The following is a 144,179-nucleotide window of genomic DNA, read 5'->3' as shown; positions in this document are numbered from 1 at the left end:
AAAAAATGAAAAGAGGTACACTAAATAGCAATTCCCAGTGACTTTTTCTTTTTGACTCTGGCAGAGTCATTTAAAATGTCCCATAGCCAATATGAACTATAATAGTCTGAGAAAGCTCAGTTACTTTGTTTACATTGACCATGAAAGACTGCAGATGTCATTTATGACAAGTTAGAGGTGCTCTTATGTCAGTGTTCTGAACGTATATGAAATTGTTTCCCAGTGGACTTTCGTGGTCTCATTGGTTGTTTCACACTCACATTGTCTCTTGGATGTGCCTAGAGGTAGAAGATACATTTCCATTTTATATCTGGGGCAATGGAATAGTAACAGCGTCAGATATCCTATAACATGTCTTTTTTTTTTTTTTTAACAGAGGTGTAGTTCTGCTGGGCTTGGCGAGTGGATTGATGCTCTCATCTTGTTCATGGTTTCCGGGTTCCAGTTTAATCTGGTGGATTACAGGTGTGTAGTTTCTCTGTAGAAATGCTTGGTTATCCAATTTACTCACAAGTATGCAATGGCACTCCACTCTAGTACTCTTGCCTGGAAAATCCCATGGACAGAGGAGCCTGGTGGGCTGCAGTCCATGGGGTCACTAAGAGTCGGGCACGACTGAGCGACTTCACTTTGACTTTTCACTTTCATGCATTGGAGGAGGAAATGGCAACCCACTCCAGTGTTCTTGCCTGGAGAATCCCATGGACAGAGGAGCCTGGTGGACTGCCGTCTATGTGGTCGCACAGAGTCAGACATGACTGAAGCGACTTAGCAGCAGCAGCAGCATGTGCCCCTGGGGTGGAAGGAGATGACCATACAAGCCTGTGCCATTGAGGGTGGGACAGTCTCACCAGCTGCAGCCCCTAGAACTCAGATGTCACCACGGTTACTGGGAGTTACTGGCTCCAGGTTCTTGCTTCCTTCTCCTCGTTTCCCCTCTCCTCCTTAGCTGTCTTATCCGCCTGATGATGCTGACATCCTCTCCCCGGTCTCCTAGATAACTTATCTGGGTACAGATGTCTGTAGCAGTTTTATTGATGGTCTGAGGAGATGGAGGGTTGGACATGCCATGTGGCCGAACCACTTCCCCTGTCTTGCTTCTCTGGTTTTCAGGAATGCCCCCCTTTGGGACTTCACACGGAAGTTCAATTTCCCTTTCTCTTGTGTGGGTAACCAGTTTCACCCCTCACTCCTCTATTCAGTCTTGGGAGGGTCCACGTTTGTTTATTCAAAAGCCTGTACCCTTTCTGCCCAGTCACATCCTTTAGGGTTATAGACTGTTGGTGAAGACTATCATATTTCCAGAATGATCTACATATTTTTTTTTAAAGGTTTTTTGGTGTGGACCATTTAAAAAATCTTTATTGAATTTGTTACAATGTTGCTTCTGTTTTATGTTTTGCTTTTTTGGCCCCAAGGCACGTGGGATCTTAGCTCCCCACCCAGGGATTGAACCCTCACCCTGTGCAGGGGAAGGTGAAGTCTTAACCACTGGATGGCCAGGGAAGTCCCCGATCTACTTATTTTAATGACTGTGACTGTTTTGTTACTGCGACTGAATTATGTCACTCTTTTCCCTTCCCCTTAAAAGGTGGGAATGGTTAGAGTCAATTTTAGTGTTAAGTTAAAAAAAAAAAATACCCACTCTGTGACAGTGCAGATGCTGTTTGGTTTATGTGAACAGAGAGGTCCTTATACGTTTTAATTAAGCAGGTGATTCAGAGTTTTGTACTAGATGCTGGGTATGGGTTTGTGAGATAACATGTAATGATAATGGAAGATAAGGTTTAATAACCTCATAAGTGGTGGTGCTGGTGGTGGTTCAGCTGTTAAGTCACGTCCAGCTCTTTGCGACCCCATGGACTGCAGCAGTCCAGGCTTCCTGTCCTTCACCATCTCCTGATACGATTCTGTACACCCTCAGTGCCATCACCCTTGTGTGGAGGTGTGTGTCAGCCAGTAGGCTGCTCAATTCCTGAGGTTAACCAGGCCCTCATCCTCCTGAAGCTGTGTGAATACACAGTTGCAGTCATGTTGAGCTGTTTTTACTTGTTTGTGTATTTTCAGGTAGACATTCCTTAAGTGAACGCTTGGTATGAATATAATGTTAGCCTCCTGTGATTGTGCACAAAAATGGCCAGAGAACCTTGTCAGTGCTGAGTGTGCAGTGAGCATATATAGCTTCTTAATCTGTATGCAATTAGGAAAAAGAACATGAAATGCACTGAAAGTTGTTCAGCATTTATATCATGCCTTTTCTCATGGCATAGGAGCAAAATGTTAATTGGGCATGTAAGTAGCAGCTTCATTTTAAACCTAGGAAAGCTGAGGTCCACAGAAACATAAAGAACAGAAAGCCTTGAACTTATAGTTTTATGCTTATATTTATTTCCCCAGATAAGTAAGCATAGCCTGGAGCATTAAACCTAATCTTGTCTATCTCTCTGAAGTATTAAATAAAAGTCCCTAGGGGCAAGACGATTTAAGGCTTCTAATGGCTATTTGCAGTAGAGAGGAAAGCAGGGCTGTAATTTGTGAACTCTATCGCCCTCTGCCTGCTCACCTGAATTAAGTTGGAGCTCACACTTAATTATCTGGAGATAATGCCCACTTTTCACCATGATTCATCTCTGGAAAACATCTCAAAGTAGAGTGAAGAAAAAGAAACCATATATTTTCATTGTACAGTTTAAGTTCCAACTGGATCCGAGTATGAATTTCATTATGACAGTGACCAATAGAATTTCCCAAATGTGAAGAGACAGGAACTTTAGATCTTGATGCCAATTAAATTAGTAAAGTCAAAGTTCTATTTAAAAAGACATCAATGTCCTAAATGCATTGATAGGATCCCAGGGTACTATACAGAATGCTTATAATTTTATTGTATGAGGAACTTGGTCAATTGAAAATGAACATGTTGGTTATTATAAATATCATTGAAATATTCAATTACTATGAATTCTGCTTGTTGTCTTCAGTTCAGTCACTCAGTCGTGTCTGACTGTTTGCGATGCCATGAACCGCAGAAAGCCAGGCCTCCATGTCCATCACCAACTCCCGGAGTCCACCCAAACCCATGTCCATCGAGTTGATGATGCCATCCAGCCATCTCATCCTCTGTCGTCCCCTTCTCCTCCTGCCCTCAATCTTTCCCAGCATCAGGGTCTTTTCCAGTGAGTCAGCTCTTTGCATGAGGTGGCCAAAGTATTGGAGTTTCAGCTTCAACATCAGTCCTTCCAATGAACACCCAGAACTGATCTCCTTTAGGATGGACTGATTGGATCTCCTTGCAGTCCAAGGAACTCTCAAGAGTCTTCTCTAATACCACACAGTTCAAAAGCATCAATTCTTCGGCGCACAGCTTTCTTTATAGTCCAACTCTCACATCCATACATGACCACTGGAAAAACCATAGTCTTGACTAGACGGACCTCTGTTGGCAAAGTAATGTCTCTGCTTTTTAATATGCTATCTAGGTTGGTCATAACTTTCCTTCCAAGGAGTAAGCGTCTTTTAATTTCATGGCTGCAGTCACCATCTGCAGTGATTTTTGAGCCCAGAAAAATAAAGTCTGACACTCTTTCCACTGTTTCCCCATCTATCTGCCATGAAGTGATGGGACCAGATGCCATGATCTTCGTTTTCTGAATGTTGAGCTTTAAGCCAACTTTTTCACTCTTATCTTTCACTTTCATCAAGAAGCTGTTTAGTTCTTCTTCACTTTCTGCCATAAGGGTGGTGTCATCTGCATATCTGAAGTTATTGATATTTCTCCCGGCAATCTTGATTCCAGCTTGTGCTTCCTCCAGCCCAGCGTTTCTCATGATGTACTCTGCATAGAAGTTAAATAAGCAGGGTGACAATATACAGCCTTGACGTACTTCTTTTCCTATTTGGAACCGGTCTGTTGTTCCATGTCCAGTTCTAACTGTTGCTTCCTGACCTGCATGTAGGTTTCTCAAGAGGCAGGTCAGATGGTCTGGTATTCCCATCTCTTTCAGAATTTTCCACAGTTTATTGTGATCCACACAGTCAAAGGCTTTGGCATAGTCAATAAAGCAGAAATAGATGTTTTTCTGGAACTCTCTTGCTTTTTCCATGATCCAGCAGATGTTGGCAATTTGATCTTTGGTTCCTCTGCCTTTTCTAAAGCCAGCTTGAACATCTGGAAGTTCATGGTTCACATATTGCTGAAGCCTGGCTTGGAGAATTTTGAACATTACTTTACTAGCATGTGAGATGAGTGCAGTTGTGCGGTAGTTTGAGCATTCTTTGGCATTGCCTTTCTTTTGGATTGGAATGAAAACTGACCTTTTCCAGTCCTGTCACCACTGCTGAGTTTTCCAAATTTGCTGGCATATTGAGTGCAGCACTTTCACAGCGTCATCTTTCAGGATTTGAAATAGCTCAACTGGAATTCCATCACCTCCACTAGCTTTGTTCGTAGTGATGCTTCCTAAGGCTCACTTGACTTCACACTTCAGGATCTGGCTCTAGGTGAGTGATCACACCATCGTGATTATCTGGGTTGTGAAGATCTTTTTTGTACAGTTCTTCTGTGTATTCTTGCCACCTCTTCTTAATATCTTCTGCTTCTGTTAGGTCCATACCATTTCTGTCCTTCATTGAGCCCATCTTCGCATGAAATGTTCCCTGATATCTCTAATTTTCTTGCAGAGATCTCTAGTCTTTCCCATTCTATTGTTTTCCTCTATTTCTTTGCATTGATTCTGAGGAAGGCTTCCTTATCTCTCCTTGCTATTCTTCGGAACTCTGCATTCAAATGGGTATATCTTTCCTTTTCTCTTTTGCTTTTCACTTCCTGTCTTTTCACAGCTATTTGTAAGGCCTCCTCAGACAGCCATTTTGCTTTTTTGCATTTCTTTTTCTTGGGGATGGTCTTGATTTCGGTCTCCTGTACAATGTCACGAATCTCTATCCATAGTTCATCAGGCACTCTGTCTATCAGATCTATTCCCTTAAATCTATTTCTCACTTCCACTGTATAGTCATAAGGGATTTGATTCAGGTCATACCTGAATGGTCTAGTGGTTTTCTCCACTTCTTATTTGGGAGGCCTCAGCCTCAAACAAAACACAGTTAAGCTACATGGTTAAGAGAAACAGGCAAAGTGACAGTGTATCATATGCTCCCAGTGGTGTACAAAAAGGGAGGAAAATGCAAACATATGCCTTTTTCTTCCTGTGCACAGACTGTCTCCAGGAGGATGGCAAAGAAAATGCTAACATTGGTCGCCTTCACTAAGGGGAACTCATAGGGGACAAGAGGGACTCTTTTTCACCTTTCAGATTTTTGGGTTTTGAATTTATAACCTTAAAAATACAATTTTAGTGGATTGAAAAATATGTAGCCTGTTTAAAAATAGAAATGAAATTTAAAATGAAAGTGATCACTGTCAAGGGTAATTTGAAGAAAGGTTTTCTTTCCCTTCTTTGTAGTAAGACAGATGCAACAATGTCATAGATTAAAATATCTAATTAGGACCCATTTTTTTGAGAAACAGTCATTGTAAGCTGGTAAACTTGGAGCTTCCCTGGTCGCTCAGCTGGTAAAGAATCTGCCTGCAATGTGGGAGATCTGGGTTCGATCCCTGGGTTGGGAAGATCCCCTGGAGAAGCGAAAGGCTACCCATTCCAGTATTCTGGCCTGGAGAATTCCATGGACTAAATGGTCCATGGAGTTGCAAAGAGTTGGACACTACTGAGTGACTTTCACTTTCACTTAAATTGTTAAACAGAAAAATTCCCCCTCCCTAATAATCAAATAGGGCTTCCCTGGTGGCTCAGAGGTTAAAAGCATCTGCCTGCAATGCGGGAGACCTGGGTTCGATCCCTGGGTCTGGAAGACCCCTGGAGAAGGAAATGGCAACCCACTCCAGTATTCTTGCCTGGAGAATCCCATGGATGGAGGAGCCTGGTGGGCTACAGTCCACGGGGTCGAAAAGAGTCAGACGCGACTGAGCGACTTCACTTCACTAATAATCAAATAAATGAAAATCAAAATATGCTATAAATTTCATCATTAATTTGGTAAAACTTTTTAGAAAGAAATGCTTTTGGCAGCATTTCTGGAGGAAGTGGGAACTGCTATAACCTCTCAGGAAAGCACGACAAGTACTGACGCTTTAAAATCCTTTTGCCTGCTGATGCTGTAGTTGTACTTCTAAGAATCTTTTTAAGAATTATTTTAAGGAAATAATCAGAGATGTAGTGAGAGATTAATTGACAAAGAAAGATGTTCCTCACAGTGTTGAAAGCTTTCTAAATGGCCATCAGTAGGAAAATGATTGTTTATTTTTTGTTGTATATTTATCCAGTGGAAGAGTATATATATATATATAAACATGTTTTAGAAGAAAAATATTGATATGAAAAAAAGTTCCTGATATAATGTCCCACAAAAAGCAGATTATAATCCTTAATATGTGGCTTGATTTCATTTTTTTATGTAAAAATACTTCTGTATATATGCAGAAAATGACATAGGGGAAATATATAGGCGTATTAGCGGGGATCGTCTTATCTCAGTCCTAGGTGATCCTTAATTGCTTCTTTACAGTTCTGCATTCTTAAATTTCTGCAGTGAATAGGCTTTATATTTGTTTATTTCAAATTAAAAAAGTTGTTATTAAGATAATCATGTTAAAAAATTTAAGGCCTAACTATGGAATTAAAATCTGTGGGTTGTGGCGGGCCCTGCAGCCTGGTTCTCACATTCATCTGAGTGTTCTTTTTGAAGTGGGGAAGGACAGTCACATGGCAACCGTCCTGTGATGGTGTGGGTGGGGCTTACTGCTGGACGAGAGCCGTGGGGTGCTAAGAAGCGGGCTGGATCCTCTTCCTGGAATTCTTGCCCCAAGCAGTCAGAGGCTGCTGTATACGTCCTTAAAGGGTGGGTCTCTATTATATGTAATGTTGACGGAAATGTCCTGTGTCTAGAAAATGTCATATTCTGTGCAAAGGCGTTATATTGATGGCTCCAAAATGGAGTGCTGTGCTGCCATCTCAAAGCCGATTTCATAGGAATATGGAGAAAGGTCATATTCCTTCAGATCTGGCTCAATGAATTAGCAAACATTTACTAAGTGCCTCCAACGGACCAGGCAGATCCACAGCCCCCCAGCACCTCAGAGGCTGATGTGTGCATGAATGAACTGCCTGCAGAACTATAAAGCAGTGAGTCCAGGAATGCAATCTCAGTCACAGCTTCTTTTAGGACTGTGAGATTGAGAAAGTCAGTTTATGTATTGTGGGTTGACAGGCAGCATTTAAATGGATGGAACCTGCTTTAGAAAATTTCTTAACAAAAATGTTTCAGAAACTACCCTGACTTTAACTGTTTTCTAATGTCCTAGATCTGGCTGGTTAAATTAAATTAACATATTCTTGGTATTTCAGATGATTTCATGTTTTTTTCAGTTTTTGCTATACGAACCTTAACACAACCTAAAAATGCCTTCTTCTCTTCTACTGCTCTTCTCAAAGACCTAGCACTGGACTGAGATTTTCTGGACCTACATTCCACCTCCAGCTGTGCAAGTAACTAGCTGCGTGACCTTAAGCAAAGCATATTAACCTTGCCAAGACCTTAGTTTCTCATCAGTCTAGAAATTGAACCAGCATGCCCTCTGAGGTCCCTTCTGGCTCTAAATAACTATAAAGTGGTCATCCTATAAGCTTATTATTCTTTTCTTTTTTTTTTTTTTTAAGAAAATGGAAGAGGCTATTACTGCTTTCCTGTCTGATTGGGTTTCTTTCTCTGTCTCACAAACAGGAGCGACCTCGGCAGCAGGACTCCTTTACCTGCCCACGTGGGCAGCCGCTGTGTCTGGCTGTGTGCTTGCCCTCTTCACAGCATCCGTGTGGCCTCAAGTGCTTGGACACCTTATTAGCTCAGGCTCAAGCCCTGGAAAAGCCATGACCACTGCCATGATATTTTATATTCTAGAAGTATTTTTCTGTGCCTGGTGCACGGCTTTTAAATTTGTCCCAGGAGGTGTGTATGCTCGAGAAAGATCTGATGTGCTTTTGGGTGAGTACATTTGAAAGGTCTGGATTCAAGTCACTACTCAAACATTCCTTTCAGGACTGACTGGGATATGCACTTTACACGACTGATTAGAATAAATAGGATGATTTTGCCTTTCTTATTGAAACAGACTCTTTTGGTTAAAAAAAAAAAAACTAGAGGAATATCTAAATTACTATTTAAAAAGAAATTTCTTGGGACCATCCAAGCAGTCCAGTGGTTAAGACTCCCTACTTCCACTTCAGGGGGTGCAGATTCAATCCCTGGTTGGGACTTTTAAAAAATGAAAGTTAAAAAAAGAAAAAATTTCTTAGTTCATCGATGACATTCAGTAATATTTATTACTGCAAAGGCCCTGGAAGTAAATTTGTTGTTGTGTAGTTGCTGAGTCATGTCTCACTCCTTTGCAACCCCATGGACTGTACTCCTCCGCCCATGGGATTCTCTAGGCAAGAGTACTGACGTGAATTGCCATTTCCTTCTCCAGGGGATCGTCCGGGCCCAGCAATTGAGCCCAAGTCTCTTGCTTGGCAGATGACTTCTTTACCACTGAGCCACTTGGGAAGCCATTGGAAATAAATAGCTGTGAAAAAACCAAGTTTAAACCATAATAAGGTGTAAAAGAGGTCCATGAAACACTGTATTATATGATATGTAAGGAAAACAATATGCACATGGTGCTCACATGCTATTTTGATGGTAGGCTTGTAAATATGTATATAGGAAGTATGTTTTTTTGGTTCTCCTGAATTTTATATGGTTTTTATTTACCCTCTTTTTACCAGTAAAATAGATTTTGCATATGTGAATCTTAGTGTAAATGATAAATGATAAGTAAAATGTAAATGATAAAATCATAGAGTATATATCTTCCATTTCAATTATTATGACCTTACATACCAAAATTAAAATTTCATAGGCTTAGCTCAGTTTAACATTTCAGAAACTGTCTTCTGGCTGTAATGAAATTACTGATATGTACCAAGCAGACACAGATCAAATGTTGCCTGTCATTTTAGTTTTAAGTAAAACATGTCCAATGCCTCCAAGATAAAATCTTTGAAAAATTGAGGAGATAAAACATATTTTAATAAGGGATTCACTGGTGGCTTAGATGGTAAAGAATCTTCCCTCAATGCCAGAGACCTGGGTTCGATCCCTGGGTCAGGAAGATAAACCCTGGAAAAGGAAATGGCAACCAACTCTAGTATTCTTGCCTGGAGAATTCCATGGACAGAGGAGCCTGGTGGGCTACAGTCCATGGGCTGTTCAACAAAGAGTTGGACATGACTGAGCAACTAACACTCAGTTCTTTGTTCACACATTTTTCTACTTGTTCATTTATTCATTAAAAAATTATCACGCACCTACTGTGGTCCAGGCCTAGTGCTAGGTACCGGAGACTTAAGAGACAGAATCCTGCCCACCTGGAGCTTCTGTGTTGTGGGGGAAACACCACACCTCACATTAGACAAATACTTAGGGAGTTATGGCGGGGCGGATGCTACACAGGAGTCTGGGCTTCTACTTGTGCTCATCTGTCAGTCCTCCTTGTGCCCGTGGAATATATCCAACCACTCTGTGCATTTGCACATAAACTTTCTTCTCTGTGAGCTAGACATCTGCCAGGACAGGCCGGTTTGGATGAGGTATATTTTAAAGCAACTTTTGAGGATTTGCTATTTCTGGTAGATATCAAAGCTGCAACCCAGGCAGAGACATACACTGCTGCATTTCCTCTGCGATAGTCTTGGCTTTGCGAACTTGTGTTTCTTCTGATTTCTTTCAGGTGTGTGTACTCTGTCCTGCTCTATCTTCCTGTCCAATGCCCTGCTTTTTTTCTTACTCCAGCTTGCTTGGGGGTCTGCCATGTGGAGCAATGGAACAAAAGTAAGAGCCGTTCTAAACATACGTTTGTTTCTTAGAATGTTATGAGCGACAGGCGTTTTGAGTTCCTTCTCACTACTTATGGAATTGCAGAAATCGTGCTTTATTACAGCTTCAAATAACTAAGAATTCTTTTTAGTAATAGTGACATTATGTTGATAAGGCCGCAGAAACTGAGGAACATCGGTAAAGTTCAGAGTAGCTTTGAATAACCATTGTAAAGAATCTATTAGATCAGAAATTAGTTATAAATGTATTGTCTAGGTTTCTCCTGCTGTTTCCTACTAATTGCACGTGACTTTTTTTTAGCCTTCCACCTAAGCATCTTTTACCAGACATTCCCCAATTTATATATTGTTCACTTACACCTCTGTTTCTAATTCTCATTATATACAATGTTACAAGTATGCAGACTTCATGTGTAAGCTACATAGAAATGCATCCCCGTTGAGCTCGTCTTTCTTGGCCCAGTGTGAGCTCCAGCGCGCATCCTCTGCTTGGACACACAATCCAGGCCATGAATGCTGCCATATTAAGAACCTCTTATTCTTAATACTCTTCATATTAAGTATCCTCTTCTTGTGCTCCTCAACTCGGTGCATATGGTCCCTTTGGTGGAGAAGACCAAGTCCCTGAGGCAGTCCAGAAGATGACTTTCTTTTTGTCCCACCCTTCCCTGGACAATCAATAGTCAGTGACCAACACTACGACCAACCTAATATTGGTATTTCCTAGGAAATACTCAGGAAATTGTAAGAAGCCCCTTACCAAGAAAGATTGGGGTCTTTTAATGTACAGCTTAATTTCTAGAACCCTTCCTGATTTCTTTTGATTATCCTAATAATTAAAAGTAATATTGGAGTAATTGCTTAGGTACTGAGATAACTCAGTAACTGAATTTTCAGGATATATCCATTTAAATGGAATTTAGGCTTCTGGAATTTGCTACTGGAAATAGTTTTAGATCAAAATGTAATATATTCATCTTTCTTTTTTGACAGGGACTGTGATGGTAATTATTGGGCTGAATATGTTATTGGGTCAGAAGAAAAGAGTTGATTTTCATTTTCAAACAAAAAACAGTCCTAAAGTCCTTTTCAGAGAGAGTGAAAAATACGTGAAACTTTGTGAGTATAGTTTTGTTTTATTTTTAAAAGCATTTTATTATAAATATAAATTTTCAAACATGTGAGCTTAAAAAATATAATGAACCCGCAGGTACCCTTTAACCCAGTTCCAACAATTATTAACATTTTGCCCATGTTGTTCATACCTTTTTTTTTAATGAAATACTTTAAAAGAGATCTCTGATTATTGAATCATTTCAACCATAAATACTCTGTGTTAGTTTTGTTTCACTTCTAACGTAGATTTAACTAGGATTTCCAGAATATTTGTTGAAATAGAGACTATTTATTTTGTTTCTTGTTCTCCTTTTTTTGGAAATTAAATATGTTAGTATTTGGAATACTGATGAGAAGAAACAAATATCAAATTAGTTTACTATTCAGTCTGACTCATCTCAGAATATACTAGATTAAATAAAAATGTTTATGGAATGTATAACATTTGCAGATACTGTCTTAGCACACACCCATCCATACTCAGTCATGTCTCTTTGAGACCCCATGGACTGTAACCTGCTAGGTTCCTCTGTCCACAGGATTTCCCAGGCAAGAATACTGGAATGGGTGGCCATACCCTCCTTCAGGTATCTTCCCGGCCCAGGGATTGAACTGGAGTCCCCTGCGTTTCTTGTGTCTTCTGCGTTGCAGGTGGATTCTTTATTGCCACCAGAGAAGCCCCAATATACTGCATTATTGTTGCCGTTTAGTCGCTAAGTCATGTTTGACTTTGTGATCCCATGGACTGCAGTGCTCCAGGCTTCCCTGTCCTTCACTGTCTCCCAGAGTTGGCTCAAACTCGTGTCCATTGAGTCGGTGATACTATCCAACCATCTTATCTGTGTCACCCCCTTCTCCTCCTGCTCTCAACTTTTCCCAGCATCAGGGTTTTTTTTTTCCCAATGAATCAGTTTTTCGTATCAGCTTCATTGGAGCTTCAGTTTCAGCATCTGTCCTTCCAGTGAATATTCAGGGTTGATTTCTTTTAGAATTGACTGGTTTGATCTCCTTGCACTCCAAGGGACTTTTAAAAGTCTTCTCTAGCACCATTAGTTTGAAAGCATCAATTCTTTGGCATTCAGTCTTGGATTCTAAAAATTTTAATATAAGAAATATCTTGGGCTTGATTCTGCAGGGTGTTTTTGCAATGGTTCCTGCTCATGGAGAATTGTTTTCTTGTATATATTTATGATTTTATTTTATTTATTTATTTTATTTTCATGGTTCTTGGAATGTTTTTAGCAAAGCTTCTTTGATGTCTGAGGTTAAAGTATGGGTTATATATGCATGTCAAACATGAAAATTAACCCACGAAATAGACATTTCCCCTTTACATAAAATCCATGGCTAATAAATTCAATAATTTCATTAAAACTATTAAAAATACGCTTCAGTTCAGTTCAGTTAGTCACTTAGTCATGTCCGACTCTTTGTGACCCCATGAATCGCAGCACGCCAGGCCTCCCTGTCCATCACCAACTCCCGGAGTTCACTCAAACTCACATCCATCGAGTTGGTGATGCCATCCAGCCATCTCATCCTCATCCCCTTCTCCTCCTGCCCCTAATCCCTCCCAGCATCAGAGTCTTTTCCAATGAGTCAACTCTTCTCATGAGGTGGCCAAAGTACTGGACTTTCAGCTTCAGCATCATTCCGTCCAAAGAACACCCAGGACTGATCTCCTTCAGAATGGACTGGTTGGATTTTCTTGCAGTCCAAGGGACTCTCAAGAGTCTTCTTCAACACCACAGTTCAAAAGCATCAATTCTTCAGTGCTCAGCTTTCTTCACAGTCCAACTCTCACATCCATACGTGACCACTGGAAAAACCATAGCCTTGACTAGACGGACCTTTGTTGGCAAAGTAATGTCTCAATTTCTTCAAAACAATTATTTTCTGTTTTTTGTTCAGTTTTGTGGCTGCTTGTTGGTGTGGGATTGTTGGGATTAGGACTACGGCATAAAACCTATGAGAAGAAATTGGGCAAAGGGGTAAGTAATTAAAAATTTTGATATAGAATTTTAAATGATGCCTATGTATACGCATGCATTTGTACACTTCACTATTATGATTGAACCCTAGGCCTGGGTCTGAGGACTTCAGGACTCTGGATTCCACATTCTTAACCTTTAGGTTGGGCTTCCCCATTGGCTGAGTGGTAAAGAATCCTCCTGCAATGCAGGAGACAAGTATTCGATTCCTGGGTTGGGAAGATCCTCTGGAGAAGGAAATGACAATGCACTCCAGTATTCTTGCCTGGATAATCCCATGGACAGAGGAGCCTGGTGGTTATAATCCATGGAGTCACAAAGAGTTGGACACAACTGAGCAGACTAATCAACAACAAAAACAGCAACAGCAAACCGTTAGATCACAGGCTGATAACATAGTGGAACTAATTTATGAAGTTAGGTTCCTGGGACAGGATAGACCCATATATTAGACTTAAACTCATCATGATTTGTTATATAAAGTTATTGTTGTCATTCAATGACTTAACATATCCAAACTATGAATAAAAAACTATTTTATAGTGGGCTTCTTTGTAGTGTTTGGTACATATTTCTGAAGGCAACATATATGATTCTTTGAGAAAAATCTTAAAGCTAATTCTAGATTTTGTGGATTATGCTCGGTATTGATGGGTCATGGAAGTTTTCTGTCTCTTCCTTTCCTCTCTTGTCTATAGTTTGATGTTTTATTGTCCTTTACTCTTATAGGCAGATGGGCAGAAGCAAGAGTAAGTCATTGCAATGTGATGCTTTCCATCTGCTCTGATTAAAAGTTTGATATGTTTCATAATGCAGTTAGAATTATAGTTTGGCAGAAACAGCATTTGAGGGTTAACTTTGAATTTTAGCAATCTGAGTTATCAGGCAAATTTTCCCATTAATTAAAAAGCTATAGTGTGGATGAAGCACATGCTCTTTTATTTAGCTTTGTAAGTCCAGCATCTCACAGAGTACTTGGTACATACTCAGAACTCAGTAACTATTCCTTAAAAAGTAAATAGTTCATTACATGGTCTCTTTCTTTTGCCCTTCAATTGTTAATTTTATTATTGTAACAAGATGTCAATTAGAAGAAGATCCCCCATGTCAGCAAAGGGTTCTTTTAAAAAGGAATCATTTCATTTAGATTTAATACCTTTTTTTTTATTAGTTCATTCATTGATTAATTCATGATTAATTCATATCAAATAACATGAAGTTATTTGATAAATGCTTATTGAATGTCTCTTGTGTGCCTGCTATCGGGGATATGAGGTAAACTAGTTGGACAAGATTCCTGCCGTCATGGTAATGTAAACTCATGGAGTTTACATTCTAATTAGGGAGAGAGACGGTCTTCAGAGGAAGGAGTAAATAAAGACTATCACTTTAGATCAGGTGGCTCTGAAGCATGTAAGATGATGGAGTAGAGAGTAACTGGTCTGGGTGGTTAGAGAAGGCTGCTCTGAGGACGTGACGTTTGAGTTGAGATAAGAGAGCTAGGAGTAATGGATTCAGGTAGAAGGAACACAAGTAAAGAATGGAAAGGAAACAGACTTGAAGTGTTTGAAGGGCATCAGAGTGGGCAGTGTGGCTGAATCTTGGCGAGCAAAGGGAAGCATGGCAGGAGATGAGGATGGGGACACAAGTGAGATCACATCATAGGGCCTATGGAGCACAGGAAGGAATTCTGATGTTAGTTTTTTTTGCAGTGGAAGCCACCTGAATATTTCAAGCATTCGCACAAAGAGATATGATATGATATGATATATATGTATATGTGTTGTGTGTGTGTATGTGTGCTAAGTCAATTCAGTTGCGTCAGACTCTTTGTGACCCTATAGACTATAGTCCACCAGGCTCCCATGTCCATGGGATTCTCCTGGCAAGAATGCTGGAGTATTGCCGTGCCCACCTCCAGGGAATCTTCCTGACCCAGCATCTCTTACATCTCCTGCATTGGTAGGCAGGTTTCTTTACCACTGGCACCACCTTGGAAGCCTATATTTATCAATTTGGCTGCTTTGTAAAGAATGGATTGACGGATTGTAGAGTGGAAGCAGGGAGATAGGTTATGAGGCTTTTTCTGGTGTCCAGGAGAAAGGCCCTGGAATTTTGGATGGGTGCCATGGTACTGGAATTGGAGAGGAGTGGATAGACTTAGAATATATTTTGAAAGTAGAGCTGATAGGATTTGCTGATGGATTAGATGTAGATGGATAAAGGGAAGGGAAGAATAGAGGATGACTTCTATGCTTTTGGCTTGAGCAACTGGATGGAGTGTGGCAACATTTACTGGCATGGGAATAATGAAGGAATAACAGGTTTTGGAGTGATGAAAGCCAGAGTGAATCATAGGTATGTAGTGATGTGAAAAAGTATAACTTTTTATGAATGTAATCATGCCTCTGGAAGTCTCTGCTGATGGTTCCATTCTCTTTATAGGACATTGCTAAATGGAGTCCTCTTTCCTGTATAGACATGAGAGGCCTGCTGTGGCACACCGAGCTGCCTAGATGTGGTAGCTCTCCTCTGCCAAGAGGTGGCATTCACTCTTCTCTCAACCTGAATTTTTATGTTCCACTTTGTTTCTCTCAGCTGTGGCGGTATAGTTGGTCTAATCTGGCCATACTCTTTCATGGGATCCATGCTGTTGGTCAGCTGGAGTTAGTTTGAAATAGTTGGGGTTGGGTACCACATTCTTTGACTGGGCCCATGGACTCAAAAGAGGAATTTTCAGAGGGTGCTGTGCTCTTGAACCTCAGCCTTGCCAGTGTGGAATTGGCAGGCAACTCTGCAAAAATGGTAAAGGACTCTGTGTATCCTTCTGTGACCCCTTTCTTCTCTAATACAAGGGTAACCCCAACCCTAAATCATTCATTAGGGCTGAGTAGTACTACAGCATATGTATGATCTTTTTTTTTTTCATTCATTTTCTTATTTTTCCTACTGAAACAACAGCCAGGTTGTTTCTAATTTTTTTCTGCTATAAATATCTCTTTCCCAACATTCCTCCTAACTTCCAAGCCTAACCTAGAAACTCACAAATTTATTATGATAATCAGTTCAGTTCAGTTCAGTCACTCAGTTGTGTCCAGTTCTTTGTGACCCCATGAATCGCAGCATGCCATGCCTCCCTGCCCATCACCAACTCCCAGAGTCAATCCAAACTCATGTCCATTGAGTCGGTGATGCCATCCAGCCATCTCATCCTCAGTCGTCCCCTTCTCCTCCTGCCCCCAATCCCTCCCAGCATCAGAGTCTTTTCCAATGAGTCAACTCTTTGCATTAGGTAGCCAAAGTACTGGAGTTTCAGCTTCAACATCCGTCCTTCCAATGAACACCCGAGACTGATCTCCTTTAGGATGGACTGGTTGGATCTCCTTGCAGTCCAAGGGACTCTCAAGAGTCTTCTCCAACACCACAGTTCAAAAGCATCAATTCTTTGGTGCTCAGCTTTCTTCACAGTCCAACTCTCACATCCATACATGACCACTGGAAAAACTATAGCCTTGATTAGACAGACCTTTGTTGGCAAAGGAATGTCTCTGCTTTTGAATATGCTATCTAGGTTGGTCATAACTTTCCTTCCAAGGAGTAAGCGTCTTTTAATTTCATGGCTGCAGTCACCATCTGCAGTGATTTTGGAGCCCCAAAAAATAAAGTCTGACACTGTTTCCACTGTTTCCCCATCTACTTCCCATGAAGTGATGGGACCAGATGCCATCTTAATTTTCTGAATGTTGAGCTTTAAGCCAACTTTTTCACTCTTATTTTTCACTTTCATCAAGAAGCTGTTTAGTTCTTCTTCACTTTCTGCCATAAGGGTGGTGTCATCTGCATATCTGAAGTTATTGATATTTCTCCCGGCAATCTTGATTCCAGCTTGTGCTTCCTCCAGCCCAGCGTTTCTCATGATGTACTCTGCATAGAAGTTAAATAATCAGGGTTACAATATATAGCCTTGACGTACTTCTTTTCCTATTTGGAACCGGTCTGTTGTTCCATGTCCAGTTCTAACTGTTGCTTCCTGACCTGCATATAGGTTTCTCAAGAGGCAGGTCAGGTGGTCTGATATTCCCATCTCTTTCAGAATTTTCCACAGTTTATTGTGATCCACACAGTCAAAGGCTTTGGCATAGTCAATAAAGCAGAAATAGATGTTTTTCTGGAACTCTCTTGCTTTTTCCATGATCCAGCGGATGCTGGCAATTTGATCTCTGGTTCCTCTGCCTTTCCTAAAACCAGCTTGAATACCTGCAAGTTCATGGTTCACATATTGCTGAAGCCTGGTTTGGAGAATTTTGAGCATTACTTTACTATCGTGTGAGATGAGTACAATTGTGCAGTAGTTTGAGCATTCTTTGGCATTGCCTTTCTTTGGGATTGGAATGAAAACTGACCTTTTCCAGTCCTGTGGCCACTGTTGAGTTTTCCAAATTTGCTGGCATATTGAGTGCAGCACTTTCGCAGCATCATCTTTCGGGATTTGAAATACCAACTAGCAAATATCTCCTTATGATTATGCATTGCGTGTTAGTCGCTCAGTCATGTCCGACTCATTGCAACCTCACAGACTATAGCCCTCCAGCTCCTCTGTTCATGGAATTCTCCTGGCAAGAATACTGGAGTGGGTAGCCATTCCCTTCTCCAGAGTATCTTCCCAACTTAGGGATCGAACACAGATCTCCTACATTGCAGGTGGATTCTTTACCATCTGAGCCACCAGGGAAGCCCTGATTATGCATTAGCTGTGGGAAAATGCTGGAAAATTCCTTTGCTGAAAAATGAATTTTGGTAGAGAGAGGTGGAAAAGTGGTTCACTGAAACTGCCATTGTTCAGTCTTCCTAAATTATCATTAAAACAATTCCTCAGGCACCAGCCACAGAGGTCTCTGCTGCCATCTGGCCTTTCAGGTTTGGCTTTGACAATGATGGATGGTCTAGTCTAGAAAGATCAGCTCAACTACTCAATCAAACGGGTAAGTTGTACTGAAATTAATTTCAGGCTTTGAGAAACTATTATTGTTACTTTCATTTTGTGCAAGATCATAAGTAATCGGAGGAGGATTTGCTGGGTCTTAGACTAATCTCTTAAAAAGGCTTTACTTTGATGGGTGGCTACCACCAGGTAGGATGGGAGGATGAAGCTTCTGTAACCACATCTGTGTTTGCTTGAAAGCAATTAAATAGTGATTCTGGGACAAGGTCTCATTCCGGGTGTCTGCAGGAGAGTCTTGTCATGCCTTTGCTCTTGGAAATGCCCCTGCTGGGGGCTCCTGTCCCTTGGTAACCTGCTGCTGAGGACCAGAAAACCGTCAGATTAAAAGGCAGAATGGGGTGCAGTGATGCTTATTTGCAAAGCAAATTGCTGTCAAGAGACTGAGGGCCAGTTTTACTTGTTTTCATTCCCTGAGGCACTCATCTTTGGATGCTGCTGCTAAGTCGCTTTAGTCCTGTCTTTAGTCGCTTTAGACTCTGTGCGACCCCATAGACGGCAGCCCACCAGGCTCCCCCGTCCCTGGGATTCTCCAGGCAAGAACACTGGAGTGGGTTGCCATTTCCTTCTCCAATGCATGAAAGTGAAAAGTGAAAGTGAAGTCGCTCAGTCATGTCCGACTCTTGGCGACCCCATAGGCTGCAGCCTACCAGGCTTCTCCACCCATGGAATTTTCCAGGCAAGCATACTAGAGTGGGTTGCCATTGCCTTCTCCGATCTTTGGATGAAGCCTCCTTTAAAATATATGGGTGTTTGGCTCTTAGATCAACTAGAGGTCTCTTGCGTGGAGTTATTCCTAAAGATAAGCTTGTCTTCTGAGAAATAGCTGAGGGTTTGTATGATTCTAATGCCGTTAAGAAATTTATTGGGCCCTTAATCATTTAGTACTGATTACAGGCTTCTGCAGCACATCCAACCAGGCTATCTGAATCAATTCACCTCTGTGTCAGTACCATGGAAGTGTTTGCCCAGAATAAAACACTATTGTATACTATATTGTTTCCGAACATAAATTAGATATTTGAGAAAGGCATTAAGCATATTTGAAATTTTGGAAAAGATGTGAATATTTGAAAATTTAGCAAAGTTATGTTTTGATCTTTCCCCCCATTTCCACAAGGTGTCCCATGCATTCTAAATATGGTAAGTATGTTTTTAGCTCAGATTTGAGCCAGTTCACCTTAGTAACTCATTAGGAATTACTTGGTTTTTTGATCTATGACTAAAGGTTTGGGACTACAAGAATCAAGTTTTGATAACTGTTTTTACATTGCTGTGGTTAATCACCACGTCCATTTTTTCCCTGCTGAACAGGGGCAGATTTCATAACAATTTTGGAGAGTGATGCTTCTAAGCCCTATATTGGAAACAATGATTTGACCATGTGGTTAGGGGAGAAGTTGGGTTTCTACACCGACTTTGGTCCGAGTGCACGGGATCACACTTGGGGGTGAGTGTACCTTGAGAATGAATCCTGCACGTATAAAAGACTAGTCAGCATAAGCTTGGAGTGGACAGTTGATATTGTTATGCCTTATCCCTAGGAGTATGTCCCAGTGATTCTTCTTGGGGGATGAGGAGGTGCTGAAGATAGGCATATTCCATCATTGTTTCAGTAGCCTCTCTGTTGCTGGATATTTTCAGTTCTTCACTATTATAAACCATTCCATGTAGGAGCTGAGGTTACAGCACTAAACGTGTCTGCCCCACATGCTGTCCTCATGGAGCTTACATTCCCATGTGATGAGACAGAAAATAATCATGTACACACAGAAATATATAAGATAATTTGAGATAGTGGTGAGTGCTGTGTAGAAAAGGAGAGTGGCAGGGTAGGCAGGGCAGTGGGCGATGCTGCTGAAGGCAGCGTGGTCAGGAGGGGTCTCTCTGCCCACCCCATGATGGGGAGGACTAGCACCAGCTGTGGGAGGAGCCAGTGTGGACTCGAGGCAGATCACGTGTGGTGTGCCTGAGCACGGGGGTTAGGGGGAACTAGTTAAAAAGGAGGTCAGGAGTAGGCCCTTGGTCTTATAGGGTCCATAAGCCATGCTTAGCACTGACTTAACTCAGTTTTGATGGAAAACCACTGGAGGATTTTAAACATGGAAGCGGTCTGATCTGGTATACGTGTGTGGAAGATCATTCCAGCTGTTCCTAGACGAACAGATTTTTGGGGGCAAGAGTGGGAGCAGGGAGACAGGTGATGAAGTAGAGGTGCTAACACAGGTGAGAAATGACGATGGGACCTGTGGAGATGGAGAAGAGGGCACACTCAGGAGCTCTTTCGGAGCAGAGCTGACAGGAATTCCTGATTTGGGGGGTTTGGGGGGGTTTGTGTTTGATTTTTTTTTTTTTTGGTCAAGCTTGTGAGATCTTAGTTCCCTGACTAGAGATCAAACCCAGACCTATAGCAGTGAGAGAACCATGTCCTAACGCTGGACCATCAGGGAATTCCCAGGGCTTCCTGGTGGTTTAGATGTCAGGAAGTGACAAGGACAGCACCTGGGTTTTTTTACCTGAGTCCCTGATACGAGATGATGCCATTTAATGGGACAGGAATGACCAGGTGAACAGCAGGATTGTGCTAAGTTCGAGATGCCCTGGGACAGTCAAGTGATGTCCAGTAGGCAGTTGTGGGCAGCTTGGAGGGCCGAGTTGGACAGCAGAAGCTGGGCAGGTGCATTCAGGATCATCACTGTAGAGATGGTTCTGTGAGAGAAACTTCACGAGGGGCCACACAGACTGTGTGTGAAGCTGGGGAAGAGAAGCCGGCTGAGGTCTGAGCTCTGGTTGCCCTTTCCATGTGTATTTCTCTGACTTAGAGTGAGGTGGGACATGTTTTCCTATCTTTATCGGACCATTTGTAATTTCTAATTTTGTGAATTGTTGCTCTGAGTCCTGGCTGGCAGGATTGTGCATTCCTATACGTGTTGATTAACATTAGAATTGTTTATGCGGATCAGTTGCCAGAGGAATAATGCAAGTAAGATGGAGTGTGTCCATTTGTGTGGCCCTAATCCCGCCCTTTTCGTGTCTCCAGGGCACTTATGAGACAGAGTTGACAGTGTTGTGCCTGGTGGCACAGTGAGACATGCTGAATGGTCCTCTTGCAGTGACTCGTTCTACAGAAGGTCCCATCCATCTTCACCATACTGTTGTTCTCAATGCCCCTCGTGAAATGCTTGAAGTGTGAGCATCCCTAAGAACACATATTCTTAGTTCTGTTGGCATGAGGTGGTGGGACCAATAGTGATGCACACGTTTCTTTCCATTCAAATGCAGGATTATGGTTTTGTCAAGATACCCAATTGTGAAATCGGAGCATCACCTTCTTCCGTCGCCAGAGGGCGAGATTGCACCAGCCATCACGCTGACTGTCAACGTTTCCAACAAACCGGTGGATTTTGTTGTGACCCACTTTGGCAATCACGAGTGGGTTTCTTTGGTTTTTCTCGTAGTGCACAAATGCCAAAAAATATTATTAACACATTACATTGATCTCCATGCATTGACCATTCTTATTATTATTTTTTTTAATTATTATTCTCAGAGTGGTTTTCTGGGTTTGTTTTTGGTTTTTTTTTTTTTTTTTTTTTGGTTTTAAAAATCAGGCAGACAAGAAGTTCCCTAATGGCCTAATGGTTAGGATTCCGGACTTTCACCTCTGGGGCCTGAGTTCAGTCCCTGGTCTGGGAACTGAGATCTCACAAGTTTGCACGGTGTGGCCAAAAAAAGGAAAAAAAAAAAAAAAAAAAATCAGGCACAGAAACGTTTGAGATGCCTGCAGTCCTTAACGGTGTACAAGACAGCGGTGATGGCCATGTTAGCCAGCAGTGACTGAGCAGGCACTGTGCTAAGCGCACTGTTGTATTTAATCTACATATTGTATAACAGTACATAGTCCCGTTTAACAGAGAAACTAAACTGAGAGGTTAGATGACTTATCCAACCAGGGTCACACACGCAGGAATCAGGTAGACCTAACTCAGAGCCTGCAAGTGCTTGAAACCCATGGTAAACCAGACTACAGAAAAATGGAATTCCATTTTTCTAAGGATTACTCCAGTTGGAAGTACCAGAGGGATTTGAGGTACTAAAGGACATTCCTTTACCTGTCATGTCTCCAGTCAGATGAGAGGTAGGCAGAGGAATCTGGCAGGGAGATCAACGTCTCTTTTGATTCTGATAAACCTATTTGGACAACACGGCTTAAGTGTGCCCACATGGACCTGCTAATACATCCATCCCTCCAGTAATACATGATGCCAGCTCCCCCAAAGCAGCAGAACCGTGAGGCAAGGACAGAGTCCGCCCTGTCACACTCTCCCTTAGTGAAGAGAATAACACAAGAAAACTCCCTGTTGGCAAACTGGCAGGTTCCAAGAAGAGATAGGAAGGGTTTGAGACAAGCGTTCTTAGTTCATTCTTCCAAACTTGATTTATTAGAAAAATCCTCCCAAGAAGTAAAGGATGAGAGAGAGAGAGAGAGGCCAAGATGGTTTTCTAAGTTGGTTCCCCTCCAAGGAGACATGAGGAATGGGGAATGAGTTTTATCTACAAAGAATAACATTCACAACCAGTGGCTTAGCACTGAATAAATCACAAATAATGCCAACATTGTTATTAAAGCCAAGATAAAAGTATATAATTTATATTCTACCATACTGAACATCTGGAGAAGGAAATGGCAACTCCAGTATTATCGCCTGGAGAATCCCATGGACAGAGGAGCCTGGCAGGCTACAGTCCATGGGGTTGCAAACAGGCAGACACGACAGAGTGACTAACAACAATACTGAACATTCTTTAATAGTCACTGAAAACATACATGCGAAGTGCTTAGTGCTATAAAATATGGCAAATGGGCGTTGTCTATCTGCATGACACAAAAGGCCACAGAGCTTTACAGTGACACAGAGAACATTGGAAAACAACAAACAAAGGTAGCAGCCAGATTTGTTTTGTTTGGATGAAACTCACAGTACAGCAGAGGGCTACCCTGGTGGCTCAGTGCCAATGTAGGCGATGTGGGTTTGGTCCCTGGGTCAGGAATATCTCCTGGAGAAGGAAATGGCAAACCGTTCCAGTGTTCTTGCCTGGGAAATTGCATGAACAAAGGAGCCTGGCAGGCTACAGTCCATGGGTCCCAAAAGAATCAGACACGACTTAGAGACTAAAACAACAATAGTACAAAAAACCCGAATATTGTTGTATTGTAAGTTTCACCTAAACAAGATGAGCATGTCTGCTATCCTCACTTCCTATCACCTTTCATTTTCTCAAAGTGTTATGCGTATCTGTGAAAGTGCACTTGACTATTTTCTGAAATAAAGTCAGAGCATAAATAATATAAGCCAGCCATTCAAATGTGATTAATGGGGACTGTTTGCTAAGTGGACTCTTGCTGGTCTTCTTAGAAATGAGAAGGTGTTTGGAGCACGGATGGTATAGTATAGACAGTCCATATCTCTGTAAAAAACTGTTTAAAGAAATGCCTTCTGTTTCTCTTAGCAATTTTCATGTCACAAGTATAAGCATTCAGCAATCACTCCACTGAGCTTAAATTGCAGTTGAATTGGGTTTATCTTTTGAAAAATAGGCATTTTTGTGTTTAAAGCTGGCAAGGTCTCAACCTAAGAAATAGTTGAACACACTCCTTCCCCTTTTCCCTTTGCTTTCCCCCCGCTGTCTCCTTTAATCCTTCTAACCTCCTCTGAAATGTGAAGAATAGACTTGAGACGGAAGAGAAAACGAAAAGACGGCCCTCAAATTGTTTGGAAAAGAGCACGGAAGAACTACCTTTTCTAACTCTATTAACCATCTATTTAAATCTCTGTAACTAACAATATACCTCTGCTTGCTAGCTTACTCTCGTGATTTAATAATGATGACAACAACAGAGGTAATGATAAGAACAAACATCTATTGCGGAGCTGTCACTTCAGGGAGGGAAGTGGTCTGGTTAAATGGCAAAGAACAGGAAACTCCAGAACCTGAAATCAGACAATCTGGTCTGAATCCTAATTCAAGGTGTATCCGTCACCAAATTTGTTAACTACCGTAAGTCTCAGTTTTCTTTCTAAATTAGGAGCAATAATCCTACCTATTTCAGAGGATTCTTGTGGGAATTAAATAGGATATATTTATGAATAGTTTTATCATGAAAAGTATATGACTAGAGTCACTGCTCAGTTAATACTGGTCATTCTTATGAAACTAAGTTGGACACCTCTAAATGTGTGGTACCTTGGGCAGCTTAAAAGATTATTTATCAAACACAAATCAAGCATCTGTCATGTCCCAAGCACAGTGCTCGGTGCAGTCTTTTCCCTTAGAGCCTTGGCTCTTGTCCATGCCCAAGTGACACGAGAAAGTTCACACTTCAAATAGTTTGTAAAGTCATCATTACATATTTCTGTTTGCCACTGTTTTCTATAACACTACATAAAATTTTTTATTCTGAATAAATATTTAAGGATTTCACTTTCTAGTGATTATGGCTTATAAACATGAAATCAGATTAATATTAAGAATGAACTACAAAATGCTTATGCATGTTATCAGCTGATTCAGTGGGATTTCTAAAATTACCGACTATACAAATGTCTTTACAACCAATTAACAGAAAACAGTGGCATTCCTTAATTATTTAGGTATACACCATAACTAAAATTGGTATTATTTTAGGTAATTAATTGAGTCACCACTTAATTATTGTGTGTTTTTCCTCCCCTATAACAGGCAGAAATGTACAAGGAAGAACAAATGTACAAACCCATACAGAACCTGTAGTCTGTAGTTATAGTTTTTGTTCTGTTGTAAGGTAAACTCAGTGAGTTATATTTCCCTTGTCTCTGAAAATCAGATAAAATCAGTTTTTTTCAGCCCACATTATAGGGCTATTGGGCTGATTATACATCAACAGATAAGGAAACATAAAACATGCATTCAGTCGCCCTCTGTTTCTCCCTCTCTCCTAGTCCCTCCTCCTTCTTCCTTTATACCTATATATACATACACATTTTAATTATTATCAGTGGATGAAATTTATCTCCTGAGAAAATGTAAAACCAAATTCATAGATTATTTTCTAGTGATATATTGCTAAAACATATTTGAATGAAAACTCTATCTGTGGAGCAGTAACTTTGGTAGGCTCTAGACTTGATTTGAATCCCGGCTGCGGGTGTGAAAGGAACAGAATTCATTGCAGACCTAATGAAGGGACTACTTACAAAGATGTTGGAAGGGTCAGGGGAACAGGTAAGAGACGCTAAGGTACTCAAACACTAGTTAACAGTGGAGAATCATTACGATACTTAGGGCTGAAGGGACAGAGAGATACTGTGTTCCCAGAGCCCTCTTTGATCTTGAATCAGAAAAGGGCCACCAGGCATGAAGAATGCAGCTCCTGGAGAAGAAATATCCCAACTTCTCTCTCTTCCTTACCTGTTCATCTCCTGCTGGTGCCTTCACTTGACCAGACCTCACTGGTAATTAGCAGACAAGGGAGCCCATGAGATGAAATCTGCTGGGATCAGCCTCCAGGGCATAGAGAAGAGTTGGCAATGGATCTGGGCAAAGATGTTCAACAAATGGTCATTCTTTTCACTCTTCTACTTCTTGAGACATCTTTTGATAGTGCTCAGCTGTCTGTGCATAAGAATGGATAAGTTTAGACCTGTCTTCTACTTCAGTGAGTTTTCTCCAATCTTCTCAGTCCTTGGTGATCTCTATCTTCCTTTCCCACTGCTGTTTCTTAACAGTGATGTATTAGCTGTCTCCTGCTTTCCAGGTGGCTCAGTGGTAAAGAATCTTCCTGCCAATGTAGGAGCCACAGGAGACATGGGGTCAATCCCTGGGTTGGGAAGATCCCCTGGATTCTTGCTGGGCTAATCCCATGGACAGAGCAGCCTGGCAGGCTATACAGTCCATGGAGTCGCAAAGAGTCGGACATGACTGAGCAACTGAGTGTGCACATTAGCTGTCTTACTCTCTAAATGCCTGTGTTGGTCTGCTGCCTGTTTGCGCTTGGATCCATTCCTGCTTCATCTCCCTTCCAGCTACAGATTGCTGGAAACCACATTTCCCATAGTCTGTTGCCTTCTGGCTTCTGAATAGGTTGAGCCAATGTAATGCACTAATGCAAGGCTGGAGGGTTGGAGGAGAGGAGGAGATAGAGTATTTCTCATTCCCTCTCTCTGCTTTCTTTGTTGTCTCTGGCAGCAGCTGAGTCTCCACTGTGGCTCCAACTCCTCCTTCAATGGTAGCAGATTCTTCTAAGTAGCCTTCTCCATAGTACCATTTCGCATCAGCTAGTACCAGCTTGTGGATTCTGGGAATATCATCTCTTCCTGTTGTCCCTCTGGCCCTCGAGGTGGTAGTCGTTTCTCACTCAACTCCAGTTGCCTCACTGAGTCCTATTTGGCTTCCTGTCACCTAGTAGCCAATCCCCTATATTAAATTCACTTTGTTTGAAATGCCTAGAGTGGTTTCACTTTTCCTCTCTGGATCATACCAACTGTGATGTCCCTATTTTTCCCCAGACTGATGATAACCCCCCAAAAGCTTGAGGTACTTGCCTGATTGTCAGTTACACGCTTAGAGTGCTCAACATAATAAAAGCCGCTGCTTAGCTAGTGTTTGACCAGGAGAGCTGTGGAGGCTTTTAGAAAGTGTTCAGTTGAAAGAGTTGAGTAGGTTAACAAACTGATGTGTTCTGTGAATATTAGGATTCTCCCTCTTACTCCTGATTTTTTTAAACTACTAATCTTTAGCTCTAATACCAATGACCAGGTTTTAAGATTATTAATATAATTTCCTCTGATGAAAAGTTGAACAAATGCTGCTTTTAGTTATTTAGATCTACTCGATTCCAAATGATCTGTGGGGAAAGGTTATATCATTCTTAGTCAAAATTTTACCAGCTGCTCAGTTGAAGCACAATAGCTGTCTTGCTCATTTGCATAACAGTCAAAGCTGTGGTTTTTCCAGTAGTCATGTATGGATGTGAGAGTTGGACCATAAAGAAAGCTGAGCACCAAAGAATTGATGCTTTTGAACTGTGGTGTTGGAGAAGACTCTTAAGAGTCCCTTGGACTGCAAGGAATCCAACCAGTCCATTCTAAAGGAACTCAGTCCTGGGTGTTCATTGGAAGGACTGATGCTGAAGCTGAAACTCCAGTACTTTGGCCACCTGATGCATAGAACTGACTACTTGGAAAAGACCCTGATGCTGGGAAAGATTGAAGGCAAAAGGATAATGGGATGACAGAGGATGACATGGTTGGATAGCATCACCAACTCGATGAACATGAGTTTGAGCAAGCTCCAGGAGTTGGTGATGGACAGGGAAGCCTGGTGTGCTACAGTCCATGAGGTTGCAAAGAGTCAGACATGACTGGGCGACAACTGAACTGAAGTTAATGTGTCCTAATACGAATTATTCTGGGTTTGCACACTGTTTGAAGATATTATTTGGGAACTTAGGTACCTAGTATTTTTTTAAATTGTTTTTCACATGCAATAAAGAGGTATATTTTGGCATTTTTTCAGAGATGACCTCGACAGGAAACTTCAAGCTATTGCTGTTTCAAAACTACTGAAAAATAGCTCTGAGCAAGTGATATTTCTGGGATATATCACATCAGCACCTGGTTCCAGAGATTATCTACAGCTCATTAAACACGGCAATGTGAAGGTAACACAACCTTATTAGGTGTTCTGGTTTCTTAAATAAAGTGATGTTTCTTCAGGTTGCAAAAAACCCAACCCAACATTTTAATATGTATCTTGATTATCTAACTGCTGCATGGAAAACTACCAAAACATACTGGCTTTAAAAAGCATTCATCTCTCTGCTCATGAATCTGCAAATTGGACAAGACCCAGTGGGGATAGCTCATGTCTGTGGCACACAGAGAGATGGCTCAACTGAGGACTGGAGGAGCCCTTTTGCAGATGACTCATAAGGGGCAAGTTGGTGGGGCTTTTGACGAGGAGCTCAGCTCTGGCTTTGGACTCAGAGTCCTGGTTCTTTTCTATAGCCTTCTTGGGCTTCTTTCTTGCATGATGGCTGAGTGCTAAAAGTGAGTCCCAAGAGACCCAGGAAGAAGCTGTAGTGTCTTGTATGACCTTGTAAGTCATATAGGATCATGTCTCTCATCATCACAAGCTTGCTCACATTCAAGTGAACAAAACATAAACCCCATCTCTTGGTGAGGTGAGTGTCAAATTCACATAAGAATATTACATGGAAGGTGGATTACTGTAGCCATGTTTAGAAAATACAATCTGCCACATTGTGCAAGTTAATCATGATGAGGGTAGAAGATAATATGTCATATAGAGAGGCTGGCTGATCAGTGTCACTAAATGACACTGAGTTTGTCCTTTTCTGTTCAGGTCCCAAATGGTTGAATTTGTTGGTGTATCCAGATATAATCATGCTCTGGGAAACTGACAGTTAAATCCTTGAGATATATATACACTAGAATGTTAAATGCAGCATTTTATTTTTATTTATTTTTTTAAAAATAGCAATGGGTCTTTTTTAAAAAAATTATTTTTGTGGCTGCACTGGGTCTTAGTTGTAGCACTTGGGGTCTTTGATCTTTGCTGTAACGTGTGGAATCTAGTTCTCTAACCAGGAATCGAACTGGGACCTCCTGCATTGGGAGCGAGGCGTCTTAGCCACTGGATCACCAGGAAAGTCCCAAGTGCATTAATTTATAATGAGAAATGTAATTGTTATATTTAGTTAAGCCCTATGTACATTTCTTGGTCCTTTACGTGTCTCTTTTTAGTTCATTGTCTTGAGAGAATATCTGCAAACAAAAAGGCTTATCCATCTTATCAAGTGCGTAGAGAGACAGGTGAGAGAGTATGGCATGATGAGAGTTTTCTGTATGTGAGAAAACAGAATGACAGTGGCTTAAATAAGAGGTATGTTTCTCTATGTGAATGTCTGGGCAGGTGATTTACTGCAAGTATGGTACTAGGGGGTATTGAGAACGTGCTCCTTCTATTTTGTGGCTCCACATTACAAGGGCTCCACTCCCAAGTTTGCTTCATGTTCCAAGATGGCCATATCCTTGTTCTAGTTAGCAAGATAGAGGAAGGGATAAGGGGCCAGGAGCATATACAAGTTATCTCTAAGACAAACTCCAACACTCATACTTACATTTTGTTGATTAGAATTTAGTCATTGGCCATATCTCACTGTTCAGGAAATTGAGAGATGCAGTGTGCGTGCGTGTGTGCTAAGTCGCTTCAGTGGTGTCCGAGTCTGTGTGACCCTGTGGACTGTAGTCCCCTAGGCTCCTCTGTCCATGGGGATTCTCCAGGCAAGAATATTGCAGTGGGTTTCCGTGTCCTCCTCCAGGGGATCTTTCTGACTCAGATCAAACCCTCATCTCTTACGTCTCCTGCATTGGCAGGTGGGTTCTTCACCACTGGTGCCGCCTGGGAAGCCTGAGAGATGCAATATTTAATTTTTTTTCTTTTTTTGTAATTGAAATATAGTTTATTTACAATGTTGTGTGAGATTGCTTCTCTTGTTTAAATTTTCTTCGTTGGAATATACTTGCTTTACAATGTTGTGTTGGTTTCTGCTGTACAGTGAAGTGAATCAGTCATATGCATACATATATCCCCTCTCTCTTGGACCTCCCTCCTAATCTACCCCCATCCCACCCATCTAGGTCATCATAGAGCACCGAGATGTGCTGCAATATTGAATCTTGATACTCTTAAACCTAGCTAAAAACCATACAACTTTGGAACGGGGCAAGGCAGATATTAGGGAGATGAGTTAATCTCTGTCCTAGTGGATAAGGCAGAAGTGGAGTCAAGGTGGACTCCTAATTTTGGCTTTGGTCAGAGGGAGGGTTTATGATGGTGACACATTATTATAGAGAACCCGTAAGGAAGGAGAGGTTTGCAAAGAAGATGGGTTCAGGTATGGCCTGAGTTGAACAATCTGTGGGATATTAGGGGAGATGTCTACTAGGCAGCTGAATATATGGATCTGGAACTAAGAAGGAAAGTCAGGATCAGAAATATAGATTAAGGAGTTGTCATTGTCTAGTTGATTATTCCAATTGTGGGAGGGGACATTGTTGCTTACAGAGTTAAGAGACTTGCCAAAGGAAGACCAAAGAAAATCCCTGATAGAATCACCTTTAGTGTGGCTCTCATGAGGGTAATGGGTGAAGGAAGAGAAGGGAGAGATTATCTCAGAAAAGAGATTAAGTAGAGATCAGAAGAGTAAGAGGAAAATCTGAAGAGTGTGGAGTCACAGGGGCTGCATTAGCTATTTATCACTGTGTATCACTGTGAAAGCTACAAGCCTTAGTGGCTTAAAAAGAACAGTTGATCTAATAACCTTGTGACTCTGTGGGTCTGCAGAATGGTGTTCTGTTCTTGCCTGGGTTCACTTGTTAGCTGGTGTCCGTGACTGGGGGTTCTGACATGTCCCCCACTCACATATCTGGGCCTTGGTTCCGGGTGCTGGCTGCTGGCTGGGCCTCTCTCTCCATGTAATCTCTTCATACACTAGCCTACCTGGTGTCACATTTACCAGCTTTGTGACCTTGGGGCAAGTTACTTAACCTTTCTGGTTAACCATCTATAAAGTAGGGATAATAATACCTATCATGGGGTTGTCATGAGGATGTAAGATAAGATAATGTCTAAAAAGCCCTCAGCTTTGTATATAGGATGCACTCAGTAAGGGGTAGCTATATATTTGTATTATGTACGTCTGGCTGTATGTATAAAATCATATTAGATAAACATGTAAGTATATGGTCTATAAAGTACAAAACATTAGACAAGATGATATTTGGCAAGTTTAAGAAAAAATTGATTGTATCCTAGTAAGAGAGGGAATGTGTGTGTGTGTGTGTGTGCAGGGAAGAGGAATTTTATTTTATTTTAATTTAATACTCTATTGGGTTCCACTGTCATGGTCAGAAGCTGTGTCAAGATTGGCAGCAGATTCTTATATAACTTTTTCTATTAGGAACTTTATTAATGCAGAGGGGAATTTTAATCATAAATGCTTGAGTGAATAGATATTCCTCTTTAAGAAATGAGTATTTAAATTCTGCAGTCTTAAAATTTGAGAGCATCTTTTAAAAAAAACTAGTAAAATAAAAGATTGGAAAACATTCTTAATTGATTATTCCCATGACATACAGGTAAATAGCTAAATTTTTATCTCTTCCCAAGGCAAGCCAGAGCAATACTTTTAAAATATATTTGCTTTTTTCATCATTAAAATATTAGAAGAAAAAATTTTTTTTGCCCTGCTGTATGCCATGTGGAACTTCCCCAACCAGAGATTGAACCTGTGCCCCCTGCAGTGGAAGTGCAGAGTCTTAACCATTGGACCACCAGGGAAATCCAATTTAAATTTGATTTTTAAAATATATTACAAATTTTCTGTGTATACAAAAGTCATATTGTATGTGTGTGATATGTGAATAATAGTAAAGATTAATTAACAAGAATCCACAGTTCCCTGGTGGTCTAGTGGTTAGGATTCCAGGCTTTCACTGCTGTGGCCCAGGGATTCAACCCCTGGTCAGGAACTGAGATCTCACAAGCCACACAGAGGGGCCAAAGAAGAAAAAACTAGCATTTATGTGTCCACTACCAAGCTGAAGAAAAAAATTTAGAAATACAAAATAAATTATGTGTATTCTTTTAGTCATTTAAAAATATTTTTTAATTATATTTTAATAGTAAAATTTAGTCAAAATAGTAAAAAGTCAGGTATATTTTTTAAAAGATGAAAATGAAGGTTTCTTTAGTATAAAAACTCCATGTTTAGAATTTTCCTAACATATAATAGCAACAAATGCTTATGTTCTGACTTTCTATTGAAAAATAATGCTGGTCTCAAGCTTTCTACATCAAAGAGACTCATGATTACTCCCAAAATGTGTGTTTTTCCAATGAGTCCATTTAACGAATACAGACTGAACTCTTGCCAGACGCCAGGCTTCATGCTAAGCACCAGGGAGCCAAGGTGATTAAGAGGCTCTCTGCTCAGGCAGGGGAGAGTAGAGACTATAAACAGTTGAGCAGAATGGTGTAGCTGGTGGACCTACAGGACTACACAGGATGACCGAGGAGCCATGTGATCAGTTCTGCTCGGGATGCGAGACTCAGGAAGCTGTGGGAAGCCAGGTGCTGTGTAGTAATTCCCCATTTACTTGCTTACCTCCCTCTCTAGACCACCTTCCTGTTTTACTAGGGGCTAGAAGGGGAAAAGGTAGGTGTTTTGGAAGTATCTGTAGAATGAATAAACAATTTGGACCTTAAAACATCAGTAGGAGTCAGGTGGAGTAAATAGCATGTACAAAGAAAGGCATGTTTATTACTGCATCTCACACATTTCCCTGGCAATTCAAAATAGAGCACTGTTTTTAATGCTTTAAACATTCTCTTCTCTCTCCATCATTAGGATATTGACAGCACAGATCAAGACAGATGGTGTGAATACATTATGTATCGAGGGCTGATCAGGTAAGCATAGGTGTTTGAGAGTTGTTTTTCTGAATCTGTTATTACTGTGATCTTTTGGGTCTATCCTGGAAAGAAAAACTTTAGGGAAGCAATTAATTAATTTTGTTACTTTTCATAAACATTGATTTGGTTAGTTACCCAATTTAACATTTTTTTTCAGGGCATGGCCTAATGATTTAAGAAAGAGTAAATGGCTAAGCAAATCAACTTCAATTATACAAAAAGGATACTGTGTAAGCTGTTAAGCATGATAATTGTTAACTGTCAGAACATGTTAGGAATGGCACCAGTTTTAACTGTATGACATGGTAGAGACAGCATGAAGCCTGGGCTTGAATTCCAGCTTTGTGGACTTCTGATCATTAATCTTGGGTAAGGTGGGGTCACTGCCATGTTGTGGTGAGCTCTCTAGGTAGATTATATTTTTTAAAAAAGATTACCCCATATAAAAAAGTGAGCATTATCCATATATGTAAAATTCCAAAATAGTACAGCTGAAAAATCTCAGAATTCAAGCATGTAACTGTAAATCTGTTTTGAAGGCAGTGTTTCTTTAAACAAAGCAAAGGGCGGTTTAATACCAAAAGAAAAAGACTGATATCTCAGATTGAAAATACTACTTCTGTTTAAATTCATATTAAAGTGGTTGCTTTAATGAGGGTATTAGAGTCTCTAGAAAGCAGTTTATGATTTAGATTGAAATAGGTATAAGTTCAAAATGTAAAAATTGTTCGTTGCCAAGTAACAGGGGTATTTGTAGTACCAGTGCCCATTATAAGTAATGACTGGGCTCTGTTTGTACGTTTGTGGCCCAAAACCTTCTTTTTTTCCTCCTTGGGAGAGTGGGATGGCAATATTTTTGGACATATATATACATACATATGGCTTCCCAGGTGGCACAGTGGTAAACAATCTGCCTGCCAATGCAGGAGACTCTAGAGACATGGGTTCAATCCCTGGTTCAGGAAGATCCCCTGGAGTAGGACATGGCAACCCACTCGAGTATTCTTGCCTGGAAAATTCCATGGACAGAGGAGCCTAGAGAACTACAGTCCATGGGGTGGCAAAGAGTCGGACATGACTGAGCGACTGAGTGCAATGCGCATGCACACACACACACATGCTTATAGTGACTATGACTGCGAGAGACGGTATCTTGATCTGCTCAGGTTGCCATAACAGAAATACAATGGACTGGGTGTCTTTAGCAACAGAAATCAGTTTTCGTATGGTTTTGGGGACAGAGGGAAAGAGCGTGCATGTTCTGTGATATCTCTTCCTTTTGCTGTTGTTTCGTCACCAAGTTGTGTCCAGCTCTTTGGGACCCCATAGACTGTAGCCCGCCGGGCTCCTCTGTCCATGAGATTTCCCAGGCAGGAATACTGGAGTGGGTTGCCATTTTCTTCTCCAGGGGAGCTTCCTGACCCAGGGATTGAACCCACATCTCTTGCATTGGCAGGTGCATTCTTTACCACCAAGCTACCAGGGAAGCCGATACTCTTCCTATAAGGACACTAATCCTACTGGATCAGGGACCTACACCACCTAATTTAACTTAATTACTTCCTTAGAGGTCCAAATGTGGCTGCACAGGGGAGAGGGTGGGTTTAGGGCTTCAACACATGAATTTGGGGGGAGGAGACACAAACATTTAGTCTGTAACAGATGGGAAGGTAATTTTGAAAATGTCAAAATTAATGCAGTTAGGGACTACTGTTATTCAGTTTCTGTCCAGGAAACCAATTCTATAAACTTTACCTGGATCATCTAATTCAATGCCCTGCTCTCAGTAGGCACTTAATAAATACTTACTGGACAACAATGAAAGACTCTGTGCTTTGGTAGAAGATTTAGATTGTCAGGTTCCTTATCTTCAATGGCTTTTTGAAGGCAGAATCTATGAAATGGGTTAAACTTTGATCTTAGAGATTTGGGAAATAAATGACCTAGATTTACTAGAGAGAGTGACGTTGAATTACAGGGAACTACACAGAATTGGGACCTGAGCTTTTAGACAAATGCATTAACCTGTCAGACAGCTCAGAGCCACATCTGATGCTGAGGCTGTGCTTCTCTCATCTGCTGTGGTGGGCAGGCTTGCTTCTCCACTTGTTCCAGCTCTGGGTTTCTGTCTCTATTCTGGATGGAGCTACAGGTTTTAAGTTTTCCTCCCTCTGCCACTGTGGCCCAAGCCCCTGCTGGTCTTTCATCTAAATTACCTCTGTGCCCTTCTAACTGGTCTCTCTTCTTTGACTGTTACCCTGATGTCTGCTCTCTACACCATAGCCACTGCATCTCTGCACAATGCCCCATCTCCCTCTCAGAGAAACTCTGAAGTCTGTTAGGAAGGCTTTGCATCATCTGCTACCCCATGCAAACTCAGGTTCCCCTTACGTACTCCATTCCAGTCACTGTGGAGCTGGTTCTCAGAAAAGCCAAGTACATTTGACCTCAGCACCTTTGCATTTGCTGTTCCCGTTCCCAAGAACACCCTTCCTCCAATACCTGTGCGGCTTGCTCCCTCACTTCATTCAGCTTTTTGCTCAAATGTCACTTTGTCAGAGAGGTATGCTCTGACCATTGATTATAGAATAACAGCATTTGCCACCTAGTGTTTTCTGTACTCTGTCCTCTGCTTGTTATCCCACAGTATTTGGGTACTTATCACCATACATATATACATATATTTGTCCTCCTCAATTAGAATGGAAACTCTATGAGGGCAAGAAATTTGTTTTAGTCACTGGTTGTTTCCAATACCTAGAACAATGCCTCCATGTAGTAGGGGCTTGAAATACATTTGTTCTTTGAATAATGAACAAATGAATGTATTTGTTCTTTGAATAAAAGTCAGACTGAAGCTGACTTTTAAAGAGGCAAACTATAAATAAAATTAATTCTTGGCTGTTCATGGTTCCCCCATTTTTCCATCTGAGCTTCTGATAACTCTTTGGATAACATCTACAAAGTGCTTTGAAATTCCTGGAGAACTGAAAGCTTGAAGCAAAAGCAGGATGTACATTTTTTTCCCAGACATTAAAAATGTGCAGTTTTTCAGACGTTGTTGTTCAATTGCTAAGTCATGTCTGACTGTTTGTGACCCCAAGGCCTGCAAGCACTCCAGGCTTCCCTGTCCTTCACCATCTCCCAGAGCTTGCTCACACTCATATGCACTAAGTCAGTGATGCCATCCAACCATCTCATCTTCTGTAGCCCCTTCTACTCATACCCTCAAATTTTCCCAGCATTGGGGTCTTTTCCAATGAGTTGGCTCTTTGCATCAGGTGGCCCAAGTATTGTAGCTTCAGCTTTAGCATCAGTCCTTCCAATGAATATTCAGAGTTGATTTCCTTTAGGATTGACTGGTTTGATCTCCTTACTGTTTAAGAGACTCTCAAAGAGTCTTCTCCAGCACCACAGTTCGAAAGCATCAATTCTTTGGCAGTCCAGTTCTTTGGACCACCATAAGGAAGGCTGAGCGCCGAAGAATTGATGCTTTCAGCCATTAAAAGTCTTTTCTTTAGGTGTTTAATTGTGAATGAAAATGTGCATGTGATCTTTATAGTTTTTTTTTAAGGTAAAAAAGAATTTAGGACTATGCTTCTAAATTCTGGAGGATTTTGCTCCTAAATTCTCCAGGAATTCTGGAGAATTCCTGCTACTGACACAAAACAATTATGTGAGAGGCAATTTGTATATATAGAATATTCGTTAGTTACTATAAAAAAGTAGAGTAAGGTTGCCAATTATGTTAATTAAATCTATGAGCATGCTCTTTATTCATTTACATCATGAAAGAAATATTTTGGTAAACATTTAGAGTAGTAAATCCAGTTCATTCTAGTGATATACAGAGTTAGAAATGGGAAACTGACTTATTAGTGAAGGTATTATCTGCCAGATCTCATCAGATTTCAGTATGATGGTAAAATCTTTACAAACCATTTCTGTTTCTGCCACAGATTGGGTTACGCAAGAATCTCCCACGCTGAACTGAGTGACTCTGAAATTCAGGTAGCTAAATTTAGGATTCCTGATGACCCAATTAATTATAGAGACAACCAGAAAGTGGTCACAGACCATATGGAAGTTCCAGAGAAAATTCACTTCAATCCCAGGTGAGTGAGTTCCTTTATGTGAACTAGAGCTATGAGCTCATGCATCCCCTCTAGGGACCTAAATAGTACCTCACAGTGAGCTACCGATTAGATTCTAGAGGTTTATTCACATAAGGAGCTTTTGGTAAACTTTATAACATCTCACTTGGGCTGAAGTTATGGTCCCTGCTCTCTGAGACAGAGAAGCGTGCTGAAGTCCCAGCCTCAGGCACAAACGACCACATGGTACCATACTATCACCACTGTAACAGCTAATGTGAAAGTGTTGCTGCGTCCCAGACCCTCTTCTAGGTGTGTCGTGTGTTATCTCCATAATCCTCATTGGACCGGTACTCTTGTTATGCCCGTTTTGGAGGTAAGGAAGCTCAGGCTGAGGAACGTAATAGAACTGCACCAGGGTTACGTGGCTAGTCAGTGACAGAGCCAACAGACGGGAAGGAGGCCTGTGGGCATCACTGGGTGCTGTGATTCTCAGTGGTGGCTGCACTGACACTCACCTGGAGAGCTTTTAATAACTCCCTCTGCCTGGTCCCACCCCAGACCAATTCATTAGAACTTCTTGATAATACCTGGGCTTTGGGTTTAAAAAAAACACCTTTGCAGGTTATTCTAATGTGCAATTAAGATTGCGACTATGGAGAATGGATCATTCATTTCCATTACAGATATTCCACCCTGTGAAACATATTGGGTGCCGTTTAGTTTTAAATAGAGGTTATCTGAGAAACTTGTTTGCAGAAAAACATGTGGTTTGGAGTAAGTACTTTGTGCTTCTCCCATGACTGGGTAATGAGAGGCAATATCTGTCTTAAAGCAGGCTCAGAATGAATCATATATTCAATACATTGTTAGTATTATTTGACATTTCTACTACTTTTACCAGTTAATAGCTATAGAAACATCTCAGACCTCATTTTGTATGGGGAAAAATGACATTTAGGTATTCTCTTTTTTTCCCTGGTCTCTCCTTACAACAAGACACAACTGTACGATAGTGTAGGCAGGGAATTTAAGGAGAGCTCTAGCCCAGTCTGGATTTGCTTCCGTCGCTGTATTTGACCTTGCCCTTTGTAACTGCAACGTGCTTGTGAAGAGCATGGGCCCGGAGTGAAGCTGCCCAGTTGCGAGCCTCAGTCATTTCAGTAAACAGCTGGGCAACTGTGGACAAGTTGCTTAACCTCTCAGAACCTCAAATCTCATTTGCAAAATGGGAAAAACAGTAGTGCCTGACTCTTGAGGTTTTTTGAGCTTTGAATGACACACAAAGTTCCTAAAATACTGCCTGGTAAATGCTTCAGAGCCAGTAGCTGCAATGGCGGCAACAATATTTGTAGCAGTAACAGTAGGAGTGAAATAGAAATCTTCCCTCCTTTTGTTGACTGGGTGAAAGCTGCTCAGTCCTGTCCGTATCTTTGTGACCCCATGGACTATACAGTCCATGGAATTCTCCAGGCCAGAATAGTGAAGTGGGTAGCCTTTCTCTTCTCCAGGGGATCTTCCCAACCCAGGGATTGAACCCAGGTTTCCTGCATCGCAGGTGGATTCTTTACCAGCTGAGCCACCAGGGAAGCCCAAGAATACTGGAGTGGGTAGCCTATCCCTTCTCCAGCAGATCTTCCTGATCCAGGAATCAAACCTGGGTCTACTGCATTGCAGATGGATTCTTTACCAACTGAGCTATCAGGGAAGCCCTTTGTTGACTGAGATGACTTCTTAAATGGAAGCTCAAAGATCTGGGAAGAAAACAAAATTTTCCTGTTTCCTTATTCTCATATTAGGAGTGCTGAGAAGTCCAAATAAAGTGTTTTTGGCTAATCACAACTGCAGATTGGTCCAAGCCGACTGTGAAAGGGTTTGATCTGCTTTCTCACTCAGTTTAATTATGAAAATAACAGAAGCATAAGTAGAAGGCCTGCTTTAAGATTTCTTGTTATAAAAATGTGTACATATGAAAATTTATAAAATAGAAATAGCCAAAGAATACCAAGTTTAAAAAAATCCCATTCCTTAATTCAGCAAATAGCCATTGAGCATCATGATGCCAGTACCATGTTAGCATCAAGATGTGCTGGAAACTGGGGACAGAGTGGTGAATAAGACCACATATTTGTCCTGTGGAGCTTATGTTCTAGGGGGAAATCAGCAATTCAAAGATTATCACTGGTAATATTTTTGGATACATCTTTGCTTTTTTATATGCATATGTATCTATATATATCACACAAATATATATGTATATGTATCTATATTGGCTTCCTGGTGGCTCAGACTGTGAAGAATCTGCCTGCAATGAAGGAGAAGTGGGTTTGATCTCCGGAATAAGGAAGATCCCCTGGAGAAGGGAATGGCTACCCAGTCTAGTATTCTTGCTTGGAGAGTTCCATGGGCAGAGAAGCCTGGAAGGCTATAGTCCATGGGGTCACAGAGTTGGAAATGACTAATGTTTTGACTTTTTATGTATCTATATATCACCCAACTTTGTAAATTTATGAAACATACATGTGTGTATGTGTTCATTCTATTTGTTAATCTAATTTTTTTCATCCAAATAGTATATGAACTTCCTTCTATAAAAAAGTACTCTTCTGAAGATATTTTTAATGATTGCGTAATATTCCACTATATGGCTATACCAAACTTAGTTAACCAATTGGGTTTTTGTACCTTTAGTCTTTCATTATTATAGAAAGTCTTCAAGGGACTCTCTGCATCTTTGGGTATATCCTTGATTACTTCCTTTCTACTTGGTCTAGTTGTGGAATAGCAAAAAGGTTATGCAAAATTTTAATATCTCTTATTTTTGTTTTGTAATGTCAAAGTATACAGATCTCCTGTCTCCTACATTATTGAGGTTATTTGGATATTGCAATCACTGATGAAGAAAAGGGAGTCATGGCTTCCTTTCCAGTGCCTTTTGTATTTCATCATACCAACCAGAGCTATATAATTACCTAAATATTCATTGGTAAAGTAAATCATTAATTTGTAGAACCTGAGCACTGTAGACTTCAAAGTTGCAAATGTATCAAAATAGATTTTATAGATCCATACATGTAACATGAATAACTTCCTTTCAACTGTAAAATGGATATTATTCCAACTGAGCATTGGGAGAAAATCCAGACTTATTTTTCATAAATATTATCAGCCAATAATTCTTAAACAGTTGTGTTTGTGGACTGATACGTAATCATGGAATGAGGACTTTGAAGGTTAAACTTAATATGCCTTTTCCAGAGGCATGAATCCTTTTTTCCCCCTATTCATTTGCTGTTTTATAAATTAATCACATCTCTGCAGGTTTTATGATAGATAAGTAAGCCACAATAGATTATGGTTGAAATTTTACATAAGAACCTAACTTTTGGATAGTGTTTACTTATGGATTACTTTTTTTTTTAGATTTGGATCCTACAAAGAGGGGCACAACTTTGAGAACAATCATCATTTCCATATGAGCACTCCCAAATACTTTCTATAAACCATTTAAAACAAGAATTCACTGACTGAATAGGCCCAAGGAAAAGAAAACTATTATAAGAAGAAGAGATGAACTTAAGTGGGAAGATACACACAAAAAACCCCCTCAATTTTGGAAAAATACAGTATCTACCCAGTGGGAAATTCTATCAGTATAATGTATGTGCTAAGTCGCTTCAGTTGTGACCAGCTCTTTGCAACCCCATGGACCGTAGCCTGCCAGGCTCCTCTGGCCAGGCAAGAATACTGGAGTGGGTTGCCATGCCCTCCTCCGGGGGATCTTCCCAATCCAGGGACTGAACCTGAATATCTTATGTGTCCTGCAATGGCAGGCGGGTTCTTTACCACTAGCACCGCCTGGAAGCCTATCGATATAATATATGTTGCTAAATACGAGCATTTTTCCAAATTGTTTTTCTTAATTTTTTAAATAAAAAAATAGAATGTGGGGTAATCTAAGAAAGTTTTACTGTGAGAGAGAGAATAACAAAAATGTCTTAAGTTTTTAATCCTTAAAAATAGGAAATGGATTTTTTTTTTTTTTAATGAGCTGGAAGTATTACTTACAAAAATCAAGTAGCCTTAAATCCCTCTTGGGACAAAGCAGGGGGAAAATCTTTAAAGATTAAGTCTAATTGTTAGAAGAATACTGTGTACATACAGCTGCTGAGTCAGCAGCTGCAGCATGCCTATCTCCATTCTGCCCTGAGCTGTGATAGAATCGTGTCTCTACTCTGTATTTACATCCCTTCTTGGCTGTACAGGACACACTCCCTTGATGTCTCTAGTCAGGGCACACTCCATTAATGTCTCCAGTCAGGCCACCAGCTGTCAGGGAACATATCTTTGCACACAGAGGGGTCCCACAGAGAATTTTCTTTCCACCGCCAAGCAGGTGGGTGATGGGGAGAATTCAGCCCAACAGCATCATCTCCCCAGGGTACAGTGATCTGAGTGTTGCCTAGGAAGGCACACATACATCTTAGAACTGGAGAGGGCCCTGCGTGTTTGATATTTGGGAGCAGAGATAAAGATTATAAGAGAATTTCCAAAAGTTCGATGTCACAACCTAAGGAGGTTCCTTGGATCTATTTAATTGAACAGTGTTGAGCACATGGCCATATGTGAAACATGATGTCGCTATGATGGTTTTAAAAATATGTCCACAAGTGATTTGGTACTTTCTTCAAAAGGTAGGACCTAATTGGCCTCTTTTTGAGGGTGGGGTAAACTTAGTGACTCACTTCTTTTCTTTAAAAAATTTTTTTTTAATTGGAGGATAACTACTTTACAATGTTGTATTGGTTTCTGCCATACATCAGCAGAATCAGCCATAGGTATAGACATGTCCACTCCCTCTTTAACCTGCCTCCCATCCACCCGCTCCCACCCCTCTAGGTTGTCACAGAGCACCAGGCTGAGCTTCCCGCACTATACAGCAACTTTCCATTAGCTATCTTTTTTACGCATGGTAATGTATTTCACTGCTGCTTTCTCAGTTCATCCCACCCTCTCCTACCACTGCTATGTCCATAAGTCTATTCTCTATGTCTAAGACTCTATTCCTGCCCTGCAAATAGGTTTATCAGTACCATTTTTCTAGATTACATACATATGTGTTAATATATGATACTTATTTTATCTCTGACTTACTTCACTCTGTATAACAGGCTGTGACTCACTTCTGATGAAGCCAGGTGCCACGTTATGAGCAGCCCTGTAGAAAGGTGGGGAGGGATCAAGGTTTCTTGCCAACAGCCATGGGAATGAGTCACCTTCCACCTCCAGCCCCAGCTAAACCTTCAAATTGTATTTCAACCCCTGTTCACATCTTGACTGTAACTCACGAGAAACCCAAGTCTAACCACCTGGCTTAGCTGCTCCTAAATCTCTGACAGATAATAACTGTTGTTTTAAAGCCATCTGTGCTTAGGTCTTCTTCAACTTATGATAGGGTTATGTCCCCAAAAAACCCATGTAAATCAAAACTGCATTTAATAATCTAACCTACCAAACATCATAGCTCAGTCTATCTTAAAGGTACTCAGAGTTTTAGCCTACAGTTAGCCTAGAGTTGTGCAAAATCACCTAACAATGGTTAGATTCCAGACTGAGTCTGAATGCCTGAAAACCAGGAGTGCTGAGGGCTTGAAAAGGTCAGTGTTCCAGCTCAAGTAATCAGGAAGGAAGAAAAAAGGGTGAATTCCTCCTGCCTCCACCTTTTGTTCTATTTTAGGCCCTCAGTTGATAGGATGATGCTCACCTACACTGGAGAGGGCAATTTAGTGTGTCCATGGATTCAAATACTAATCTAATTCAGAAAATGCTCAAAGACATACCCAGAAATTATATTTACTTTGGGTACCCTGTGGCCAGTTGACATGAAAAATTAACTATCCCACTGACATGACTTGGGTTGTTTTTTTTTCTATTGTGGCTTCCTGAGGCTTGTCCCAATTCTACTAAGTAAGACTTTTTACTTTAACAAGATCCATAGGTGATATGTGTTCACATTAAAGATCCAAAGTCCCTGATTTTGGTGGCCCCGCAAAATCTCAAACTCTGAACTGAGATGAAGGTGATTCTTGATGGCTCATGCCCCTTGACACCTGGCAAAACAAGGAAATAAAGTAAAATATGATGAATAATCCTCTTAGGAGGAAGATAACAGATCTCAAAAGATTTCTATAAATAATTTTTTCATATACAATGTCTAGTACACAGTCAAAGATGACAGAGCACGTAGAAGATAAGACACCATAATCCATGATCGGCAGAAATAACAGACGAAAGGAAACAGACTTACTGATGTGGATTCCAGCTTGTGGATGAAGCACAAGCTGCAATCAAGATTGCCAGGAGAAATATCAATAACCTCAGATATGCACATGACACCCTTATGGTGGGAAGCGAAGAGGAACTAAAGAGCCTCTTGATGAAAGTGAAAGAGAAGAGTGAAAAAGCTGGCTTAAAGCTCAACATTCAAAAAACTAAGATCATGGCATCTGGTCCCTCATAGCAAGTACATGGGGAAACAGTGGAAACAGTAAGAAACTTTATTTTCTTGGGCTCCAAAATCACTGTAGATGGTGACTGCAGCCATGAAATTAAAAGACGCTTGCTCCTTGGAAGAAAAACTATGACCAACCTAGACAGCATATTAAAAAGCAGAGATATTACTTTGCCGACAAAGGCTCATATAGTCAAAGCTATGGTTTTTCCAATAGTCATGTATGGATGTGAGAGTTGTACCATAAAGAAAGCTGAGCATCGAAGAACTGATGCTTTTGAACTGCGATGTTGGAGAAGACTCTTGAGAGTCCCTTGGACTGCAAGGAGATCAAACAGTCAATCCTAAAGGAAATCAGTCCCGAATATTCACTGGAAGGACTGATGCTGAAGCTGAAGCTTGAATACTTTGGCCACCTGATGTGAAGAGCTGACACATTGGAAAAGACCCTGATGCTGGGAAAGATTGAAGGCAGGAGGAGAAGAGGACAACAGAGGATGAGAAGGTTAGATGGCATCTCTGACTCAATGGACGTGAGCTTGTGCAAACTCCAGGAGTTGGTAATGGACAGGAAAGCCTGGCATGCTGCAGTCCTTGGGGTTGCAAAGAGTCAGACATGACTGAGTGACTGAACTGAACTGAGGTATGGGATTTATCAGATATAGACCATAAAGCAACGATGCTTCCTGTGTTCAAGGTCTTAAAAGCTAAGCTTGAACATTCCAGCAGGAAAATTATACTTTTGTAAAACTATACGGAGTGACACAGCCCATTTGAAAAAGAAAAGTTCTAGGACTCAAAAATACTATAAAACCACTCTACAAAAATACACTGAAATGAAGAATTCAGTGAACTGCTTTAACATCAGAACAGACAAATATCTGAAGAGCTGGGAGATAGGTCTGAAGGCATTCAGGTTCACCAGCGGAAGGCTCCCAGGGAATAAGGATAAGGGGAAAATTCCAGCGCAACTGCTTAATATTTGCAAAGACACTATCTTTGTTCTCCATTTAAATAGACACATATTTAATAATCTCTTTATACCTTCACACCATAGTGTGCTTTGTGCAAGTATACATCTTTAACTAGTTGTAACAAAAAGTTCATGGAACCCTGATAGTATGTAATCCCCCTTAACCTGATAATGATCATTCCAATGCAAGTCCAGGAATTCAGAGCACCTCTAACTAGCTCAGCCTTACAGATGCTTGCTGTTGCTGAATCCTGGGGTACAGTAAAGGCCCTAATGTTTTGAGTGGGGTGAGGATGTGGCTAACCACAGTTTCTCTGATGACTGAGCCCTTCTGAGAAGACTCATCTTGGAATAGGAGGCTGATGCTGGTTGTAAACTGGGGTAGGGACAGAGGGGGAAGGTTGCTATCCTGAGACTCAGGAGACTGCTTTGGCGACTTTGATAATGTAAATGCACTTGGAATGATTGGTAAATGGGTATAATATGTCAATCCAGCAAAATACAATATGTTTTTAGTTCTCCTTACTTTAAGGGTTTCTGGGGAAATCTATAGACCTGGCTCCTCTTCACATCCAGCTTACTGGGTAGAGAAGGTATACAGATTCTTTATGTTTGCACTGTTTCCTAGCAGAGTAAAACACAATATAAAGTTTTCTGGGTTTTTTTTCCTAATTTGTTTTTTTGCAATAACAGAAAATCTCTAAGGGTAACTCTGTAAACATTTTCTAACATTTCTGGCAATTTTCCACCTACATTTTTTTTTTTTTCTTTTAAAGACTGAGCTTGCAAGCAAGACAACAAATTTCCCCCCCCCCCCAGATTCCTTTTAAATTTAAGATGAGAATATATTTGTTTCTTGAATAAGCCCTTAAGGGAACAGGTACAATGGATTGAGTGTTTTTGTCTTCCCCAAATTCATATGTTGAAATCATAACCTCCAATGTCATGGTATTAGAAGGTGAAGTCTTAAGAGGTCATAAGGTCATGAAGGTGGAGCCTGCATGAAAGGAATTAGTGCCCTCCTAAGAGACAAAGGAGTATTCTCTCTCTCTTGCCTCCACCATGTGAGGATACAAGGAGAAGAAAGCCACCTGCAAAACCAGAAAGAGGCTGTCACCATACACTGGATCTGCTGGCACCTTAGTTTGGTACTTCCCACTATGTGAGAAACATTTGTTTTTTAAGTCACTCAGTCCATTGTACTTTGTTATAGCATCATTAACTGACCAAGGGAACAGGTCTGATAATACAGTGACTGTACAGTCTATAGATTGAAGAGGATAGAGTCCCATGCGGGGAACGGAAACACCCAAATCTCTCCCCCTACTTTACAGTGGACATATACCTTAATAGCCAATGTCTCCTCCACTCTGGAGACCAGGCTCTCCCTTTTTTCCCTGCTTTCTCTCCAACCAATTTTCTCATTTCTCATTTTGTTTTTGAATTCTACTACACTTTTTAAATGATCAAATGGATTATGAGGATAATGGAAGAGAATAGAAATGAGAAAAATGCTGACCTGCTGTATTGTAGAGTGGTAAAGATTAAAGATAAAATGAGATAAAATTTCTTATTTTATACAGCTGGGTCAGTAGTTATTTCAATCTCAGTGTATTTGGGAAGCATCCGATTATTTTAGCCATAGCTTCTTATGAGCTAATAATGTAGTCTCTGTCTCCCTTTCTCGCTCTCTTAGTTAGAACACTTTAGTCAGTACCAAGGAACTCTGAGTTAATGCCTTGAGCTACCTCATTATGTGAGTAGCTAATAGGAGCAGTAACACAGTCAAGTTATTTCAGAGTAAAGACATTAAAGAAGACTCTAGAAGGGGAACCACCTAGTCAAACATTGATTGATAACACAAATAATCAGACAACCTTAATAGACTATAACTTTTCTCTGCACTCAATGCATAGGCATAAGAGGCAATTCCTAAGAACATATGCCCCTTTCAGAATCCTGAAATTGATAATCACAGGGCTGGAAGGGAACCTAGAGATCATGTAAATTAGTTCTCTTTTCAGATGACAAAATGAATTCAGAAGCTAGGTGCCTACACAAGGACATAGCTAAGTAACAGAAAAGCTGAAACAAGAACACAGTTTTCTTGACTCCCTGGTTCAGCACTGTGTGTTCCATACAATATCGCCTCCCATAAAATTTGGGATTGAGAGGGGAAATATTTCCAGGGTATATCATGAGTATCTGATGGACAGTCCATGCTTCTACACCATAAAAACTGATGCACCAAATTGAGTTATGTCTGTCTGTCTGCCACACATCTCTAATCACAGATGGTGACCCAATCCTGGACTCACCACCCTACAGGGACATTCCTGACCTTCCACCTGCATCTCTGTTTCTCCTTCCTTTCCCCCTCCCCCCAGGCACCAGAACAGGGCCTGTATCACTGGTGGAGGAGATTCCTTTCCCAACCATTTTTTGGACCTCATTTCTTCCTTTCACTCTATTCATCCTGCTCTCAGCAACACCATGGAAACTCTGCTTGACACACCGCCCCCCACACACCCTACCCCACCATCTTGTTGAGACACTCTGAGCAAAGGTAGTCCAAACCCATTTGCTGGCTAACTTCATCACCAGCTTTGCCTGGCTGGCTGGTTGTCTGTTAGAATTCTTCCTTTCCTCTCTTACTATCCTTTACTAATCTACTCCTCCAAGGTCATTCCCTTAAGAAGGCAGGACCTTGTCTTTGTTGGAGGCTGGAGGATAGAGACTCAAGATCTCTCCTGTGGCCAAGAACATTTAGCTCCCTCTGCTCACAGCTGGGCTCCTTCTTTGAGGCAAGTGTCCACCTCTGCCCAGCTTCAGATACAGTGACTTTTTTGAAGAATTAGGCCAACACTTTACAAATATTTTGATGTATGCAGCCCTATAAGTAAAAAAAAAATGAGCATACACTCTCAATATATTTACTTATAACTTCCATACATGTTACTACTATTAACCCATATGTTAAATATAAATAAAACTTAATTGATCTCCAATATTTGGGGGAAAAAGAAATATAAATTGTCACAAATACTCTTTGCAGATCCTCCTTCCTCCCACCACTCCCCAGAACTGCTGAAATGGACAGTGGATACTCTGGGAGCCACACCTGGGATGAGTCTGTGTTCAGTAATAGTAATAATGATCACTGCCACATTTTGAGCCCTGACTATGTACCAGACATGACAAGTCTTTACATAAAATGTCCCATTGAATTTTTTTTTTTTCCACACCATTCAGCATGTGGGATCTTTAGTTCCCTGACTAGGGATCAAACCCAAGCCCCCTGCAGTGGAAGGGCAGAGTCTAAGCCACTGGACTGCCATGGAAGTCCCCCACTTAAATTTTGCAGGAGCTCCATGTGGTAGGCACACTCAATTCTCAGGTTAATGTTGAAGAACTGAGGCTTAGAGGTGCTGAGCTCTGCCCAGCATTGACACTAGCAAGAAGCAGGGCAGAATCAAAGCCAGGTCTCTCTGACTTGAGGCACACCTTAGGCACTGTGCTGTGCTGCTTCAGGGATGACAGCAAGCTTTTGAGGTCTCTGCTCTGTGCTGAGCACAGGGAGCCAGGACACAGCCTCTGCCCTCGTGAAACTGCCATCCTACTTGGGGTCTGACATCCTGGGGGCTCCCTAGATCTTACTGAAAAGGGTTTGATCAGGCTGAGTGTATGTTATGAGGCTTAAAAAAAGTTCACAGCATAGAATTGGTTGTAGAAATTTTAAAAAACTTTAAGATGTACAATTATGCAGTATTATAGCACATTTGGAACTCTGTTGCCTCTAAGTCTTGGAATCTTATCATTTATAGCTTTATTTCAATGGGAAAATGTACTCTATTGAAACACTCAACTTATAAGCTTTTTAATAAATTAACTTTTCATGATTTTTTTAAAGAGTTTAGACTTTCCAAACAACATACTAAGACAAAGTTATTATAGCATTTAAGAAAGATCAATGAGAAGCATTGATGAAAATTTCAGATAATTAGAATACCATCTTTGAATACTCTGGTTAATTGAGATCATTGCTTCAAAATACTCTAAGGTGAATATAGTCATAGGAAAAGAAATCACTCCCCCAAATTCCTTAATGAAATAAATAAAAGCCTGATGACATATTCTTTTCCCAGCTGGAACTAACATTAATATCCCTTACTCACAAAGCCCTGCTTCTGATTCTAAGTTGCTTCAGTCGTGTCCGACTCTGTGCAACCCCATAGATGGCAGCCCACCAAGCTCCCTCGTCCCTGGGATTCTCCAGACAAGAACAATGGAGTGGGTTGCCATTTCCTTCTCCAATGCATGAAAGTGAAAAGTGAAAAGTGAAAGTGAAGTCGCTCAGTGTGTCCGACTCTTAGCGACCCCATGGACTGCAGCCCAACAGGCTCCTCCATCCATAGGATTTTCCATGCAAGAGTACTGGAATGGGGTGCCATTGCCTTCTCTGCACAAAGCCCTGGCTCCCATCGAAATAAAGAACTAGAAGCTGAATGTGTTTCTCTTCATTTCTACCACAGATGCCTGACGGCAGTTGACTTTGCATCCCTCAACAGGAATGGCAAATGTCACAAAATTAATCATTGTAAACACCTGTGTTCAGAGACTGTGTTCTTTTATCTAATATTGACAAAACATGTTGCTTTGTAGTCTGCAAATCCTTTTGCACCTGCAATTTCTTTTTGATTATAGCAGTCACCTTTTTTAGCTGATGTCCTAATAATATATTATTGTATAATAAACTATGTCTCATGATTTTGTGGTATTGACCTAAGACAAATAGACTGCCAGATATTTCTCTGGCAAAGGTTTATTTATCCAGGTTTATTCTGGATCAGCAGACAATTGCAATTTGGGGTCTGTGACCACGACAAGCCACATGGAAGTCCCCACATGGCAAGGGAAGGAGACCACTTGTATAGAGGGGAAAAGGGAGTTGGGAGTGCTATAGTAAACATTCCAAGGCTGAGCCTTGCCAGGAAAGAAGAGGAGTCTTTCTTCTTCCTGTGGGTCTCTGCTATTATCACAGGGCATGAAAGCATCCCCTTCTGGTCTCCTCACTTTAATTGTATGAGTGCCTTAGTTGCTCAGTTCTGTCTGACTCTTTGCCACCCATGGACTCATGGACTGTAGCCTGCAAAGCTTCTCTGTCCATGGGATCTCCCAGGCAAGAATACTGGAGTGGCTTGCCATTCCCTTGTCTAGGGGATCTTCCCATTCCAGGGATCGAACTCATGTCTCCTGCATTGCAGGCAGATTCTTTATGATCTGAGCCAGCAGGGCAGCCCCACTTTAATTGAGGTTTATTACATTTTTATGGTGGGTTAGAAACTTAGCCAGAACTTAGCTGGACAATCCTTTTGTCCCCTGTGGCACTGTCTGAGTCACTTGCTGGCATATGGATGGTGGCTGGGCTGGACCAGAGGTTCCTGGCTGGCTTTACCCATGTGACTGTATCTTGATGAGGAAGGCTGGAGAGGAGGACTCATCTGAGTCTCTTAGCTGTCCTCTCTATGTTGAGTAGGTGGACTTTATATATGGTGGCTCAGAGCTCCTAAGCGAATATTCCAGGGGATAGAAAATGGAAGCTTCCAGAAGACTAAGATGCAGGCTTGGATAGAACAGTCACTTCTGCCATATCCTATTCACCAAAGTAGTTGCTAAATTCAAGGATAGGGGACCAGGACCCCATTTTCAATAGGAAAGATATGGAAAAGTTATGTGAGCATCTTTAATCTGCCACAGCTAGATTTCAGGAGTTTTCTTTGCATTTTCTAGATGAGGAAACTAATCCTCAAGCTAACTGAGTTGATTTGACCAGAAGGGCATGTCTAGGAGATGGGGAAGGTGCAACACTGCTCACAACTGCTGATTCCAAGGCCAGTATACCTGAACTGCTGGAAACCTTGCTGGGCTCAAATACATATTTTCTGATGAACATAATATGCAACCCTTCTTCTTCCTCTTTTTGGCTTCTGAGCCTTTCAAGTATATTGGGGGAATTCAGGACTTTTGAGGACCCAGGCATGTTACCTTAAGTGCCTGCATTTCTGATGGTACATGCGCTCTCTTTTCCCATGGGACCTATTTTCTTCCTACAGCAGGAATGAGATGAAGGCTGAGGGAAAAGGGGGAGTACTTTCTGTAAGAACTGCGGGTCAGGATAATTGTTGTGGTGTCAGATGCTGCTATGAGCCTAGGCTGCCAGTACCATTATGTTGAGTTCTGAGCAAGCAAGGGGCTCCACCCATGAAAGAAGTGCCATTTAGTTGAGATGAATGGGGGTGAGAAACAGAAACTAGTCAGGAAATAAACAGTTGTTGGGTGAGGGAATAAGGAGGAGTCATTTCACTGACCAATAAAAATCAGTCCTTGGGAACCTGGCTTTAAATTGAGACACTAGTTAACAAAAGTCCGAGCACACTTCAGGGTACTTCTCCTGTACAGTACAAATGATGTTTTTGAAAAGCACCGCCCAGTACATGACATTGGCTCTATTGCTCAGATTTGGTCATGGGAAATTCTGGGGTTTTCTCTGGTCGAAGGCACTTTGTCTTCACTAATAAGCTGTGCTTTCACTTTTCTTTATTTCAAAATGTCAAAAGATGTTTCTTTGCCTTTTCCAGTGAAGCAATGGCTATACCAACCCTCTTTTTTCTTACTGCAGCAGAGCCTATTGCTATATTATCCAGTATTACTTTATATTATTAATTATGTAACATATTATCTAATTTATAGTATAGTTATATTGCTATAATAGACTATTGCTATGGCTTCTATGACGTCTATAGCTTATTGCTGTAGTCGCCTTTAGATTTAAATTTATGCACCAAGTCTTTGCAAATACCTCATCACTCCTCTTCCAAAGTACTGAAAATTGTTTTCTTTACTGAATACAAACCTGTCCTATTTTTTACAAAGCAGCAAAATCACTCATGAAATCTACAAAAGCACTTTGGAAATGTACATCAGATGTAAGCAGGGGAAAATTCCCTTCTAAGTGCTTCTGAATGTAACCATGCTGAACAGCATATTGCATACCAGTAGCTCAGGACTTCAAAGTAACAGCAAAATTTAAGTTCAATCAAAGCATCCTTCACTTGGAACATTTTTGCTTTGTGGATATCAAGTACCACATGTACTTGCAGTGGCTAGAATTTCCATAAAAGGAACAAGAGGAGTGCTAGATTGCATCACCTAAAAGCAATGGTGGCTGTTATCACAAAGGGAAACAAATTAAAGCAGAGGAAAGATGATAGGAGTAGTTAGCTGCAAATGAAAGGCAGAGCGCTTGAGTGCTACCCGGGAGTATTAGTGAGACCCTGAGCTGTGCCCATCTGATGCGTCCCTTTATCATCTCCTTTACCCACAGTGTCTCAGGCTTGGGAAATTTCTGTGATTTATGAAAGTGCCACCAAGCTTCCTTCTCTGCCAGGGAAAGCTACTGTGGCTCAGTTTAGTGTAGTGGTTTCCAAAATGAGTTCTTTCACTCCTGGAGTGCAGGGAAAATATTAAAATTACTATTAAAAAAATATTTATGTGTTTGAGTGTGTGGGGTCTTAGCTGAAGCATGCAGGATCTTATTTGCCTCATGCAGAATCTCTCGCTGAGGTGCATGGACTCCAGTTGTGGCATGCGGGCTGTCCTTGTGGTGCTCAGCCTTAGTTGCTCTTAGTTGCATGTGGGATCTTAGTTCTCTGACCAGGGATCAAAACCGAGTCCCTTGCATTTCAACGGATTCTAAATCATTGGACCACCAGGGAAGTCCCTAGAATTTCTATTTTATTCCACTGTATTTTAGTGTTTTAGAATCTCGATTTGGGGGTTATGTTTATAGCAATGCTATTGAAAACGAGGTTCATCACAAGCAGCATTGCTGTCCCCTGGGTTGTTGCTGTTCGGTTGCTCAGTTATGTCTGACTCTTTGCAACCCCATGGACACCATGGCTTCCCTATCCTTTACTATCTTCCGGAGTTTGCTCAAACTCATGTCCATTGAGTCAGTGATGCCATCCAACCATCTCACCCTCTGTTGCACCCTTCTCCTCCTGCCCTCAATCTTTCCCAGCATCAGGGTCTTTTCCAGGCCCCTGAGAACTTGCTAGAAATTCAGATCCTTGGGTCTCATCTCAAACCTACTGAATCTCTGCCCCTCTGGAGATGGGATCCCATGGGCTGTGATTGAACAAGTTCTCTAGGTGATTCTGATACCCATGAGAGTTCGAAAAGCAAACTGGTTTCTAATGTGGATATTTATTTAAAAAATACACAGAGATGGGAGAGGCACTCAGACATATTTACTGATGGGATGCTCAAACAAAAATGTTGGAAGGCGACGCTGTGATGGAAACCTGCTGACTCAAGAGCCATATATCCTCTTCCCCACCCTTTTTTCTCCCTATATTGCTAATTAAACGTGGGTTGGGAAAGGTAGTAAAAATTTAGCCTCTTTCACTTTCTGGATGAACTTAAACAAGTTACTTAGTCACTCTGGAAAATGAAAATAAAGTGAGATGCTTTATCTCACAGGACTGTTAAGGAGAGTTAAATAAGCTTGTGTGTATCAGAAGCATGTAACGAACCTTGAGCTCAAAACAGACCCTCGGTTCCTCTTTTCCTATATAGCTGCAGATGCCACAGCATCAGTAGTGTAAGTTCTTCTGTTTGCTAAGATAGATCTATTAGCCCCCAAATACATCAGTATATGTACAAAAGCTAAAAAAAGAAAAAATCTACAGTCTACAGACTATAACCTTGTATATTACATTTTGTGATCCCATGCCAATACAGACAGGTGGGGATGGTAGCAAGTGAGTGTACTGAACATGTTTACCCTTTTCAAGTTCAGTTCAGTTCAGTTCAATCACTCAGTCATGTCTGACTCTTTGTGACCCTGTGAATTGCAGCATGCCAGGCCTCCTTGTCCATCACCAACTCCCAGAGTTCACTCAAACTCATGTCCATCGAGTCAGTGATACCATCCAGCCATCTCATCCTCTGTTGTCCCCTCTCCTCCTGCCCCCAATCCCTCCCAGCATCACGGTCTTTTCCAATGAGTCAACTCTTCACATGAGGTGGCCAAAGTACTGGAGTTTCAGCTTTAGCATCAGTCCTTCCAATGAACACCCAGGACTGATCTCCTTTAGGATGGACTGGTTGGATCTCCTTGCAGTCCAAGGGACTCTCAAGAGTCTTCTCCAACACCACAGTTCAAAAGCATCAATTCTTCAGCGCTCAGCTTTCTTCACAGTCCAACTCTCACATCCATACATGACTACTGGAAAAACCATAGCCTTGACTAAACGGACCTTTGTTGGCAAAGTAATGTCTCTGCTTTTGAATATGCTATCTAGGTTGGTCATAACTTCCCTTCCAAGGAGTAAGCATCTTTTAATTTCATGCTGCAGTCGCCATCTGCAGATTTCAAGAGGTGAATGTAATTTTCCCCTGAAACTCCAAGCTGCAAAGAACAGCAGTGTCAGTGATGCTGTAGACCGTAGCAGTTCAACATCATGCTGTTGTGAGGAACAGCTAGTAAAATCCATTACTGATCATCCTCTGGAGCAGATATCCCCAACCATTTTGGCACTAGGGACCAGTTTTGTGGAAGACAAGTTTTTCCACAGACCATGCTGGAGATGGTTTTGGAATGATTTAAGTGCATTTCATTTATTGTGCCCTTTATTATTGTCACATCAGCTCTACCTCAGATCATCAAGCATTAGATCCTGGAGGTTAGGGACTCCTGCTCTAGAAGCAAGTAGCCTGTGACTCAAGTTGTGTGTGTTTCAGCCTGGCAGCTAGATGCAGCCAAGTTAATTCATGAGAGATGATAAAAAGTATTAGCCAAAGTTTTTCTCAGAGAGACCCAGGAAATGCACTGAAACTTTTGTGCTCCTATGAATCACCTGGAGAACTCGTGCAGTTGGCACATTTCTGGGCCTCACTCCCCTTGACTTTTATTCTATCAGTATGTGGTGAGCCTAAGAATGTGTATTGTTAACAAGCTTCCTACGTGATTCTATTTCAAGTGGTCCATGCATAAGAGAATTTATATGCCCTGAATCGCAGATGTTTTAGAACTGATTAGCACTTCAGAGCTCATTTGGTGTAAGATTTCTTAACCTTTTCCCCTTATGAGAGCCAAGACGATTGTCATTAAGATAAATGCATGACACTTTCTCATTAATATATTCACATCTGACAAAACCACAAAGGTTTGGAACAACTAAAACATGCCATAACTATTAGCAGCAGTGATTCACAGCAGACCAAGGCATCGATAAGATTGTGTCTTACTCAATTCCCTACTGAGGAACTTAACACTACCTCTCAAGAAAACTTATCAAAATATGAGGGAGAGAGTAAGTGTTAACAAAGAAGTGACCCTGCATCTACTCCTGTTTTAGAAATACTAATAATTCATTCGTAATCTTGAGTACTTCATTAGAAACAGATTTCCTGGTGATATAAATCACAATTGAGACACACTGCCGTGGCAGAGCCTGCTAGTTGTCTTCTGATATTTCTTCTCCATCCTCTGTAAGAACCTCCAAATTTTAGCTAGACACATGGACAGTGAGGAAAGAATGGCTGTATCTCCCAACTTCTCTTGCAGTGAGGACCGACCATGAGTCTGAGTTCTTGACAACAGGATCTAAGAGGAGAGAGTGTGTGAGACTTCCAGGCAGTGTCCTTAAAGGGAAGGCCTCTTCTCCTTTCTGCGGCCAGGAATGGGAGGTGAGAGCTAAAGAGCCACTTTGGACTATGATGGGGAAAGTATGTGTGGAGGGTGGCAGAGGAAAAAAGTGAGGAGAAGGAGCTGGCGATCTGCAGTGCTAAGAAATCCAGGCACTAGCCTTGAGAGTGACCTTAGAGCATGATGTTGAGGGAGAGTCCAGGTGTAGGTGAAAATGACTGTCGTTGCAGTGAGGTGTTGAGGTGGATTCAGGAAGGAATGCAGTGAGGTCTCCACTTCCTGTCTTTAGTCTGCTCAGGCTGCCATAGCAAAATGTCTGGCTTAAGCAGCAGACACTTATTTCTCACCCTTCTGGAGGCTGGGATATCCAAGATCAGGATGCTAGTAGATTTGGTTCTTGGTGAGGGCCCTCTGCTGGGCTTGCAGACAGCTGACTTCTCACTGTATCCTCATATGGCTATAAGGACACTAATCCCATCATAGGTCAATCTTGGGATACACAGTTCTGAATGAGCAGGTGTTAAAATAATTTGAGTTTAGATACTTTATGTTGCACATTACAGTCTGGCGGTTAATCTATTCTGTGAATCACAATACAGGGTTTTTGTTTGTTTGTGGGGTTTTGTTTTGGTTTTTTGCAGATTATGGTTTCCATTTCTCATTACAGTATCTCACATAGTGCCCTGCTACTACTAAGTCACTTCAGTCGTGTCTGACTCTGTGTGACCCCATAGACGGCAGCCCACCAGGCTCCCCCGTCCCTGGGATTCTCCAGGCAAGAACACTGGAGTGGGTTGCCATTTCCTTTTCCAATGCATGAAAGTGAAAAGTGAAAGTGAAGTCGCTCAGTCGTGTCAGACTCTTAGCAACCCCATGGACTGCAGCCCACCAGGCTCCTCCATCCATGGGATTTTCCAGGCAAGAGTACTGGAGTGGGGTGCCATCGCCTTCTCCGCACATAGTGCCCTAATGGGCACTCAATATGTTCGGTTGAATGAATTAGTAAATTAATTATTAAAAGTAAATCAAGACTAAACTAATAGTCCAAGTACACGCATCCTTAGTCACTCAGTTGTGTCCAGCTCTTTTTGACTCTGTGGACTGTAGCCCCCTCCCCGGCCAGGTCCCTCTGTCCATGGGGATTATCCCAGCAAGAATACTGGAGTAGGCTGCCATTTCCTCCTCTAGGGGATATTTGCAATCCAGGGATCAAACCCTCATCTCCTGTGGTTCCTGTATTGGCAGCCGACTTCTTTACCCACTGAGCCACCTGAGAAGCTCAATGGCCCCCGTATCTACACACAAAAGCATATGGCAGTGGTACTTAAAATAAAATGCACATTCCTGAGGTCACCCCCTAGATATTGTGATTAAGTAGGTCTGAATTTGGGGCCAGGTGATTCTGATGCTAGTGGTCCACAATTTTCACTGGTGGGCTGGTGATAAAGTGGGCTTAGGATGTTAACAAGGGGAAGAAAACACAACCTTACAGGTATCTTTAAGACTTGGTTAAACAGGACTGATAATTAAACTAAGGGCTTCCCAGATGGCTCAGTGGTAAAAAAATCTGCCTGCCAAGCAGGAGACCTGGGTTCGATCCCTGGGTCATATTCAGTATGATTGAGCATGCACATATACACACACAATTGAACTAAAGAAATCAAGAGTTAAGTTCCCTTCAAAATAAGCTGGCTGATAGAAAAGGAAGCACAATGATACACAAAATACAACACACCTACTAAAAAAATCCATGCATCTTTATGTACACAGTGATGAGCACTCAGCTGAGAATTAAAGGAAAGAGAAATAGAAGTGATATTGTCATGGTAGAGCACTTCAGATTACAGCGTCTTCTAGGTTCTTATTAGTAATAATAAAATGCCTAAATTTGAATGCTTCATTATGTTTTCTATTGAGGTGAAATTATCATAAGATCAAATTAAACATTTTAGAGTGAACAATTCAGTGGCATTTAGTTCATTCACAATGTTGTACAACTATCACCTCTATCTAGTTCTAAAACAGTTTTATCACTCAACAGTAAAGTCCTGTATCCATTAAGCAGTTACTCCCCAACCCTTGTTTGTTTTAGGTATATATCTAGGAGTAGAATTGCTGGGTCATATGACAATTCTTGGGGCTTCCCTGGTAAAGTATCTGCCTGCAATGCAGGAGACCTGGGTTTGATCACTGGGTTGGGAAGATCCCCTGGAGAAGGGAATGCCTACCTACTCCAGTGTTCTTGCCTGGAGAATCCCCATGGACAGAAGAGCCTGGCGGGCTATAGTCCATGGAGTCACAAGGAATCGGACACAACTGAACAACTAACTTTATTATTTTTTTATGATAATTCTGTGTTTAGATTTTTGAGGAACTTCCAGACTATTTCCTGCAATGGCTGAACCATTTTATATCCCCACCAGAAAAAGATGAGAGCTCCAGTTTCTCCACATCCTCTTCCACACTTTTTACTTTTTTTTAATTGTAGCTATTCTAGTGGATACAAGGTGGTATCTCATTGTGGCTTTGATTTGCATTTCCCTAATTTCTAAAGGAGATCAGTCCTGGGTGTTCCTTGGAAGGACTGATGCTGAAGCTGAAACTCCAATACTTTGGCCACCTCATGTGAAGAGTTGACTCATTGGAAAAGACTCTGATGCTGGGAGGGATTAGGGGCAGAAGGAGAAAGGGATGACAGAGGATGAGATGGCTGGATGGCATCACCGACTCGATGGACATGAGTTTGAGTGAAGTCCGGGAGTTGGTGATGGACAGGGAGGCCTGGCGTGCTTCGATTCATGGGGTCGCAAAGAGTCAGACACAACTGAGCGATTGAACTGAACTGAATGACTAATGGTGTGGAGCATCTTTTCATTTGCTTGTTGGTCATTTGTGTATCTTATTTGGAAAAATGTCTATTTAAATTCTTTGCCCATTTTAATATTTGGGTGACTGTGTTTTTGGATTTTAAGCATTAAAAAAAATATATTCTGTATACCAATTCTTGTTAGATATGTGAATCAAAAATATCTCCCCAATCTGTAGGCCGTATATTTTTTTAATTAATTAATTAAAAGTTTATACTAACATAAATTTCACTCCCTTGTGTTCTGATGTGCTTTCATGAGTGGAAAACAGGGTCACCTGCATATATACAAATCTATGGTATAATATTGCCTTACTCCTGATGTTAATAAGTTTGTGGGAACAAATTGCTGGTGGGAACATATTTTTCAGGTGTATCATGGCAAAAAAAAAAAAAAGACTGAAAATTGCTTTTCTAGACCAAAGGTCCAGATTCAAGAATAGGATGATGTATCCTGATTCCTGTGTACCAAAAACTGGTTCTGAGGTATGAAACAACAGCGGAACGGAGACCAACTAACATGACATGTAGGAAGTCTCTTCAGCCATGCTAAGCTCGCTGTTCCTCAACCCTTGAGTCTTGAGACAGTGAAGAAAAGCAATCTAATTCTCTGATTCCTATTCCCCATGTTGGCTCATTCAGCAGTCTCCGTAGAACAGAGTGCATTCAAGCATTAGAGTTTGGCTTATTAAAAGCAGACATGAATCTCAAAAAGCCTCAAATACCAGATTAAAAAAAAACCAAAACAACAAAACTGATAGCAGCAGTGGTGGGATGAGCTATACCATGAAGCTGAGATGGTTCAGGCCCTGGAGCTGGAAGGGAAGGAAGAATGACTGCCCTTCATTTGAGAATAAAACGAAGACCAACGGGAAAGCAGACTGTTCCTGGCTCATAAAACCACAGAGGAACTCAAGTTTCCTGACACTTCTGACAGGGCTCTAGCAGATATTAAGGAAAGTGAAAGGAAAGTGAAGTCGCTCAGTCATGTCCAACTCTTTGCGACCCCATGGACTGCAGCCTCCCAGGCTCCTCCGTCCATGGGATTTTCCAGGCAAGAGTACTGAAGTGGGTTGCCATTTTCTTCTCCAGGGCTAGCAGATATTAAGCACAGAGTAAAAACTATCTTTAACATTCAACTATAGACTTTCAGGGGCCTCCCTGGTGACTCAGTGGTAAAGAATCCACCTGCCAATGCAGGAGATGTAAGACATGTGGGTTTGATCCCTGGGCTGGGAAGATCCTCTGGAGGAGGGCATGGTGACCCACTCCAGTATTTTTGTCTGGGAAATCCCACGGACAGAGGAGCCTGGTGGGCTTCAGTCCACAGGGCTGCAAAGATTTGGACATGACTGAAGCAACTTAGCATGCACACATGTATAGACTCTCATATCTGGAATGTATTTCATCTTAAAGGTGGCCCACTGACATGAAGGATGCAGAGACAGAGTAAAAATCACTGATTCTTCCTTATGAAATGAATCCCGCTGGCTCCCCACAGCCAAACTCTAATAGACAAATCAGAGCTCTCTATCAATATAAGTATAAACTGGAGGCTCTATGCTCAGAGGCAGTAGAAACCATGGATGAACTTGGTGGGTGATGACAAAGGTACAGAAAAGCCACTGTGTCCTCTAATTCTTCACCACATCTTCCAGTCCTAGTGGAAACAAAGATCACCAGCAGATTAAACAACCATCGATGGATGAAATATTTATTGCGTTTCTAAATAACGGGCTGGAGACAGTGCTAGAACATCAAAGACAGAGCTCCTATTCTGAAGGTGAGGCGGCCACACAGAGTAGAGGTTTCCCAGATGGGAGGATGGGGCATGGCAGAGTGAGGAGGCCTGCTGGACTTGGGAGGAAGGAGAGATGGTCCAGCTTGGCTCTGAGTCAGAACTCTCCTGATTGCAAGTGACAGAAACCTAACTTGAATTGCAAAGAGGGAATGTATGGTCAGGACAGCAATCCCTTGGAAGGGTAGGGGATCTCTCAGGCTTCAGAAGCAACTGGAGTCAGGGACTAGATAGTCGTCAAGACAAGGTCAGTGCACAGGCTTGTGTCTGAAAAAATTCTTCCCCCCAACTTAGTTTATCTACTGCTCACTGGAAACCCAGGTTCAATCCCTGGGTCAGGAAGATCCACTAGAGAAGCGAATGGCAACCCACTCTAGTATTCTTGCCTGGAGAATTCCACGGACATGGCTGGCAGGCTACAGCCCATGGGGTTCCGAAAAGTTGACATGACTGAATGACTTTTCATTTTCACCTTCGCCTTCATTATTCATGTGTCCAGTCACTTCCTCAGGAAAGCCTCCACTCCCCCTGCTCAGCAGCCTGACTGAATCACACCCAGAAAGCTGGCTGGATTTATTCAAGTCTTTGGGGGTCAATTAGAAAAAGGTGACCCTTTTGAGGGGACAATGCCAGTGTGTGAAGAATAGGATCTCCTGCCTCTTGGCACATACAGCTTCACACTAGGCCCCATGGCTTGGTTAGGAGACTCCAGGTGGGGTTTCAGTCCCCTTTCCTCCTTGGCAGTGCAACTTCATGCCATGTACAAGCTAGCCCATCTGCTGTGGACCCCGCAGTCCTCATCTAGTTTGGCTGGCACCTGGAGACCCCAGTCTTTCTGTTGAGCCTCTCCTCAGAGACCGCGGCCATCCTCAGTGAGGGACGATGCCATTGGCCAGTCAAGGGAGAGACTGAATTGGCACTGTCTGAGAGGGAGTTGGAAAACCAAAGAAGTAAAGTGATGTGGTGCTCACATACACAAAATACAAAACCCAAACCAAAACCCTGTATTCTACTGTGTGTTCTCAGAAGACTGTTCCTTTTCTCCTTACCTACTTGTCAAAATAGCAGTTTTACTTTGCTTGCATGATTATTTAAGGAATGTCTCCCTTGCAAACTTGTAAGCTCCACAAGGACAGCAGTTGGGTCTGCTTTTGCCCAACATGTGATTCCAAGGGCCCAGCAGTGTCTGGCACATGGAAAGTCCTTAATAAATAATGTTTGTTTCATGAATAAATAGATGAGCAAACAAATGAGTGTGTGTTTCTTTATTTCTCTGGGACTGGCTTTTTTTTAATGAGCAGGGGGCTATGCTTGCTGGCAGCTTATAAGTCCACAGACAAAGAAGGCTGCTGCTTCTTCTGATTTTTAGAATTCCAGGGAAGGATGCTAGCTGGCCCAATTGAGATCACATGTCCACTGTGACATGTGATGGGAGCTCCCTGACAGGCAATTCCTCTCCAAGCTGTTTGGTGAATGGTGGAGTGAGCAGTTCCCCAAAAGAAGAGGAGGCCCTTGCTAGCGAAAGAGGGGAAGGCTGGACAGAAATAACTCTGATGGCCCCCACACCGCTGTTGACTTGCCCTGGGCCGGTCACTTGTGTCTTTGTTTCCTCACCTGTGAAATGAGGGAATGAGCTGAGCTCATCTCTGAGATCATCCAGCCCAATGTTCTATTCCCTTTTGTTCTGGTTCTGTTTCCTTATGCCAAATTCTGTCCCAGTGCTACAGGTGTTAAGTGGAAAAAGACATGACTGTGGGCAGCCTCAGTCAAGCAAGGCTTAATGGAGGTGAGCTTTACACTTAGGGGGACAGGCAGGGGAAGCCGGGATGGCATCTCAGGGCAAGGGGCTGGCTGGGGCAGTATGTTAGGGATTGGTGTTGAGCCATTTGTTTGCCAGAAGTGTTTCTTTTTTTTTTTTTTAAGAGTAAACATCTTTGTAAGGGATACCATGTTAACTCCCCTGTATTTTCTCCTGAATTAGTTTATCCAAGAACAGCAAGCCACTCATCCACAAGGATCTGAGGGAATGAGACACTGGACAGGTAAGTTTTGATAATCAAAATAGATCCTGAGTACAAGCATCTCTTGCATGTATGAATTAGGCTGATCATCGTGGGGTCGATGTATACAGCTGACCCTCAAAGAGCATGGTTTGAACTACACGGGTCCATTTTTATGTGGTTTTCAATAAATATACAAAAATATGCTTGTAGAACACCGTGTACAAGACTTGTATTAAAGTGGACAGCCTTTCTTTATGTAGCTAGGCATAAGGTGAGTGATAGTTAATATAAAGTTAATAAAGTTAGTTGTCTTACTGTTTTATAACTTTGCTTTCAAAGAATTACATTACTGTAAAGTATGCTTCTCTCTCTCATAATTGGAGACACTGCATATCATCCTATCATCACAGGTAAGTGGTTTTGAAAAAATACGTTGCAATGTTTCTGACACTGTATTATGAATATGATACTATATGCCATCAAAATTTTATAATGATTCATTCACAGTGTATATGTTAGGCTACTGGGAAGCAATCACATGGATTACAAAAGCTACATGGACATGGACTTGGGCAAACTCCGGGAGGCAGTGAGGGACATGGATGCCTGGCGTGTTGCAGTCCATGGGGTCGCAAAGTCAGACACGACTTAGCGACTGAACAACAACAGCAACAAGCTACATTAAAGCAATCATACTGTTGCTTCTTCATTACCAATAATATGAACTTATTTTTCACATTATCTCTTCCTTTTCTGATGTCTAGTGTTAGTAATACATAACATTTATAGTGCTTTGTATCATATTAGACAATATTGATGTCAATACTAACAGATGACTCATAAAGCATAAGGTTACAGTACTGATACAGTATTGTAAATATATTTTCTCATCCTTATGATTTCCTTAATAACATTTCTTTTCTCAAGTTTACTTTATTGTAAGAATACAGTATATATTACATATAATGTACAGATATGTTAGTTAACGGTTTATCAGTAAGGCTTTTGGTCAACAGTAGGCTATTAGTAATTAAGTTTTGGGGGAGTCAAAAGTTGTATGCAAACTTTTGGTGCTCGCAATCCACCTCCCCCCCCACCCCCCGCAATAGTTCAAGGGACAACTGTACTTTGTATGTGTGCTGGTTGGGGGTCGGGATAGCTTTGCTCCAGGGATGAGAGAGTGGCTCAGGGAGGCAGGGAGCAAAGAAATGTCTCCCTTTCACGATGCTAAAATGCTTGAGGCTCTTATATACACAATTGGCCCTAAACCCTTCCCAGGTCCATTAAGTACAATAACCTGTTGGTGTCTGTTTGTTCCCCTTCCGATTTTTCAAGCAGCTCCTTAAGGATGTTGTTTAAGCTAAGCTCAGTCTTTGTCAATCTTGTTCCTGTTGGGGAAGAGTGAGGTATGCCTTCACTCCCTAAGGATGGGTCTTGTTCTGAAAGTGGATTTAGTCTGTCCAGGGGGGCCATCTACCAGTCACCACGATACAAGCTCCTGGCACCTGGGAGGGAGGCTGGAAGAGGGAGAGAAGGCTTCCAAGGGGATGTGGCAAGAGGGGAATGAGTGGCACAGTCTGGAGCTGGGTTTGGTGGCAATCCTATAACAGCACTGCTACTCTGGGCCCTCTCACACAGCCCAACACACAGTCCTATTGCTGAACTCAGGGCTCTGTTTAACAAGAGGAAAAAATTCCATACCCTAGAACTGGGGAAACAGTGTCCCATGTTACCACTAATGATGAACAGGGAGAACACAGGACACTGCCTGGACCCCTAGAACTATACAAAGTGTTACTGCTTACAGCTTCCACATTAGAGGTCCTGAAGTGTGTGTTGGCGGAGGGGGAATTGGGTGGGTAACCGACCCCCTGTAAAATGCTTTACAAAGATGCAGTATAGAGTAGTGACTAAAAGTATAGATCTGAAGCCAGTCTGTCAGTGCAATTCTTTTGGTTCTGTCACTCACTAACTGTATGACTCTGGGCAAGTTACTTTACCTACTTATGCCTCAGTCTCCTCACCTGTAAAACGAGTTGAACAGAAGTTTCTGCCTAGTGAGATTGTTGGGCTTTCCAGGTGGTGCTAGTGATAAAGAATCTGGCTGTCAACGTAAGAGCTGCAGGAACCATGTGTTCAATCCCTGGGTTGGGAAGATCCCCTGGAGAAGGGCATGGCAACCCACTCCAGTATTCATGCCTGGAAATTCCCATGGATAGAGGAGTCTGGTTAACTGCAGTCCATGGGGTCGCAAAGAGTCAGACATGACTGAGCAAGTGGGATTGTTGGGAAGGTTAAACGAATCCACACAAGCACTGGAATAGTACCTGGTGCCAAGTGAGTGATATTGCAAAACTTAAGTGTTTGCCAATATTTATATCCTTCAGTCTACCTCCTGAAACTTGAAATGTTTCCCAAAGTTGAAGTTATGGGATTTGAATAGAGGCTTAGAACAGGCTGAAGTTGTGGTGATAGAGCCTGGCAGCCAGAAAAAGTGATCGTGAGGATGGAAGAATGGAGAATAAAATGGAAGCGGTTATAGAGGTGCAAGGCAGGACTTGCAGGATAAACCCATTAGATTGTGGGGTTGGGGGTGGAGGAGGTGCGGGGCTGCTGGGAGGCCTAGAGCCCAGCTGGAGCTGATGAGGACCTGGGGTTGGGGATGCAGGGAAGAAACTTAAAGGACAGAGAAGGCATGAGGCAACACTGGGCAGGGTAGGGCCCACAGGCTGCATGTGGCTGACGCAGAAAGAGTAGTTTTGACTGCAACCCAGTTTGGAACTGGAGGTGAGCAAAATTTGTAGAGATGAAATTTATTTTTGGCACCTCTCCAGAGAGCCCTGCTCCTGTTACTCCGTGTTTGCTACATGCACAGCGCCCTGAAAATGCTGCCCCTCCCCGCCTGAAATTGCCTCCTCACCCTCCACTCCCCTTATCTGAATGTAGGCTCAGAAGTCAGCCTGCCTGAAGGAAAGCTAACAGAGAGGAACTCCTCTCTCAATAACTAAATTACTGCTACCCACGGACTGTCCCTAAGGTGCCTGGATTTTAAAAAGGAAAAACCTGTAAACTAAAATGAATTTCTCATCTAGGAATCCTTAATTTAGGGGGTGATGGGGTGGACGTAGGTAGGTTTCAGGCCTTTGACAGAGAGTCATCATTCTCAGGGATTCTTAAAGGGAGTCTGTGATTCCCAAAACGTTAAGGGCATTTGCTTTAACCTATTTTGGTTAAGGCAGTGGAACAAACTAAAATGGAAGCATTCAGATTAGTTGGAAGAACATAGTTTTCAATTCCGTTAGTGGTTTGTCTGTGTGTCAAAATTCTTTCCTGTTTCTTTTTTGGAACCATAGGTTTTTTTTTTTTTTCTTAAATGCTTGGATTCATGCTTTCTTCCTACCGACATGGCTCCTGTGGTAGCTCCGACTGGGGTTCAGGTGTGACTATCAGGAGGTGTGGGGTATCTTGAGACAGGTGTTTCCAGGTTGTAGGGGCTGGAATCTGCTTAGTCATAGGTTTTTGACATCCTACATAGTCTTTTCTTTCTAAAACAGCAAGTTCATACTTCTGTAACGTGGAACCAAGGAAGTGGGTATGCCTTTTCCACAGCATCCCTCCTCCTCTTCCCTCCCCCATTTCCTACTGCTGTCTGCAGCTCCATCCACTCTCCCGGCATGCTTCACTTTGCCATAATGAGATGCTCGGCTGCTGTGCAGCCACGACGTCTCGAGATGGATGGGGCCTCCTGTACTGCCCTGAGAGGGATGTTAAAAAGACATTGTATTCATGGAAGCAGGCTAGAAAAGGCAAGGAGAAATGAAGAGCCTCATTTCAACAACACACAGCAGCCGTTGTCCAAGTAAAATGGTTTTTCCTTCTGTCTTATCCCCTGCTTACTGGAGTAACTAAAGCAATGGTATATTTCTGAAAGTCACTCTAAAGGTCATCCATTGTTTAGATTCTATTGGAAAATTATACCTTCTGAGATTGAATTTAATGCGACCTCATTAGGACTTGATTAGCTCAATGCGATTAAGGTGAAAACACCCAATTCAGAGAAGAACTTGTGGTAATGAATGAATACATTTTTATTCAAATATTCTGTTAAATCCCCAGACAGGTATGATTTCCATAAAATAAAAGGCTCTGGATAAAATAGAAAGGAGTCGTTTTAAGCATCTTACAGTTGGGCTGGAGAAAAGATTAGTTTAAAAAAAAGGCTTATTAATGCTACCCTAATTGTCACATGTCAAGAAATCTTGCAGGTTAGAAATAGTTTTTAAAAATAAATGAAATTGTCTCTACATTGAGGACAGGCAAAAAATTTAGTGCTAAATGAAACTAAAAACTGAAATACCGATGTCAAATCTCAGTGTAATTGAAAAATTCTTAGCTTTTCTGAGAGAAGCCTAAGATGGCTGCTTCATAAAGAAACCAGGCTCTTCTCGAATTCAAAAATACAGACTCATTTTTACTTGAAATAGTCCCAAGCATAACAATTATCCAACTGCATCTCATAAGACTGCATCAGGTTCATATGGAAATATGTGATCCCATCACATAATTGGTGTTCATTCATTCGTGTTTCCCTCTGACTTTTATAAAATGCTTTTATATATTAGTCCTTGCTTCTCCCTTGAAGGTATTAGTCCCATTTTTATAGTTGAAGGAACTGTTCAAGAGTTTAAGTGGTAGGTAGGGTTTAACTCTTAATTCAGGCTGGCCCAACGGCAATACTTAAAGACATTTTGCCTTTGCCTCTAGCATGCCGCTCAGTCGTGTCTGACTTTTTGCGACCCCATGGACAGTAGTTCGCCAGGCTCCTCTGCCCATGGGATTCTCCAGGCAAGAATACTGGAGTGGGTTGCCATTCCCTTCTCCAGGGGAGCTTCCTGACCTAGGGATCGAACCTGGGTCTCCTGCATTGCAAGCAGATTCTTTAGCGTCTGAGCCACCAGGGAAGCCCTGCCTTCTAGTACAGAAGATTTAAACTGTTTTATACCAGTTCCTGTGGCTCTCAGGAAAAGGTAGTAGTACATCAAAGTATGAGTAAGAGAAATTATTCATTATGGAACATAACATGTGTCTCTATTCAGGCAGAATCCCCTGTAACTGATGACGATCTGTTTACTCCTTTGGGGTATACCATCTTTCTATAGCCACAGGAATTTCCTATATTCATTTGAACTTCCAGTACCAATCAATTTTCGTTACACGAGTTTTTAAAGAATTTGACAGTGGACATTGATGTTGGGTACTCACTTTTTATCTCTACTGTATGAAGTCTCACATGTCAGTTCAAACTAAACTAATTTCACACCGGTGGCATGTCCTAGGTCCTAGTGAAGGATGTTCTTGAATACTAACTATATGTTTCGCCGTGAACTCTAGAAGGGAAGAAGGAAGCCCAGCTAATAGAAAATAGTGACTGTGGAGTTAGAGACTAGATTAGACGAAAAACAAGCTTGGGATGAAAAGCTGGACATGAAGGGGGAAATGTTTATTCTAGAATGTGTTGAGTCCTGGAGAGTGTCACACTGATCACAGCAGCTAATGTTTATTGAACATTATTCTATGCCAGGTACATTTAAGTGCTTACTTGTATTTACTCATTCATGTAATCCTTACAACATTGCTATGAGGAAGGTTTTACTATTTTCACTATTTTGCAGGTAAGCAACCAACAGAATTTTAGTCCAGGCAATCTGGCTGCAGAAAGCCTAAATTCTACTTCAGCAAAAGATGGCATAAGTGCTCTGGAGGCTAAATAATGTCCAATGTAGAGGTGGTTCCAGAAAGTTCCATCTGCTAAGCGTTTTTGTATATTGGGAGACATGATATAGCCCCAGTGGAGGCTGATGAAAAAATGGAAGGCTCTTGAATGTACACTATAAGCCCACATGACCAGAGCATATCAATTTTATGAAGTAATCTGTAGTCACTGTTGCTTGCTTGTGTTTAATATCCTCCAGTGTTCTGACCTCCAGTGTAAGAGAGGCAGGGGAAAAGGAAGCTGAAGAAGGGAAAAGTGTAGTAAAGTAAGACAGAAGGCAAATGATGCTGTATTTTTGGCTTGTCAATTACTCCCAGTTTTGAGGAGAGGCTGTCCTTTCTGGTGCCAATGAGGAAAACGTCTACTTCTATGCTTTTTCCTTTAACAACCTGATCACTGGGACCTGACTATGATGCAGGTTTGAAAAATGAAACCAACATTTTTATTATCCTAGTAGCATCTGGAAAATTGCTATTTGCAAAACTGTTCTATGTATATAAGTGAAAAGCAATGGATCTTACTCTGACATACGTAATTAAATTAAGAGCTGAAACTGGTTCCCAATAACACAGGCCTCAGTGGTTAGAAGGTTAATTCCAGTAGGCTGAAGAGGCTTTCCTCTCTTACTGATATAGCGTGAATGTGTGCTCAGTCAGAGTATTTATTACATTTAGCAGAACCTCATTAGCTACTCTGGATAAATAACCTCATTAATGACATAGCATGAAGTAGACAGATGCTTTTGAAATAAGATCAAAAGGATCAAATAGATAAGAAAGCTGTAGTAACCTGGAAATAATCTTTCTGACTAACATTTCATAATACATATCTACAAAGGCAGCTGGAGTGGCTAGATACTCTATAAAGAGGCCAGGTTTCATACACTATTTTTGAAAATCACATCATATCCATATTATTATATTCTTGTAAATAAACCTCTCAGGTAGGAGGGCATGTACCTGCCCCCAGCACAGGAACACGACAACATAGGGAGTTTGACTTCTCAGGGGCACCATTACTTATCAGTGGCAAGTTACTATGGCTCTTATTTGTCTGAGCAGGCCCAACTGTATTTCAGTCTTGAGGACTATGCTATTTTCCATTCTGTAACCCCAACCCTAAATGCAAGAAAAGCATGCTATAGTGGAATTTGGGGAGAAGTTTTGAAATTTTATTACAGAGGATTGTTGTTCTTTCTCACTTGACTTTTCCATACTAAATTTCAACTTAGGCTTAAGGTATTAAAAAAAATGATTTAAATTAAGGAGACTTCCCTGGTGGCTCAGACAGTAAAGAAGCTGATTAAAATTAATGTTGTACAACAAATAGAAAAATTCCAATTAAATTATCATTTGAAAAAAAGTAACTTGCTTTAATATTACCTTAAAGCAGTAATTGGATGAAGCAAAATGGCAGAGACTACATTCCTAAATACCTCTACCCACCATAGTCCCAAGACTGTGGTTCTCCAAGGACATGAATATAAACGCACAGAATAACATTATTATCTCAGTAAACATCCCCACAGGAATTGAGTCATTTGGGAACGCTACCAATGAGAAAAAGTGGAAATGTATTATATATTTAAAAAATTCCTTACGGAACTTCATAAAAAAGAAGGCAATATTCTAACTCTGAAGTACAGAATTTGAAGTAGACATAACTTTCCATCTTTGGAATTTGAAGATTTGCTATTAGACAGTGTGATTTAGTAAAAGACCTGGTTTAGGAGTTGGGATACTTGAGTTTAATGCTATTAACTAGCTGAATGACTTTACGTTTAATTCTTTTGGACCTCAAGCCTCATATTCTTAAATGAGGAAGTTGGATTTGATCATCTGCAGGGTTCCTTCCACATCTAAAATTACACCTTACCATTCAATGTGCAGTTCACTCTGAGGAAGGGTTAATTAGTACCTACTCTGAATGCACTGTAGTTGGTGCTGGGGACATAAAGATTAAAAACAAGCTTTCTACCCTCAAAGGTTTATAATCTTGGGGATTGTTAAAATGACAGGGTGATATATACAGAATAGTATGCAGTCACTTGAGCTTCCCTGGTGGCTCAGATAGCAAAGAGTCGGCTTGCAACGATTGAGACCTGGGTTCGATCCCTGGGCCGGGAAGATCCCCTGGAGAAGGGAATGGCTACCTACTCCAGTATTCTTGCCTGGAGAATCCCACAGACAGAGGAGTCCAGCAGGCTACAGTCCCTGGGGTCGCAAAGATGAGGACACGACTAAGCAACTAACACTTTCACTATGCAGTCACTTCATTATATCTGTTTTATTATTCATAAGACTTGTGGGCCAGAGAGGCTTAGCAGACTGTGAGCTTGCCTCCCAATCCTCAGGCTACAGCTGACTCACTATAAACATCTGTGTAAATTACTCTCTAGATCTGTTTTTTTTCTTTAAAAATAATCATACGGACCCGACTGAAAGGCTGTATACAACAAAGGCTGTATATTCTGTACATTTTTATGTGCCAGAGGACAATGTTGGGTGTTGGGGCAAAGCAGCTGGCAGGTGCCTCATGTAGATTAATATTAATATATCAATACATTATTATATAGTTGGCTGCAAATAAATCGATATAGCAAATGACTATCTACAACAAATTAATTTTGGTCTTATTTTAATTTAGAGGTGTCAAATAACAAGTCCATTTTTGTGCAAAAAAACATGTGTCTCGGCCCTTGAAGTACCATGATAAGCAGTAAAAAGCCATACAAATATCACATATTCAAAATATTATAAACTTGGATGAACTATAAGTACTTCTTAGATGTGTAGAGTAAGTTGAAAACACAAATGGTATAAAGAATGCAGGAGCAGTTTCTCTGCTCAGGCTAAGGACAGACGTTTGTACAATTAGATCTGCCCCAAAAGGATGCCTCATTTCAGAGTCCAGAGGTAACTATCCATCTCTGCAGGGCCCAGCTGATGCTCTGTTAGGTTAAAGGTCACCAATGAAGAGATGAGATTCTTGTCTTGTCTGAATTGAACCTGAAGTGGATAAATTCAGGTTCAATTCTGAGAATCTATTATTAGATGGAGTGATTTATAAGTATTTGAATGATAGAAGCATAATAGATACAAAATGAGACATTAGGGATTAAGAAAGATGGAGTATATTACAAGGGGAGTGGTGTGGGACGGAGGAACTGGTTTCATCTTGTTCTTTCAAATAGGCTGTTTTTGGCCTTAATATTTATGCCCTGATTTGAAACATAAATTTCAGAACCCTGAAACTCAAAAGCTTTGGCTGTATAAGTCTAAAACCAAACGACTCATTGGTTACCAGCTGTTTTTAGTGTCATCCATTCTCTAAGGCGGGAGGGTGGAATGGCCTAGCTGCAGGATGGGGCAAGGCTTCTGCACACAGGGAAATGGTGTTTGTGTGCTGTGGCTGGGATAGGAGAGGCGGTCCTCCACTAATATCTCAAAATATTATTCCGCTACAATAACATGGTGAGTATGATGAGTTGGTTTGAAAGCCTTGCGAAAAACTCGTCGGAACTCTGGAAAATGGTGAGAATTCTTGACTGAGGAAACTCAAGGATCAGAAGAAGTCATCTAAACTAACTCCTTCCTCTGCCAAATAACAGCCAAACAACAGTTTTTCGGACCGCTTCTTGCCGTCATTGACTTAGGTTCGCTTAGCTGACGCTTACTGTCTTTCGAGGGCTGGTGACCTGAGCCCTGGACTTGCTCAGGTGTCAGCCTGAGCCCGAAGCTCAGAGAGTGGCCGTTGGTTTTCTGCATGTGGTCTGCGGGCACACAAATGTGTATCACCGACATGGAGCAGTCGAAGCCTTTAGAACAGCCCATTTGTGACGAAGGAGGAGGAAATGTGTTGTCGCTGGAAAAGAAGCGCATTTCGAAAATGAGGACAGAATGGATTGTTGTGACTTGTTGTGCAAGAAAGAATTTGTTCCTCACCAGAGGGTTTGCTGGAAATAAAGACGCGGCGATTCTTTACCAGTCTCTAGCTGCAGGAAACAGCCAGCAAGCGAAGTCACAGTCCAACTTCGTCGCGGACTGGGCTCCCGTAGAGAGCCGCTCGGAGGCGTGAGAGACAAGCAGGAGACTCCGACGCGTCGAGTCAGCGGAGAAGAGCTAGTTCCCCTACTCAGTGCAGCGGGAACAAGCCGCACCAACAGCTCTTCCCCTTCTCAGTTCTTTGGGAAACACTTCGCTTGCTTTGTTTCAGACGCCGACCTATCTTTCTTGGTTGGTCTACAGCTCCACCAGTCCCGCCCACCAGAGGGCGGAGCTCCAGGGTCAAGGTGGACCAATTCCCCAGCCTCGCCCCTACACGCGCTTTTGGACCCCCGGGGCTGAGTGACAGCGGCCAGGTCCAACCTGTTATTCGGGAGCATGGCCCCCGCCAGGGGCGGTACGGGGACGAGCCGCCGGGGCCAATCATATTGGACTTCAGGGGGCGGGGCCTCTTTGCCAGCTCCAGACCAGCTCTCTCCGCACTCTTTTTGTCAAATGAGAGACGCGGGTGGGCGGCCCCTCAGCCGAAGTTCAGCCAATGGAGGAGGCGAGGTGGGCGGGCCGAGAGTGCCCGGCGGCGGGTCCTCAGCTCCCAGCCGAGGTGCGGCGAGCCGGTGGGGGGACCGCGAGGCGAGCGCGGGAGCTTGGGCGGCGAGAGCGGTGTGAGCTGCCCGAAAATGCACTCGGATGCCGCCGCTGTCAGTGAGTAACAGAGAACCAGCCGGCTGGGAGCGGGTGGCTGCCAATACTCTCCGCTCATCTCCCGCAGTCCCCGCCCCGCGCCTCCTGTCCCGAAACGCGCCGGGATCCCCTGCCCGGGAGCCACCCCTTCCCCTCCCGGGGCCGGGGCGGGCGGTGACGCTGCGGGCGGCGCGGGGCGGGGGCGGGCGTGGGGGGAAGGGGCCGGCCTGCCGGGGGAGGGCGGAGGTGAGGGGGGTGGGGACTGGCTCCATTTCAGTGTTGGGGGAAGGGGGGGCGGGACGTGCGATGAAGGGCCGGGACCAGAGTGTCCCGGGTGAATGGAGGTGGAGGCGGCGGCGGGCGCTAGCGAGCAGGGTTGGGGGTTGGCACCGACGGGGGGAGGGAGAGAGGGAGCGAGCAAGCGAGCGGGGCGCAGGGGTGAGGATTTCCTAGGGGCTGAGCGGTGCGGGCGGCTCCGTGAGAAAGGCGGGTGAGTGCTAGGGGAGCGCGGGGGCGGGGACAATGGGAAGAAGGGCTGGATGGCGGGGGTGGGGGGGAACAATGGGGTGGAGGATTGGGGGCAGCGGCCGTGCGGGGCAGGAGGGCAGGCAAGGAGATGAGGGCTGATGTAATGGGAAAGCGAGATGGTGGGAGGGATTGGGGTGTGATGGGATAGTTGGGGAGTCCGGCGAGCAGGAGGGCCATAGGAAACGTGGAGGGATAGAACTGGGGGTGGTGAGAGGGGGCCGACGTTGGGGTAATAGGATGGAGCAGGTGTTGGGAACATAAGGAAATTGGGAGTGAGAGGAGAGGCAGAAGGTGGTTTGGGGTGACAGGATGGGGGCAGGGGTAGAGGAGGTGCTGTGGGGGTGAAGAGCTAGTTGTGAGGGAAGAGAGGTTGGGAGGGGCCGGGGCAGGGGGAACACTGTCTTGTCCAGATTCTGTCCGCGCGGGGCTCAGGGAGGGGGGGGAAGGTGTCGGACTATGTGTTTGGGGGAGATGTATCCTTCCTTGGATTAAGGCTGGGTCCCTTGAAGGGGAGCCTTGAGCTTCGGAGTATAAGGGGGGGCGGGGCTGGGGTGGAGGGGGCGGGGGAGGTGCCCTGAGGTTGGCGCTTGCCGCGGTTACCCCTGATCGGCGGGAAGCGAGGTCAACGCTGGCGCGGGCTATGGCTGCGGGACTGGGAGGCGGGGCAGGGAAGCAGGCTGCGGGTTTTCCGCTGTGGGTGCTGGAGGGGTCGGGCCCTGGAGTCTAGGGGCGGGGCGGCGGGGGGGGGGGTCCCTGACGGTCCGAGGATTTGGCAGTCTGTGACGCAGTTGTCTAATTTCTGATCGTCAGGTGTGGAGGCTGGTGCTTCGGGATCCGCTTCCCTGCCGGGAGGGCCGGACCACAAACCCAGCGTAGCGCCCGCGGGGCGCGACCTCTTCCAGCCTTGCGGAGAGGGCGCTTTAGGGGTTTCCTTTAGGGTCTGGCACCAGTCGCCGGGTGTGAAGGGGAAAGGCGGTCCCGCGGAATTCTGGGACTTGTAGTCCGGACCGCGGTTGGGTTGGGTGCACGTGGGTAACTGTGGAAACGAGTCCCAGAATGCAGCGCGCCCCTCGGAGCCTCCCAGCTCCGCTAACTCGTGCTTTATTCCCCGCGGACCCCAGCGCACTCCAGGGAGGCGTTCATGTTCCCTGGGACCTTCTCCCCGTGTCAGCGGGTGGGCGAGAACCAAGCCAAGCGCAGTCCTTTCACACTTGGGTTCTTTATCACCAAGTTGAATGTTTCCCACTTGCATTTGGTACCCTTACTTGTAGAATAAACGCTTCGTCTTGAACCATTTAGTACATAGGTTGTGGAAAAACATTGAAGATGCGACGCAATTTAAAGCAGCGTTTAGAATAGTGTGTATTTGTGACTTCCTGTGTGTATAAACACCAGGTTAAAAGGTTCCGTCTTAGTTAAATCTAAGAATGCGGTGGAGACACATAAAAATGTTGTGAAGATAGTATAAATTGTGTTTGCAGTTCTTGGGCCGTTTGGATTGCCAAAGAATAAGGGGACTTTTGGGGAAAAGATGGTCTTGAATTTAGTGTGTGTGCATGTACGTGTGCGTGCTTAGTCTCTTCAGTTCTGTCTGACTCATTGGTGATCCTGTAGACTATAATCCGCCAGACTCCTCTGTCCATGGGATTTCCCAGGCAAGAATACTCGAGTGGGTTGCCACTTATACGCCAAAGGATCTTCCTGACCCAGGGATCGAACTCAGGTCTCTTGTGTCTCCTGCAATGGCAGGCGTATTCTTTACCACTGTGCCACCAATTGAGAGCTGGAGGTGGCTTAATGGAATTGCGGTGAAAATGATCTCATTTATTTAAGCCAGTGTGAAAATGTCAGGATGAGCAAAGGGAATATTTGATGTCTACGGTTTTCAAAGAAGCATGGAAAGCAAATGAGACTAGAGGAAGGTAAACTCGGTGGAGAGAACCTTAGGTTTTCATGTGTTTTTCTTTAGTATTAGAAACCATCCTTTCAGCCTGTAGACTGCAGACATCACATCCTTTGCCAGTTCCCTTTACCATTTATATGCAATGACGACTGCAAAACGTGTAATGTGGAGGGCTTTCAGGTTAGCTCAGAAATGACAGAGTTTTTTAATGTGATGTATAAAGTATTATGAAACCATTGGTAGCATGGTCACTAGAAGATTATTGTGATGACCCTGATGATAAAAATTTTACCAAGAAGTCCAAAGATTTGGAAACTATCTAGTATGGTTAAAAATATATTGAACTTGAGTGCTTGACTCAATGAACTCATAAGGTTCATTTCATAATGGCTGAAAAATTGGGCAGTGTGTGATTTTATCAGGAAAAGATTTATATCTGTTTTATATTTTTCTAAGCTTATGGTGACATATCCAGGAACTCCTTTGTGATATGTAAATATTTAACCTGGTTATGTTTTCCTTTTTTTTTTTTTTAATAGTGCATGTGTCGTGAAATTTGCTCTTGTAAAGGGTGAGGTGTATGAGGTTGAAAACCAGAGCTGTAACTGTCTTTAAGGTGGTGTTTTTAAAGAAAATATTAGGCCAGTCATTTTGTTCCCTTTTCTCTTTTTTCAATTTCATCCCGAAGGGCAGGTGCCCTATAGATACACATGACGCTGTCTCTTCCCCAGCACTCAAACCCCAGGTTCCTATACGTTATTATCGTAGCACTTTCTGCTATGGTTTTTAGGTTCCTCTTTGATTTTTGGCCTTTGGGGAGGTTTTATTTTCTTTTGAGCTTAGTTATGCATTTAAACAGATGTTTCTTAAACTTTTCCCAGAACTTTTGCAACTGTTTTAAGCAGATGGTTCCAACTTAAGAATGGTTTGACTTTACAACGGTGTTCAATCAATCTGCATTTGATAAAAACTGTACCTTGAATTTTGGATTTTGATCTTTTCTGAGGTTAGTGATGCATGGTATTATATTCTCCTGACGCTTGAATGGCGACCTCGGCAACTCCCAGTCAGACACGTAATCAGGAGGGTAAACAACCAGTACAGTTACAACCGTTTTGTACCCAGACAGCAATCCTGTTTTTCACTTTCAGTACAGTTTCAGTAAATTACCTGAGGGGACTTCCCTGGCGGTCCAGCAGTTAAAACTCTGCACTCCCAATGCTGAGAGCACTGATCCTATCCCTGGTGGGGGCACTAAGATCGCGCATGCCACATAGCATGGCCAAACAAAAAAAATTACCTGAGATAGTCAATATTTTGTTATAAAATAGGCTTGAAGTGAGATAATTTTGCCCAGCTGTGTGTTAACATAAGAGTTCTGAGCATGTTTAGGATGGGCTAGGCTAAGCTGTTATCTGTAGGTTAGGTTTATTAAATGTATTTTCGACATAGGATATTCTCAGTTAGATAGTGGGTTTACTCAGGGCATAACCCCATCATAAGTAGAGAAAGATCTATAGTGGGAAAATTTTTAGGTTGTTTTACCAGTAACATTGCCAGAAAAGAAAGACCCCCTCATTTTCTCCCTTGGAAGAGAAAATGGTAACCCTCTCCAGTATTCTTGTCAGAAAAATCCCATGGACAGAGGAGCCTGGTGGGCCACAGTCCATGGGGTTGCAAAGAGTAGGACACGACTGAGCTCACATTTCCACTTCTGAGAATTTCTGTACTTTTGTTTTTTCTTCTTCTCTTCTTGCTCCCAAGAAGTACCCCTGTTAACACTTGATCACATTTTTTCAAATGTTATTTAACGTTATATCCATTTCTCTTTAACTGCTCCCAGAAGCTCTTATTTATTGCTTTTTTCCTATCATATGTGTTTGCCTTGCTCTCATCTCAATAGTAATAGTCTTGTGTAGTCAGCAGTGTAAAAAAAATCATAGTTTCAGAAACTGACCTGATAACTTTTGTTGTATGATTTAGGATGCCTCTGGCAAATAAATACTCCATCAAAAGTGGCTTAAGTAATAGAGCTTATTTTTGTTCGGTAGCAAGAAGTTTAGAGATGGATGGTTCTAGGGCTGGTACAGAGTCTCAGTATGTCTTTTAAGAATCTAGGCTCTTTGTATACTTTTTTCCTTTATTTTTAGTATTTTGGTTTATCAGGAGCTGTAGGCTCATTGCCTCATGTTCGCAATGTGGTTGCTGTAGCACCAGACATCATGCCTATGTAAGAATAGGGTGAAAGCAGCTTATTTCCTTATAGTTCCCTCCCTTGCAGAGAGGAATCTTTTCTGGAAGGTCACCTTGGAGACTTTCCCTTTAGTTTCATTGGGTAGAATTGGCGTCATGCCACTACTAGTTGTAAGGGAGGTGGAGAAGGTGAAAGTCTGGCATTTTTAGCTTCTGTTGTGGATTCCGGACTTCCCTAGGGCCGAAGAAGGGTGAGGAGAATGCTATGAGTTGGCAGCCTATAGCCTATAGTTATATCCCTGAATCAGCTACTGTGTTCAACTGTCTTTGATTTGGTCTCAATCATTTTTATCTGTTGATATATTTTCTGCCAAATTCTAAAATAATTAGAGGCAACTTTAAATAAAATTCTGTCAAGAGAAAGAAAATACAGATTTACAAGCTACACATAAATGTTTGCTGTATGTTAGAAATGGGCCATGTATTTTGGCTCTGAGCTTCCTAGTGGCCAAAATAAAGATGAAAACAAGACCAGTTCACTTTTTTCATTTGGTGAATGAAACTGCAGTTCATTTAATAACCCAGGCTGGAAGCTTAGACGTTGCTCATCCTCTCTTTTCTTGGTTGGTAGCAAGTGCAAGCTTGCATCTCTTCCTATGCCTGTACTCTCTGTTCCATACTGATTGCCATCACCCTAGGTCTGAGCCATCCTTTCTTATAATAACTAGCAAGTAATATTTTTGCCAGGCTCAGCCTCCTATTTATCCTCTTCATCATCAGTTGAATATCTTTGTCCTTATGACCCCTCTACCCCAAAACCTCAAAGCTCCCAGTTGCTTACAGATGTCTCAGAAGCTGGGGTTGAACTGGTTCTATATTTTAAGCTCGGTTTCTTTCCCCTGAACCCTTCTCCTCCCTCGGCCCTCAGTGCCGCTTCTCTTAATTGTTCCTTGTTCCCACTCTAGCAGACTCCTTCCCTGCACTGAATCTCCAAGGACTGTTGACTTTTATTCTCAGTTTTCTTATTAACAGTAGCTGTGTGTTTACTTACTTGTCCCTTTTCCAGTTAGACGATAACTCTCTCTTGAGATCTGGAACTCTGCCTTAGTATCCATGCTGTGGTCCAGTGCATTGCATTGCTTAGGACCTCAAATATGTAATGAACTGAACTTAGATGGTCAGCTCTTGAGCAGGTAGTGAATTATCTGAAAGATTTTAATGCTTCCTCCTGCAATTCTGCTTCTGAGATGTCTTTTGTTATCTTTAGGTTTTTCTTCCCGGAATACGAATTTTCACTTATTCATTCTCTGCCCTTTTTTTGGACAGAGTTGTCCTATGCAAACCAATTTAAATAATATGTATTTTTAAATACATGCAGATATCAATTTTGAAGAATGTCTGTGGCATGGAGAGGTTCTCCAGAAGGGAGTAGCGCGCTGGTGATGTGCTAAGGGACAAGAGTGTGCATGTAACAGTACCTGTGTCCACTTCTGACCTGGTGTGTAATAGGCCTCGGTGGGGAAGGCTTGGGCAGGGCTTGGCAGGTCTGATGGTTAAGGGCCTGGAAGTGTCTGTCTCCCTTCCTATTTTGTTTTATGAACAGCGTCTGGTCCTAAGGGTTTTTTTTTTTTTTTTAATGTTAAGAGTACATTAAGCTCACCAAAGTCTTTCTTTATTTAGAAAGTAAATTGTGTTAGTTGGAGGTGAGTTTTCTGAGGCTCTGACATTAATACTGACATCTCTGTTTAGGTGACCAGCTTAAATTACAGTTAGTAGCCTTTCATAGCACATTCTTTTTTTTTAATTCTGAGATTCCGGTTAGCAGAGGTACCTCTCGAGAATTACTCTTTTAAGCAGAACATACATTTAAAGATATTTGTGGCTGGGAATCGGAGAAGGCAATGGCACCCCGCTCCAGTACTTTTGCCTGGAAAATCCATGGACAGAGGAGCCTGGTAGGCTGCAGTCCATGGGGTCGCTAAGAGTCGGGAATGACTGAGTGACTTCACTTTCACTTTTCACTTTCGTGCATTGGAGAAGGAAATGGCAACCCACTCCAGTGTTCTTGCCTGGAGAATCCCAGGGATGGGGAAGCCTGGTGGGCTTCCGTCTATGGGGTCGCACAGAGTTGGACACGACTGAAGCAACTTAGCAGCAGCAGTGGGTGGGAATTCCCTGGTGGTTCAGCGGTTAAAACACCACACTTCTACTGCAGGAAGCACAAGTTTGATCCCTGATTTGGAAACTAAGATCCTGCATGCTGTGCAGCCACAAAAAATAAAAACAAAACAAACAAAAAAAAGTACTAAAAAAATAGTGGTGGCTATCAGTTCAGTTCAATCGCTCATTCGTGTCCAACTCTTTGCAAACCCATGGACTGCAGCACGCCAGGCTTCCCTGTCCATCACCAACTCAAACTCCTGTCCATCAAGTCGGTGATGTCATCCAAACATCTCATCCTCTGTCATCCCTGTCTCCTCCTGCCTTCAATCTTTCCCAGCATCAGGGTCTTTTCCAGTGAGTCAGTTCTTCTCATCAGGTGGGCAAAGTATTGGAGTTTCAGCTTCAGCATCAGTCTTTCCAATGAATATTCAGGACCGATTTCCTTTAGGATGGACTGGTTGGATCTCCTTGTAGTCCAAGGGACCCTCAAGAGTCTTCTGCAACACCGCAGTTCAAAAGCATCATTTCTTCAGCACTCAGCTTTCTTTACAGTCCAACTTTCACGTCCGTACATGACTACTGGGAAAACCATAGCTTTGATGAGATGGACCCTTGGTGGCTATAAGAGAGGCTATTATATTGGTGGCTATAAAAGAGGCTCCAATTTTTGGCTTATGTTTCAAATAGAAAAAAATGCTGAAGTGCATTTTAAATAGAATCATATATTTTAACAACTGTTGTATGACTGTTCAGATCTAAGGGTCTTTTCTCTATCATGTCCGGTATTCTGGTAGACAAAGTATTTGCTGTTTTAGATTTGAATTGTTTTTGTTTTAATCCGAAGATGCTGTTAATGAGTTATTTTCAATCTAGGAAGGTAGGCTTTGTAGTTTTTGAAACTATTAATTAACATACTGGTGCTGGTGGTGGTTTATCCGCTAAGTCATGTCTGACTCTTTGTGACCCCCATGGACTGTAGCCCACCAGGCTCCTCTGTCCATGGGATTTTCCAGGCACGAATACTGGTGTGAGTTGCCATTTCCTTCTCCAGGGTATCTTCCCAACCCAGGGATTGAACTTGTGTCTCCTGCATCACAGGCGAATTCTTTATCACCTGAGCCACCATTAAACGTTAAATAATGCGTTGAAAGACCCCCACCCTCCCCAAATCACAGTACCTCTGAGTATGATTCGTTTTATTTCCATCTTTGAGGATTGTTTTCCTTGTGAATATTTTTTGAAAACCTTTCATTACTTGCTGTCTATGTCAGTAGTATTTGCAAAGATGGTGTGTCATCCCTTTATATCTGTGATGGCCTTTGCCAGTCTCTGGGGCCCTGGTTCTTCCTCTGATTGGGGAATTCTAACTGTCAAAGCAGAGCTGCCCAGACACACCCACAGCAGAGTGTGATTCTGAAACTGAAGGCAGGTCCAGGTTATGTCAGTGGTGCACTCTGCCCTTAGATGTTTTGGTTGTACAGCTGGTATGATTGGGCCTCTGGTTTTCCTGGAGATTGTGGGAACTATCTAATAACCTTAGAAAAGAAAAATTGCTGTTCTGTTTAAGTTAGCTAGTTGGTTTGTGATGCTTGCAACTAAGAATTCTGACAAATTCAACATCCAGACCTATCACTGGTCGATACATGGCAGAGGCCGATGTGGAGAAGAGCAGTGATCTGCCTTTCCACCCTGCCTGGACTCTGTTCAGAGTCCAAGAGCCCTGACTTGAGGTGATCCAAAAGACTGAAGAGGGTACTGAGGCAGTGTTTGTGGTAGGAGCTGCCTTTGTCAGTGGTCATGCAGGACTCTGAGGCATTCAGTCACCCCACTGATCTCACTGTGTAGAGCTCTTTACTGCTATCTTCTCTTAATCACATCTGTGTCCTCTCCCCCACTCCCAAATTGTTGAGAGTATTAGGTATGGAAATAATACTGGTAGAATATTTATTTTGTTTAGCCAAAAATCATATCTAATATGCTTTTTAGTTGACTTTACACTAAAGACTTTACACTTTAGTTACACTGTTGAATGTAATTAATTCTATAAATTGTACTCGTTTGATAAATACGTGTGTGTGTGTAACCACCACAATAATTAAGATATAGAATGTTTTCGTTACCCCTCAAAATACCCTTGTATTCCCTTGCAGTCTGTACTTTCCACAATTTTTGGCTTTTAATATATATCAGCTTAGGCCTCCTCCATGTTATTTGATGATTTGTCATTTTGCTGTTTGTGAGGATATTACAGTGTAAAAAGATATAATAATCTCTTCTTACTGAACTATTAAATCCAAAAGAAAACTAACAGTGCTGCATAAACTATAAATCTGACAATTAATACTTTACACATAGAATTGATTTGAATTAGTTGACTTGTTCCCTTGACAGATTTTTTTGGTGGATGGCTTTTCTGTGGACCAAAGGCATATAGTTCTAGGATTAGTTCCTTGGATGAGATGATTTGTTTTCTGCATCAGGTTGGGAGGCAGGGAAGCATAGTAGTTAAGTGTGGGCCCTAGAGTCAGAATATCTGGGTTCTGTCCGTGTTAGCTGTGTGAATGTGGATAAATTACTCAGCTACTCTGTGTAAGCTTCAGGTTCCTCATGCATAAAGCCACCTACCGTGGGGTTTGGAATTGTTCAGTCAGTGGTGTTTATTGAACACCTGCTGTGTACTAGGCCCCATTCTTCATCTGGCATGAAGTTTTCATTCCAGCATGGGAAAGTGTGTTCCATGGTGAGCAGTTCATTAGAGAAGAACCAGGCAGGAAAGGGGAGCACACCCGTGCCCCATGTGTGCAGGGGAGGGGAACGAGAGCAGAGGATGTTGTAGTTTACATGGCTTGGGCAGGGAAGGCCTGAAGGAGGTGAAGGGGACATTCTAGGGAGAGGGAATGCAAATTCAGAGACTCCCAGGAGGGGAGCAGACCTGTGTTTGAGGAATGGCAAACAGGCAGTGTGCTTGGAGTGGAGCTGGGGGTTGGGCAGAGAGGAAGAGTAGGAGGCAAGATCAGGAGTGATCCTGAGAATTAAATTAGATAGAACACAAAATGTTTAGAGAAATGCTTGGCACTTTTCTGTTTTTGTTGCTAATGATTACTGTGTAATGACAGTTTTCTTATTAGGCTTTAAAAAGAGGCCCTTGAGGGACTTCCCTAGTGGTCCAGTGGCTAAGACTCTGCTCTTCCAGTGCAGGGGGCCCAGGTTCTATCCCTGGTCAGGGAACAAGAGCTGACATGCCACAATTTAAGATCCCGTGTGACTCAGCTAAGACCCAAAGCAGCCAAATAAATAAATGAAAGGAGACCGTGTTGAGGAAAAGAGGTCATAAGAAACAAAACAGGCAAATGAGGCATTGCCTCACTTGGTCACTCACCAAACCTTTGAGGTTTTTCCTGTAGCCAGGTGCTACTGCGACAAAGACAGCTGAGCCTGGCCCTTGTGTTTAAGGAGCTTCCTTCCAGTGCTTAGTGGTCGAGGCAGAGAAGTCCTGGACAGTTGAAATATGGGACAGGGAAGGTTAGATGGATGCCCAGCATGCTTGGAAACAAATAGGTAGTCATTCAAATTAGACTTCAGGGAAGTGAAGTGACGTGTTAGTCGATCAGTCGTGTCCGAATCTTTGTGACCCTGTGGACTGTGTAGCCTGCCAGGGTCCTGTGTCCATAGAGTTCTCCAGGCAAGATTATTGGAGTGGGTTGCCATTCCCTTCTCCAGGGGATCTTCCAGACCCAGGAACTGAACCCTGATCACTTGGATTGAAGGCAGATTCCTTTACCATCTGAGTCACCAGGGAAGTCCTTCAGGGAAGGGTTACCTATTATTGTGTAAGCTTAGCTTTTGAAGTTCTATTATGTGAAGGAAAAGATGGGTGTGTGCCTCCAGGGGTGAGGTGGAAGGGTGCTTTCCAAGTAGAGGGAGCAGCCTGGCAGTAGCAAAGAGTTGGGTAAGCCAGAGCTAAGGGGAATCAGGTGGAGGGGTGGGCAGGAGCCACATGGAGAGGGCTAGAAAGAGGCTCCAGGGAGTGGAAAGGAGGTGAGTGGTAAGAGAGAAATCAGAAGATGTAGGATGCAGGGAGAAAGGAGGAAGAAAGCGGGGGGGGGGGTGCAGGGGAGGAGAGGGACTGACAACATGTTTATACACAGTGATTAATCATAGGCTGTTTCAGTTGCCTTGCCTGCATTCATTCATTTAATCCTCACTCCGGCCCTTGAAAGTAGGAATATGAATGTACTATTATCATCCCCATTTTACAGATGAGGAAGCTGAGGTACAGAATGTGACCTTCTGAAGGTCACACAGCTGGTAAGTGGTGAGTTGAGATGCTAACTCAGGCATTCTGACACTGGTGTTGAGGTGCCTGCGACTGCCTATGAAATAATGTGTGTGCTTAGTTGCGTCCGACTTTTTGGGACCCAATGGACTGTAGCCCGCCATGCTCCTCTGTCTATGGGATTTTCCAGGCAAGAATACTCTGAAATACTATTATTTTATTTGTGCATTTCATTTAATCCTTTGGTAACCTGGCAGGTATACTGGAATTCTGTGTTTTGTCATTGGCTTATGAATGCTGATGGCAGAGCCTGTTATGATTATCTTTGTTTTGCATTTGGTTCTTTTCCTCTTGGAATGGATCCCAACGGGGTCTGGGATGAATTCCTTCTTTCCCACTCCTCCTCTTTCATTATTGCCATTTCACAATGAAACTAGTCATTTATTTAAAAATGCATTCTAGCTGGGCAACTGATTATGGCAAAGAAGAGTATTTCCATACTTTTTCTTGTCACTAATGAAATAGTCATTTTTAGTCTTAAAGGTTTTATTTTAAACAGACATTTGTATTAAGTACCTTTTAAGCATATACTTTTTGAATATAGGAGATACCTAACATCATTGCCGAAAAGCCAGAAAACTTATAGAGCTACTAATGTTGTTTTTGTGTAACATCTTTGAACTGATTTCTTATCTTTTTCTGTAGTTGAGGAGTTTAAGTCTTTTTCCCCTTTAAGATCTCTTTCTACAGATTCCATTCCCAAAATTAGACCACAGATTATTTGTTCTTAATTAAACAGGAAGCTTGAGGAGGAGTATTGAACATTCAAGTCCAGACAGCTGGCTATTGACGTGAGAGTGTTAAAGACCTGTCCCCTTGTCATTCTTCTGCCCTGTCTTTTTGATCTTCTGGGTTCTGTCTGCCTTAATCTTTTCCATGTTGAATAATAATAATAGGGATTAAAATAATGAACCTTTGTTGGTTCACAGTATGGGCCAGTGCTGTGCTGAGTGCTTGGCACACACCCTAAGAGCCTGGTGAGGAGGGGCCTGGTGATTGATTTAGTGAGGCTGGGTAACAGGAACGTCCTTCAGCTAGGACACTGCAGAGCAGGGACTCTAACCCGGGGCTTTCCAAGGCCAGAGCTGTACTCTTTACCCCAAATCGGGCCTCTTCTAACATCAGTGAGATGAAATGGATCTGTGTTCTTCAGTGGGTAGGGTGGGGTGAAGCCAGTGAGTCTAGGGCCCTTTGTATCTTGTCAAGGTGGGAGAGCAGCCAGTCTGGCTAGCTCCTTTAAGATGGTGGCACCAGCAGGCACAGGCTGTGCGGTTGGTGACAGGTGCTGGGTGGCACGCCACCTGTCCTGGATCGGGGCTTCACCTCCCAGCCACTTTTTTTGGGTCCTGTGAGAGTTAGGAGGAAAAAGCCAGAAGCGGTGGTGTGCTTGGATGGCCTTAGCTTCGGATCTTGTGTTCAGTGAAAGGTCCGAGTCACCCACGATGACCTGGTCCCACCTCGTCAGTTTCCTCCTTTCCACGCTCACGTTCCTGACTTTGTGTCTTGTAAATAACAAGTATTTATTGATGAGGAGAGTGATGTTCATGCCTTCCTCCTCACTGCCCCTTGGTTCCTTTCAGTTTGCACCTAGATTTTTGACCTTGAACAGCTTGGATCTTGATCTTGTCTTCATGCTGCGGGGGTTGCCGTGAATGGGTTGGACTCCCCTCTGGCCTGGCTGAGATTGTGAACTGGATGTGGATTGGGGATTGAAGAGAGGGTGGGGATGTACGCTCCTCTCTGGTTGCGTGTAGAGTCGCCTGGGCTGCTTGAGAAGCTCTGACAAGTCCACTCCTATTTTTGTTTGGCCTGGATGGGGCCCCAGCAGTGGCAGTTGTTCAGACTCCCCAGGTGATTCTGATGCGCAGCCTCTGGATCAGTGTTCAGCGGCTCAGTGTGTACACGGGGTTTGGTTTGGGCTATGGCAGGGAGGGTGTCAAGGCTGCGGCCAGCCCTCCCCCATACAGGCCACCCTGCTCAGCATGCAAGTGATACTGAGTGACACAGAGCCCCATTCAGGTGGCGGCCGCTCTGTGCCGCGCACTGTGCTGGGCACACTGCAGCAGGGGCTCGTTTGATCCTCACAGTGTTCTCATGAGGCAGGTGCTGTTAGACCAAGAGATTCCTGTTTCTAACGAGTTAGACAAGTGTGTGGTATGAAGCTGACCCACAAACCTGGCTTTTGGTTTTTCCTAGTTTTGCGGTGTGGAAAACTCATTTCAGATCTGTGTGTTTTAATAATTTGGCCTCAAATGTGAAAATAGGTTTTACAGGTGAGACACGTACTTGTGCTGTCTCACATAGCTCAATGACTTATCAGTTGGTGTGCAGAAGCGTAAGTTGGTTCTAGAATACCAGTTGAAAACACTACTGTTTATAGGGTCAAAAGTAGACTTTATTTTATGGTAGACTTTGTATTTTAAGTCATTTTGAAGTAAAACTGGTTTTTAATGAATTTTTAAACTTAAAGTGCATTTTGTAATTTTTTAAAATCACATATGCTACGTATATTTGTGCTCATATTATAGATCCACCCTGACTTGTAATCTGACCCACTCTATGCGCTCTGGCTTCTGTGACCTTCTAGGGTATGAAGCAAGTTGAATCTCAGCATTTTAAATGTCTCCAGTCTCCTCATTGTTAAGCCCAAACTCAATACCCACTCTGTCCTTTGTGCGTTTCTCCTTTCTCTTCATGGCCCAACTTCTGCAACAAGTTGTTTATGCCTGATGATAGACTGATCCCTCACTTCTTGCTCCAACCATGCCTCATTTCATTCTTCACCACAGTTATAGAGTAACTTGCACATTGCTCAATCCAGTGGCTACTTTTTTTTTTTTTTTAAAGTTTATTTATTTATTTGGCTGCACTGGGTCTTAGTTGCAGCTTTCAGGATTTAGTTCCCTGCCCTGGGATCCAATCCAGGTCCTCTGCATTGGAAGCTCAGAGTCTTGACCACCAGGGAAGTCCCCAGTGGGTACTTTAAAAACATTTTCCCCCCTTTTATTGGTCATGTGCTGCTGCTGCTGCTAAGTCGCTTCAGTCGTGTCTGACTCTGTGCAACCCCATAGACAGCTTGTACTTTTCTAGGTATTGGGATAAAGTGGTGAACAAAGCTAAAGAAAATGCCTGTCATCATGGAGCTTGGGCTTCAGGGAGTGTGACAAAGGATAAAGATGTAAATATATATAAAATATAATGTCTGGGTCACAAAGGACCTCATATCTTATGATTCTATTGATAGAAAATGTATAAAGGCAAACTGTAGGGTTAGTGGTTGCCTGATGATGTAGCGGTGAGGGGAAAAATGAGGAGTGATTGCTGATGGGGTGATAAAAATTGTTAAATAACATTGTGATGGTTGTGCAGCTGTGTATACACTAAAAAGCATTGACTTGTGTACTTTAGATGGATCAATTGTATGGTGTATGATTTCTATTTCAATAAAGATTTTTTAAAAAGGTCAAAAAATAAAGGTTTAAACCCTAACCTGGTAGCTCAGCTGGTAACTCTGGTGGGGATGGAGGTGCTGGTTTGGATAGGGAAGTCAGGGGAGGGAGGCCTCTGGATGAGGTGACGTCTGAACAGATATTTCAGTGATGTCAATGTCAGGCCAGTGATAACAGAGGTGGGAAAGAGGAGGAGGGTATATTAAATAAAATAGACCCTGAGCTAGGAGTTCACTTGAGTAGTCAAGAAGAGTGTGGCTGGAATGGAATGAGCAGGATAATGAAATGGGATGACTTAGGTCAGATCGTGTAGGGCCTTGTTGGAGTTTTTCCTTTTGTGCGGCAGTCACAAATCCAAAATCTTGTGATTACAACCTTACATTATTACTTGTCCTTTGCAGGTTGGCAGGGGTCTCTTTTCCCCTCAGTGACATTCATATCCTCAGTGTACCCGAAACCTGTAGGAAAATGGGCTCCTGTTTCTAGAAGGAAAGAGAAAGAAAGTGAAAGTCACTCAGTCATGTCCGACACTTTGTGACCCCATGGACTGTAGCCGGCCAGGCTCCTCTGTCTGTGGAATTCTCCAGGCCAGAATACTAGAGTGGGTAGCCATTCCCTTCTCCAGGGGATCTTCCCGACTTAGGGATTGAACCCAGGTCTTCCACATTGCTGGTGGATTCTTTACCAGCTGAGCTACCAGGGAAGCTCTCTAGAAGAAAGGGCAGACCTAAACAGTGAATCTTAGTTACATACACTATTATATACTTTTTCCACATCACTGAGTAAAACTAAGGTTTCAGGAGGGTGGGCCATGTAACCAGTGGCGTGGAGCACCCCTCAGCCTTCCCTGTGGAATCACCTTTAGCTCTCTAAAGCGGTGCAGCCCAGCCCTGCACCGCTGCATCTTGCTCTTGTTCTGTTCCAGAAACATGTAGATGAATGCTGATTTTGATAACCTTTAATTTTGTTTCACTTTTTTGGCAATGACATGGTAACGACCCCATGTTCTGTTCTCCACCTCCACCTCCAAAGCCATTACTGGTTTAGTTCGTCATTTTCATTGTCCTCAGAACGCATTAACCCACTCCAGTGTTCTTGCCTGGAGAATCCCAGGGACGGTGGAGCCTGGTGGGCTGCCGTCTATGGGGTCACACAGAGTCGGACACGACTGAAGTGACTTGCAGCAGCAGCAGCAGAATGCATTTATCAGTACATATATGTGCATAGTGCTATATTAAAAACTTTGTACCTGAGAGCATTGCTTACTGATTGACCAGCTGGAGTTTAGCTAATAATAAAATACTTTTATTTTAATTCTTAGTGACAAGAAGAAAGAGGTGTATCTGAAATAGAAATAACATGGATGTTATGTCTTTTCTGCACCATCTTTTGTGGTTTTTTTTTAAGTTGGTAGATTGCTTTTGATTTCACCAGTTTTATTATCTTTTTATTTAATAATAAGGTTCTTTAACTTTGTGTGTTTACTAATTGACAACTTTGGTGGAACGTGCTGCCGCTTTTTCCTCCCTGATGCTCTCATCAGAAATGAGTTAGAACAGAAGAAGGGGCTTTGGAATGTGAATTCTCCCCAGCTTGGCCACAACTAGTTACCTGACTCTGCCTGTGCTAGTTTTCATAGCTCAAAGGACAAAAGGACGTGAGCTTCCCTCACAGCTCCTGAAAGCAGTCTTGTTGGTTTTCCTCCTAGTGTAATCACATTTTATATAGAGGTGAGTTCTAAAGTCCATATCTAAGGTGAAATCACCAGTATTAAAAATATCACTGGAGGGATTTCCCTGGTGGTCCAGCAGCTGGGACTTAACACTGCCAATACAGGAGGCCCGGGTTCAATCCCTGGTCAGGAAGCTAGATCCCGCATGCTACAACTAAGACCTTGAGCAGTCAAATAAATAAATAAAATATACTTAAAAAAAAAAAATCGCTGGAAATACTTTCAGAAGGTGCCCCATCCTTGCAGATTGTCTCTAGCACAGCGGTTTTTTCCTCCAGCATTAGGACAGGTTACCAACTCTTCTTCAGCTGAGCACCAGTTGAAGCAGCTGGCTTATGTTTAGGGACTGTGTTTTATGAAAAATACATCTCCTAAATCCTTGGCTCATACAGTGTTGTTAGGTGCATGTGGAGACTGAGCGGACCCAGCGACTGTCAGAGTCCTGTCGCCCGTGTCCCTGTCATTAAGTAGAGGCCTCAGGGCAGTTACTAGGACGATTGACTTCTCTTCTCTCTCCCTCTTCTTTTTGCCAAGCTGTTGCCCTGAATTGGTGTGAGTTAAATGTGGATGTCCTGCGGTCCCATTGTACTCTCCACTTTTGCTGCCACAGACCACCTGAAAGCCCTAATCATTTCCCACCTTGCTCACTACCAGTAGCCTTCATGAAACACCACTCTGAATCCAGGCCACATTTGCCGTTGGGCAATCTTTCTAAAAAAGGCTGATTTAAACACTGCTGTGGCACCCAGGCTCATAGCAGTGCTTCCAGCATTCTGCTGTGCAGAATTAAGTACTCTCTGGATTCTGGTAGCGTAACTTGGCCTGGTGAAATTTCGTTCAGATCTCGTGCCATAGTCGTTTCGCCATTTTCATGTGAAACAGCTGTACATGAGTTACCTTTGAGTAGGAGTGCTGGAGAGCGCCACGTTTATCTTATATTTGCATACCCTCCAATGGCCCAGTGGAAATACTCGTCCTTAGATTAACCTCTTAAACAGGGTTCAGAGCCACACTTTTTCTGCCCTGCCCTGCCTTTGAGTCTTCTGTTACCATGCTGCTTCTCACATGTGAAGATCTAGTGATGTGAATGCCCTGAAATACCAAAGCATACTGAATTTAAGTCTTGATGCCCTTGTCCCTACATTCATTTATTCCTTGAGTATTTATTGAGCACCTGATGTGTGCCAGGTATTGCTTTTGGTACTAGGGATATAGCAGTGGACAAGAGCAGGTTCTGGCCTTCGTGAAGCTTATATTCTAATGCTAGAGGAAGATGGCACCCAAATATGACATGAAGTCTGGTGGTACTAATGCCATAAAGAGAACTAAAGCCTGGTAATGGGATAGTGAAGAACGGGTCCGGTTTGTTGGGTCTGGCAAGGTTCTGTAAGATGGTGATGTTTCAGTGGCAACCTGATAAAGTGTGAGAGCAAGCCATGTTATTATTGGAGGAAAGAGGGCTCAGTGCAGAGAGAACAGTGTGTTCAAAGGCCCTGAGTTAAGAGCTTGGTTGGAGTATTCACAGGATAGCAGGAAGCTCTCTGTGACCGAGAAGAGTGAGTGAGGGGAAGATAGGTAAGAGATGAGATTGGGTAGAAGAGGCAGAGAACGTGCGGGGCCCTGAGGCCATAACTTCTCTTTAGCCTTGAGTGCCTTTCCCTTCTATCTGTAACTTCTGAGGTTGGAATTAATTTTAATTTGTTCCACATTGTAGCTAGTTGCCTTCTGCTTGCGGAATAATGATCTCTTCCCTATTGATTTGAAATACCATTTAATCGTATTAATTCTGTGTACTTACACATACACGCAACCATACAGACGTGCGTAGACATGTTTATTAGCTCTCTTTCAATGATTTGTCTTACTGCTCATGTACCATATATTATAGCACTGTACCTCTACACCAGGCCTTGGCAAACTACAGCTCATGGTCCAAATCAGGCCCACTACCTAGTGTCTAGAAATAAAGTTTTATTGGAGCACAGCCACACTCATTTGCTTGTGTATTGTTTATGGCTGCTTTTGAGCTCCAGTGGCAAAGTAGCTGCAGCAGAGATCGGATGGTCCACAAAGCCTAAAATATTTAAGATCTGGCACTCGTGCAGAGAGTTTACCAACCTCTGCTTTATATTATGTATGGTCTGATAGGGCCTGTTCTTCATTCTTCATTTTCAACAATTTCTTGGCAAGTCAAGTGTGTTTGTTCTTTTCAGGTGAACTTTAGAATCAATCTGCTAAGCTTGCCTGACTCCCTTCCCTTTCCCTCACCTCTTTTTGGGATGGGGAGGTGGGAAGCAGGGAGAATAGGAATTTGATTGCATTTAATTTTGTAGTTCAGTACAGGGTGAAGTGATCGTCTTATGATACTGGGTCTTTCCATTCCAGGAATATATCTCTGCATCTGTAAACTTTTATTGTTTCTTCACTTGAATGTTGCACATTTAAGTTTATTCCTACGTGTACTATTGCTTTTCGTTGCTATTATAATTGAGATCACCTCCCAGGTATATTTAACAAGTGATTATTTATGGCATAAAAGAAGGGTTTGAATTTTTATGTATTTCAATTGTTTCTGACCCTTTATGGAAGTAAACTCCTATTAGGACTGTTAATTCTTGAAGTTGATTCTTTTGGTTGATGATGGTCATTGTCTGAACTTACCAGTTTTTGTTGTATTACTTATGTCTCTCTATATTGTGGGATTGTGTATACAAAGGGTAGTTTGGAGGAAGTGAATTTTGACCCTCTCAGTGGCATTCACTTTTTTCTGTTATATAGGTCACAACAAGTGATAATTATTTAAAAAACCCAAAACAAACCCCCAGAACTCCCGGAAAACTTTATGCCACATCAGGATTTGTTGATCATTTTAAAGAATACTCAGAAGATAATTTAGGCAAGCCGTTTGTCAAGCATGCTGTGTCTTTCTGTGGAGCCATTTGTCACTTTTAATACAGAATGTTAGGTTTGCACGTCACACATGAGAGTCTAACCAGTGATGGTGGAGAGCCTTTTGATCATGGACTAAAGTTGACTTAACTGAGCATTTAGCCTTTAGAATTGAAATAGGAGCCAGAGGAGATTTTATGAGTCAGTTAGTGCTTTCCCAAATGCGCTTCTGTAAAGCATGCGATCTTCACCCTTAACATCTATTCCTTAAGGATGTGAAATCTATTTTAGATTTCAAGGTCTATTACTTGCCCTGAGCAGTGAACAGATGAACCATGAATTCAATACGTGTTAACCTTTGTGGATTTATCTTTTAATGCCATTTTGGTCTTTTTTTTTCCCCCCCCGAATTTGTGTCTGCTCCTTAGCTTTTTACCTTGATGAAACTAAAGAAAAACTGTTCTGTTCATGCTGCTGGTTCCTTTTCTTTTTCCTTTTTTTTGATGAGGTGATGATGAGGTGGTTATGATAGTAGACACTGGGTATGGAAATAGAGACTTGGCTGACATATATTATGTGACTTGTGAAATGAACCTTGTTACTTTCATCATCTGTAAAGTGAAACTTCATGTATAGAACTTTAATGCTCTTGTATATTTTTTTCCACTGCTGAGATATTCTTCCACCATCATTATGAAATCAGTTGGTGGTATATGAATGTAGACATACCATCATAGGCTGTAGAGATGTATCAAGCCGTATGCCTCTGTTACAGAGGCAGCTGCAGCTTTGAGATCTTTGATGTGGGGCTTGACTTGGATCTACAGAAGTAGAAACCATTGTAGGTGGTTGGTGTGGAAAATGGTATAATCTAACAGTGATAATATCTTTTATTGGGCACTCACTATGATCCACACATTACTCTGACTCTCTGCCACATCCAGGCATTGTAGGCTCATTCACAACTGAGGACATTGAAATTTAGGTTAAATAACTGGTGGATCTGAGATTCAAGCTAATTGTTAGACTCCAGAGTCAGGTTGTAAAGCTCAGAGTGTTATTTTGGCAGAAACTGTATGTGTGTGTGTAAAGACGGATTTAGCAATTTTAATTTGTTTAGATTCTCCTGTGTGGATTTTGGCAGTTGAATCAGCAGGTCTGGAGACCTTATTGCTTTGGTGATCTTTGGCAGACTCCTGTGTATCCTCAGTGAAGACAGAATCTAGATCCTTAAGTTTTCTGGTGTTTTTTTTTTTTTTTTTTTTTGCGAGTCCAGAAGTTTAATTTATATATCAAGATATTACTGTAGTGTATCGTTTGTCTTCCAAATTTTAAATTGAGAGAGTACAAAAAGGGAGCTTATGGCTTGATCATAGATGCCAGGGCAGGAGGGGTGGGTAAGATTAAGTTCCCCAAAGCCTTTGTTACTGCTCCTAGCTTTAGAGCCCCCTACCTAGGTTTATGAAATAGAAGTATAAGTACATAAATACACACACACGTGTGTGTGTGTGTGTGTATATATATATATATATATATATATATATTCAAACACCCCAAATGTTTTAAAATCTTTTTCTGTGCAGTTGCACTAATTAAGATGGAAAATCAAGGTCTGCACATATTTATGTCATCATTTACCTTAAATATGGCTCAACCATTCAGATTCTAAATAATTAACACTTGTCTGTATTTGAGGTCCTTCTCTGGTTGTCCCTCAGTCAAGCACTCTGATTCTTTGGACCACTGTCAATGGCTGTGCGTGTGGTGTCAGGCCGGGGGCTGCTGTTGGTCGGGCCAGCGCGTGCACGTGTGCATGTACACTTAGAGCCCGCTGCTCCTGACAGTGGTGTGTGTATGTCAGGGACTCTGCTGCCTGCTGGCCCCTCTGCCCTCCAGGCCAGCCCAGACCTGGATTCCTGGCACGATTTAGAAAAGAAAAGTGGAGCTTTCTAAATACTGGCAGGCAGGTCAGCTTGCTTTCCAGCCCAGAGAGTCCGGCTCAGCAGAGACAATTTGTGTTGTAGTGTTGGCTCCTTGCATCTGACATGCATCCTAAATAAATATTCCAGGAAAGGGTGATTTTTTCTCTCTCTCTCTTTTTTTTATCAGAATGGCATAACTTGGAAAGTTACAGTATCTTTTCAAGGTTACTTTCAGACTAACGTTTACTAATCGTTATGATAGTAAAGAAAAGGAACTAATGTAAATCTTGATATTTTATGAAACTGCTTCTATTGATGCTTATTCAAATATGAAAATAGCCGTCGACTTTTAACTCGTATTCATATAACCTACTATGTAGGCAAGCATACTTTTTATGAAAAACATTTGAAATTGGAGATTCAAAAGCCAAACATAAAGTTTTATGTTGTGCGATATTGTGTGGTAGAGCAGCTTGACTTTGTCTTTTGTGTGTGATTTAGTGTACAGTCCTGAAGTTGTGAGAGATGGCAGGTGGAGACAGTCTTTGATTCTCTGTGAGTGCAAGTTCTGCCTCTGTGTTACTGGCTCTGTGGCACATTTTACTGTTGCAGTGCCAGGAACTATAGACCCCATCCCAGGGCCCTGGCCTCTCAGACAGGCCACTTTCAGGCTGGCCCTTTGATTTATCTGTATTTGTTAAACAGGAGGGGGAGGGGCTTAGATTCCATTTCTGCTCTATGTTGTGTAAGAGTCAACAAAATACGTATATTGTAAGAAATGTCAAGTGATTGAGATGCTTTCCTGTTTATTTTCTTACCAGGAGCTTGTATTGTGCTAGTAATTCTGGGGAGGAGAAAGAGAAAGTGAATATGGTTCATTTGAGATCTGTCGTCTATTTGTGTTACTTAATTTGCCAGCATCAGTGATATTTTTCTATTAAGCTTAAGTTCGTTGCTGATAGGATGTTTTAACTACTGAAGTATTTTTGTTTTGCCTTACAATTCACATGAAAATTTCATGAACTGTATTGTAACATTTGGTTGGGAATTTAATTTTATTGTCAGACTATTTCTAGCAGATAGGTTGGTAGTTGCATGTTGTATCTTATTTAATAAGTATCAAATATAATGGCGATAGTATTCAATTGTATCAAAACATTTATTTCCACTTTTGAGCTTTATTTTTTAATAGTCTTTTTGCAGTATGGGAAATAAATGACACTGAATTTTCCCCTTTTTCTTTTAAAGACTTTCAGCTGAACTCTCATCTCTCAACACTGGCAAATATTCATAAGATCTACCACACCCTTAATAAGCTAGTAAGTCAATTTTTTAAAGACAAAGCTACCAGCTGTTCAGTTGTTTTAAGTGTATTTGATAAGAATTTAGATTATGGATATTAAGATATCAGCTGTTTATGAAAATACTGAATTTTAAAACTTGCTGTATGGTGTGTGATTTCTTGGTAATAATGAAAATATTTCTTGCAGAATCTAACAGAAGACGTTGGCCAAGACGATCACCAAACAGGTATCTATAAATGCTATCACTACTTAATTTTCAATAAACTTCCTAATAGTTATGAAGGAGAAATACTAGCTGAGACCGCTCCATGTTATTATAATACATCCCATTAGCAAGTTGTTCCTTGGTTGAGGATCTTTCTCAGGGTGTATGGAGGCAGCCATGCCACAGCTCCTTCCCAGGAGGAAATCTGTTCTAGGGCTCCAGTTTACAACGGAGTACTTCAGTTCCTTTAACGGGGTTGGGGATTCTCCCCAGTGGTTTGAAGATAATCATTCCTTTATTAAAGTATTTTAGCTTATACTAAAAAGTAGTGCAGTTTGAAAGGTTTTCCATAAATGCTTGTTGACTTGAGATATAAAATGAGTTGATAAGGAGATAGGAGTATATCTGTGTGTTTTGTATGGGTCCTGTGGATTTATGGGCTTCCCTGGTAGCTCAGACAGTAAAGAATCTGCCTGCAGTGTGGGGGACCTGGTTTTGATCCCTGGGTTGGGAGGATCTCCTGGAGAAGGGAATGGCTACCCACTCCAGTATTCTTGCCTGAAAAATCCCATGGGTAGAGGAGCCTGGCTGGGTACAGTCCATGGGGTTGAGAAAGAGTAGGACACAGCTGAGCAACTAACACTGTCTTTCACTTTGAGGATTTATGACCGGGAAAATTGAAAGTGGCTTATTATAAACCATTCTCTAGCCCTTTGGTTCTCCAACTCTAGCTGGCATTATAATCATGGTGGAGGGAGGGGCTAGTTTCAACGGGTTGCTCGGCTCCACCTCCAGAGCTCTGGGGTAGGGCCCCATAATTTGCATTTCTGACCAGCTCCCATGTGATCCTGATGGAGCTGGTCTGGAGATCACATTTTGAGAACCACTTCTCTAAACCGTGATGATCACAAAGTTCAGAAACTTGCACTTGATATATAGTTATGATAACTTCCAATGAAAGTTATTAAAATATATTTTAAAGTTTTTGAAAGTTACCACAGTAATATATGAACACATGCTTGTTAGAGAATTGTTAGAGAACTGTTAGCTTGTTAGAGAATAGCACAAAAACAAATGAAGGAAAAACCCATAACCCTCCTTTAGTATGCTGTTTTAATACTTACTCTTTCGGATATTTTTGTACCTGCATATGTTTTTATGGTAGTAGAGTAGTATTTTGTTTTGTTTTGTTTTAGCATTGATGAGCTCACACTGTATATACTATATAGCATCAGTCTTTTTTTTTCATTTAATTTTTTTATTAAAAAAAATTACCTTGGAGGTTGTTGGGATTTAGGACTCCCTACCCTTCTCCTCCATATTGGTTCAGGATCAGTTGAAAATTAGGCATAATAAGATGGATATTGAACTAACAGTTGTGTTGGAAAACACAGCTTAGATGAACAGCAGAAATGCAGAAGCTTTGCAGTATTTCACCTTAATTAGACAGCCTTATACACAATCACTGCCATAGCCAGTAGAGCACCGCACACCTGGCCCACCTCTAACCTCTCATTTATGGCAGTGTGGGGTAGCAGCTTCTGCTGGCAGGCTGGGCGGAAAGGGAGTTCAGAAGGAGCCGGGCCCCTCTGCTCAGTTCCCCCCACCCCCCATTACCAATTAGATCAGACATTCCTCCTTCCAGGGAAAGGAGTGAGAGAAGGGGAGGTGTGTTTTAGAAGGTCAGGCCACAGAGGGTCCCTTCACCTGGTCTTTCTGTTTTAGTAAACATAGGTCAGGACAGTCAAAAACAGTCTCCATAATAATTTTAAAAGCAGTGTATGCACATGATTTTAAAAGAAGTGTCAAAAAGGTGTAAAAAAGCAAAGGTTGCCGTCCAGTTTTATGAGCGCCAGCTCCCATCCCCTGCTAGTACTACACCCTTGACTCTCCAGAGACAACTCTTATATTCTTGTATTTGTTTCCCAAATGATGATGATGATATATTTTCCCCCAAATACAAGTATACATTTATATATGCCTCTTGTTTTTGTCACTCAGTGTATCTTGGAGATCTTTTTATAGCACATTTATGAAGCTTTATTTTTAATGACTGCATGATTTCCTGTCTTGAGAATATATCATAATGTGTTTCTGTTGATGCACACTTAAATGTGTTTAACTTTTAGCTACTACCAATAATGCTGAATATAATTTTCAGAGCCAGTTCTAATAGTTAAGAAAAAGCACATTTCTGTTTTCTTATTCTGGAAAAATACATTGGTAGGCACTGGAGATTTTTTAAACTTGATAATTGTTTTGATTTTTTAAAACTAAATTTTTTGTTGGTAGAGTCTTTCAGCTATCTTTCCCTTGGCTATGGTAATGAAACATCTAAGTTTTGCCTCTTGTACACTGTTTAGTTACTGTTGAACTTTGGATTTAAGTGAGTATTGTTATTATAGTAATGTCACATTTAAATATTTAACCTGAATGTGGCAGTTTAATAACTGAGGGTTATAATTCAGGAATACTAAAGTGGAGAGTGTGTTTGGCTTCATACCTCCTCTTTTGCCCTTGGGGACAGTGGATGTGTCTGATGTTTGTATATGACTTGCTGGTGCAGTGCCTGGTACCTCATATGTGCCAGTCATTGTCAATTAGCATTAGTAATTTCTTAGAGTAGTCCATTTCATTAACATTTCCCCATCTGGTTTTAGCATCACTTGTGATTATCATATCTGACAGAGCATACTTGAAAAATTAAACAACATAAAATCTGTAATGTTTGGAAATCTGAGAAAGTTAATCACTGTAGTGCCTCTTTGAATCTCTTCGTTCAATGGTAGACTGAGCAATTTCTATACCAATTGTATATGGAAGAGTGAAACCAAGTGCAAGAGGCCAGGATCTTTCTCCTCTCTTTCTTTTAATAATTTTCTTTGATTCTTTCAGTCTTCCTACCACCAAAAAAAGAAAAAGGGGAGAGAGTGTGTACATTAATATTGGAGAAATAGCCCAAAATAGTGGGCATGAATTTAAAAAGCCAGAGAGGACCAATAGTAATAATAATAGTGAAGGAGGATGATAGATGTTGAAAGTCGTATTGTTTAGAGAGAAAGGAAAGGAAATTTTTTGGTCTTTAATAGTAGGATAAAAATTGCACATTTGGACGCTAATAGTTTTACTCAAGCAAGTAAGTAGTTCAATGGTGTGTTCAAGAAAATGAAATAAAATATTTTGATACTGATAAAATGTCTTAAAATACAACCTATTTATCAACTTTGGAGGAGGAAATGGCAACCCACTCCAGTATTGCCTGAAAAATTCCATGGCAGAGGAGCCTGGTGGGCTGCAGTCGATGGGATTGTAAAGAGTCGGACACGACTGAGCACACTTGCATTTATCAACTTAAATGACTATACCTGTGTGACATTGTTCTGTGAAAAAGCTATATAAAAATTATTGAAGTGGCAGAATGAACATATAAAATGTTATTGAGTCAAGGCTATATGATACAACAGACTCATAATGATAATTCGATAGTGGGATTTTTGTATTGGAACAAGCATTTATTCTAAGTTTGGAAAAGTCAGAAAAAGATCTCTAATTGTATAGAGCTCTTATTTGAGGATGAAACTGGGTGCCCAATTTAATATGTCATAGGAGAATTAATTCCTGAACAGGACCTTTTTTTAACTTGAGGCCCACGAGCAAAATGATTAAATTTGAAAAAATAGCAGAGCAGCTACTTAGATACCATTTATTAGGAATAACATACTTAGTTAAATTATTATGAAAACAGCCAGCTGCATAGGCATTAAAAGGCTTTGTGGTTTGATCCAGGTGAACTCAATTTGCTGTTCAAAATTGATTTTTCTGGGACCAACTAGTAGATATGTTTAAAATGTTGCAGTATTTCTAATTGTTTAATATAAGAAGAAGAGCTACATTCTTTGACTGATTTATTTGAAAATATGGTCAGATTTATTTGAAAATATGGTCATTTAATAAACTAATTTATTTGTTCTCCTTAAACACTGAACCAAAAAGAAATGAACCTGAACTCAATCATTATAACCTTTGGTTAAAAAATGGAAACAATTTCTGTTGTCTTCCTAAGGATCATACAAACACTTCAGCATCAAAAGTGTTTCTAATGAGGGGAAGGTTTCAGAGTCACTGTCTATCTAATGGAGAGATATTGCAAACTGAACACCAGAATGTCTATCCCTGTAATGTGAAGGAGCCTGAATCATAGTTTGGGATTACTAGTTGAGATTATGCATCCCTTCATCTTCCTACTTCTTTGCTATTGTAATAAAAATGCCTTTCCTTTTTTCATAAGTACCTGCCAAACGTTTCTAATGAGATTTAAGATGGATTCCTAAAATCTTTTTCTTTCCTCTTTTTTCTTTGTTGTTTATTCAGTTGCTCATTCGTGTCTGACTCTATTTGACTCCATGGACTGCAGCACACCAGGCTTCTCTGTCCTTCATGATCGGAAGTTTGCACAAATTCATGTCCATTAAGTCAATGATGTGTTTAAGGCAAACATTGGAAACTTGTAACTCTGATCATTTCCCCCCAAAAAGGCTATAATATGATTGGAAGAGAAACCAGAATATTAACTCTGATCATTTCAAATGAATTCGTGGGTTAGTTAGCTTTTATTTGTTAATTATTTATTGAATAGGAACTTTTAGGAGCTCAACTTACCAGCCAGTTTTCTTATATGTCGAATTGGGGTGGTAATAATACCTCTTAGATTTGTGATGATAACTTTGAAAGTGCTTTGTAGTTATTAATTGAAAACTTCAGCCTTAATATTTTGCCTCTTTACCTATAATGGCAGATTATTTGTACCTAAGTGGATACTTGTAGCAGGTTAAAATAGCTAAAGCTTCATTAAAACAGAAAAACATTCCATAAAATTCTTGTTTATATTATTTGCTTGCTAAATTTTCAGTGTAAAAATAAGTGTAATTCAGGTAGATTAAGTGATTCAAGTTCTGAGGCAGTAAAGTCTAAATTTAATGATACAGATAAACACAAATTTGTGAAACATTCATTTGGATTTAAGTGTCTTGATTATAAAAAGATATCACAGAGTTATTTTAAGAAGCAAACGTTCTCAAATATTTGTGTTAAAAAAAAATCCTACCTGCTAGGATACTTGAGTCAAGTGCTTGTCTTAACTGATAAATAGGGGGAAAAAAGTCTGAAATGGTGGTGTATTACCTATTCATAGTATTTCAAATCTATGGAAATGTACTGACTTTTTAGCAGAATTTGATTTACAGATGTTTTAGGAACACATTTATTTAACAAATATTTCTTGAGAGTCTACTATAGGATGTATATATATACACCTTATTACTGTATAATGATACTGTATTTGCTGCTGTGTCTGCACGGGTGAACCAGACAGAACCCTGCAAACCAAGGTGTACTTCTGTGCATGGACTTAAAAATCTTGAGTTGTCGCTTTTGCTTGGGTAGGATCCCTGAAGCCATAGTGGGGGTTTGGGGCTACCACACCTTGAGTTGTATGCGCTCTCTAAGTTTTTGCTGACTTGGTTCATGTCACCAAATTATTTTAGGTCACCTTGTTTTCCTCAGCATTAAACACTTGCTTTTGAGTTAGCTTGAAATTTAAGTCCTTGAGTTCCTGGATTCTGCCTATAGTGCTGTGCTGTGTCGTCCTCTGTGACTTCTCTGGGATGTGAGTTGGACACGTTCTTCCTGTGAGGTGGGGGTGAGAGGGTCGAGGAGCCAGTGGGTGCCTGAACTGTAGCAGGCGTCGGGACTGAGCAGACACTGTTTCATTGTGAAGGACAGCCCCCGATAGTCACTTACTTATGCCGATGATTAGAGCAGAGACATCTGAACAGGGGCCACGTGAATAAATAAAAGAACAAAATGCCAAATTTAAGATGCTTTGAGGCTAAAATATGAATACGTTTTATGCCAGGAAAAGTGATTTGTGAAACTTTAACAGAAAGCGTTCATTAGTAAGAAAAAAAAAGAAAGTTGAAAAAGTTAGTTAAGTTATGATGGCAGTGTTTCCACAAAGAGGCAACGATAGAGGAGCTGGTGGTGGATCAGATCTTACTGGTGAATATTGGTGGAAACATTGTTTTAAATGATGGTCATCTTCCCATGGGCTGGGGAGAGGTGTGCATTTCCTCTGTGTTCTGCAAACACTGGTGGGAGGGAGAGGTCACTGCCGGACTAGATGCTCAGAACCTGACTGTGACCAGTGCCGGGAGACAGTGTCTCTCCTTCACACGAGCACATCCAAAAGGGAGAAGCAAGCCTCAAGGTTGCTCCTTTCAGAGAAGCGTGGCAGGCTTTCCAGCAAGTTGGGTCACACTTTTTTATTCTGTGAGCCCCACCCCGAGGCATTACTGGACAAGAATAAATCTTGCCTGTTGGCGGTCTGCAAAAGCTCCAGTCTCTGCCCCTCTCAGACCTCTGCGCGTCAGTGTAAACAGGACTGGGTTTCGCAGGGAGGACGGACGGGTATGTATGGTGGCAGCACTTGCTCCGGCTCTTCTGCTTCCTATTCCTGCTGCTGTTGTGAGAGAGATGTGAGGTTGTCTGGTGTCTCTGAAGAACCTTCTACCCCCACCCTGGTTGAGCTCCGGGAAGGGTGGCCGAGGGTCATCTTTCCAGCCTGGTGGGCTCTACCTGTGCACCGAGGAGCCAGCCTGGTCCAATAGCCAGCGCTGGAACCCCGCCTCACTGGCGCCATTGTCCTGGTTTGTTTCAGGAGAGATGCTTTTGGCTGGCCTCTTCCTAAAGTACATCGCCTGGAGGTGGAAGCCTGAGTATGTCCAGGATTTAGGTTCCAGTCCTTGCCCTTGTTCTTTTCATGTTGGAATCGTTAGCTACTGACATCTCTCTCCCTGCCTTCTGAACAGCCTTCTACAAAGAGCTGTCCATGCTTTGTAGATTGCTGGGTTCCTTCTCCAACCTTAGCCGCTCCGCCTCCACCCCTAGCTGCTGCATTTTACTGCTGCCTCCACCCACTGCCTAGCGCACTCCTCCCCCTCAAGCCTCCAGGAGGACAGTGCACTCACCCAGGTTTTCTCCTCACCCAGGTCCTCATCTTCTTTTCCCAGTCCCCAGCATCCACATTCCCCCAGGCTCTAATGGCTTCTCTGATAGCTCAGCTGGTGAAGACTGCCTGCAATGCAGGTGACCACAGTTCGATTCCTGGGTTGGGAAGATCTCCTGGAGAAGGGATAGACTACCCATTCCAGTATTCCTTGGGCTTCCTTGGTGTCTCAGATGGTAAAGAATTTGCCTATAATGCAGGAGACGTGGGTTTGATCCCTGGGTTGGGAAGATCCCATGGAGAAGGGAACAGGTACCCACTCCAGTGTTCTGGCCTGGAGAATTCCATGGACAGAGGAGCCTGGTGGGCTACAGTCCACGGGGCTGCAAAGAGTCGGACGCGACTGAGCTACTTTCACTTTGCCCAGGCTCTGGCCTCAGTCCCCTGCTTCTCAGCCTCTGCTGCTGTGGCCATGTGGGAGTGACAGTGAGTGGTGGCAGGGAGCCAGGGCCTCACTCCTGGGCTGCCTGGGTTCCATCCTTGATCCCACCTGCTGCTGCTTTCCAGCCACTGCTTCATCTCTCTGCCTGAGTTTCCTTATTTATAGGAATGGGGATGCCAAGGATGCCCTCCATCATAGGGTGGTAGTAAGGATCAGGTAAACATGGAGCACTGGCCTGAGCACATACCTTTCTTGTGAAACTCAGTTCGCAACATCTGTCTACATGTGATGCTTGGCACCTGAGCCCTTGCTGAGTGGATGTTTTTCCCTCAGAAAACTCCTGAGAAAGAGTTACCTCAGAACACTGCTAAGAAGGTCTCATTTTTAGATGGTGAACCAGAGACCCAGGATAGGTCATTGGCTGCCCAAGCCAACATGACCAGGTGAGGAGCTGGAGGTCATGCCCAGAGTGCAGAGCACTCGGCCCCTAGTGCCTGCTCTCTGAGGGCCAGGCCTCTCTCCAAGGCCCTAGCGGATGAGCAGGATACCATCCAGAGCTCACCACTTAGCATTTCCAAGACCTTGGGACGTCTCTTGAATGCCTGATCCTTAGCTTTTCCCATCTGTCAGTGCGTGCCCTGTGTGTCATGCAGGGTTATTGTGGGAACCAATGACGTAATATCTCTGCTAGTACTTGGGCCAAGATAGGGTTGTAATTGTCTTTTAATTTACAGTGATTTAAAACAATCTGAAGTGAGACTGTCTGGGTTTGAATTCCAGTTTTGCCACTTACCTGACCTCTTTCTGCCTCCATTTTCTTATCTACGTAGGCATTATTACTCTGTTTTCATAAACTTGTCATGAAGTTAAGTGAGTTCACACATGTAAGTGTTAAGAGCAGGGCCTGGTGCACGGTAAGGTCTCAACAGGTGTTCTGTGATAGTGTTACATTTTTAATATCTTTTACCAAATTGAAGTTATGTCTCAGAAAACTCTGACCATAAGACCAGAATCTTCTTCAAATGGCGAAACAAGCTAAAAAGTTCTAGGGAAGTTTTGCTGAAGATCATGTCAGGCTTTTGCCCAAAATCCAAATTGTATGTGTAACATTTTCTCAAAGAGGAACTAAAAACCATAGTTTCACCTTGTAGCATTTACAGGTAACATATAAACCCTTTGTAGCATAAACCGTGGAAGCTTTTCATTCAGTGGTGGTGTTCTTCAGAAGGGTTTTGACGTGGCAGTCCTTACTTTTGTGTTCTTCACTGTGTCTTGTAGGAAGTCTGCGGTCTTGCAGTTCTTCAGACTGCTTTAGTAAAGTGATGCCGCCGAGGAAAAAGAGGAGACCTGCTTCTGGAGATGATCTATCTGCCAAGAAAAGTAGACACGATAGGTACGTTGCAGAGACGGTGGATCCACGTTGATGGCATGCATGCCAAAGGGGCACACTGGTCCATGAGCCCAATGTGGGCCTTCCAAGTACACGAGCGCCAACTGGAATGTTGTTTTGGTTCTGCCAGGCAAACTTTCCAAGTGTAATTATTCTGTGATACTTAATGTGTGGGTTCATGAAATAAAAACGAATTAGGTAATCTGGGTTCTTAGAAATTTCAAGTTTTATCTTAGTCCATTGATCACCAAAACTGGTGTAGAGTTTCTTTCTTTCCTTTTAAGGGCTTGCTGTCTGTGCCCGTTGAGGACCTCAGGATAGGTATGTATCTGTTCTTTAAGAGGGTTTCCCTACCTGCAACAGGAGCAGGATTCCCATAGCTGCTTTTGCAAGGACCTGGGCGATGTGGCTGAAGGGAGCTGCCTGTCCCCAGTGCTCTGAGCCTGCCTGGAATATTAGCTGAGCTGACGTTCCTTCTCTGAAGAGTGAGGATTTGTTAGGAACCATGAAAAATAAGACTGTTGAAACCACTTCTCTTTCAGACAAGTGACCTGCTAATTTTGGTAACTCCCAAGGTCCGTTAGGTTTGCTTATTTTAGACATTTTTACTCTTTCAGCCAGATTTTAATGGCCAGTTTTGTTCTCTCTCTCTTTTTTAAACAATGAACAAACATCATAGTTTTAATCTTTTCTGCCTTTTCCTATCTTCCTCCATCTGGCTGTGTAGGTCATTTCACTTCACTGATGTGGCCTGAATTGCCATATTGATAATCAGAGGGATCAGATGAGATCTTTCTGCTTCTTTCTTGCTGTGATGTTTCATATACTACAACTCTTAGAGGATTAGAGAGATGGACTCTGAGAACATGAAAATCGTGTCACTGTTCCTATCTCAAATGAGTGGAAAGTATTATCTGAGAAAACTGTAGCCGTGATTTAGAAGATAATCAGTAATCAACAACACCGTTTTGACCAGTGATTCAGCTTTATGAAGCCAAGCTCCTTGACCATTTGGTGGTACAGATATGATTATCAAGGAATTGTTAAATTCTAGTTATCACATAGCATGGCTGTATGTAGCACTTACTATTTTTTCACTGTCTAAATTCTTTTAGCGTAATAAAGCCAGTTTCAAGTCTGTACAAGGCTGAATTTTCTTCACTAATTCAACCAGAACAGTATATCTCAACAGTCTGAATGTAGAAACAGATAATGAGAACTGAACAGTCTAATATAAAGCCATATTTTTAAAGCATTTGCAAAAATATAAAATAATGCCCCTCTTCTCACTTATTATTTTTAAAACTAGAATTATGTTTCCTTAAAATACAGTGTTTTAATACACACAAAAAAACTGGTAGTTGAGTTGCAGAAAGGTATGAAGTACTCTCATTGATAGCATTTCATTGGTCACCCAGGGCATGGGGAGCTAATTCTATAGCTGGATGATTTAGTTGAGTTTCATTCTTGGTCTTTTTTGGAAAAACTTTATTTACATACCACAATGTGTACAGTTTTAAGTGTACAACTTAGTAATTTTACTAATTTAAGTTAGAATTTTGCAACCATCACTAAAACCAGTTTTAGAAGATTTCTCTCACCCCAGTTAGATCCTTGATGCCCACTTACAGTCAGTCTGTCCTTATTCCCAGCCCCAGGGAACCACAAATTCACTTTCTGTGTCTTCATATTTGCCTTTTCTGAACATTTCACATAAATGAACCTTTGTGTGAAATGCCCCTTTTTTCTTTTTTTAAACTTAGCATAGTTTTTTTGAGATTCTTCCATGTAGTAACATGTATTATTTATTTTTTTCTGAGTGTTGTTCCAGTGTCCTTTTTTAGGTAGAATATTATCAAGTAATTCAGACATTACAGTCTTATATAGATCTCCAGTTAATTGACCAGTTACAGACTTTGAGCTGAGATAGAAATGTCCAAACCCAGGACTAGAGCAAATCTTTTTGAACCCCTGGCCGGTATCCACCTTTGTTTCCAGGTGGTATGGCTGCTTTTTATAGAGGAAATACAAAACTAGTGGTTTGTGGTTTCAGTATCTTAATACCCTATAACATATTTGGGGGATTTTTTGGTATGAAAACCCAGAATCTCTAATTAGCAGTATATACAGATATCCTGGTGAAAGTCTCGATCATGAATAAATGCTCACTTCAAAAGAATTCTGTGTAATACTATATGTTATGTAAATAAAAGCTGTATTCATAAATGTTCATTATAAATAAGGGATAAAACTTATAACTTTTCTGTTGAAATCACTATTTGTAATGATACTGCTTCTTTTCCCCTCCCCAAGTAGGGAATGTCTTGTTCCTCAGCCCCATGTCATCATGAGATAAGGAATTCCTGACGAGGGTCACAGCAGTGCAGGAGGAGGCCCTGTGCTTGCTGACTCAGTTCTCCAGCTTACGCACTGGTTCCACATGGGACACGCCAGGAGAAGGGCAGGAGCCAGGATTTCTCTGTATTTCTTTTTCCTGAGGTTTTTTTTCCCCTGGAGGCTTGTTCATAATTTGATGTTTCTTTTCATTTGCTTAACAAGTTCCTTGGAGGTCTCTCCTATTGCCAGGTTCTTCCTTAGACCGTGCCCTGTGCCCAGCCTGACTCAGATGACATGGGCATCAGGAGAACTTAATTCAGGAACACGATTGAATTCTAGGGTCTTCAGTTGAAGAAAACACCAGTGACATTTCTTGCTACATCTCACTATTGTTCTATAGTTGGTTCTGGCTGGAGAGGTAGAAAGGTGTATATCAGATACTTGTTCTGTTCAGTTTTTACTAGCTATTTGTTCATCAGAGAAAAACGTATATTAAGAGCTTACCATTTAATTCTATACTAGGTATGACTGTGTTTAAAACTATAAAGGTGAAGCTTCCAGATGCAAGAAGTGGAATATTCTAAATGTATGTGAAATACCTATTAACTAGGTATCTATTGGGTAAAAAAATAAAAACTGTTACTTAAAAAACTCAGTATCTTAAAATAACTTCTAAAACTCCTTTCTCAATTTCTAGCATGTATAGAAAATATGATTCAACTAGAATAAAGACTGAAGAAGAAGCCTTTTCAAGTAAGAGGTGCTTAGAATGGTTCTATGAATATGCAGGTAGGTAATCATATCACCTAAGGCTGAGCCTCATAAAAATACAGAGTACTTTAGAGGAAACTAAAGAATTGAAAAATGAGTACTTTTCGGATTTGGTGTGTGTGTGTATGTGTGTCTTCCTGTTTTCGAGAGGGAGCACAGTTGAAACAAATCACCAAAGGTTCTATTTATAGCCAGCAGCTAAGCCAAAGAATTCAGAACACTAGAAGGGAACTGAAAAGATGAAGTGTACTTGGGAGAAGTACTCTGGATTGCTAGGAAACCTGTTGAAAATGCTGGTAAGGGGTGGCTGCATGGTTCATGCATCCAAGTTAAAATAGGCTTTGTTGCTTTGAACCTTTATGCGGTGCAGTGGGATTTCTTACATCGTGTCTCTATTTTGAAAGATCATTTGGCAGACAGGGTTGGTTTTGTCATTTAAAATATCTTAAAAACAATCCCATTTTTGCAGTTTATTATAACTGGTTGAATAATATTGAAATAAAAGGTTTGTTTGTTTTTTTGGCTGTGTATGGTGTAAAAAAGGGGAAAAAAAAAACTTTCAGGCAAGTTTGAACTGAAGGCTATTTTACCGTTCCTCTTCCGCATCAGATTTCTATCATAACATATCCACTTGACAGTTCAATGACCTTCAAACCGATTTACTCAATATGTCTCTACTCCCAATCAGGGTCTATGTGTTGCCTGTTGTCTATAATTTGAAGAAAAAAAAAAATGAGCAGATCACACATGTCATTCCCTAACGATCCGTTACACCCTTAACCCCACTTAAAAACCCCTACTACCTGCGGGAGAAAAGACAGCTAACTCACAGTGGTCCCTTTGCCTGGAGTGTTTTTCTCCGCTTTTCCGTTTGACAAGCAAATGGTACATCTCTTAGATTAATTAGCTTAATAACCTTCTTTGTACTCTTACAGGAAGGACATTGCTCATAACTGGTTTTGATGTCCTTTTCTTGGGTATCAGAATGAGAATTCTTCCTGAGGCCAGTGTTTTCCTCCTACCCCACGTTTTTCTGATAAAAGTCTTGCCCTCTTTGGCCACAAAGATTGTTCCTGGGGCTGGCAGGTAACCCAGATCAGGACCATCAGAGAAAATGTCCTGGGGTTTTCCGATTGAAACTGGAAGAAGAGCGTCTTTCTCTTCTTGTGGTAGACTTGAAAGGATGTGACCCTGATTTCCTGTAGTCTTTTGGATTTTTGTGAGCTACCCCAGTGTCTTTCTAGTGAATTCTCTTTCATCACTTGAACTAATTTGAGCTGGGTTTTATTTGCAGGGATGGACACATTGTGTAAACACACATGGTATTAGAATTTATCTGTTTTTCATGTTTACATCTTGAAAGCATGACTCTCTTGAAGACACTTTGTTCCTAGTCAAAGTAGTCGGCACGTTTCCAGGTGTTCAGTACTTGGGTCTGAGTGATGGAGCATTTTCTCGTGTTCCTGTCACTTTGATTACGAAAATCTCTTGCTTTCTTATATTGGTTCACATTTATTTTTATGACATGTATTATAAGAAGGAAAGTTTAAACAGAAAAAGTACACTTAATCCCACCACCATCGCACAGCCATTTTGATACTGTTATGTCCTTTATAAGCAAATATAAATTTTTCCATAGTAAAAGCCACACTTCTGTTTTCCTTTAAAAGGAAACAGTACAGTTTTTCCTTCTTGATTGCTCTTCTCTGGTTCAAAAAGGTGACATTTGGGATAAAGATTAAGCTGCATTCTTTAGGTTCCTTGAGACCCCTGCCAGGTGATTCGTTGTGGGGTTCATTACTGCAAGAAGTTTCTGTGGTATGGCTCCCTATTTTTATACCCCCCTCCCTTTTCTTTTGTATCTCATCAGGAAAAATGGCTTGAAATTGGGAATAACTAAATCTCCACCTGGTACCTGCTTTCATTTTGTAATATCCCAACCACATGAATAAAAACTGTAGATCAGTATTGTTCAGGAAAAGCACATGGTGAGGGGCCCCAGGAAGGTTGACAGGCTGTGCTCTGGGCCAGTCTGGGAACAGAGAGTGAGGTGCGGGCCCCAGTGCCTGGATGAGGGCCCTCCCCTGTGGGATGATTGTGTCCCTGGGAGATAGCCACCTGCTGTGGGTTGACCCCTACACTGAACAGAGTGGAGTGGAGGGCGGTAGGGGACCTTGGCCGTGCAGTCCCATGACACAGATGGACCTTCGTTCTTCCCAGAGCTCTCAGCTCCACCTCTTGCCCTGACCTCTGCCCTCTGCCCTCCCGTAGCCTGAGCCTAGCCCTCCTTTGCACCTCTTAGGATACAGCCTCTTGGCTTTTAAAATTCCTGTCAACTCAGTTTCTGATTCTCAGAGATTTGATAAATGAAACTCCCTCAACTGGGGCTCTTGTCCTGTTCTCTGTGGTTATAGGTTTACTCACTTTGGTGCTGTGGTACTCTAGTCCTCTGACTTTAGAAAGTGTTGCTGAGGGCAAGATTGGGGGAGTGTCTTGTTTAGACCTCTGTCTGAAGCTGGAATCTCATTTCTTTTTCATTAAAATAACCAGCTATACATAAATAATTTATCTAATAGCTTTCACCCTCTGAAATATATCTAAGAATAAGAGGTGAGAGCAGGTACCCAAGTGCCAACATTTAAGTCACACTGAAGCTCACACATGTGAGTTGTAAAAGTTCTGCAAGTCCTGATTGTAGGCTCTTCATCTCTACTTTGAATTAGGTCCTGTAGCAGAGCTGTGTTTTGGTTTAGCAGAGTGGGGCTGGGGGTCAGGAGCAGTGGGCTGTGGGTGAAGGAGACAGAGCGGCCCCTTTCGTCCCAGTGATGCAGCGTGGTGCGATTATGGAAAGGTTAAATATATTTAGGTAGGAGCCCCTACTTAAAATAGCAGTGAAAGTGGGAGGACTGCTGTTTTCTAGATTATTGTCAGTATATCTACCTTCTAAATGACCTCTAGTATCATATCACTGCGGCATTCCATAGCTTTTAAACCATCTCCCTCAAACCTACTTTTAATCTACTTTGTGTTAGCGAGTGGCCTGTTTGTTAGATTGTTGTTTATTCGCTAAGTCATGTCTGATTCTTTTGTGATCCCATGAACTATTCCCCGCCAGGCTTCTCTGTCCATGGGATTTCCCAGGCAAGAATACTGGAATGTGTTGCCATTTCCTTCTCCAGGGGATCTTCCCAACCCAGGGACTGAACCTGTGTCTCCTGCATTGCAGGAGGATTCTTTACCGCTGAGCCACCTGGGAAGCCCTTTTGTTAGATTAAGATTGCTCAATTCTACAGATAAATGATAGTGTCAGTACACCCATAAGCCCAATGAACAGTGTGATTACAAATAGATCTAAATGTGTGCATGGGAATGATAATGAGAAAAAAGGAAAAGTTATTGGAGATAACAGGATTATGGGTAGCCTTTAAGTAATGTTGACTGATAAGCTCTGTTTTAATTTTTTTAGGATAAAATATTAAAGTAATATGAGTCATGCCATTGCAAACCATGCTGTTAAAACCTTGTTTTTTATAAAATACACAGATGCATATGGCATTGCATAAAATGTGAAAAAAAAGAAAAAAGCATAGGAAACTTAATGTCACCACTGCCCAGGGTACCTCAGCAAACCTTTGAGGGCCTGCTGCATGCCAGGCTATGGAGTGCGTGTGGATGGTCGAAGTGCTGTGCTTGAGCTCATTTTGTTGTGTGGTAAACAGACAAATGGAGAAGCGCCATCACTGTGATGAGCATTGACAGGGAGGGGAGGTGGGGTTGGAGAGGGTATGAGTGGGACAGCCAGCTGGGAGACCCCCAGGCCCTGTGCCCAGGCAGGGGAAGGGCAGGTGGCTTGCCAGGCTCAGGAATAGGTAGCAGAGAAAGAGGTTTTTTTTTTAGATCACAAAGTATAGAAACCAAAGACAAAAATTTTTTAAGATTGTGAAGTGCCTTTTTTCCCCTCAGCTTTGTGTAACCACCTTCCAGTGAGTCCTGTCAGTAGATACTAAAAACTCATCTGTTCCTACAAACAGAACCTCTTAGCAGGCTAGAAATAGATGGATACTTCCATCGGATATCATTGCTCTTTAATCTCATAGCTCAAATACTTAACGGTAGTGGAATGAGGGTAGGGACTACGAAACATGGAATTCACACACACAGTGACCTACAGTGGAGTAGTGTACAGAATATCAGCTGGGTGTTTACACAGGAATATTACCAGATGGTAAAATAAAGCAGGATACGGTCTGAACCATGTGTGTAGATAAACAAGTTCAGAACCACATCTCACTATATATTTGCACATACACAAATACGTAGCAAAGTGGCCCAAGAGTATACATGCCTGCCTGGTAAGGAGAAGAGGAAGGCAAGCTTTCTCTTTACTTCACTTGGACTTCTCTGTTTGAACGTTTCACCATATGAATGTATTCATGTATCATTTGTATAATATACATGAGTGTGCACATGTAGGTATATGCACACACATGCATATATACGTGGTATAGTCACTCAGTTGTGTCTGACTCTTTGTGACCTCATGGACTGTTGCCCACCAGGCTCCTCTGTTCATGGGATTTTCCAGGCAAAGATACTGGAGTGAGTTGCCATTTCCTCCAGGGGGTCTTCCCAAGCCAGGGATTGAAGCCGGGTCTTCTGCCTTGGCAGGCAGATTCTTTACCACTGGGACACCTGGGAAGCCCATGTGCACACACAGACCCAAATGGTAAAATGCCAGCTGTACTCCCACTTGAGTCAAGACTGAGGAGAGGGTGCCCATTCTCACTCTTTCTTATTTGCCATTGTTTTGGGAGATTATTAGCTAATCTTGTTAGATAAGAGAAAGAAGGGGCATAAATACAGGGAAGGAGGAGGCAAAAAAAATCATTCATTGAAGATGAAATGATTGTTGGGCACCTGGAGGCCAAAGAGAAATGCCTGAAAAACTTATAGAAATAAATATGTATATATTTACTGTGGCTAAAATTCTATAAAATAGCTCATTTGAGGAAGGATTTTTAAAGAAATTCTTCTGGGGTGTAGGGAAAGGTTAGAAGGAAAACTTTTGCTTTTTTAGCACTTTTATTTTCAGTTTTACTTTTAATTGAAATTTCATATCATTGTATGTATTAATGTTGCCCAAAAAACTAAATTAAAAATTAAGTAAAGTCTTATTTGATTTTCCTGTAATAAGACAAAATTAAGGATACATTGAAAAACATGTAAAACAAAAGGAGAAAAAAAAAAAAAGTCCCAAAAAAGGTAACAGATTTGAATTATGTGAAACGAAATTATTTGTGATAAAATAACACATTTGTGATTAAAAGGAAAATAAAGCAGGCAGAAAAAGTATTTGCTCTGGCTAGATTATGTGGAAGAGCCTGAGTTTGGATTTTAAGAGAAGCCAAGGACTAGAAGAGAGAAAAGTGACACAGGACTGACCGATAAGCATGCAAGGTGGATTTAATTGTCACGCTTTGTTGAGACCAACCACCTTATACTTTGTGATCTAGTTATTACTTTGTATTGAAATTACTCTTGTGCTTTATTTCCAATCTTGGTGGGCAGGGACCATGTATTATTCCTCATCAGCTACTTCTACAGTGATAGCTCCAGGATGTGCCCAGTTGATAATATTTGAATAACAAAGGCATTTAGATGGATTCTGCTGATCTTGGCAGCTTGGTACATCTGAAGGCTATGGAAGATTGTAGAGTGATTTTTGTATTCTGATATCCATCCATTCATTCAATAAAATTTATGGAGCAACTACTTCATGCCAGGGTAGTAGGTTGAGATTATAAGAAGAATAAATAGCTCTTACTCTGTTGGAATTTAGAAGGGAAGGTAAATGAGCTGGGACTTGATGCAAATGTGGGTACAGCATTCCTAGCATTGCATGGGGACTGCCTGGCCTGGCCTCCATTGACGGGGGTGGGGAAGTTGGGAAGACTGCCTGTATGGTTCCCATCTTCAAGATGGAAGGAGCTCACATGAGAAGAGGGGAGAGGGAGATGGACTGAGGCCCCACGAGTAGTACCCCGTGTAGTACCATGCAGTAGTGCCACATGTCAGGGTGTGTGTGCGGAGCAAACCGTGGGTCGGTATTTCTGGATCCTAATTTTTATTCATTCAGCAATATTTATTTGATTCTTTTATTTCTGGGAAATTTGATTTGAAGGTGGAAAGTTACGAGGCTGAAGAGGAAGGGTGGCTATAGATCATAACCTTATTTGATATGCCAGAGACTTTGGCCTTCATCCATAGATAGCAGGGAGTTTAAAATCAAAGGATTTTAAGCTAGAATGGAGTTTATGTTTGAGGTGGACCCTCCAGGTGGCTGTGTGCAGGGTGAGTCAGAGCGGGGTGAGGCTCTGGAAATAGGGAGACCCCGAGGGTACTGCTGTGGTCATCTAAGTGAGAGAGTGACGTCTGCATGATAAGTCAGCAGTTAAGAAATATTTGGAAAGTAAAATTGGCAGCACACTGGATCACTGATTGACTCTTGAGAATGTAGGAGAAGGGTGCTGTGGGATGAGGCCTTCTGTTTCAGGTGGTGACCCAGGTTGAGACACTATGGAAGGATAATCCCAGCTACTCCAGGGAAGCCACATAAAACAGAGACGGACTGTGTCTATTGGATGTGGTAATTAGAGCTGATGGGTGGCCTTGGCAAGGGGAGTTTCCATGGAGGGAGAGGAACAGAAAACAGTTGCTGTGGTTGAAGAATGAGTGGGGATGCAATAGAGCTGGGATGTGTGGACATTTCTTTCAGGAAGAGAGAGAGCTAACATGGAGTGTGAAAAAAGGGCTATTGCCTTGTGTAGAACAAAAAGACTGCTTGATTTTTTTTTTTCTGTGTAAAAGAGACAATTATATTACTTCCCAGTTAATTTTATAAAGAATATTAGGTGGTTTTTTACTGTGTTTCCAAAATTTATTTTATGTGTTGAAATTATTATCAAAATAAGAATAGAGATTTATAAGCTACTTTAAAGAATAGAAATTGAATACCTATAACCTTATCTTTAGATATCAATTATATGTACATCTATTTGTAGGTTGAAGGACTTGGCCATAAATTGATGTAAATGATTGTGCAAAGCAGAATCCTTTAAAGATAGAACTTAAATTCTAGAATATTTTTCAACTTACACTTGGTAATTTCTTCCTTCAGAAAGAGTTTATGGTCTTTAGGTGTTATTTGATCTTAATAATAAGTATTTTAACAGTATAATGCTACAGTAGTAGTAATAGTATCTGTACATGGTTAGATTTACTTTATATAAATTGCATTTCATCACAGGTACTGATGATGTTGTAGGTCCTGAGGGCATGGAGAAATTCTGTGAAGACATTGGTGTCGAGCCAGAAAATGTAAGTCTAACTTACTAATTTGGGCAAATCAGTTGATCTGATTTTGTCTCTCAACAAATAATGCAACAGTGAAGAAGTAAGGATATGTTAGTTTTTATGAGGCAATCTAAGAAATAAGTACCATTCTGAATTGGTTTGTAAAGCAGAACTTTTTTTGCAGTTGATATGGTATAACTACAGTTAGTCATTTTTTTTCTCATTTAATTTCTTAATTTCACTGATCAAGTAACTGAACTAGACGTTTAAAAAGTGGAGTGCGCGTGTGGACCTCCGATGACAGATAACTGGGGACTGGTGGCACTGTGTCTGTCCTCCTCTGAGGTTGTTCCAGCCTAATGTAGAGTTTGTCCAGGACTTTGAATAATTAATTATTTATAAGAGTTTTGAATAGGTTGTAATTATCAAGGATTTTTCACAGCTTTCACTTCCAGTTGAATTTAGCTTGGACAGTGATTGATTTTTAGTGTAAAAGCCCTAAGTATTTCCCTTAAAAAATTCAATTAAAAGTTTTTTACATGCTTAATTATTTTTGCCTAATTCTTATCATCATGTTATTATTGAATATTTTTCCTATTCCCACATCTGTCTTACTGTAAAATGAAAAAGTATATAAATGCCCTGGCTCATTAGCTGTACAGTTTAATATTACAGCCCCCAGTTTAACAAATACTTCTTACATCCTCAATGAATTTATACGCTGGTAGAGCTCCCAAGGGATCATCCCTTTCATCAGAGTATTGGTGAGATAACCTGGTGCCCATGCTGATAGGTCATGCTCCTGGAGATTTCACAAAGAAATTTTATTAAACATTTTTTGTTACCATTTCTATGCCTTACATCTTCCCCGCTTCCTCCCAGTAACACTTTAAATTTTCTAAAGAGCCTTTGGACTGATTTTTGCCTTGTATTTTTAATTTGAATGTGATCTAGTTCAAGTTGTTGTTCAGTTGCTAAGTCATGTCCAGCTCTTTGCGACACCATGGACTGCAGCATGCCAGGCTTCCCTGTCCTTCACTATCGCCTGGAGTTTGCTCAGATTTGTGTCTGTCAGGTTGATGATGCTGTCTAACCATCACATCCTCTGCTGCCCTCTTCTCCTTTTGCTGTCAGTTTTTCCTAGCATCAGGGTCTTTTCCAGTGAGTGGGCTCTGCATTAGGTGGCCAAAGTTTTGGAGCTTCAGTCCTTCCAATGAATATTCAGGGTTGATTTCCTTTAGGATTGATTGGTTTGATCTTGTAGTTCAAGGGACTCTCAAGAGTCTTCTCCAGCACCACAATTCAAAGGCATCAATTCTTTGGTGCTCAGCCTTCTTTATGGTCCAACTCACATCTGTACATGACTACTGGAAAAACCATAGCTTTGTCTGTTCAGAACTTTGTTAGCAAAGTGATATCTGCTTTTTAATATGCTGTCTAGGTTCGTCATAGCTTTCCGTCCTGTGAGCAAGCGTCTTAGTTTCATGGCTGCAGTCACTGTCCACAGTGATTTTGGAGCCTAAGGAAGTAAAATCTGTCATCTTTTCCCTCATCTGTTTGTCATGGAGTGATGGGACTGGATACCATGAATGTTGAGTTTTAAGCCATCTTTCTAGTTCAGATGTCTTGATACATTATTCAGATTGGTGCAAAGGTTTGGGGACAGCTGGGTCAGTAGTGTTGTGCTTAATCTGGTCCATAGCCAGAAAAGAACGTAGACAGAAAAGAACATTTCACTGACTTCAAGAAGGAAGTTTTCTGACAGGGAATGAGCTAAGGTTGACAAGTGTTTTCTGGAGGGTAGTATAAGAGGGGCGAGAGTGAGCTGGCTCAGAGGAGTCCCAAGTTTCTACCCAGGGAACGGCAGTCAGCATGTATCTGGGGGGTGGGCAGCAGGGCCTGATGGTGGGGAGATTGGGAGGTGTCAGGCCGCAGGTGTCAGAGGGATTAAGTGGGCATCTGCTCTCAGGGGAGAAAGGCCTATTGGGTGGGAGGAGTGCTGCAGCTGTTTCTAAGCAAAAAACTAGCAAGGCCCAGCTCTTTAAAGTTCCTCACCCCCAGATACCAGTGAGTGTGTGTGTCAGTCGCTTAATCGTGTCCGACTTTTTGTGGCCCCATTGGACTGTAGCCCGCCAGGCTCCTGTGTCCATGGAATTTTCCAGACAAGAATACTGGAGTGGGTTGCCATTTCCTACTCTAGAGGATCTTCCCAACCCAGGGATCAAACCCTGATCTCCTGCGTTAGCAGGTGGATTCTTTTACCAATGGCGCCACCTGGGAAGCCCCCAAATACCAGAACTCAATAAAAAAATAGTTGCTATTATTATCTTTTTTGGTAATGATGAGTCTTTGGTTCTCCATTTCTGTAGGAATATAAATAATCTTGAAATGTTGAATCACATAGAAGACTAAAAGACCCAATTCAGACTATTATTCCAAAGTATTTATTATTGTATTTCAATTTAAGATGCCACTAATAGAAATTTTATTATTTTATTCATCACTTAAAGGGAAAAATGTTAAGTAAATCTGATAAGCCATCAGGTATGGATGCATCCCAGTTTTAGAAATTGTTTGAAAAACAAACACTGAAATAGTTTTTTTTAAAGGCTTATCTATATTGATAAGTGAGCACTTCTAAGTATTTAAAATCCTCCCCTTGCCTGATATTTATAGCTTATGAAATTTAAGCAGGCTTGTAAAATTCAGGTCAGCTTTCATTTACTAAGGTAACGATGAAGTTCTTTAGTTAGCTTCTTCTTGGCTGTCCTAGGGAGAGGTCTGTTTTGTGTAAAGAAATTCCCATTGTGACAACTGCTTTGGCTGTTTGACCTCATTACATGCATACTGTGTGTGTGTGTTCCTTTGTCATAACTGTTTTGTTTTTTTTTTTAACTTAACAAGTGTTTATGCAGAATTAATTAATTAATTAATTAATCTTTCTAATAGAAGATTGAGTATAGATACTGTTTGAGAACATATCAGGTTTGAATTAGAAAGTGTATATGTACCACGTCTTCTTTGTCCATTCCCTTGTTTGTGGACATTTAGGTTGCTTCCATGTCTTTGCTTGCCTCATTTTTTTATGTTATATCACCCTGATTTCCTCTCATTATCACCATCATCTGACCCAGTTGGGCACCGTCTGACCCAGATTGTAGTTTAATGGTGTGGGGCAGTTCTTCTGGTGTAAAGAAATGAGATTACCTGCCAAATGCCACGTTTGCTTGTCCCCAGCCAACTGTATTATAGGAACATGTATTTTCTTCCCATTGCCCTTTTTTTTTATTACAACAAATAGACATATAGCCGTTCAGGGTATGTGTGCTCTCCAGTTGAGAACTCGAGTTCCTTCTGTATGAGTGACTATCCAGAGATTGCCAGCCTTGCAGAGTGGCAGGCTGGTCCTAGGAAGGCCCCATCCTGCTTCGTCACCTCTCCAGGAATGGCATGCTTTGTTTTTAAGTTACTCCTCATCTTGCCTTGGGTCTTGAGGTAGATGAGGTGGGAGGGCTTCCTCCTCTCTCCCTAATCTAGAAGGCCTCAGCTCTGTCCTTGTGTAAGAACCCCAAAGAGCTTGCAGCTGGAGGCATCTTCAAAATGTAATTTTGTCTTTTATACCTTCAGGTATTTATTAAACTCTCCATAACTATCTTGGTGCCACCCTTTTTTCTAAAACATCTAAGTGAAAAAGTGATGAGCAGTGCCACAAACCAGTTGTCACAGTTGCTCACATCAGCAGAGTTTCAGAAGACCCACTAAAGGCAAGGATGGTGCCCACTGAGAAGTGACTGAGTGGCAATCTGTTCAGCCTGTGCTTGTTGCAGGCACAGCGCCATAGAAGTGGAATGTTGGGAAAGTGAAAGAAAGTGAAAGGGAAGTCGCTCAGTCGTGTCCGACTCTTTGTGACCCCATGGACTGTAGCCTATCAGGCTCCTCCGTCCATGGGATTTTCCAGGCAAGAGTGCTGGAGTGGATTGCCATTTCCTTCGCCAGGGGATCTTCGTGACCCAGGAGTCGAACCCAGGTCTCCCGCGTTGCAGGCAGATGCTTTACCGTCTGAGCCACCAGGGAATGTTGGGCTACATTAAAATCATCTTCCCCCCTTTAGAGTTGAATTTACAGATATGTCCACTGTCTGTCCCACCACCTACCTGTTGGGTTTTAACACTCTGTTCTGCGCGTCTCTCTTCATTTTCACTCAAGTCTTGGAAACTGTTCCATATTTGTGTTGATGGCTCCACTTCATTTGTCTCAATAGTGACATGGTTTTCCTTTGTATAGAATGTGTTTAGCAAAGGTGTATTAAGTCGTCCCTTACTAGCAGGTATTTGGTGGTTCTCAGTCTTTTACTACTACAAATGGTCCTGTAGGAAGTCTTGATGCCTGTTCAGCTTTGTGTACATGTGTAGGTGTATCTATGAGATAACTTCCATAAGTGGAACTGCTGGTTCCAGTTTTGATACTGCAGAGCCAGCCTTTGGAGAGGTTAATCCCTTTATACTTTCACCATCAGGCATCAACAGAAGTCACGTGTATCCAAACCGTTATCAGCAGACTGAATTATCAAACTTCTAGATGTTTGCCAAATTAAAACTCATTTTCAAGTTACCCTGTTCATATTTCAGTGACTAAACTACTGTGAACATTTGGTGTGATGTTAATGTATTTAATTGCTGAGATCTATTCTCCTGATTTGATTGGTCTTTCTGCTTTGTTTTGTTTTAAACAGGTAGTTATGCTTGTCCTAGCTTGGAAATTGGATGCACAAAATATGGGTTATTTTACTCTACAGGAATGGTTAAAAGGAATGACTTCTCTACAGTAAGTCCTGAGGCTGCCCTGGGATGGGGATGGGAGTGGGGGTCCTTGCTCTCCCCTGGCTGATGGCCTCCCTCTGGTACCTCATCTGGGTTGGGTGACCCCTTGGGGGTCTGGGCAGGCTTCATCTGTGGTTACAGGTATGAAGACCAAGCCCCATTTTCATATGTGGAGGAGAGGGCTATTATGGATAAATTTTAGCAATTGAAGTTTTTATATAATGTACACTGTTTATTTTAGTATTCTTCTAGAGCAGCTCAATAGAAATGGATCATCCTTTTCTCATATATGTGAGCCACATTATATAATTTAAAATTTTCTAATAGCCACATTAAAAAAAGGAAAAAGAAACAGGTAAAATTTATTTTAATGTATTTTACTTAACCCAGAATATCCAAAATACTATCATCCTAACATTAATCAATATTTTAAAAATCACTGAGCGATTTTACTTTTTTTTTCATATTGAATCTTCGAAATCTGGTGTATATTTTACATTTATGATACATCTCAGTCTTCATTAGTTGCATTTCAGGTGCCCAGTTGCTGTATATGTTTAGTGGCTACCATGTTCGACAGCATAGGTTTAAAATCATAGTGTTAGCATCTGGTTTATAGTTAGTGAGAACAGTTGAGTGAAGTGTAACTTACAAGTGAAGATATTTATCTTTTATTCAATATATTCTCACATTAGCTTTGTGAAAATTTAAAATTTCATTACTCTAGTGATTAAAAATTAATAATAATAAAGATTCTGTTTATGTTACTTGGTGCAGAGTTGAGGAAAAAATCAGTGGTTTTATGTATTCCCTTTGTGCTTACATGCATGTATGTCTGTGTGTGTGTTTATGTGTGTGTGTTTGCTAAGAGTTTCACTCAGGAAAACATAAATTGTCATTCTTTTATCCACTGAAAGATACAAATGAGGTGAATGATGAAACATTTCAAATGATATTAAAAGAGGAAGTGCTAATTCTTGGGATAGTATTGAATAACTGATCTAAAGTACTTGGAATGGCTTTTTCTTTTTACTTTAAGTAGGAATAATAGACTTGTATTAAAATTGGAATTGAGTGGCTTACTGGTTTTATTTAAATAATTTAGAAATTTGTCAACTTTTAATATCATTGTCCCTTTGTCGTTGGTAACAGTACTTTATTTTCACTGTGCTTTAGTACACTTTTATGAGGCCTTTTCACTGTTCTCTTATTTGATCCTCACACCTACCTTGACAGATCAGACGTCATCCTGTCCATTTTACAAATGAGGAGACAGAGGTTTCAAAGGGGTATGTGATTTGTGATGGGATTAGGGGTAGGAAGAAAACCTAGGACTTCTGATTCTTCGGTCACATTCTTCCTCTAACAACTATTATCTGATGACACATGCATTTTAGGTAAAAGCCAAATCACCCTTTTGCAAATACACTTTGCTCAGCATGCTCTAGAATTTTGGGGTTAAGTCTCTGGGATCTCATAGGATTGTGTTCGTCCTGTTGAGAAACATCTCCTCATGATGTTAAGCCTACTAACTCTTGCATCGTTTTCCTCGCTGCCTCTTTCTGTTGCTTTCCGGATAGAACACAGGATGGCTGCTCCTTTTTAAGTACCCTTGTAATGATGAATGCAAGGTTAAATCAAGATTTTATTCAAGGCTTTAGAGGAGGTATCATCAGCATTTTTTCAGGCACATTTTCATTTGTCTTAAGAGGGTATAATTTCCCATTTTTATGTAGTTCTAGGTTTGTTTTTACGTTTGCCTTTACAGAAGAATATTACCCAGTGCAAGGCCTTGCTCATGTTTTGAGGATCACGTTGTTTGGGAACTGAACTTTGCGGTTTCCTGAAAGAAGCCTTGCGTGTATGCTCTCGGGGTAGGGGGTGCTCCACAAGCGCTTTGTTGGGAACTCTGCTTGATGCTTTGTGTGACACAAGTGGTGCAGGTGGATTCCCAGAGAGTGCTGCCACTCAGTCCTTGAGATTTAATGTGTAGTAACAAACCTGATTCACTGCAAAAAAAAGAGGAATCTTCTTCCTTTTTGTGATGTGAAACTCTGAGAGTAAGTTTCCTCATCAGTGAGGTGAAGATGATTACTTACAATAACCTCTAAGGTTCTTTGTAGTTCAAAAATAGTGCAGTTTCAAGTTTTATGAATTTCCACCCCCCTCTCCCTCGTGCCTCCCTAAATCTATCATTTGTTCAGCAAATATTTGAGTGGCAGTGATGTGCCAAGCACGGAATTCTAGGTCCTGGGGAAACAAAAGCCAGGAACAAGACAAAGTCCATTTGAGGTAGGAGCTTGGAAGCAGTGTTCAGCCAAAACATCCAAAAGTAATAAGGTCACTTCTGTTTATGCTACTTGTATTTATAAGGTATTTGCACCCAATAAATAAGAAAACTCAGAGGCCAGTCTTTTATGTCTTCTAAAGATGGAAAATAGTCCATCTTTTGAATGATCTATTTTGTCTTCTATTTGGAATTTTTTCCTTTTTTCTCATTTTGGGTTTATTAAACCTGTCAAGTGAACTTTTTTGGACTCAAGAGGAAATTAAAGCGTAAAAGACTTTTTTTTTGAAGTTACTGTACTGTGGGTGCATGCTAGAAATAGGAAGCCCAGGGGTTTTAGAACCAGGGAGTTTTGAATCTGCCACTTCCTGGATGTCTCTGGTAGTGTCCCTAAAACCAAGAAGGTTGAAGCGATGGAATATGGGGCACCCAGAAATCAGTCTCCTGGACGCTGTCTGGAGGAGCTGCATGCTTGGCCTCTCCAGGGCTGTATTTTGTGATTCTTGGAAGAAGTGACAGCAGCTGGTAGGGAAGAGAACATTTATCTCCACGCTCCTGCGATGGTTCTTAAAGAAGGCACAGCTCTTATTTTGGCCCTGCCATGTGACTTGTGGGGTATTAGTTCCCTGACCAGGGATTGAACCCATACCCCAGGCAGTGAAAGTACAGAGTACTAACCACTGGACTGCCAGGAAATTCCCAGCTCTTGTTTTAATTGACTGTTTTATTTTTTGTCTTGTTCCAGCATGGGGGTTTAAGGTTACCTCTGATGAATTAAGCTTATAGAGTATTTAAGCTAAATAAAACAAAACCAAAAAAGTATGTTAGCCTTGTAGCTAACTGCATAGAACTGATGATGGGCTGGAAAAATACCTCTGGGCTGACTGAGTGAAGGGATGAAGGCTGTTCCTGGGTAATAGAAAGAACTACCTTTGAGTGTATAACCTTTGAAGATTATCCTCATTCTTGTTACTTCTGACTATGTTTCAGCAGCACAGTTCAAATAAGCAGTGATTCCACAAAATGTGCATATTTTCTTGTGGCATATGATGCCCCTTAGCAGCACGGCACTGTCACCCTGTGACTGCCTCATTCTTGTATGTGGTACACAGGAAAGCTGGGGGAAATGGGCTGAATGATGTGGCTGCTTTTCGAAGTCTCAGGCCAAGCCTGTTGCTTCACATCTTTGTTGGAACGGAGCTGTCTGCAGATGACCTTGTTGAGTGGCCACTAGATGGCAACGTACGGTTCAGACAGGGTGACTCAGCGAGGCCTGGATCCCTGGTGGGGGTTAGTCCACGGGCTCTATGGGACCAGGCCCCTTTTAAAGGAGATTAAACTCTTTATTTGGAGAAGGAAATGGCAACCCACTCCAGTATTCTTGCCTGGAGAATCCTATGGACAGAGGAGCCTGGTGAGCTACAGTCCGTAGGGTTGCAACGAGTTGGACAGGACTAAACGACTACTACTAACACTAAACTCGTTATTGACAGCATCATCTCTAACCTCTCTTTAATAGACACAGGAAGTAAAAGATTGCTTTGGGCATTTTACGTGTGACTCTCCAGACCGGCTCTGTGCGTCTTGCAGTGTCAGGACATCTTTCCAGTGTCGGCTGGACTGACTCCGCAGCTCGCTGTAAAACTCCACGTTCACCTTGCGGCTGCACTGTTTTCTTTCAGCTCTACAGTGGTTCCTGCTCTAGGATCTGCTGAAACAAGCAACTACTCTTCTTCCTTTCACTGGGCAGAACTAAACTAAACCAACTGGCCCAAATCTGGCCGCTTTCCTGTGGTTTTGGTCCTTAACCTTTTTTCCAAATGAAGAGGGGAATTCCAGTCTTAGGTGTTTGGGGGTTAGCTGTTTCCCTTCTCTTTACTCCTCCCCCATATTACTACTAATAAAATATTACTCATATATCTATGGTAAGAAAATCAAAACGTAGAGCAGAGAGCCCAATACACAGTAAGCTCTGCTCCTACGCCTGCCTCACAGGTTCCCACACACTGCTTTCTCCTGCATCCTTCTAGCCTCCATGAACCCTATGGGTTCTGGCACTAACTGTCTAACTAGGCTGTCACTCAGTGTCTCCCCCGCCCTGCCATTCCTAACCTTTTTCCACAGAGATCTGGAGTAGGCTTTTCAAGATGGAAGCCTGATCATGGTAACTTTCATGATAGGAGGTAGCTTCCATTGTTTCTAGGTATTCAAAAAAGAAAACACCAAACAAACAAAAAACCCCACTGTGGACCACAAAAACTTTATGGTCTGGCCCTACTTCTCTTTCAGCTTCTTTTTGGACCATATTCCCTTTTACTCTATCTAGTCACATGATTTTCTTTTAGTCTTTAGGCTTGGCATGCTGCTAGACCTTTATGCATACTATTCCTTTAATCTAGAAGGTCCTCCTCTCCAAAAACATCTAGTTTCCATTTATCTTTCAGCTCTCACCTTACAAGTCAGTCCCTTAAAGAAGCCTTTTCTGACTTCTAAAGTTAGCCTAATTTTAATCTTTTTTAGTTTTCAAAGAAATCAAGGATATTCTAAATTCTTGTAAACTCAGATGTGAAACATTTACTGTAACTTTTGACTTTTAGATATTTTATCATCTCAGTACATCATGGGAAGCTTTTTGTAGATGGCTACAAAAAAATTGCAGAAATTTCACAATTTTAGTGCTGAAAATAAATCAGTGTGTTCTATAATGAACTATATTTTGGTTTAATAAAGTATGTAAAATCATTGCATTGTTAATACTTGTAATATGTATTATCTATACTTGGTAGGAAGTAAAAGCTCTATAGGGAAACACAGAGAAACACATCCAGCATTGAAAATCTTTAATATTGCCAGTGAAAATGATGACTCTTGGTTCTCAATTTTAAAGGCTAGTATTAGGAACAGAAAGTTAGCTTGTAACAATATCCAAATAGTCTACTTAGGAAAAAGACTGTGATGCTACTTAAGAAAAAGACCCTGATGCTAGGAAAGATTGAAGGCAGGAGGAGAAAGGGATGACAGAGGCCTAGGTGGTTGGATGGCATCACCAACTCAATGGACACGAGTTTGAGCAAGCTCCGGGAGATGGTGAAGGATAGGGAAGCCTGGCGTGCTGCAGTCCATGGGGTTGCAAAGAGTTGAACACGACAGAGTGACTGAACGAGAGAAATAAACAGTGTGTCACTTACCTGTGAAAACAAGTTGTCATCACCAGGGCTTCCTGGAGAAATAACTGATTTCAAGTCTAGGTGAACTAGAATATCTTGTGTCAGAAAGCGAGGATGCGCTCAGAGACTGATGGTGGGGACGTGTCAGAACGACACTGGAGGGACGGTTGTGCACCATGAAGAATGAGGACAGTAACAGATTATAACCCTGAGTAAAAGGCAGAAGTCCTTTAGTCCGAAACCAAGAAGGGTGGTGAGAGGAGCTCTCTTTATAGAAGAGTTCCGGCCTGTAAGTGTAAAAGCATGATAGAATTAGAAAAATCACCATTTTGCATCCTCAAATGTAAAACTGATTTAGGCAGGGATCATAACAGATGCTGAACCCACCTGGTGATAGGTTGTTGAGGAACAGGATTGTCAGTCTCAAGGTACCATCCTCGAGGTTACACACCATTTAGAAGGGGCCAAGAGTACCTTTAAGTGGAGATAGGCAGGTACTACCTTCACCAAATGAATCATCTTGGTATCACCAGTAATGGAACGGACTGTCCTCATGGGAGGAGAAGCACATAGCATGGAGTGTTCTTACCATGAGTGCTTAATCTAAGTGTAATCATAGGGAAATTATCTGACAAACTGAGATTCTGCAAAACAACTAATCTGGTCCCTTCAAAAATGAGATTGTCAAGAAAGACAGAAAAAAGGCAGGATGCCTTCTAGAAACTAAGGAGATAGACACCTGAGAGCAGTGCATAAGCCTTGACTGGATCTCTGATGGAAAACAGGAGCTGGGGGAAGATTGGGACATCTGCACGTGAGTCACATGTTAACATTTCTAGGATATTAAGAGTGATGATGGCATTGAGGCATTTAGGAGTAAAGTGGCATTATGTGGGCAACTTCCTTTGAAAAGGCACAGAAAAAAGTGCTTGTATGTGAGAGCACAGATATGACAGTGTTCATGGTGGACCCAGGGAATGGGCACGGGGGTGCTTATCTACAGGACCCTCAGCTTTTCCGTACATTCGACATTTCTTGAAAAGCATAGGGAAAAAAGCTCATTGTGGACGTGTTCCAACTCCAGAGTTTTTATTGTCTTTTGGGATTGTGTTTTATATTACTGCCCCACGTCAGAAAAAACTCAGGTTATAATTTGCCTTTATTCTGTTTTTCTAGATGTGATACAACAGAAAAACTCAGAAATACTTTGGATTACTTAAGATCATTATTAAATGATTCTACAAACTTTAAACTTATTTACAGATATGCGTTTGACTTTGCACGGGTGAGTCCTCTGGATCCTATCCAAATGTTTCTCTCTCTCTCCCCCCTCCCCCCTTTCACTGCCTTTTGAGGTTTGTTTTACATGCTACAGCAAGGAAGTTGAGTAAGCTACTCCCAGGATGCTAGTTAGAATTTCTCTTCTACACATAGACTTTCCACCCGAGCTGAGTCTGGGCAAGAATGTAGTATGTCAGCACAAAGCTCTAGTGACAGGCCTTTAATAGCTCATGTGATTGGCTTAGAAGTAATTGTAAAGGGGTACATCATAGACATTGTTCTAAACAGCTCTTAGGTAAGCTTGGAAAAGCTTTTCCTTCTCACGAAACAGTAAACCTTCACCCATTGAGTTTCCTGGAATAAGGTAGTCAGGTCGAGGCCAGTTTCACTTGGGGTGCTGGATCATACCTGGAAATCATTTGAATTGCAAATGTAAGCTAATTTCAATGGGCAGGATTCAAATGTAGTTTCTAGTCATCATTTTGAAAAATGATCATCTTGTTTGTCACACAGTGAACCAGGCCAAGTTTGTGATGGTGGTTCTACCAGAGTGAAATAAAGCTGTATTTTTCAGCCTGGTCACCACAGGTAGTGAGTAAATCCTGAGGCACCACTTGGCATTGTGTTCATTCACTGTCCACGGCCGGTACATAATGATTATGCTCTATTGCAGGATGGTAGTTTTCTGTTCTGTTTGTGTGTTTGGTGGGTTCCGGCGATTAGGCTTTCTTGACTGGTAATTTTTTTTAATTTCTATTTTTTAAGCAGAGAACTCAGTAACAGTTCTTTTTTTTTTTTTTGTAAGGAAAAGATCCACCATGTGGATCTTTTCACTTTTTCTTCACTTTGGCTCTGTTAGTTTAGCCAAAAATTTATTTGCTGTTGAGATCTGGTGCACCTGCAGCACAGCAGTAAGTTCAGTGTGGTGTCCTCACGTGTGAAATTTTTGCAGCCTCAAATAAAATTAGGACATGCATGAAAATATATAGATGTTAGAAGTGATACTGTCAAACGCAGATGCAGTGTTTCACTCAATAGCATTTATATAATTGTATCTAGAAGTTGTTGGTCAGATGCTTTTAGAGTAGATGCATAGTTTCCAGGATTAAATGTTTTCCTTCTCAAGATTTTTTTCTTCCCTGAGTCAGCAGTGTCCTATCATATGGCTGAAGTTTTGTTTAGAAGCATCTTGCCTTTTCACCAGAACAACTGTATTTTCTAACTTCCTTGTTTGGGAGTGAAATTTCCCCACATATCCACTGCTTTAGAACTGGGCTCAGTTTTCCTTCAACCTGGCTGTCTGTCCCCTTCTCAGTCTGTCACACAGGCTCCTTCCGTTGCCTCTCTCTTGAGCTTCTACTACATCCTTGGGGTTGAGGCTGGGCTCATGGCCTGCACTGCTCCCATGGCCTCTTGTCCACGCCCTCTCCCTTCTCACCAGGCACTCATACCAGCAGGGCTTGGTCCGTCTTCCCGCAGCCTTGGGCCACTTGTCCACCTTCAGCCATGAGCACCATCGCCTCCATGTGAACATAGCACTTCAGTCACCGTGTGGACATCACAGTTGCTTCCCTAGCAGCTGAGTGATGCATGGGATGGTTTCGTTCTCCTTCACCAAGGAGTGGGGTGAACTCGGGCCCCCTGGTTGCTCAGCAGTAGGTCCAGGACCTACTCAGGCTACACACTCAGGCTCTGGCTCCAGGTCCCATCTCCAGGTTCTCCCAGGCCATTGCAGTCCAGTCTCATCCAGGCTTCCCCTTCCACAAGATGTCTGTGCTCTGCTGACCATGAACTAGCTGTTTGTTGAACCTGCCACCTGCCCCTGCCTTTTGTCATGCCAAGCGCTGTCTGAGCCTTGTCTGTATCCCTGCTGCTTGCTCCATCACCAGCTTCTGGACCAAGCCGCCTGGCTCCACCATCACATAGGATCATCACTTACATGGCCCTCATGTCCCCTCTAGCTTGGCCTGGGAGTTTAGGTCCAGGCCTGCATTTTTTCTGACAGTTTAAGGGACTGCGTGTTTTCTTTGTTCTATCTCTGGTAGCAGCCTGCAAAAATCTTTGCCTTTTAAGGAGAGTATCAATAAATATCAGTGAATTAAGCCCCATTATGTAAAGCCCCGTTATGTAATGCTGAATAACAGCCACATCATTACCAAATAGATTCAGTTCAGCTAAAATATGCCCTAAGATGAATTTGTTATTGAATTTGTTTTATTTAGCTGTATCCCACAAGTTTTGAGGTGTTAAATATTCATTTGCATTCAGTTCAAAATATTTTCCTGTTTCCCTTGTGATTGTTTTAGACCCATTGATTATGTAGAAGTGTGTTGTGTTATTTGCCAACTACTAGGATTTTTCCACATAATCTATCATTAATTCTGCCATGGTCAGAGAACATGCTCTGTGTAGTCTCAGTCCACTAACAGGTATGGAGGCTAGATATATGGTCTGAAATGTGACCAAATGGGTCTGCTGTGATGAATATTTTATGTGTGCCCGCAAAGAATGACTATTCTGTTGCTGTTCAGTAGAATGTTGTATAAATGTCAGTTAGGTCAAGTTGGTTGGTAGTAGTGGTCAGGTCTTCTGCATCCTAATGATTTCTGCCTACTGTTGTATTATTTGCTGAGAGACGAATATTAGACTCTCTGACTGTAATTACTTCTGTTGTTTGTGTCTTTTCTCATTTCACCGTATTTTGAGGCTTCAGACTAGATTTAGATATATGTAGTATTGTTAAGTCCTCTTGAAGAATTGACCTTTTAGCATTATGAAATGTCTCTCTTTATCTCTGATAATATTCTTTGTTCTGAAGTCTACTTTGTCTGATAGAAATATAGCCATTTCTGCTTTTAAGTAAAGTCTATGTGATATGTCTTTTTTCATCCTTTATAAACCTATTTGTGTCTTTATATTTAAAGTGGGTTTCTTTTAGATAGCATATGCATAGTTGGGGCTGCCAGTACATGTCCTGAGATGCTTAAACCATTTGCATTTAATGTGTTTATTGATATGGTTAAGTTTACATCTCCTGTATTGCTGTTCATTTCCCTTGTTGTCTCATCTATGTTTATTTCTTTTTTCCTCTTTTCATGACTTCTTTTGGATTTTTTTAGACTCCATTGTTATCATTCCATTCCACTATTGTCTTCTTATCTGTATCTCTGTTATTTTTTGTGATTAATCAGGCTTTACAGTACACATCTTTAAATTCTCAGTCTATCTTCCAATAATATTATACCACTTCGTGTATAATGTAAGAGCCTTTATAACAGTACACTTTCATCTTGCCCTTCCGTACTTTAGGCTGCTGTGTCACACATTTTACTTATACATGTGTTACACATCTCACAATATATTGTTTTAGCCTCTTTAGGCTGCTTAACAAAGTCCCAGAGACTCAGAAGCTTATAAATAACAGAAATTTATTTCTCACAGTTTAGGAGGCTGCAAAGTCCAAGCTCATCGTGCTGGCAGGGTAGATGTGTCTCCACTGTAACCTCACGTGGTGGAAGGGAGGAGGGAGCTCTCTACAGTCTTTGTTTTAGGGGAGTTCCTCCACAGGCATGAGGGCCCCACCTCTTATTACCATCACTTGGAAGTGGGGAACACAAACATTCAGTTCATAGCATATATTGATACCATTTTTGCTTTGAATAAGCAAAAATGTCTTTTTTTAAAAAAGCAACTTTAAAAAAATTATTTATTTGACTGCACTGGGTGTTAGTTGCAGCATGCAGTATCTTTAGTTGCGGCATATGGGCTTTTAACTGTAGCATATGGGATCTAGTTCCCCGACCAGGGGTTGGACCTGGGCCCTGTGTTGGGGAGCACAGAGTCTTAGCCACTGGACCACCAGGGAAGTCCCAAAAATGTCTTTTATATTTACCCAGATATATACCACTTGTCTGTGCTTCCTTCTCTTTGTGTGGATCCATATTTCTATCTGGTATCATTTATCTTCTGCCTAAAAATTTCCTTCAGCATTGCTCATAGTACAGATTTTCTGGTGATGAGTTTCTAAGCTTTTATTTTGCCTTCAATTTAGAAGGTACTTATCTAGATAAAGATGTCTAGGTTGACCGTGTTTTCTCTTAGCGCTTTCATGCTGGCTCTCATTGTCTTCTGCCTTGTGGAGTTTCTGATGATAAGTCTGATGTCATTCATAATGCCTTTGAACATAGTGTCTTGTTTTGTTCTCTCTGGTTGCTTTTATTCTCTTTTCACTGATTTTCAGCAAGTTGACTATGGTGTGCCTCAACATAATTTCCTTATGTTTACTCTGATTAGGATTTGTTGAGTTTTTAGGCCTTTGAACTTAAACAGTTTGTATTAAACTGGGAAATTTCTCAGCTGTTATTTCTTCAAGTAGTTCTCCTGTTCTCCCTCTCTCTTCCTTGTGGGGCTACAGTTATACTTGTGTTAGATGCTTGGTACTGTCACACAAGCTACTGAGGCTATGTTCAGGTTTTTCTGTTTTTGTTTTCTCTTTTTGTTTCCCTTTGGGTAATATTTATTACTGTATCTTCTAATCCTAATCTTTTCTTCTGCTCACCCCAGCTGGTATATTTTCATTTCAGATGCTGTATTTTTCATCTCTAGAAATTCTGTTTGTGACTTTTTATATCCATTTCTCTCATCTTGATAATATTTTCTTCTACCATCTTAAACTTCTCGGATGTGTTTATGACAGGTGTTTTAACAGCATTGTGCTGTGGTTCTGTCATATCTGTCATGTCTTTATTTCTTTCTCTGGTTAAAGTTTTTATCTTCGTTATGGGTCATATTTTACTGCTTCTTTGTATTCCTGATAGTTTTTTTTTTCTGTTTTTTAATTGGATGCTGAGTATTGTGTTTTAGGTTGTTGGTTGCTTGGATTTGTTGTATTCCTTTTAATGTTGGATTAAAATTTTTTTCCTGGTATGTATTTAAGTTACTTGGAATCATGTTGTTCCTTTGAAAGGACTGGTCCAGAGCAGCCTCAGTCTAGGGATGACATAACCCCACCAGGAAGATAACACCCTCCTGATGATTCCACCCAAAGCCCTGTGTATTTTGAGAATTCAGGCTGTTCCCAGCCCCGTGTGAGCTCGGGAATTTCTGCAAGTTCTTCTCCAGTGTTTTTCTCCCCCGACTCAGGCGGTTTTCTCTCACATGTGCAAAGACAAGTCCTCAGCCAGCAACTGGGGAGACAGTGTGGGTCCCCAGGTCTCTGTGCAGTTCTACCTCGCTGGTATTTTGCCCCACAAATTATATGCCTCCTTGAAATCCACAAACTGTCTTTTCCAGTTTAGTGAGTTGGGGTTCCACTGGGCTGGGGTTGGGTTCCCCCTTCTCTCGCTGTAGCCTGGAAAGCACCTCCAGACAGTTTGCTGGTGTCACTGGGGGGCTCATTTCTTTTTCTCAAAGACCCACACAGTAGCATTTTTAAAATTTTCTGAATTACCCTTTAACCCACTCCAGTATTCTTGGGGCTTCCCTGATGGCTCAGTTGATAAAGAATCTGCCTGTAATGCAGGAGACCCTGGTACAATCCTTGGGTTGGAAAGATCCCCTGGAGGGGAGGCTATGGCAACCCACTCCAGTATTCTTGATTGGAGAATCCCCATGGACAAAGGAGCCTGGTGGGCTATAATCCATGGGGTCACAAAGAGTCAGACACAGCTGAGCAACTTACACTTTGACTTCACCCTTTAATATACCTGGAAAGAAACTATAGTAAAATACCAGGAAAAGATAAAATACCCATTTTTAACATCTCTCCACCAAAATTATAGTCCTAAGGGTATGCTTGTTTTCCCCCTCACCTTAGAACCTTGTAGCCAATTAAAAATAGCACTTGATTGTAAAGTTATATTAATTTTCTCCTAAGTTTGCTTTGGCTTGAGCTTACATATAGTCTTACAGATGTCAGAGAATTGCGACACTTAAGAGTTGAAAGAAACTGTGGAGGACGCTGGGTTCAGTCTTGTCACTGTGCAGATGATGAGACTGAGGGCCAGAGGGGAGGGGACAGCATGAGGGCCTGAGCTCTGTCCCTGAGCCACACCACCTTCCTGACTCAAACTGCCACTGTCCTGTGGGGTCCTGTTTCAGGAAGGGGAGGGGATAGAGACTTGGGCTGAAATGGCCAGTTCTTCTGCAAGTGGAATTTTGTCTTGAATGTTTTTATGCTTAGTGTTTTTTCCCCTAATATAAATTTTATAAACAAATGTTGTCTGGATTCCTTTAAGTAAAACAGTCATTTTTGGCTTGATTCCTTTAAAAGGACCTAGTGAGAATAAGATGGGACAAAGAGAATGAGATAAAAGACTAAATAGAGTGATATTTTTGGTTGCTCCGATGCTGGTTCTTACATATCAGTTAAATTTGCTTTTTCTGTATTCTCTGGGGCAAAGACAAGGTACTGTGCTGAAAGCCACAGATGGAGTTGCCTCTTGGGGTTCTGAGAAGGGTGAATGTTGGGCTGAGTGAGGCGCTGAGAACGACAGCATCTTAGCCTGGCTGAGAGTTGACACCATGAATTGATGACCCACTGTGGGAGGCCTTCCAGCAGCGCATCCCACAGCCTAGGTGCAGGGAGGCGAGAATGATGGGGAGGACTGAGGGAAGTTTCTAGGCTCAGTGGGGAGATGGGAGCTGAGTGGAGCTTTCTGAGTGACTGAGGCAGAGAGGCTTCTGGATGGGTAGAAGGGGGCTTTTGGGGGGTGAGAGAGAAGAAGGGCAGTGAGCAAGAGAAGGCTGGGAGATTTCTTTAGGGGCGAGTCCTGGCTTTTCAGCCCTTGCAGTGAAGCTTTAAGAAGTTGTCTCACAGGGTTTTGTGGAGGCAGAAGGTACTAGTGGGAATCCCGCCTTCTTGAGAGGTGATCCTGCTATGGTTAATCTGTTGTTAGAAATTAGTCCTCACAGCCTGTCCCGTGATGCACCCAACTTTTCCAACTGCCTGTGCTTTTATTTAGTTTTTGAGGTGTTTCAGGAAGGTGCTAGGAGGTCACATGTTAGAGCTAATGTCTAAGTCACTTCCATCTAGTGGAATGGTTGTGGATGTTACTCATAGGATTTGCTGAGGAAGATTTTGTTGGGTCTTGTGTTCAACACCCTGTTACCAGAGAACTCTGTCCAACTTTAACCTGAGATCTGCTGTGACCATTTGATTCATTTCCTCTTCTAACTTGAGTCAGTTCTTATTTCTTAACCAGTGTGTTTGTCTGGTTTCCCTCTCCACACAACCCACAACATACCAGACATAGACGGGCACACACTCTTCACTACTTCTTATACTTTTATTGTAAATTATGAGGAAAACAGAAGGCAGGCATGGGTGAGGACAGAAGTAGAAGAATATATGGTCATTTAATCCCAGGTTCATTCCTGTGAACATCTTGTTGGCTTTACCGTTAAGGTTACCCTTTGGTTATTGCTGAATTTGCTCAGCAGTTGTTTGTAAAGTGAATTGAACTCTGAAGAGCTGAGAAGGCGGCAGATACGATGAAATGCTCAGGTTTGGAATCAGACTCCTAGTGCAGACCCAGCTCTTATCGACAGTCATTTAACTCTTGGGCCTCAGTTTCCTTATTTATACATTGGGGATTATAATAATGCCTCACGTAATAGGCATATAATAATAGCCTCTTGCATTACTTGAGTATTGAGTATAAGGCACTTAAAACAGTTGCTGGTTCAGTTCTCAATAAAATTTAGCCATAAAATTAGAAATAGTGGTTGAATTTTTCTTCATTGACATTACTCAGGTGCTTGTAACGCCGTAGTGGCTCAGACAGTAAAGAATCTGCCTGCAAACACAGGAGACATGGGTTCAATCTTTGGGTCGGGAAGATCCCCTGGAGAAAGAAATGGCAACCCACTCCAGTATTCTTGCCTGGAGAATCCCATGGACAGAGGACCCTGGCAGACTACAGTCCATGGGATCACAAAGAGTTGGACACGACTAAGCCCACTAACACACACAAACCTCAGGTTTCAAATAATATCTTATCTTCCAAGAGTACAGTAATAGAATCTATACCAAATAAAATGACTGGGGAAAAGCTGTGCCAGTTGAAAGATCTTTTTTGTTTTTCTTTATGTTTTAAAGGAAGTATCACTAGTTGAGCTTAATTAAGTAATTGCCTTGCAAACATTATTATTTGAGAACTAGGCTGGGTAAATTCTCTAAGCATCTTGTTTTAGTTTCACTTTTCCCAGTGAGAGGGCACTCATGAGTTTTAAGACCTTTTTGCTTGTTTCTAATGTGTAATTAAAAAAAAAAAAAAGGACTCCCATTCAGAAAACTGATTTGCTGTGTTTTCAGCTTTGTAAACAACCACATTGATTCATGTTCTTTAGCACTCTGTTTTTGCCTTATGTTTGTTGAACTGTGATAAGGAAGACTGCATTGTCTCTTTATATTTTGTAATCCCCATGGTTTCAAATAAAAATTCTGTGACCTGTATTACAGGTCTTCAGTGACAGCCTTTGGATTTCACGTAAATTGTCACCAGTTTCTTGGTTGTCACCATCAACATGTTTGTGATCATGGGCACTTATATATTGTTTCTTATGTATTCTAGCCTCTCCCGAAATCTTATGGATGTCTTTTTTAATGTTAAAGATTTTTTTCTTTATAATTTTAGTAATTCAGCATTCCCCTTTTTCAAGTACTATTAAAACTTTGGGAAAATTGGAAATTGGTCATCTGACAGAGGTCTGTGACATAGCGTGTCTGAATACCTAGATGTTTGGAGAATCATTTTTGTAATATTTATATTTACATATTTACAGTTGATTAATTATTTTGTTTTAGTTTGTGTCACCTGTGCCATTTAAGAAAAAAAAAAAGCTTAACTATCACATCTTACAGGAAGACCTGTATTTGAACAGTCTTACATAAACAAAAGCACTATTTGTTTTCAAAGTTGAATGTCAAATCAGAACTTGATAAAACTTCATTATTCACTCCATTAGTGGTTAATAGTCTTTAGCTTGAGGAGTGCGTTCTCGTTCCATAAACGAAACATAGCTTTTTAGAATATTCAGAGTAGGATCCTTTGGTTTTACAGCTGCAAATAACATCTGTAACTGCTTTTAAAAATATGTGTTTAAGGAAGACCACAAAGCAGAATCTAGTTGTGTATTGTAGGGGGTTAATAGGTCTTTGGTGTGTGTGTGTGGAGCCTGCTTGGTTCCTATTAGTATTTGATGGATACAATGAAAGTTGTTTGTTTTGTTGTCTTAGAAAAATGAAAGCCGTGAAATCCATACCTGCACATTGTGGGTCGAGAGGTGGACAGGGAGAGCAGTTCTTCTGCTTTCCCCTTAGCCTTGAGGGGCCTTTGGGGGTGCTGGTTGACTCTGGACAGTCTGTCTCAAGGTACTCGCTGCTTAGATTCTGACCTTGAGATGCTGAAGTCTGCCTCTCTCACCCTGATGCTCCACGAGCAGAGTCACAGGGTCAGTGTTGACAGCGAACTATTTGAATTTCCTTCGAAGGGCTTCTAGATGTTTTTAGCTGTATTCCTTGGATTTGTTAAGGTGATTTAAAAAACAACAACAACAACACTCAGTGTTGATGGCTGCTTCATAGCATCCTGGGAGATTCAGTTCACTTAGTTGGGAACACCTTTGAGAATGCCATTAGGATCACTGTCAGAGAACCCCCGGGCGTGTCTCCATTTTGCTGTTTCGTAGATGTTTGCTCTGGGATCTCTCAGTTGTGCTGTCCCCAGGAATCCGCAGTGTTTGCAGTCATGGTCATTTGCACGTAGCCTCACATCTCCCCACAGGCAACATTGGTGATCAGCGAGATGCCACTGTTCAGATCGCGAGTGCCTCCATAATATCTCTCTCTTGTTTGCTAGGCAGAAGATGGTGTTAGTGATTGCGAGCTGCTGGCTGGCACCCTGGCAGAGCAGGAGTGAGTGAGTGCTGTTCAGCTTTCCGGCCCTGTGAGTCTGATGCCTTCCCTCCATGTTTTGGCATCGCTGCCAAACACATGCATTGAAATCCTTCATGATCACCAGTTTGTCAGATGGTTGCACTGTTTCCAAGAGTCTGTCCAGGTCCTCTGTATCTTCTTTTCTGTCACCTTAGTGTATGTCCATTGTGATGGGGACGTGGATGGTGTTGGAAGAAGGCACAGTGTGTATCAGGGCCAGACTGGCGACTTTAGGTCTAGTGAACGACTACAGGCTCCTCAGAGGGAGAGCATTTCCAGAGCGTCCATGCCCTCAGCCCAGCGCTGCCTGAGCTGTTGTTCAACTGGGGCCCGGTCCTGTGGTGCCGCGTGCGTTTTCAGCAGGTCCCTGGTTTTCTTCCATGGGACTGTGGAGGGTGCTCCATAGTGGGGTATGCTGCTGCTGCTGCACCCACGTGACAGGACAAGAGGAAGTCTTCTGTTTCCTTGCACAGTGCATTGCAGAAGCATGAGCCATGCAATGCAACACTCCACGAGGCTCGGGGGCAGAAGGGGGGCCCCCACGAGGGTGCCCTTCCCACTGTCGTCCTCTCCTCGGAGTGAGCCCTGCACCCTTGAGCAGGGTGATGTACGTGGCCAGGGGAGGGCAGGACAGGCTGTAGAGGGCAGGCCCCTGCTTGCCCTGAACTATGGAGCCCTCCTCAGACTTAAGCTGTGTGGCCAGGACAGGGCCGGGTGACTGAGAGCCATCTGACCCGGCCTGTGGTTGCATGGCCGTCATGCCGCACAACTGGGGCCGAAAGGCAGACCCGTCGCACATCTCCATTGTTGGCTATTGAGTGAGGTGCTTACGTTTGCTGTATTGTTTAGGTCCTTTACTTTAAAATCAGTGTCAGGGCCAGAAATTCTCCTTGTACTCAAGAGCACTTCACTGTTAGAAAACTTGAGGTAACAGCTTTATCAGGAGGTGTGTGTGGCTGCACATGTGGCCGGCACGGGGTCATGCATCCTCCCTTAATCTGGTGAACATTTAGATTCCACTCCACATGAAACAGCCAGGCACTTTCTCCCTTTGTAGAAAGATACTTTTGCAAAGTTTCTTTGAAACTAAGATACCATGACGAGGCTAGCTACCATTTGATGTCTAAGGTTACCACTCAAGGTCCCAGGTCCTCTGTCCTTTTACATAGAAACTGCCCACTTTTTAGTTCCCAGATGGAATCTTGTAAGAAAGATCAGTGAGAAATTAACATTCTTAATTGTAAATATAAGTAGAAGGAGCTTAATCTGCCCATAATCTGCCCAGGCTTATGTAAATGTCTTTTCTGGATTCCTCATGCAATGTCATCTTTCACCTGGCTGTTAGTTAGGGGTGTTGTGCTAGGAGATGTCGCGTGCAGCAAATCTAAGGTAAGAAGCACTGTGGCAGGTAGACAGGTGGACATACTGCTTTCCCCGAAGGTGGGGGATGGAAGGTTCTCCAGAGCCCCGATGTTCATTAGGAGCTCCACTGAACTCCATCATTTTTAGGTGCAAAAAAAGCATTTACCAGTGAAATAAAATTGGTGGAAGAAAGATTTTTTTTCAAGAAAACCTGATTCCTAAGCATGAAATTTGAAACCTTTAAACTCTATGTAGTTAAGTTATAGGTTTTGGGGATCAGTAATTATGATGTCGGTAATAATCATAAATGTCAAACAGCTAGTGACTGAGTTATGGATTTTTATTTATCCCAAGAAATAATCACAGATAACAATCATATCCCATGAAATAATCATAGATTAGGGTGATCATTCAGTTGATATGACTCTTTCTCACAGTAAAACTCTAGAGTACAAAACTGTTTAACCCTTCCATTATGTCTGACCACCTCCCCTCCCCCTACCTTAGTCTTGACTCAGGGTTTTTATGGTGTATGATACAGGAACTGTTTACTAATTCCTCACTGAAGTGAAATAGGAATTTGGATTGTTTGGGGGCACCTGGCTCATCCTTGTTTTTGTTTGTTAAACAGGAAAAGGACCAGCGAAGCCTAGACATAAACACTGCCAAGTGCATGTTGGGACTGTTACTAGGAAAAATCTGGCCCCTTTTTCCAGTTTTTCACCAATTCTTAGAGGTACTAAATTGTTATTTTATGGAATGTATGTTTGCTTGCTTAGAACTACCAAGTAAACTTTACTCGATCCTCTTCTGTACTTTTCTGTTTGTCATACTTCTCTGCCTGTAGGAACTGTGGCGACGTACTGGCTGCCCCTGAGCACGTTCCCGAGTCCCGAGCATCCCTGTGTGTGCACATGGCCCCGGCCCCCTACAAATGCTCCAGACACCGCAGCTCTGGCCTTTCCTCTCTTGTCCCCCTTTTGTTTGTGTTTAGATTTCCTGCTTTTTATAACAAGAGTAAAACAAGATTTACCTTATTTTGTGGCTTTAGATGAAGTTCCACTTTTATGAAGTGAAGGTTGGAGAACAGCCATCCACTCTCTCACTAAATTCAGTCTGTGTAACATGTCCTTACCTACTCTTATCTCCAAGAAACTTCAGTCTCAGTGGCCAGTTCCTTCATTTGGTATCTCCTGCAGTTTAAATTTTCTTCACGTTTGTGTTTGAAATAATCCAGCACTTCCCTCCATTGTTATCATTTGTTTGCTCTAAGTATTAATGAGAGAAATTCTGAGCTGCTGGTTATTAGGAACTGGCTCTGATGCCAATGTAATACTGTTAAGACTTGGAAGAACCTGAGGTGAAAGTCTGAGTTACTTGGGTTGTCATATATAGCCTCCTTCTTGCCCTCCAGTCCCCAAACCCCTTTAAAAATTGCTTTTTCCTTGAAAGGATAAGGGTGTTGGATCTTGGAGAAATTCCTGGACTTTACACTGACTCCAGCCTCACTCTTGAAATAATCTTCCTTACAACTTGTTGGTGTAATGGTCCAGAAAAACTTCTGACAGGCTTCTTTGAGAACTGTTATTAAAATTTGCTTTTAACATTACTAACTGGGATTCCTGAAGAAAGGTATGAAAACAAGTTTTTAACATAAGAAGCACTTGTTTACATGACAGCCCGTATTTACCAGTAATCTCTTCCAGTTTCTCTGACAACCCTCAGAAATGTTAGCTTTATTTGGAAAGTGAGTAGCAATGGGCTCCTGATCTCAGGATCCTGGGAAGAATTTAAGGCTGGGTGTGAAGGTCCTTCTGTAGCTGAAAGACTACAGCAGATTTGACTTCACACAGTTCCAGGAGCACCATCAACTGTTTCAGTGACTGGGTTTTGCTTTTAGTTGCTTAGAAAGTTTATAGTCTGTGCTTTGTTCTCTCTCTCACACCAGGTTGCATTTTTCTTTTAAAAGGACCCAGTAATCCTTTCATTTGAGCTTTTCTTGTGTTTACATCCTCCAAACCATTGGCTCAACTCTCTTTGCTTTTTAGGTACTTGCTTTGTTTTCCAGTGTTCCCAATTTTAGTGGCAAAGATTTAAGAATTATCAGACTGGGTTTTATTTTTAGATTTTTATACAGGGATATTATATTTTGAAATATGCATGTGGCCTTTTTCCTGTCTGGGAGGAAGAGAAAAACTATTTCATGGCTGTTCTTAGTCCTTTTATGATCAGACTCAAGTTTTTAATTATCAGAACAGTAACTCTTCAGTGACTGGACCACCTAGTCCTGAGAGTGCTTGCAGCACTTAGCAAGGTCTCGTTGAGTAAACCCACGGCGGCATGTGCCGTTAGCTCACAGCTTGACAGGAAGCATGATGTTCATGTCAGGGCCTGTTAATGGGAGCAACTCTTTATTTAGCACTTACTGTGTGCCACACACTCAATAAAGTGCTTTTTATAAATTATAGAAATTATCTGCCTTAATCCTTACCACATCTCTGTGAAATGGATATTATCCCTCTTTTACATAAAAGGGCTTTTGCCATCTAGAAATTTCACTCCTAGGGATGTAAAGTTGTGTTTCTTCGATGCACTTGTTGTTTTATGTTGAGCCCCCATAATATTTTTGTAATGAAAATTGTCATCCACAGTTCCCCTCTCGCTATCTCTCACCCTTCTCCTAGAATGGTGCCTAACACACCTCAAATGGAAAGTGATAACCTTCATGAGCTTTTATCAAGTTGATTGTCACAGCAGTTGAAACTGTCTGATTTGTTGTGTCAGTAATTCATATTGTTTTTCCTCCACCAGCAATCAAAATATAAAGTTATTAATAAAGACCAATGGTGCAATGTGCTAGAGTTTAGCAGAACAATTAACCTTGACCTCAGCAACTACGATGAAGATGGAGCATGTAAGTACTGGGTGGGTGTCGTTTTCCCCCTGCCCCCCGCACGTTTGCTCCTCAGCCTCTGAGAAGTCTCATAGCTGTGTTGTTCCCTGCCTCTCTTCTCTCTCTCTCCAGGGCCAGTTTTGTTGGACGAGTTTGTGGAGTGGTATAAAGACAAACAGATGTCCTAGGACTTTATGCATAGCAGCGAGAGAGTCACTGTTACCACAGTTATGTCAACCATTAGCCATAAATTGCTGTTTGTACCCAGCGCATGCTGCTTTTCTCGCACGGTCTCCCTTTGGCAGGGACGCGTCGGTGTTTGCTGTTGAATGGGCCAGCTCTGCTTGCTGTGTGGCACTGTTCTCTTGGAAGGCTGCTTTGCAGTTTGTATTTACACTACAGATTGGTGAATTTGCCAGCGTCCTCACTGTGATTATGTGTATATTGCTGTTTAAATTTTGTATATGTGTATAAAAAGACAAAGCTTCACCTAGAGATTATTTCTGCAAAAATGTATTGTAAAATAATTTTTGTGGCATATTTCTAGTCCCTTTTTTCAAATGACCCAATTACACTTTTCTTTGGTCTCAAAATGTAGCATTTCAGATATAAGACAGAACAGCTGTTATCATATGCAAATGTTGCCAGAATTAACCTTATTATTTAAGAGGCCAACTTTGGAAGGAGGTGGGAGTCGTAACTTTTCAGAGGCGTTATGCCAAATCTAATTTGGTTTACTTAAATATTAGCATTTTGAAATGATGCAAGTTAGAATAATTGAACATATAGACCCTTACCATGCCACACATCATTTCCACCGTGCAGTATATAGGTTTTGATTTTCTAATGTTAAAGCTGTCATAGTTTGAATATAGGTACAGATGAACAAATTACAATTGCACCTTTTTTCCCCATTGGTTTTAAACCCTTGTACACTTTTTTAGTGCTTTTTTTTTCCTTTTGCATTCTTCTAGTCAGTGTTTGGTCTGCTGATGCTTTCTATGCCATTCTAAGTAAAATTTATTTTGCCGCCTCCATGAAAACCTAATGGTTTGCTGGCAATTTATAACTGCAGAGCACTTTTAGTTGTGGCTTGAAATTTTAGTTAAGCTTTCATGGTGTCTGATTTTCTAGTTTTGCGGGGGCGGGTGGGGGGAAGAACTATACTGTAAGTGAGAGGTGTTTTGTTTTGTTTTCCTTTTTTTGTTTCTTTCATGCTAGGCTTTTCCTGGCAGAATGTCCATTGCAGGCAGTGGACACGACACCACCAGCATTGAGCTAAAAACTCTATTACACGGTAGGACCTTTCCTGGAGGGGCCGCTCGTCATTACCTGAGTAATATGTACAGAGAGGTGATAGCCATTATTTATGTGGGTGAAGAAACAGGAGTAAATGGGATGGTATTTTTAGGTTTGTATTTTATGTTTTTTTTTTTTTTTTTCTTTTCTTGTCTTAGCCCTTCTCAAGGAAATGTACAAAAAACATGCTTCTCCCTCAACTCTCTGGTGCTATTGAATGACTTAATTTAGTCCCTAAAGTTTGTGAGAACACAATAGTCTAATGACTTTCAACCAAGTGAAAGCTAGTGGTGCATTTGAGCAAGAAAATGCATAGTTGTGAGCAAAATCCATGACTGAACATGTGACAGTTGGAAGAGGTTCAGATTATTTCAAAACCTGGCCCCAAAACCTTTTGGGTCAAATGTGAACCTTTTAACGGCATTATATGAGTAAAGCACACAGACAATGCTACTGTTTGACCACGATTTCACAGTTTCTTTGCAAACAGTGTTCAGATTTTCATATTTTGTTTTTCCCTAACTGAACCACCAAAGACAGGAATTTTGTGTGTATATACAGTGTGTGTGCATATACAAAATCATGATCTGGTAGAATGAAACTCACTTCCTTTTTCTACCAAATAGAAAGGTTTGGTTTGCTGTGAAATAAACCAGAAGTTTGAAAAACTCTGTAGTGATTAAGCATACTTAATCATTCCTTGTTTAGAAGCTGTAGACTCCCCTTCTACTTTACACATTCACACCAATTTGCACAAATTCATCCCTGAAAAGAACAGAAGACGTTGACAGCAAGCACAGCTCCTGAGACCAGCGTGTTGAAAGGGCTTCCGTTCCGACGGGTGCCTGTTAACTCCATTGGTGACTGGCTATAGGCAGGTTCCAATCTGTGGAGAACTTGATTCATTTTCAAAAGGATCCCATGAAGTTAACAAATCACACTTTAAAGGCAGCAGTTCTTAAATTCGATCAACTCTAGTTTTGTTTAAAGCAAATAGAAATCATCAATGAAATTATTTTCAAAGGTACTGTAACAAACTGGAAAATTTTTTAACAGTAAGCACAGTTAATCCCAAAATAAGAGGGTGGCTACAGGGAAAATGTTACATTTTAACACACAGTGAACATTTTGATGACAGGGGTTTTGGAAAAGCCAAGCAAAAATTATTTCATGATGTGTAACATGGAAGTAAATATTCCAGAAGGGTGATCTTGCCTATTTAGAAAAGGCCAAATAATCTCTGAATTCCCTTGAAAAATAAATCTTTGTGACTGCAGCGTGCTTGCCCTTGGTTTCTGTGATTTTATGCAGTTATTTTTAAGGGGAAGAAGAGCCAGAAGTAATAAGATATTTTTTCATAAAAATCTCCCTAAGTTACATAAGTTGAGCAGTCACCAAGCACTTATTTATGGGCAAATGATAAGTAAACGAGGGTGCCTTTTTCTGGTTTTTCTTTATCACCTACATCTCCACCCTTTCTTTCTTTCCATCGTGTTTTGGCCTCCACGTTGCAATACTCTGTGATAACGGAATCCAACTTTTAGATGTTGACTGTTGCGGTAGGTTGGAAATTGCATTATTTGATTTGCCATAATCACCCTCTATAATGTTACGTGCAGCTTATTTGAAGCATGACCTCTGAACTAAGTTTTTATAAAGCTCACTAGACAGACTTCTAGGATCTGGATTAACAACAGACTTCTGTTGCCTCTCAGTCTCCATCTTAACAGTGCTTTTGAAGTTTATACAGAAAGCTTTAAAAGTTAGTTTGTGCCCTTGGTTTTTACTCTTACAACTGCTAAAATACCTCTGTAAGCCTTATCTTTTATTCTTTCATATGTTGTATAATAAATGTATAGAATCCATTGACCAACTAAATTGTTGGGTGTCTGTAAATGAGACCAAAATGTGGGTTGCTTCTTTTCATGAAGTCATTTCTCTCGGGGGTTACTGTCAGTGAACTGCAGCTAACCTGTAACTGTGAATGCTTCGTGTCGTCAGTATTTGCATCACCTTCATAAACGTGTGCAAGTCCTGTGACTCCCAGCTTAACTGAAATATTGTTATGCCACCTAACTTGAGTACAGCAAACTGGTTTTAGGTTTTAATGTAATTGATGTAAAACGATACCCCATAAATAAAAAAGTTATTTGTGTTTGGTTTCAGAACTGATTTGTTTATTTTTCTCTTTTCATGGCTTTCTCTTAAAAAATCCCTTAAGGTAGTTTTAGACTTCCCTGGGTGGCTCAGACGGTAAAGAATCTGCCTGCAGTGCGGGAGACCTGGGTTCTCTACCTGGGTTGAGAAGATCCCCTGGAGGAGGGCATGGCAACCCACTTCAGTATTCTTGCCTGGAAAATCCCCATGACAGAGGAGCCTGGCGGGCTGTAGCCCATGGGGTCGCAAAGAGTCAGACATGACTGAGCAGCTAAGCACAGCACACACAGTAGTTTTAAAGTATTTCATGTATCATCGAGTCAGCCCCAAGGCTACAGAAGTGAGGTGGCAAACTGCTCCTTCTGAACTTTCTTCATTTGTTTGAACCTATAGGAAGGCAGGACCTAGTTCCCATGATGCTGTGACTTGGTTACATCATACTGAAATGACTCGTTTGAATGTTCTTCCCAAATTCTGGTGGGAAGAATAACTTTTAGGCAGAAGCTTAGAGAAAAGCTTTTGTGATTCCTTTAGAAAAGAATTGCCCTTGGAACTTTGTTATAGCTAGAAAGGAAAGAAAAAAGAAACCTATCATGTGAGCAAACAATACATCAAACTTTCTGGCCCTGTGTACCTAAGCTAAGCTTGTGGTGCAGGAGGTATTCCAAAATAAGGCATGTTCACCACTTCTGGCACATTCAACAGAAAATACTTTGGGTTCCACCCCCTCCTCGAATTGGTTCCTAACATTTATCTTCAGTTGCCTTAACAAAAAATAAAATCATCCCATGTATAGAAGTGTACTTGCTGAGAAATTATGATAAGTAGCCTGTGCTGAGAATAATAATTGGAAACTGAAAAAACAAAAATTGGCTGTAGTAATTAAATGGAAAATTTTTTTAAACATCATTTAAAATGTAAATCTCTTCTCCCAAAGAAATGTATTCAGTCCTCTGAAGGAAATTCTTTTGCAGTCCTTCCCTGGAGAGTGGATTATGAAGAACTCTGGCCTTGAGAAAGCATGCTGAAGAGGTTTGGTTTTCCCTCTGAC

General features: G+C 41.7%; 3 protein-coding genes across 27 annotated transcripts in view; 2 read left to right on the top strand and 1 right to left on the bottom strand.

Moving 5' to 3' along the window:
• CWH43 (cell wall biogenesis 43 C-terminal homolog) overlaps positions 1 to 48,936 on the top strand; it is a 60,611-nt gene extending 11,675 nt beyond the window's left edge. For 3 of the 17 annotated variants that reach the window (XM_086405810.1, XM_086405805.1, XM_086405800.1), the window contains 11 exons: positions 377 to 465; positions 7,798 to 8,055; positions 10,941 to 11,066; positions 12,975 to 13,054; positions 17,931 to 18,036; positions 19,368 to 19,503; positions 21,336 to 21,485; positions 27,609 to 27,753; positions 32,527 to 32,588; positions 36,551 to 36,602; positions 40,109 to 40,640. In XM_086405810.1, coding sequence (XP_086261936.1) covers positions 377 to 465; positions 7,798 to 8,055; positions 10,941 to 11,066; positions 12,975 to 13,054; positions 17,931 to 18,036; positions 19,368 to 19,503; positions 21,336 to 21,485; positions 27,609 to 27,753; positions 32,527 to 32,588; positions 36,551 to 36,602; positions 40,109 to 40,141 — 1,237 coding nt within the window. In that variant the 3' untranslated portion in view covers positions 40,142 to 40,640. Of the gene's footprint in view, positions 1 to 376; positions 466 to 7,797; positions 8,056 to 9,841; positions 9,943 to 10,940; positions 11,067 to 12,974; positions 13,055 to 17,930; positions 18,037 to 19,367; positions 19,504 to 21,335; positions 21,486 to 27,608; positions 27,754 to 32,526; positions 32,589 to 32,748; positions 32,849 to 36,550; positions 36,707 to 40,108; positions 40,641 to 48,348 lie in introns of those variants that run through there. The other 14 variants (XM_086405807.1, XM_086405802.1, XM_086405796.1 and 11 more) reach the window with 9 other exon arrangements.
• Positions 48,937 to 61,530: 12,594 nt separating this feature from the next.
• On the top strand, positions 61,531 to 143,139 carry DCUN1D4 (defective in cullin neddylation 1 domain containing 4). 9 transcript variants are annotated; one of them, XR_015165428.1, is made up of 12 exons: positions 61,531 to 61,586; positions 94,369 to 94,439; positions 94,611 to 94,650; positions 103,353 to 103,467; positions 106,499 to 106,590; positions 113,879 to 113,949; positions 118,658 to 118,749; positions 125,376 to 125,484; positions 135,341 to 135,427; positions 137,411 to 137,515; positions 139,591 to 139,693; positions 139,805 to 143,139. XR_015165428.1 is itself a non-coding variant. In XM_086405814.1 (11 exons), exons 1-11 carry the CDS (start codon positions 61,571 to 61,573, stop codon positions 139,858 to 139,860), a joined length of 870 nt encoding a protein of 289 aa, XP_086261940.1. In that variant the 5' UTR covers positions 61,531 to 61,570; the 3' UTR covers positions 139,861 to 143,139. The 9 variants fall into 9 exon arrangements, 7 of the variants coding, with proteins under 7 accessions (XP_086261940.1, XP_086261938.1, XP_086261941.1 ...); XR_015165427.1 differs by lacking the exon at positions 61,531 to 61,586 and adding an exon at positions 71,923 to 72,026; XM_086405814.1 differs by lacking the exon at positions 135,341 to 135,427.
• On the bottom strand, positions 69,941 to 72,883 carry LOC147370701 (uncharacterized). The gene is made up of 2 exons (XM_086405811.1): positions 71,265 to 72,883; positions 69,941 to 71,184 (listed from the first exon to the last, which is right to left on the bottom strand). Exon 1 carries the CDS (start codon positions 72,790 to 72,792, stop codon positions 71,845 to 71,847), a length of 948 nt encoding a protein of 315 aa, XP_086261937.1. The 5' UTR covers positions 72,793 to 72,883; the 3' UTR covers positions 69,941 to 71,184; positions 71,265 to 71,844.
• Positions 143,140 to 144,179: the final 1,040 nt, after the last annotated feature.

The sequence above is a fragment of the Bos grunniens genome, chromosome 6, assembly GCF_055505025.1.
Source record: "Bos grunniens cultivar Pamir isolate PY7600 chromosome 6, Bosgru_T2T1.0, whole genome shotgun sequence".
In the NCBI taxonomy this organism is placed as follows: domain Eukaryota; kingdom Metazoa; phylum Chordata; class Mammalia; order Artiodactyla; family Bovidae; genus Bos; species Bos grunniens.
The sequence above is the reverse complement of the archived record's forward strand: the minus strand, read 5'-3'. Positions and strand labels throughout refer to the sequence as shown.

Bases quoted from the DNA above. Each gene is read 5' to 3' on its own strand.
- DCUN1D4 (XM_086405812.1), top strand. From the start codon at position 72,002: ATGCACTCGGATGCCGCCGCTGTCA. The intron at 94,440-94,610 runs GTAAGTCAATTT...TATTTCTTGCAG, and splicing joins ACCACACCCTTAATAAGCTA to AATCTAACAGAAGACGTTGG. The intron at 118,750-125,375 runs GTAAGTCCTGAG...CTGTTTTTCTAG, and splicing joins AAAGGAATGACTTCTCTACA to ATGTGATACAACAGAAAAAC.
- LOC147370701 (XM_086405811.1), bottom strand. From the start codon at position 72,792: ATGTTCCCAACACCTGCTCCATCCTATTACCCCAACGTCGGCCCCCTC.